Source organism: Lagopus leucura, unplaced genomic scaffold (genome assembly GCF_019238085.1).
Source record: "Lagopus leucura isolate 7727_CA_CO unplaced genomic scaffold, USGS_WTPT01 Super-Scaffold_100015, whole genome shotgun sequence".
NCBI classification, from domain to species: domain Eukaryota; kingdom Metazoa; phylum Chordata; class Aves; order Galliformes; family Phasianidae; genus Lagopus; species Lagopus leucura.
The window spans coordinates 6,288,507-6,410,402 of record NW_024962269.1 but is presented as its reverse complement, the minus strand read 5'-3'; the positions used below and the strand labels follow the sequence as shown (position 1 = coordinate 6,410,402).

Here is a 121,896-nt window from a genome sequence, read left to right as displayed (position 1 = left end):
CTGATGTCACCTAATTGGGCATTGGACTTGATGCTCTAATTGGGATTGCAAGTGACTGAGGAGTTCCCTCCTGTGAGTCATCACTCTGAGCCTGTAGACATCGTTACATCCATTACTCATTTCACAGGGGGGAGGTTATTGCTGTATCTATAGCAGCTACAAATGTAGTTGTTTAAGTGAAAGCTTTCATTTCAGAACCCTCAACTCAGCACTATGAAGCCTCTGCTCACCTGAGGGTTTCCTAGAGCTGTATCTGGGGAGAAGGGGAAACCTCCTTTTGCTTTTTCCCTAAGAAGGTATTCAGACCTAGATAACAGGCCTTGCATTCTCACATAACAACACTGTACAGGAACTGGCTAAGGACAAACTTATTTGGAACGACTGCTTTGTAACTATTGTAGTATTAGCTCACAAAGGTAATTCTAGAAAGGAGTGATGTGTCTGTTTCAGAAATTCGTCTCCTCATCTTCCTAAAGTAACTCTGAGGATATTTTTCTTTTCACTAGAGCACAATGAATCTTTCTGCACAATCAGCAGTGTTAAGTGTATGCAGTCCATTGCCTGCCTGTTCCTGGGGGCTCCTAGCTGCCCCTTTGTTTTTGAAACTAATCCATATCTTGGTCAGTAAGTATGCAATGGTCTTCATTTATTTATTTTATAGATCAACAAGCTTAAGTCAGGAGGCTTCTGAACTAGAGATCAGTATCAGCTGAGCCTGAGCCTTGTTAAGGCAGCCCATATAACTTAATGGCCAAGTGGAGAGGAAAGTGCCTGTTAGCTGGGTAATCATTCTGTTAATGATCAGGTAGTGGTTATTTTATCAGTAAAGAAGTGTTTAGGCAGAACTTGCCTTGTGAAGTGTTAAATGAAATGGAGCATTACCTGATATTACTTATGGAGCAAGTTAGGAACCTCACAGCTTCCCACTACAGCAGTGTGGATATAGGGATCGGCCACAACAGAGCTGCTTTAGCTTCAGGAACATCTGAAACTACCCTTGTGGGTTACACGCGTGGGCAGGTTCACAGGATCCAGGACAGAGCAGATCAGAACAGGGCTGCGTGGAGATATGCTGCCTGCCTCTGCTCATGCTGCAACCTCTGCTGGAAAACAGTGCAATGCAGGACAGAGATCAGAGGCAAGTCTTGCCCTTTAAAAATAATAGCCCTGGGTTCTGTAATTAATTGCAGCAAAGAGAAAAGGACCTGAATAAATTTCAAAAGGAAAGTAGGTTTGTCTGAGCTGAAGCATGTTACTTAAGCTGTGTGCCTATTCCTCATCAAAATAAGCCCATTATGTGGCAGTAGCAGCTGTGAGCCATTATTAATATTTAATGCTCTCAGCAGGGGTTACTATGGGTTTCCGTAATAAGGTTACTTGAGTGTTGCAATATCATGTACTGAGTTTACATTCTCAGAGATTTTTTTGGCTTCTTTTATAAAGTGCCAGTGAAGTTTCATTTGCTCCCCTTATCATTTGCAGAAGCTGAATATCTTTCTCAGCTGCATCCTAAGTATATTATTATCCATGAAAGGGCTCTCATTGCCTTCTTCATTGCCTTTAGCTGTTTTTGTGCATCCCTTGGTAATGAGTGTTGAAAAGCCCTGGGCTGATTGGAGCAATCTTGCACAGGAAGTGGTTTGGGTCCCATGGCAAGGGCTGGTTGTGCTATCACGGGGGTGCTGCATTTCCTCAAAGTGTCTGCCTTCTGGTGCGAGCTGTTGGAGGGGGATGGTGCTGGCTGGCTGATGTTTGTTCTCTACCTGTCAGCTTTTGGCTGATGTTAGTTCTTTACCTGTGCGTGCTGAAAAGGCAAGCAGCCTTTGAGTGACCAACCATTACTTCCACTGCAAACAGGTGGGGTGAACTGCTGTTTTGCATATTGGAGTGGGCCACCTCTGGCCTTATTAGACCTTGGATCATGGGTCCAGAAACTGTACTCAACAGAGCACTGAGAAGACAGGGAGTTGCAGCTCATGCTGCTTTGGAGGACTGTGGGACAAGCTGTCCAATGACCCTTGAGGGGCAGCCTCTGGCCTTCAAGCTCTGTGGCTTTGTTCAGTTCTTTTCAACCTTCTTGTTTTTCAACTTTTCCTTTAGGTCATAAAGACCTTGGAAATCAAGCTGTTTAATGAGTTGTCAGGCAGGTAGTTCAGCAGCACAGGAGGAAGAAGCATTTGGAGCTGCAGCATATGTGCATTAGATCATAAAGTAGTTGTGCTACGCTGCAGTGGTTGTCAGGAAGGCACCCTGGGATGGTGTCTGCTGTCCTCAATGACACCTGGATTAAATGTGCTCACTTTACAGCTAACACATCAGGCTGTAACCTTAATTTATGCCTCACTGATTGCTATATGTAGTTTGCTGCTCCACACACGGAGGGATGGATGGATGGATGTTGACTAACCTATTAATGCATCACTAAATGGTCCCTTTCACATTTACTCAAAGTACTCATGACAGGTGATTTTAGCAACATACCTTTTGCCTCACAAAATGGCTCATAGGTTTGCAGGCAGTGATAGCTGCTTCTGCTGCTGAGCCCTTCAGCTGCTGGTGTGCTGGGTCAACAACGCTGCCCACCTTCCCCTGCTGAATTCAGATACAGCACAGCTAACCCCTGCTCTAGCCTTTTAATTAAAGAAGCAATGAATACAATAAATCTGGCTGCAGTATGACAGTTGGTGGCACCTCCCCTGGCGTGTATACCCAGCAATAAATATAGGCAAGACAGCCCTGTCACAAAGGATGTGAGCAATGCAGCTGAAGGCTGGTAATGAGGGAGCGTCGTTCCTCAACCCAGTGCTTCTCCACATGTAGCTTTTTCAGTCTGAGCAATTCTGGTTGGAGAATATTTTGTCAGAAAAGCCGTAAACAGATGATTCACCACAAGAAATGCTTTATTCAGACAGAAATAAAAATTCTCGATATTCATTTGTCAGAGTAGGTGTTTTTTCTTTAGTGTCATTATGTGCATCACTTGCTGAAGTAGTTCCAGTTGCAACTGAGCCAAAGGGGGCTTTCTTAATTAAAGGAAGAAGCACAGAGGAGAAGACATTACATATTATTGCAATTACTTTTAGGCTATTTTTTACAGTCAGCTTTGTGTGACCTGTTTCAGCAGGTCAAGAGTAACTCATTAATTTTATATAAGCTTATAGCTTCACTTTAGTTTGGGAAGACTTGAAATCAAAAGGCTCCTCTGGCCCTTCCTGCAGCTATGGGTTCAGTGGGACAGGCAGGGAGTGATCTGTCAACAGGGCTGTCCTCTACTGAAGTGACTTGCGGTCAATCAGTCAAGGATCCAAGGAAGCTCCAGAATTCCCTAAAAATGGGAATGAAGTTACCTGATACCCAAAAATCCAGAGCAGCTAATCTGCTCCATGTGCTACTAAATTCATCCATATTTGTTCTCACTGACCCTTTTTCTCTCAGCTGTCCATTCGCATCCCACATTTCTGTCATCTGTTGTCTTCAAGGTGGATCTGGCTTCAGCCCTGAGCTAAAGCTGCCCATACAAGGCAGAGTCTGAACTACCAGTAGGCTCAGTCCCCCACGGTCCAGTTTGCTTCGGTTTCCTCAAGTGATCACGTGCAACTTCTCCAAAATGCAAGCTGTAAGTTTTCAGCCTCTGTCAGATACCCTCCAAGTCTTGAGCCTGCACGTGTCCCACCAGCTCCTTGCCCAGCTGACAGACTGGCTCCAGCAGCAGTGCAAATGCTGGTTCTTGCCGTGTGTGCTTGCAGCTCCAGCTGCCTGCTTTGTCAAGAGGGGGAGGGGCAAGTGCTTGCAAAGAGCAGCATTTGAAAATAAGGGGGATTTGTTTGTTTTCCTTGCACGAAAGTGCTTGCAAAGCTGAACTCAGAAAGAGCATCTGCAGTTGGGTAATTTTGGAGGTGACTCAGAGCTTCATCCTGCAGCAGTTCCTCAAGGACCCCTGTGGGGCTCCTGCCCATCCCACTGCAGGGAGAGGCTGCTCTTGGGTGAGGTGAGAGCAGTGACATGGGTGTGTTTGGAGCTGCACAGCAAGTTTCTATTCCAAGAGCTCTGTGCCCTCTGAGCTGTTTACTAGTGTGTGTTTTCTTCCTGTGGGAATACTTTAATTGGGCCTAATCAGCATCGTGGCAGATGTTGTCACTTGGTGTCCAAAATGGGAATGTGCTTTCAGTCTGAGCCTATTTTTAGCAGCTGCAAATTGGGCACAAAACCAGCAGTGCTCATGCTTCTCACAGTATGCTTCTCATCCAGCACGATGAAGAGATGGACTTCAAGATATTACAGGGGTGTTATTGGAATTGAGAATGGTGGTGGATGAAGTGGGTCATTGCTTGGCCAGCTGAGTGTTTCTGGGTGCTTCTTCTTAACTTAGTCTGTAACAGGTGCAGGTCCCTATGCTTGACCAAGCACTGCTTCCCATTGCACTCTCTGGGTCTTATCTCAGTATTTCATGGTTTTCTCTCTGGACTCTGAGCAGACTCAAGTCTGACGTCTCCAACAGCATGATGCCTGCAGGGGAAACATCCTGCAGCCATGTTCTGGTGTGCAGGAGGCCACCGACTTGCTTAGACTTGCTCCAAAGCAAGTCTAAGCCAGAATACGAGATGAACAGGTAATAAGGGGGTAATGATGACCTGTAGGCAGACAACTTGCAGCAGTGCTGCTCTGCTCTATACTTTGCCTCTCTGCTGGAGGCTGTTGTCTCTGGAGCAATGTTGCTGGAAGCAAAAGGGTGCTGGCTCCTCACTCAGTAAACCTCAGCTTAGTGCACTTAGTTTAACTCTGAGCTGCTGAGAAGCATGCCAGCGTGTGACCTGCTTTGTAAGTTAAAAGTCAAAAACAGGAAGTGAGGGGAGTCGAATCTTTTGGGAGGACTTTGTTTTAATATTTCCAGTGTATTCAGAATATATTGCAATTTTCCACACTGCTGTAGTTCAGTTGTCCAAAGAGATTGTATATATCCTACCCACATGTTATCCTTGGTACTTGTCAGATGAGCCAATGTCATGATGAAAATGTTCTTGTGTCCTCGTGTTTTCTGAAGGACAGAAGGTACTGCTCCTAGGTGCTGTAATATAATATCATTCTGGTGCAGTGTCCAAATACTGCACTTTCTGCATTGGCACATCTAATTGGCAATAGACTTGTTTGTTCAAGCATCGGTGGGGCTTGTGAAGCCAGACATGAATATGTATGGTCATTGCAGTTAAATTATTTCTTCCTCCTCAAAGAATTTCATCCGCAGAGTCTCTTCTAGGGAGTCCTTCAGGCCTAGTCATCTCAGTACCTGAATCTTCCCTGCCTCACTTTGCTTCAAGGTCTCTTTGAGTGCCATTTTAATGTCTTTTCAGCTCTTTTCCCCATGCCCTCATTGCTTAATCCTCTTCCTGTAAAGCACTTGCTGCAATGAGCAGCTCATTCTTGCTCACCATTCTTTGATAGTCTTTGTAATTATTGTGTCTGTGTGTAAGAAACACAGCGTGTATGAGTGTACAAAGGCCTCAGTCTGTGAAATATCCGTCAAATACTGCCAGGAAAATCATCTCTATGATGACTTGGCTCAGCTGACAGCAGCCTGTGCTGAAGAGCTCTCAGAATGATTTGTATCTCTGCTTCTGGTTGCTGAGAGCTGCTTAATTAAGACTCTAGTACTGGCCATAAAATAGCATTTACCATACCATCATTTTGGCTCCCCATGTGGTTTTAGCCTGTGCTGTCTGAAGTCCCATCAAACCCAAGTGAGGTATGGGAACACTGTCTGGGGCACTGGCACTGAATGTGAGAACACAGGAAAGAAATGTCCAGAAGATTATGGCAGTGGGTACGATTCTGACCTGTGCTCTGAATTTGCAAACATGAGTGCTAGAGTTTGGATAGAAACTTGAATTGCAAAAGAAATCTATTGATTTCCTTGCTGCTTGCAACAATCAACTGTAGCTTCCCTTGAATTTCAAATGTGGTGATGTATAGCATCATCTGTGCTGGTGTTTTGCCTTTAGGAAGATCATTTGAATGAAAATGATGGGAGAAAACTGGAGAACATTGGCAAAATGTGATTGCTCACTCCTTGCAATCCAACACAGAAAAGCTTGTGATTATTTTTTTCCTTTTATTTCTTGGCTGAAATGCTCAATTACTTCTGGCTTTGGTTTCCAAGCTCAGCCCAGCATCCATGTGTTAGTGTGCAGCTGATCTGTGTATGATACTAACTAGACATGGCAGCTCTCTTCTAAAATAGACTGTTCCAATCTGTCATTTTATTCCTTGGCACCAGGGGTTTTCATTTTCCTGAGATGAACTCCGCTGCTGGCCTTGAGCCTGATGGAGTGGAAGGAGTGCAGAACAACTGCCACGGTCACTAACTCACCTGAGCCAAGCAGGGAGCCCTGCCTCTCTGGTGAGGCATGCTCAGCAGCTGAACAGATATTTCCAAAAGAGTGACTGAGCCACTGACAGGGATGAGCTGAGAACCCAAATGCATCTTATGCAATGCTCATGTTCTCAGTCATACGGTTTTGCTGAAACTTGCCTCATCTTTTTTCCTGCTAAGCAGTTTTTTCAGGCTGCTCTGAACTACTTCCCAAATTCCAAGTCACCTGAACAGATAAGTGAGGTCAAAGTTTTCTTCAGGTTCTCAGGGTCATCTGCTTCCCAATGACTACTGTGGCACTGCGACAAGATGCCCTCTTTTATTATACGTCTTGCAGCATGGCTCAGTGCCTTGCTTCTAGAAGAACGTACCATCCAAAGGGAAGAGGAGGGGAAGGAGAGGGAGCAGGGGCCAAAGGAATTCCTCTGCAGAGCAAAGCCATGAGGATTTGTCTGTTCCCTGTGAGTACAAAATGCAGAACTCATTTTTGCAGCTTCAGTTGCAGCTTCAGAGCTGGAACCAAAAGCTCAGAAGCTTTGGGCACACCTTGGCATTGGAACTGGTGTAGCCCTTTGGAGACAGATGATTTGTAAACCAGGCTGTGCCACTCTGAGTGAGGGGATGGGGTGGTCATGGCTTGGCACTCACTTTGTGTGGATCTGAGGGGTTAGGCTAGGTGTTCAGACCTCATTGTTGCCTCAGTCCTCTTCTGCAGGACTTATAGAAAGATCCCACCTGACTTTTTCTCTCCAATGCAGTTCTCAGTATTTAGTCATACCAATTAAACTCAGCAAGCTGATTGCCACTGTCTAATACATGCATTGAGAAGCAAGGAGTACTGAATATATTAATTTATTCAGTGCTGTAAGAGACCTCATTGCCATTTGCTTTTGCTAATGATCATTTTAGCCATCTGTCACAGGTAAGAATTAATACTCTTTTGGTAGGAGTAGGATTTTGTACAACTGCTGTATTGCTGGTCACCAGTGATTGATTAGTATGATATTTAACTTGAGTGCAAAGTATGCAATAAAAATTAAGGCAGGTCATTATGTGTTACTTTTCAAGCTGAGGGAGATGGCAGTTTGTGTAATCAATCCAAACCAGTGCAGGGGAGAAATACATTAAACTGAGAAAAATACACTAAAATCTTGATTCTCAAGGAAAAACAATGAGGTATGAAGCGGCTCCTGGGGTGTTTTTCATGTCCCAAGTGCACTTAGCTGTGTCAGTGCACACTTAAACAAAAGGCTCAAGCAGTGTGAATACTCCTCTAGCAAACCAGGACTGCCTGCTCTGGCAGGAATGTGTGTCTTACTGGGAGCAGGCAGAAGGAAGTGTTCAGCGATAGCTCTGAGGTGCTGGCTGTGATGCTAAATACATGCTAAAATTGGAATCTTTTTTCACAGCTCTGAAAAGTGAAAGACTGAATTTAAACAAAAGCATGGTTTTGTGCTGGCAAATTGGCCTACTTGAGGAAAAAGGTGCTGTGAGCATCAGCTAACCAAGTGGTACGGCGATTCTTCAGCCTGTGCTGTTTGCCCGAAGCAACAGGAGTGGATGTGTTTAATGGCCCTGTGAATTGAGATCACAATTTTAGCATAGTCATAACTGCAAGGAAAAATAATGGTAATCACTGAGGCTCGATGATGCTGTGACCTTTGAATTCCATGCTGTTTGTAGCAGTTGTATTTGCTTCAAGGCATGGCCAGAAAGCACCTTCAGCAGTGAACATACCCACTAAAGAATTAAATGCTTCTATCTAAAACCTAATAATCAAATTAAAGAAAATGCTACTTTCCAAGTACTGCTTTGGGGTTCTGCTTAGAATCCACACTGTGAATACAGAGGATGTCCTGCAGCACCTCAGTACTGCTCCCATTTGTGCTCTGCATGGCACACTGAGGCCTCCATCCAGCTGAGGCTGCCAGGATCTGCAAAATGTAATTGCTGCCACAAATGCACATGTGAGATTTAGAGCTAAGTTCTGTAGCCTTTAAATGACCCAAGTGATTATCTATCTATGGTGGGAGCGCTACCTGAGCTGTTCCAGTGTGGGGCTCAGACTCATCATCTTAAAAGCCTCTTTATGAATCATAACTCTGTGCCCTTGAATAATTGGAATTGAACAGCATTGCAAATCTTAAGATTAACAGTCCAAGCCTCTCAGTGACGGTTGGTTTTGATGCACATCCAAAGCAGGTACCACTGCTCATCCTCACTTGAGCTGTCCCTGGGTCCATATTGGAACACCATAGGGCTCTGTTCCTCCAGAGCCAGCAGCTCCATGCCTGTCCCTAAGTAGAGAGCTCCACGTGTGCCCTGTTCATCCCAGCCTACGAGTCCTCAGCAGGGTGTGGATTCAGACCTCCTGTTGCAAAGGTGAAGTGTATAAGAATTAGACTGAGATGTTGATCAAATTTATTTTTATGAAGTGGTTAAAATGTATTGCTCTGCAGTAGGTGATGCTGTACTGTACTGGTAATTCAGTCATTTCTAACTGATTGATCAGGAGGAATTCTCATAATGAAAGTGCTTGCGAGGATTTCTGCTAGTCATCTGCTGTGAGCGTTTTGTCTGTGCACAGAATCGACTTGGAGTTTCACTGACAGTCCATGAAATTTCATTTTAAGGCTCTGGCTGTTACCTTGGCACCTCCACCTTGGCCTTACTAGCTGTATTCTGTCAGCTTTCTAGTCCTTATGTGCTCAGATGACCTTGCAGTGATTTCTCCCTCCACTTCCCTGCACATGGCTTTGTGCAAGTCAGCTTTGTTAGCTAAAGCTTGGTTTTATTTGCAAAAGTCTTTTGTCATCTGCCTTCAGGGGGAAAGAGCACTTCAGACCTCAATCTTTGAATTGTAAAGCTTTACAAGCACAGATGCATTGCTTTCATCTCTCACCCTGAGCAGCTTCTGGCCACCTGCCTGCACACTGCGCATCCCTCCCACTGCTGCCATCCGGCAATTAGGGGAAAATGCTGCTCTTGCTCTCCTGTATCCTGTTACAGGCCTGGTTTCTATTAGCAGTACCATTTATTATAAGATCTACATATGTGTAAAACAGAGATCAACTTGAATGCTTTTATTTAAGGAGAAAATGGGTTCTCAAAGCAGTTCCACTACCGTTGCTAGTAGACCAGCAGCTCCTTCCCTAGCAGTGCGAAAGTGGCTGGGAGCTGCAGTAATAACTGCAAGGAGCCATAAAGAGCTGCTGAGGAGATCAGAGCTCTGCAATATCACTGGAGAGCTCTTTTAGTGCTGTGTCTGAACGAGTCCCTTGGGATGCACAGAGTTGTGATAAATATAGTGACTTTAAGCTGGATCCCTCCAACACTTTCATAAAGAAATCAAATCAAGGAGTCAATCTGAAATATGTGTACATGGCAACCATTCAGAATACTTAGTGAAGTGTTGTTGTGCTGTAAAGATGACAGGTATGTGCAGGGTGAGCCTCCCCTGTGGTGGATCCTGGTCCTTGCCCTGGGAGGAGAGCAGTGAGCCCTGGCCACCTCATGGGGGCACAACAGTGGGCACACTTGGGAGATTCTGCTTCTGAACACGACAGAGCTGTGTCCTGTGCAGCAGATAGATGAGGAGATCCTCTAGCTCAGCCCAGCAGCTGTGTTTACTCTCAGCCCCTAAAAGGAGGCAGTGCTCTGGCACTGCTGGGTGCCATCAGGGAGGTGCCTGCTGTGGGGTGGCTGCTGGTGGCACCCAGATTGCCTGCAGTCAGGGTATGTGCGTTCCTGCACGTATCCTTGGCAGTATCTGTGTTCTTTGGGGGATTAATTTCTCTCGAATTTCCGAGCAGCTTTGTTCAGGGGAGGAGATTCCAAGGGTCAGCCAGAGGGCTGATAGCTTGGCACCAGCTTAAGGGTTTTCAAATGAATTTCCCTCGCGAGGTCTCCTCTGTGAAGCTCCAAGCGGAGCGAATGACTGAGCTCAGTGTGAACACAGAGAATGACCCATCGGTGCCAAAGCTTTCTTAGCATCTCTCACAGCTCCTGTGTGCCAAACCGCTCGTGTGTCCAGTGGTGAACTCTGCTATCCCTGCACCCTGCTGGGCTCACAGACCTTGGGCCTTTCACTTCTGGAGCAGGTGGGCTCTGCTGTCACCGTGTGGAAATAGCTCTGTGGACTCTGCAGCATTCATTCCTGCCATTGCATTGCTTACTCTCTGCAACAGTTTTACACTGTCAGCTACTTTATTTTATTCTGAATGATGCAAGTGTTTGTTCTGATTGAATTATAGGCTAAATTAAGGACAACAGATGCACAATAGGCTGGACAAGCTGGCCCCATAGCCCACGTTATAGAAAAACATGGCCCCAAATAATCGTATTATGAAGTAAAAAGGCTGCTTGTAAACAAAGGGAGCTGACTGACTCACAGCAAAGCAGTGACCTGTGCATCAGGGTGACCAAATACACACATGGCCTCTGGAATAACTCATTGGGCACTGAAAACCATAGCTGGGTGCTACAATGACTGTGCACATTAGTGGGAAAAGAGTAAACTGAGCTATTTTACAAGCCTGCTCTTATTTTCCTCAGCTCTTGGAGCTCTTCCCTGGGTGTTCTTTGCTCACCCCAACGCTGCACTAACCAACAACCCAGCTGGCTCTTTGAACACTGCAGGTCCTTATAGCTGCTGTTGGGCACTGCTACTGCTCCCTCAAGTCTGAGCCCCACTGCCTTTGGGGCATCCAGCAGCATGGCCTTTCTCCTGGGGAGCTGCATGTTTTTCAGTGCACCAGTGCTGAAGGCAGCTTGTTCTGACCTGCTCTTTTAATTGTGGACTCTGTTGGACAGCTTTGAAAGTAAGGAAGAATCCAGCGTTTGAATTGGATTTTCTTGTCAGCACAAAATAAAATAGGAAACGAGTAGAAAATATTAAGTACAACAGTTCTGCTGTAATGAAAGATGTGTGCTCGAGCAGTAAATGCGTTTTATTAACATGTCGTCACATCTCTTTGTTCAAACTGAGCTCTCTCTCGTCTCAGAGTTGATCTCTGAAAGTGAGCGCTGCTGCCGCCAGGTGCCCGAGCTGCTCGTGTCCCCGCGGCTGCCCAGCACCTCTCCGTCACTCCTGGGCATCGCGCCGCCATCCCCCTGCGGGCATTGCGTGTAAGAAGATGCCGCAGTCGTAAATCCGGCTCAGCTGCTGCGCATTTACGGCGTAACGGTGGGGAAAGCTTAACTGGAGCTTCGACCCGCAGCCGCGCAGCGGTCGGCGCAGACCGGGATCCGAAGGCGGTTATTGAGGTGCTGTCCTTCGTTTTCCGACGGCTTTGACCCACCTGCCCCACGCAGCCCGAAAGCGGCGGGTTGTTACCGCGCGGACGGAGCGCCGCTGCCGCCTAGCGGGGCCGCGGGGCCGCCCCTTGTGCCCCCGGACGCGGGGATGTAGGGGGGGGAGCGCGGCCGTACGGCGAGCAGCCTCTGAGAGCGGGCGATGGGATGCGGGGCTGCTGGAGCGGCTGCTGCCGGGGAACGCCGCCACCCGGCTCAGCAGGCGTCTGTGCGAGGGATCTCCTGCGTTTGGAAGCTCTTCCCGCCGATTTACACGACGTACGGGCTTTCCACGGGCACGTAAGGCGCTTTGCCTTTCAGAGGTGGGATACTGAGCGTCTCTGCTCCCTGGCACAGGTTGTGCTCGTGGTCAAAGGGACTTCAACCCAGGCTGTGTAACGGCAGCAATGCAGGACCAGACCTGGTCTTCAAGTTGCCGTTCCCTTGTTAGAGCTAAAAGTGTGCAGAAATAAAGTCCTGTCTGGGAGATGGGAAATGAGTGTGTGACCTCTAAGTGTCTCTGCAGCTGTATTCCCTGATTCAGCTCTAACTGAAGATCTGGGAATCTTGCTATGTATTTCCATGAGCACTCCCCCAGTGTTATGCCCTGCAAATCCCCCAGAACTGCATACTGGGCACAGATGTGTTGTTTTCTCACTGAGATATTTCCTCCTTTTCTTCAAGTGCCTTATCCTTTTGTTGTTGTTTTCTTTTTTTTCTTTTTTTTGGGGGGTGGGGGCATGCAAGAAAAGAAAAGTGGAAAGATGCTGTGACACGTTGGTGTTGGTATTGAAAGCATTATTTGTATTTGTGTTGTGTGTCGGTGTACAGCAGTGTGATGATTTCACTAGCTCAGCCTTTAGGCATCTATGGAGATCCAAGCAGGCAGTGTGTTGGTTCCCCTGAAGCTTGGAGAGCTGTGTGTACAAAGAATCAGTGTGTGCTCCCCGTGTCACGTCAATAAAGCAAAGAGCCCCAGTCCTGAGCACATAACAGAGAGAGAAGGTGAACCCTGGCAGATTTGAAGTACAACACCACAAAAAAATCACAAAAGCTAAATTTTTATGAGGGTTTATTTAGAAAAACCATGATGGTGGGGAGTCACTGTTACATAGTGTGGCAATTCCCTTTCCCTTGAGTAATATGCACCACGCTGTGCGCATGCAGTAACTTATGGTCCCGCAGAAACACCTCATCTAGAGCTTAACATGAACACTGCACTGCCCTTAGCACACACCACCACTCACACACATGTTGGGACACACACAAAGTTGAGCTTTTCCATGAAAAAACTGTATAAAAAACACGAGCCAAACTGAAACTGTCAACTCAAGAAGCAATGTGCAAAAGTAGACAAAGATACTCCTGAAGGTTTGCTTAAGAAAAAGGGCCTCTTCTGTCCTTTACCCTGCTCGTGCTGTTGGGAAGTGTGGCTTTAATAGGAACCTGTCCCATCCTGACCCCTTCATGTTACCTGAGATTTCCACCAGATAAATCACCCTATAAGTGAGCCATAAATGCAAAATTCTTCCTTCAAGCATCACCACTGTGCTGCTGTTGTACTGAATGGATCCTTACATTGTTGCAGTGTTTGATATGTGATGCTCAGGGCCAGATGATGAAAAGCCCTTGTGCAGAGCACCCAGAAGAGGCAGGACGGATGTCCCTGATCCATCACAGACAGGAGCAGAGCTGGCAGAGGCTGCCTGGAGCAAAGGGCCAGGCTGCTGTGTTCTCCCCATATGCCAAAGGAGCAGAGCCTGAGTCCCTGCCACAGGGTGCTCAGCTTTTGAGGCTGGGGGTGATACCCAGTGTCTGAGCACCCCTCCTCCTGGAGAACATGTGCTGGTGCAAAAGACATGGGGTGTGAAGGGCAGGAGGTGGTCCTGGGCTTCCCCAAACTGTTCCCTGGCCTATGATGTGAGCTGAACACAGCTGTGGGGCAGTGAGGCCGCATGTGCAGCTCTGCATAAAACAACGTGGAACTGCATGCTGCAGGCACTGGGGCAGCCATGCCAGCCATCCTTGTGGAACGCTGCATGCACACACCAACACTGAAATGGCAGATAAGAAGAGAAATGGATTGCACTTGTTTCCCTTGAACACACATGCATGTACCACCCTTCCTAACAAAAATGTTAAAAAAAATTAAATATGTTTAAAAAATGACAGTTGGGATTCTCTTCATTGGAACAAAAGAAGAAAATAGGAGTAGAATGATTCTGACCACTGAGGTTGGTCAGCAGTCATCTTCTGCCTTCAGGAATGTGGGTTCTCTCTTCCTCAGTGCTACAAAGCCCAGCACCTGTTCCAGATGGTTTTAAGGACTGTCTGTTTAAGACCCTGCAGAGTTATGACTGTGTTACAGAACTTGCTATTTTCTAAAGGAATATCAGAGTTTTTCTACAGTAAATCCTCCATGGATCCAGGGAAGATCTCAGCGAGACTCCCATGTATTGTTTTCACTTCTAAAGAAAGGCTTCAGCAGATATGGTATAGACTGGGAGCTCACTGGAGAAGTCAACTGCAGGTACTCTGCATCCCAGCTTGGCATCATACTTAAGTGGGATTTGAGTGAATGTTATTCAGTTGAGACCAACAGGAGGGGCTGGTGTGGGCCTACTCATGATCGTGAAGAAGGCACAGAGAGCACTGTGCCCGTCAGCCTGCACTCCTGCTCTGCTCAGCCAAACCCACTCCAGGGCTGTGCCCCATCAGAGGCTGGGGGCTGTCACCATGTGATAGAAGCAGCACTGTGTCCCTGATGTCCCAAGGGAGCACTTGAAGCAGAAGTTGATGTGCCCCAGTGTGCTTCTGAAGCTTTCCACGAGCACTGGTGTCAGCAGCACACCTGCCTGGAGCTTCCCAGGCTGCTGATGGACAGCCACAGCGAGCATGGCTGTATGCCAGAGCCAACTGGTGGCTGTGACAAAACAGTGGTACAGACTAGCTTTGGACTGCAGGATGCACGATACAAACATCAGACTAATGTAATGCTGTTGCACGCTGGGGTTAGCTGCTCTTCACAAGCACTTCTCCCTAGATTATGAGTTTGTCTGGCATCTGAGTGACGGCCGCTTGTGCCTACCTTCAATCTGTCCTTACTTGGCCAAGCACTCAGGTGACAACCCGAGTGCCTCGTGCCAACCCAACTGAAGTCTGTGCATGTGAGTTCTGCAGTTGGTCCAAATACTCTCTTGTTGTTTTTCCTGGAAGCATAGCCACTGGTCAAGGTTAACTACTCAATTAGCCTTCATCAAAAAGGTCCTGAGAACGTTGCTACAATGCTAACATATATATATAAATACCAGAACATAGAGCTCAAGGCAAAACAAATGCTTGTTTAGATTAATAGCTGTAAACTGCATATTCTATGAGCAAATAAAAACTTGTTGGCATAGGAAATAAACCTACTATTCAAAGTATATAGGATTGGCAGCACTAAGCTTACTTTACTCTCTGGAATGAGGACAACAAGTACCAGTGTAACACTGCAACACGTCCCACCGAGCCCAAGCTCGTGTAAACAGGTGTGCTTTGACAATGCTTACAAACCCAAGCATGACCCTGCACTTTGAGTCAGGCAGGCAGAGCCCTGCTGAAGGGCTGCTCCTGCACAGCCCCAGGGCTGCTGCAGGACACGGGGTGAGATCCTGCAACACTGCACTGCCATTTCTAGCTCTGTGCATGGGAGTGCCCTGTTGCAGGACCCAGCTCAGCAGAATGATACACACAATAAGGATTATTTGCAGTGTAAGGCATTGCAGGGCTTGGTCCTAAGGTTTCTATTTTCAGCAGAGAACCCCTTATCCATACACAAGTTCATACTTCAGCATATCCAAAAGTGCCTAAAATAAGGGTCAATGTCACTACACATTATGCCCAGTAGCACACTTAAGATGCTGCATATTGGCTTCAGATATTGTGAAACATTTTCATTAAACTCAAACCAACTATGAATCTTCCTCACGAAAATTAAATCAACTGTGGAAGTTAAAAATGATCAGGCTGCGTTTTCAAGGTTAAGAGGAGACGTTAACAGAAAGGAGCAGCTTCCATTGCAATGGTTTTCTGACGCCTTCCCTCCCTCCCCATGAACACTCTGGTATTGCAGTGCTGGAGGGCTCCAGTTCTGCTGTGCATCCGCTGTGTGTGGCTACTGCCGCTCTGCTTCCACGCGCTTCTTGCGAACTGGGACAGCAGGACAAGAAAAGAGCAGTCAGTGAGAACCAGAGCACTTTTCTCAGCGACACACTCCCTTCCTGTGACGTGAGTGGGAAGAGGGAGCTTCTAACAAATACTCAGCACTGTTATGTTCGTAAATACCATAACTAACTTCTCTAGTTGCAGGGGTCTCTGTTGTAGATAAACAACAATCATAAGGTCTGAGAAAATAAATTGAAGTGCTGATATCAGTGGGTAATGGCAACCAGGAAAACATACCCGACCTCACAGCTTCTGTTTAAAGTTTCTGTTCAAACTTCATGTGCTATGATGACATCAGCCATCAATGTTAACCAGCACCAATTAACTCAGAACAGAGTAGGTTGAGATTGCCAGTAAGCAGAGCAAAGAGTGATGAGCTTGGTGTTATGGGCAGGATTCAGGTAACAAGGAGACACGTATGAATTTTTACAGCACTTGAGATGCATTATGGCTGTACAGAGCAGGTCTCATGGGGCCCCATCTGCTGCTACATATCCCAGTAAAAATGCACTGAATACTCTCTGACTTGGCCAGGTAAGGATGCTCTTCTGTTCATGTGATACAAGGTGGTGTTACATTGAACTGTCGTGTCCTGCTCCTGATATTAAATTGCTGGAGTGGACAACAAAGGCAGTAAAACTGGATGAATGTGCACCTACAGAAAGTCAATAGTAATATATAACTGCAAAAATCCCATTACTTTGCTATCAGGAGGTTTATTTCACAGTGTTTTCTTGGCAAACACTGCATTAATCCAAGGCCATCAGTGTATAATCCATCATTTGTCTCCTAGTGTTTTGCTGCAGTTATTTCATTTTTTGAAAATATTCTGCCTCACTAAATCTTGAAGAAAGCCACACAATGCAAAACCTGGAAAATGAAGATTAACTTCAAGATACATGCCTAATGGCAGTTGGTTAAATAGCAGGGAAAGTTTCTAAGGAAATGAATAGTTTCAGGAACAAGAGTGTATTTTGAGGATGGTTAAGTACTGCTAAAAATAATATGAGGCAGGGAAGAAGTAGGTTCTAGCCCAATTTTTATCTTAGCTCTTTAAGAGAGAAACCCAACCAAATGCATAGTGGTTTGACTCCACACTTTGTGTTATTAATCAGTTCCACCTTGTTGAGCTTATTTTTATTTTATTTCCTTTTACTCTAAACTGTTCCTGCCTAGCCATCTCCTCCCTGCTCTGTCTAAGCACAGAGCAGAGCATCACACTCAGGTAAAACGTGCAAAGCTCTCTTATCCTTTCCTGTCACTGGCCACATGAGCAGTAAATTTTAATGTTCCCTCAGTTGGTCAGGTTTGCTCTGCTATGGCAAGGTGAGGACTCCTGTGGTCCCTGAGCAAGCAGTGGAGCTGGCTGCCTTTACTCACTGGCCAGAAGAGCCAACGGGACAGCTGGACATCCAGGGCATTGCCTGGAAAAGGCTTACTTCCCTTTCCCACACAACTGGGAGCATCACAATAAGACCTTAGGTGTTCTGTGCTCTAGAGCCTGTGGAGTTTCACATCACCCCTTACATACAGCCTGGATGTTGTGAAGTTAATATTCAATCTGATGTACAGACTCAAGAGTGTAAAGGCCAGGGCTTGGCTCAACTGGACAGATGAGGAATGGATGGAGAAGCATCTTACCCAGGTCGTTGTTTTTAGTGATAGCCGCTGCTACCCTGGTTCGTGGGCCTTGCTTTGTGAACTGGTATCCAAACTTGAGGATCTTGGAGTTCTCCTCCAGCATCTTGGCAATCTCCATCTCCACAGCTGTCCCCAGCTGCTGCCTCTGTTGGTGACATAGTGAAATGTCCCCAAAAGAAAAGAAACTATTTGTTCTCAAAACACAGAAAATAAGAGCTTATATTTCAGTACGGTGCTCAAACTACAAAGAGAATCCCTTCCCTGGAGACATAGCTCTGGGTTTTAGATTTCCTTTTTCCTAGTTTTATTTGGACAGTTTCCATGGTGTGATTGCATGGGACATGAGCTGCAGAACAGCTCCAGAGGCTGCCTTGGCTTTGCCAGGGCCCTCTGGGAATCTGCACAGAAGGGAAACAGAAGGGGACTGCAGTTCAATGCTCTCTCTTTACCTGGTTGTCAATTTTAATCTCTGTCAGGGATTCGTTCTCCTTCAACGCATCAATCAGTGCCAAAATACCCGTCCCAGTAATGAAATTGGACTCTACATTCAGACTCTTCAGTGTTTTGTTCACTTTCAACATGTCTGCAAATGCCTGAGGGGTTAGAAAGAGGGAACAGATCAAGTTCTTGAAAGCTTCAGGAAATAACAGCAAATCTGTAAAACATGGCTTATTATCTACAAAGAAATAAAATACAGATAGGCTTAAAAGAGAATGGAGGTAAGTCAAAATAGATTATGCTTCTAGTACGCATAGAATAGAATATGCTTCTATTTCGCATAGTAGCAGGGAAATTCTGCTAGGTAAAGTAAAAGCTCTATCCTAAAGCATATACAGACCTACTTTAACACTGTATTTTATTTTCCAAACAGTGTCATAACTTACAATAGCTACAGGGTCATTGCTTCGAGTAGCAGCAAGGCTGAATGTCTTCACATGTACGTTGCTTTCCAAGGCTTTTGCAAATTCTTTTAGTGTTGGAATAGGGATATTCTACATTAAGAAGATAAATCGAGTAGTTAGGAAAGCCAGTCACATCAGTAGACACTGGTTCTATTCATCATCAAACTGATGGATTAATAGCCACAGACTGTGTGCTTGAAACCATCCCCAGTGCCCAAAAGAGCATCTCAGGAAGGACCACTTGTGCTTGGGGTGCTCAGCAGCCATGTGGAGCTCTGTGCGGGCACACTGTGTCAGCGCTGCCTGTATCTGGGTCAGGCCAAGGCCAGCACGTGACTGATCTGAGCTACTTTCCCATTTTGCTGCTGGTAGTTCAGAGTCTCTGCATCCCAGCTCCTCCCCATTTCCATAGTGGGCTAATTGAATTAGGGCAGTGATGATTATGTAGTGCCCAGGAGATGCGTTGCTTTACGAACTGCTAAAGAAAGGCAGCCAGAGGGAGTCACCCTGCGGGCTTTCAATTGGCTTCTAATTCAATATCAGACATTGATGACCTGGGAGCCTTTAGAAACCTTCCCTTTGCTGCCCTGTCCTGTGCGTGCTGCTTTCCCTGCCAAGTACAGAGAGTAAAAATATAAAGATAAAAGGGTGCTGGAAATATCTGAATAAACCCATCTGCGAGGATTTGTACGGAACCATGGCATCTACCTTTATGTTGTTCAGATTAACTTCTATGAGAGTAGGATCATTTGCTTTTATCCTTTGTAAACTTGCTTCCACGTTGGTTGGATTAGGTGGCTCCTCAAAAATGGGCTTCACCTTTTCACCTTTGACCACATCTGCAAAAGAAGACCGCATCAAATGCTGACATCAGGACCAGGCACGGTGGGTGAGCCTGACTCTTCAGTTGTTGCTTAGGACAGCTGTGCTCAGGAAGAGGGTAGCATGAACCACAGAGCTCAGAGGCAGGAGCATTAGCTCCGTGTCCTTGCCGTGTCCCTGGCACCTTCCTGCACAGAAGCACATCACTGGGGCCATAGCAGCCATAGAGCTGGGAGGTATCATCACGGGCAGCTTCCTTCCTTGTGTATGTACAATTAGTTTGAGCCAAAGCAGCTTTTAAGACTATTGCATAGGACGTAATATACAGCAAGGGCTGCTTTGTTCTTCATCTGACATCCATAAGGAAGGAGTGCTCAGAACCTACCCACTGCATTAGTGAGCAAACCTCCACATCTACAGATAGACTGTGCTAAGAACAGCCTGGGATCAGGAGGCCCCTCACTTCCTTCTCTGCTCTGATGCTATCTGCCTTCCTAGAAATTCAATTAGCTCTTGTAAAATTGCAACATCTGCAATTTTTGAGTAATAAAACTATCAAAACATGAAAAGCAAGTCTGTCTGCTAGCACTAAGATTTATGGAGTCATTGAGTACTCATGCTCCAAAGAGATACAATTTTGACTATTGGCAGCTACAAGCCCAAATATCCTTAGAAATGCATAAAAGTCGTAGCTTAGAACACAATTAGTACTTCTAATTCCAAAACATACAGTTGTGAGGATTAATTTGTAAGCCCTGACCACCCAAGCCACTAGAAGAAACAAAGGAGTATGTTTTGGACCACATGTGTATTTAAACCCTTTCACTTTGTCACAGTGAGTTATTTAGAAAACTTGTGCTCAAGCCTCTGTGCACTATGCATTTCTGTTCAGTGCAAAGTTCGTCCCACATCATGGGCCAAAACAAAACCAAATACACTTTAGAACTTAACAGAGATGAATTCATTCACAAACTCGAAGCTGATTTTCATTCCATTCCCCTTTACATCATTTTTACTCTTTTACCAACTCCCTGAGAGACCACGCATGTGCCTGAAGAACACTCCAGCCTTCCTAAAGATCAGGAAGTTGAAAACTGCTGGTAGAGAATTTGCTGGACTTTGGGTTCAAGGATGGAAAGCAAAGAAAAACCAGTAAAGTGAGTTTGCACTTAGAGCAATGCCATGCCAGGCTGGGACCTGGGCAGGGACTCACCCCCCTCCTCAGTTGGGGTTACTCTGTTACTCAGCCTAGAGTTAGCAGTATTCTCCCTTTTCCCTTTCTTATAGTTTCTCATGAGTTTTATTTTGTTTCTTCAATCACGGTGCAGTTTCTCCACACTGACAGGCAACTTCTGAGCTGTGTCTCTCTCGTATTGAACCATTTCAGCTGGCCAAGGAAAGGCATTGCTTTTGGACCAAAGAGTAAAGCGATGTGACAGGGCAATTTTCTGGCTGGTAAGTCTGTACTTGGAGCATAGTTTAGCTGACTCACATAGCTGACATTGTGACTCCGAGCGACAAAAATAATTTGAAATCTGTGTGGATTACTAATGTATGCAGTTGCCTGCTAGGAGATAGATGGCAGCTTGCACAGGGCCCCACTGAGGAGAGAGAGAGCCTTAATCCTGAGAAAAATGAAGTGACACAGCATTCTGCCTGCTTTCCCACCTCCTCTTCGGTAAAAAGGGATGGAAATGAGTCTCCTGGCCTTGCAAGAAGAAAGTGCTTTTTGAGTACCGCTTCCATGGCAAAGGGCACTCCACAATTTGCCTCAAACAGCAAAGTTACCTTACTTGGCGTCCCAGAGCTCGCTGGGCACTGGATGGAGGCACAGCAGCTCCTGAGCCTATGATGAGAAAAACCTGGGGTTCAAATGTGACCCTCACCTCTGAGATTTGATACACCACAAGTCTGCTTTAATTACTATAAATGCTTCTGGGTTTCTTGGATGACTGTGCTTCCCATGTACCTAAGGAGCCACATAACAGACATATAGCCCACAAAGAAATGTTTGCTTACTTCTCATGCTTCCTTTTCCATCTTTACTGCGGGCTCCTCCTTCATCAAATTTTGGGTTATTGACCATGTTGTGCACTCCAAGAACAGCTATAATGTGTAAACATCAGCAACAGGATACAACGTTAACGGCAGGAACAGAGGTTGCAGAAAAACACGTGCTACAAATTCTACTTTAGTTCCCCAAACAAAGAGTTTATAAAATTTTAGCTCTGAGTTGAGCTTGCTGCAGCATGCATGCAGGGAAGTGCCAGCTGGAAGGCACTGCCAGGAGGCACCTTGTCCAGCATCCCTCCCTTGCAGGAGTGCTGCCAGCATTAACCAGGTCAGCCGTGGCTTTGTCTAGCTGGGTTCTGAAAGCATCCAGGGATGGAAATCTCACAGTCTCTTTGGGTAGCTTGCTGCAATGCTACCCTCCTAATGATTTCATTTTTTTTTCCTGTAACATACAACCCAAACCCCTTACTGCTCCTTGTTGTATTGTTTGGCAAATTGGAGATGGTTTTGACTTCGCATGTGGTTAGGGTAATAAATGGGTATTCATCCTGGGGTTGTTATAGAAGCACATAGCTGCTAACATGCTTAGGAAGAAGAAGAATTTATTCAGCACTTTAAAGTAAATAGTAAGGCTGTAAGCTATTGTGAGAAAAGAGAACTAAACTGCATCAAAGATACAAAGTTATGTTTTGTGCAAATGAACTTCCACAGTGTTGGAGAATAAATTATGCTTTTTCCTTCCCCCTTAGATTATCTACTCAGACTGTATGCTATTAATGTCAATTTTTACTTTTATCATCACATTTTCCTTATGAGAGAAACTCTTTGTTCTGTAAGCAGTGATATTTGCTGTTACAGACTCCATTCAAAACTCTCAGCAGTAGGTGTGCTGCTGCTTTCTGTTAGACTTTGATACCTACAAACTCAGTCACGAATGGTTGGATGCTGACCAGAGCTGAGCAACACTTGGAACTCAATTCCGTAAACTTCAGGCTCCGGGAGAAGTGCCAGCTGCACCACAGCCCTACAATTCCTTGATACACCACATGTCAGCCAGAGCCAAGTCTAACGCATCCCCATACGTGTGGTGTAGCCAAGGATTACGGAAGATACTGGTGAGATCGTGTCCTTTGATGGGACAACACAACAGTTATACGAAGTTTGGGCTTAATGTTGATCTAACATAGATTCAGATGAATGGAAAACACTGACATATTTCATTTAGATTTTCTTAATTAAAAACAGAAATAGGCCAATGGAGCTGAAACTCTCCCACCACAGTTTTTATACAGATTAGAGCCATGCATCTCAGCACACAGTAACATCAGTGATCTCTAACAAAGCACATGCCCCAGCCTGCAGTCTCCCACTTGTTGACCCTTCCCTTCCCCAGTTCTCATTAGCTGCTTCATCTCCTCTGCTTGCCTGCCCCACATCAATTAGAGATAGGTGAAAGCTCTGCAGCCGCTCTCAGGTCATGCTCAAAGTGCTCATGGGCATGGCGTGGCCCCAGGCTGGCCACCTGTCCCTGCAGTGAGACAGCAGCAGCTGGGGAGGATCCTGACCCCGGTGCCAGGTCCAGGCAGTGAGCGGGATGTGTTAAGGAACCATGCCCATGTACCATCTAACCTGCAAGGTCATAGAGCTCCGTGTCGGAAGCGCTGGCCAGGGCTTCTTCAAGCTCCGGATCCAGGGTCACTTTCTCCTCTGTACGAGTTTCTATGGGTTTTTCTTTAGGGATAAATATTTTTCCTAGGAGAAGAAAAAAGCCAGAGTGACTGATGGATTATTGTAACAACTCATCTGCCTCCTGGCGTTGGAGGGAGTAGGTCTGTGACAATGGAACTGCTTGGAAAAGTCTCAAGTGCAAGTTTTCCTGTTTCTTACTTGATGCTATCCTCAACACCAGGATCTTAATAAGAGTTTAAAAATAAACAGTGAAGACTTCTGCTCTGTGTTGGTGATTGTTACTATGGAAGCGAATTTCCTAAAATAAATCCCCAGCATGTCCCAATGACAGCTGGGATTTTTCTGAAGTCTGTGTGGGCTTATATTAGGCAGAATCAGGTCTACACAAAACGCTTGCAGAAATTTCATCCTCATATTTAAGCAAAGCACCAGAGGCAATTAAACCATCCTGTCGAAAGTAACTTTTGGTTTACAAATGCCGTACAAAAGCCTTAAAGCTCTGCAAACCTGATCACCTTCACACATTCAGTTCAGTTCCCAACCTTTCCATCAGTATTTTCCCTTCATCTCCTGATAATTGTTCGCTTAAACACCCTTTTCCTGATCACCTGTGCAGACCTGAAAAGGCTGAACTAAACCTCGTGTTCCCCAAGGCTTGTTTGTTCCCTGCCTGTTTCCCATGCCCACCCCTCCTTGTGTCCAGCTGGTGTTGGTGTTAGCAGGTGGTTCCATGGGACATCGCCTGAAGACCATCAGTCCTTCTGCTGAAATGAAAAGACTGCAGGAGAAGTCCAGAAACAACACAGGCAGTCAAACTTACTCCCTGAGGCTGTTATTGTAGCCAATAGCAATAACGTGATGCTGGAGCAGAGCAAGATCCCTAAAATTAAAGTTCCAGTGAGATGAGTTTTGGATGTAGGAGGATTTGGCCCGCTGTCAACTTCAAGCTGCCTTATTTGTGCGGCACGGTCTCGGTGATATTATTTTGTTATCCTTAATAAATGCAGTTCTGCTATTTTGTGTTCAACTACAGACTTTCTGCCCCCTTTTTTTCAACACTGGCATCCTCATGTTTTTTCTTTCCCATTATCATAGAATCATGGAATCACCATGGTTGGAAAAGACCTCCAAGATCATCTAGTTCAACCATCCACCCACCAACAACATTTCCCCACTAAACCACATCCCTCAGTACAACAGCTAAATGTTCCTTGAACACCTCCACAATGACTCCATCACCTCCCTGGGCAGCCAGTTCCATCACCTGACCGCTCTTTCATAATGGTCCAAAGCATCATTTCTGTGTGGATAATACCCAACGCATTTATCTCTTTTATACAAGCCTTTCTACTGCAATTTCTGTACTGTCCACTTCCATGAAAGAGGTCACTGAACAGGCTCAGAAGGAAATAAAAATAAAAATGGAATTTTCTGAAGCAGACAAGGTTTACTGATGCAGAATTTGACTCATTTATTCTAGAGATATTTGCATCGAGGCTAAATAACTTCAGAGCACAGAACTGGACAGAAAGTTATGCAGAAAGCTAAAGCACTATCATATGATGATTCATTTTTTTCATGTGATATTTTGAGCAAGCCATTTTTTAACAAGAGGCTTCTAGAAGATAAAATCCTCTGTGGGCCAAGGGTAGGGATCGTTTTCACTTTCAGCCTCACTCAGTGGTGAATCACAGACAGCCATCCCAGCAGCAACAATGAGAAGACAAGTGGCAAACTTGGGGTGAGGAACTCTCATATGCTGAAGACAGATGAGTCACGCTCTGCAGAGTTCAGAACAGAGCAGATGCTGTGATTGCAGACTCACTCTGTACTGTCCCTTAGCCTGAAGTGTGGGATGGCATCTTCCAGATGCCATGGACCAGGAGTTAGCTAATGCTAGGAGCTGAGCAACTTGACCGGTTAGGATAATGCAACAGGAGAAATCCCCATGACTCCATTGAAAGCTACAAGACCCAAACGAGAAAAGATATCTGAGTAAACGATCAACAGTGAGGAGCAGTGGCTGTGAAACATTTTCCTTTCAGATCAGTGGCAGTTCCTCGAGTTCTCAGTAATCAGTAGTTCATTTAAGACCTAGAGGGAATCCTGCTTATCTTTATTCTGACTGACAGCATTATCCCACCCAGCCGTGCTCAGAGCTGTGGCTGGTTCCAGCCATCTCAGGAGGGCAGGCATTGCTGTGCTGGGTGCCCAGAGCCCAGCCTGACCGCTTGCAAGCACCAACAGAAGGCTGTCTTCTGGTTGTCTTGCTCTGCAATTCAAAGGAGCCTGGCTTGATCCTCAGAGCTGCTGTGAATAGCTTTGGAAAGGCCTCTTGCCATGTCAGCACCAAGTGGTGGGGCGGAGTGATGCTTCCAGTTCAGAATCTCAGACTGGTACAAGTGGGGACAAAGTAATGCTGTTAGTGGACACAGGGCCTCAAGTCTTGGGTAAATGAGAGCTGGTATATATTTCCATTGGTCCTTCTCTCTGAATTTTGGAAGCGCATAGGCCAAGAACCTTGTACAGAAAGAAAGCAGAAACCAGTACAGGTTCATACTTTCTTCATATGGTTCACATGTATAGGAATATAATTTTTAAGCATTTGTTTCAGGCATATGTAATTCTTGGATGGCAGCCCAAAGCTTTCTAAATGTGTATATGACTCTCAATGAGAGTTTCATTTAAAGCATTCTTGGCAAATGTTTTAGAAAAAATATTCTATTACTGGCTGTATGAAATATTTAAAGGGGCAAGGTCATGTCAGAGATGAAAATATGTATCTTTAATGTATGTCAGCCTTTCTGGCATCCAATGGCTTTGTAAAATTGTTCTTCTTTCTGCTATCTAGACAAGGACATTCTTTTGCATTAGTCCGACGTGAGGAGATTTTGCAGCATAACAGCCTTTAGAAGAGCTTAAGCATTTAGCATGTTACTAAGAATTCATTACCTTTCCATCAGCAGCAAAACTGCATGCACGTGTTTATGGACTGTTGTGTCCGTTTTCCTGCTTTACTTTAAGGACAGGGTTCAAATATGCAGGAGGTCCCTCCTGTCCCACGTTCCTACATTGTAAATTCACTTTATAGCGCAATTCATTCTATCTTGGAATCCACTGACAAAAAAATTAAGGATTATGGCTTCCTTGTCCCAAGGGACCAGCTTAAATTTAAAATGGATTATTCGTAAATACTTTGAAGCCTCGGAGGAATAGTTTAATTATTTTGAAGTTAGATTTCTGAAAAAAAAGCTGCCTTTTCTAGTCATGCTGTAATTTGGAATTTAGATATGATTATCGTTGACTGGGTTACCTTTGCCTCCAGAATATGTTCACGTTCCAAGCTATTTCTTAATAGTAATAGCTTATCTTTCTTTGAAAATAGTGACAAAAACATAGCAAGAAAAGCTATATTTCTATGTGTCATACTTCAGCTACTTCAATGTCAACATTAAGTTAACACACAGTACCAAATTATATCTATATTTTTGTGTTTAACTGCAAAATGAATTTCTGTTTTGATGAAAGCAAACTTGAAAGCATTAAAATACCATTTTACTTTTACACACACATATATAAACTCAAAAGGTCTGGAAGCCAAAGTGAAATTCTACAGTCAGTCAATGGAATTCTCCCCTTCCTTCAGTCAAACCGGGATAACTGGCTGTGGTGACCTGGATGGCAACTGGGGTGGATGCTTATAGCCCAGGGGACTTTGTGACTGTGAGCGTGGTGACTGAAGACCTGTACTGGCTCAGCATTACAGCAGGCCTATTCTTTATTAAGCACTGCTAAACTTCTATTCAAATTGAAATAGGATATGGTGCACCCTTTACTCAAAAGGGGCTCAGGGCAAGAAAAGAGCCTATTGAAAGCCAAAGAGAAGGATTCTGTAAAAAGGACTGAATCAAATACAGACAGGCTTAGAAATGCAGAATGAGATGAAAGGAAAACAAATCCTCTGGAAAAAAAAAAATCCAGAAAGAAAAAGCAATCCTCCAGGTATTGTCATAAACCCATGGATGTAGTTCTGCCACTTGGTTTCAGGAAGCCGCGATTTCCTGCACTGCTCAGATGCCTCCTTTATTCCTTTAAAGCAATGTCAAAGGAAAGCAAGGAAATGAGACACATCCCCGTCTCCATCTCCTTATGCAATAGCAATTAGCTACATAAGCATACATGCACATCTACAGGAAAATTGAGGAGGTGACTATGCCAAGTGTGTTGTGGTAAAATAAGTTTATTTGCTTATGTTATGTAAGGGGAAAACAGAGAAACTGAAACAGCACAGCTGATGGGATTGCATTAACAGGCACACTCATGGAACATTCTGAAGATTTCATCATCACTTGAAGTCCACAGCATTTGGAGCAGCCTTTGTGGTGTGTCTGCTCTTTGCCTTGCTTCTTAGCCTTCATCAGACTCCTTGTGAATAAACCTAAGTTGCCACCATTTCTATTTGCCTAGTGTTTAATATTTATTACCGCTTTGCACAAGTCAAAGGGACTCAACAAACTGCATAACAATGAGAAATAACTTCATTTTCACTGAAGTGCCTTTTCCAAAATGTCCTTTCTATCGGTTTTACAAAGGATAGTTACTTAATTTTATAATACAGAGGCATTTTCTGCCCTAATTGTAAAGTAATTACTGTCTTTTCCTATAAACTGTAACTCAGATTATTGTACTTCCAAGAAAATATCTGGTTACACTTACTGCTTCTTACTTTTCAGTGAATCACTGACTACAGTGAGTGTCTGTTTATTCTCCATTGCAGAATGTTGTAATGCTGAGGTCAGAGCACTGACCTTAGAAGTGAAATCCAATGATCTTGGAAATCTGCCTTGCATAAATCACAGACACTTGATTCACTTTTTCCATTTTGCACTATTCTTTTCTTTTGAGGCTTACTTAAGTTTCCCACTCCAGATACTCCGTGAAAATGGGGCTAAATTAATAATTTCTGAGAATAAATGTGTATTATGAAGAAAAAAGCAACCAAGTTCAAGTAAGTGTGAAACTGAAAGCTAGAAGTAATTAAAACACAGCATCGTAATTGCTGCTGTACTGCTACTCTTGGATTACTGACTGTATCATCTATGCCTTAAATCAGGGTAATGCAAAAGGAAGGTTGCAAAGTTCAGCTTTCCAAAGTTGTTAAATCTATAGTGCATCTACACAGAGCAGAGATAAGTTGCAGCAGCATCCTTGGCTTCAATCAGCATGCAGTGATACTGACACCTTATTGCTGCTGTGTTGGCACATGTGCCCTCTGTGCATGTAGGCAGAGGCTCTGAGGACACAACTAGTATTCATGCAGGAGCACATGTGGAGAGCACTGGAACAAACCGGAGGTGCCAGAAGTAAAATATCACTAAGATTCCAAATGCAAGTGTGTTTCCCTGGGGATTGCAAAGGGCATACATTTCTGGTCACATCTTCAAAGCATGGAGGCACTGTAGCTCACAAAAAACAGCTGGAAAAATTTACTTGAGATGGCTAAAACAATGTGTTTTCTCCTAACCTTGTTCTTGGAAACAGCTGAGTCGTTTTTGCTGACACTTTCCAGAAATCCAGCCTGAAGCAGACTCTCAGCATGGGAAATTTCAGTGAAAACTGTGCGAGTTTGGCAAAGTCATGAGCAACTAAAACAGGGTCTTACAAAAGCAAGCAATGAAAGACACTGGCTGCAGGAATTACTGTCAGCAACAGCACCTTTTTCATGCTTTAAGACACAAACATCAATTTTAAATTTAAGACTTGGGGAATAGGAAGAAGGTGGCAAAAATTGAAACAAACATCTTAGCTTTGGGGGTGAAAAGACTGCTTTTGTCAGCCCAAAGAAGATACCGTGTCCCTAAACTAACGTTTCTATGCAGAGTCTGGTACAGAGGCTGGGAACTCATTAGCATCTGTTCTATTACTTTAACCTTCTGAAAATGACTTCATTATCACCAGGCTGAGTATTGATACTCTGCATGGCACAGCATGACTCTCAAGATAGCCGGTCTCTGCCAGAACAACTGAAAACAGAGGTTTCCCCAAAGTTCTCTGGTTAATCATCAATATTCTTCCTTTTTCCTTTAACCAGCTGACTGAAAATGTTAGTGTTTAATCACACACAAGCATTTTCCCCTTCCCTTTCCAGACACAAATAATAATAGCCCGATCCACTGGAGTTTTTCCATGAGGAGAACTGGATTGGATCCAGTCTGAAATGGTTTGGTTAAGAGCAGAAGACCTTGCAGAAGACAGAGACAGTGGTGAAGGACTGAAACAGCAATCCTAAACAGCAATCTAAAATGGCACGGCCAGCTTTTTGTAGCTCATTATCTTTCACAATAGAACTTATTTCAATTATGCTTCATTAGTATCATGTAGTAAGAGAAGCACTGCAAAAGCAGGAACAGAAATGTTGCTAATAGCATACGCTTGTATTAAAGCAGTACTTAACTAAGATCAGCTGCACACATTCAGTGAGAGAAAGCTGCCGGCCACTCAGCAAAGAAGGTAAGTGCAGATCAGAGGATTATGTTCCTTTCCAGAAGTGGATGGATAGGAAAAACTGGGGACAAGGCTGTGAGAACAGTGGGGCAGGCCTTAAGTGCCAGTCCAGATCCTAGGACACAAAATGCACCATTCCCACTTCTCAGACCTTCTCTCTACCTTAAACAGAGTCTCAATCCCATCTCCTTTTATTATAATCACATAGCAAAAGCACTGCTAGTGCCTGAGAAATTAGAGGCACTAGCCCTTACCCTATTCATCTCATCCTTTACTCCATAATAAAAAGGCTTCAGAGCAACCTTCCTGCGACCGCCGGCTGTCCCAGCTACACGCATGCAGGGCAGTGGGTCACGGAGCAACTTCACTGCCTTCCATGTAGGGATTTCCAGAGTGTCTGTCTTAAGCAGGAGCTAATCCAAACGTCCATAAAATAAACACTTAGAAGCTGCCAATCACTATGGCTACGCTAATCGGAACTAACTCCCTACACCTCTGCTGCTTATTAAAAATGAGCCCTGCTTGTGGGAACAGCTGACTGACAGCAGAGTTACACACCAGTTCCTGAAAGCTGCCTGATCTTCTGCATGCACCCATGGAAGTGAGCGCTTGGATGGGGACATTCTGACAGAGCACCCAGCCCTGACATGCATTAGAGAAGATGCGGGGCAAAGCGATCCAACAGAACTGCTCAGTGGTGCCTGGGTGCACTGCCACCAGGCTGGGAACGTTCTGTCCCGGGCTCAGCACAAAACTTGGGGTTTCACTGAAATTTGAGAGCCGCTCCATGAAAACTTTCTGTACAGCAATGAATGCCGTAAGTTAACGGGCTGACATCTGGCAGAGGGCCAAAGCTCTAATGCATGCCATATGTTTGATTGTTTTTGCCAAGCATTTCCAGTCCCTCAAAACCATGATTATAATCAAAACCAAGGCGATTCCCTGCACAACCACCCCCCACCTTGAGCTCGTATTTAACACTTCCTGTGCTCCAACCAATCTGAATATCCCCCTTAGCTTTGGAATTTGCTTGGCCTTGTTCTCTAGCACAATCAAAACCTTATGGTTGTGTTGAGCATCTAGAGACCCACATACTGGACTGAATTCTGTCCTTCAGCAGCATTTTGGTACTGCTTTTTTGGTCAAGAGCACTCCAATAAAACATTAACAACAGAGGAAGAAAGGCAGAGACACTGTGTAAAAAATAATGATGTATCACAGATTGTTCTGGAAGGAGGACATTTTAAATGCCACCTTCTTTCAGCTCATCACCAAATTTTCATGTCAGTATCAGATTTGCATGATAAAGATAGGAACTGGTAGAAACATCACTTAACACTTAGTAAGAGCATCCCACCTCCTAAATGTGGAAAAACAAATCATTTCCCAGTGTACAACAAATCCCAAAATAGAAAAGAGTAATAAAAACTTAAGCAACACTTCACATCTTCTAATCCTACTGACAGGCAAACATCCTCAGGTGGTAAATAATGCCAAATGGCACACAGGCATTGACACCTCCTACTTCTTATACATAAGTAGAGGCACTTTGGAACTGTTCCAGAACTTAATTTTTAACTACCAGAATTGCTGTAAAATATATTTGTGGCTATTTACAATATGGCTACATTATAGTGCTGCTATAGTGTAAAAAGTGATTCAACAGGCATATATGTAACATAATTATATAAATATTTACCAGTCTGTAAACACACTTTAGAGCCCACCAACTTGCAGAAGATGAAGAACAAGCTTTTCCCCAACTATCTTCCTCAATTTCCTATGAGGATGTATTTTCAAAACAAGCTAATTACTGAGCTTTAGAAGAATACTATCAGCACCTAAATCTAGTGTGTAATATCATATATTGGACATCTGGATGCACAGAAAACATTCTGATAGGCAGACTGCTTATTTAGCCTCATCAGATGAAAACTCAAGTAGAATAAGCAGCACGTGGAGCTGCACTGCCACGGATGGCACTGGGATCAGCTTTACACAGCTGCTGCGCCAGTCCTGCAGGTGCATGTATCTCCATGCAGCACCATTTTGTGTATTTATGTGTGAGATTTCAAATGTGATTGCAGTGCAAAATGACAAAGTCTCAGCCCTAAGTCTGTGAAGTATCAGTAAGGTGTGACCTGATGGAAGGTGTTGGTACAAATATGCAGCGGCCTGCAAGTAGTAACTTACCCTGTTCTGGGACAGTGGTGCGTAGGAGATTGGAAAATTGAAGCATTTGGCAATAAAGCCACACACCAATAAACCATCCTCCTCTCTGCACAGAATGTGTTTGATCTCTTGCTACCTGCAGGATCCCTGCAGCATTCCTGTATTTCCACAGGGCTTAGAATCAGCCCAATGAGTAGCATGGAGCTCAAAGGACAGATGGAGGACAAAGGAGATAAATGAATATGTTGCAGGATAAAATAATGCAGTGATCAGATCTAGCTAGAAACTGTCTTCTTCATCTGAAACCATTCTTCCACAGAACAAAAATACAATGTAATGACAGTAACAGCCACTCTTGCCTGGCAAGGAACATTTGCATCTTCAGTAGTGACACATAAAGTGAAAAGTGTTGCACTTGACTGCCTTGAAATTCCCACTTTTCTTTTGCTGGAACCAGGGGCTGATAGTCAGGAACAGCCCAGGCTGTCCCTGTAGGAATGCAGGGGTGGCTGCAGGCAGCTCTTTGTATCCACTGCATGGAGACGAGGTGCCATACAGCACTGCTCCCTTTAAAACACGACTGCTCCTGCCCTAAGGTTATCCTACCTGTTTAGGTGATTAGGTTTTCCTGTTTTTCTCTCTTTCTCTGTAGCTGTAGGGCAAGGGGAAACAATGAAGCTATCTGCACAAATAGTGTTACCAGATGTGCTAGTAAACAAGCGGAAAAATACTTATTTTTTGGGAGCATATTCCCTGAGTTATCACACACAGTAACTGCAGGCAGTACTGGCTTAGGAAGGCATCTCTTTCCCTGCCCAACACCTCCCGCAGCACACAGCTTCACAAGGCCTGGGAGCAGTGTGCTGAGCGTGAGGCCAGCCATGCCTGCACTCGCCTCCAGCCAAGGCCCGGCCGGCAGCACGCCTAACCCTGAAGCAGGAGCCAAGGGGCAGTGAGGCAGACACCGTGATGGGCAAAGCCGCCGCGTCACCTCCTCCAGCAGCCCTGCGCCTGATTCACCAGCCTCGCCCTGCAGGGTGGCCTCCACCTTCCTGTCCTGACCAGCCTGACAGAAGGGCCGGCACCCAGGTGTAGGTCATGATTCAACCCTGACATGAAAGGTGGCCATACCTTTCTTCTCCCCTGTAAATGGAACAAAGTCTTCCCTGTCCTTGTGCTCAAGTGCTTGCTTCTCCAAGTATGAAAGCAGGCGTTCTCTGTCGAAGGGGCCCGTGGCAGGCTTGGTGGTCTGGTCCTTTTGCCGAAATCCAGCTGGAAGCAAGGCGTTCTGTGAAGGCATGTGGAAGGGAAGGTGGCACGTAAAGGAGGAGATGCAATTTCAAACAGTTTTCCAACTTATTCAATCTATTTTTTTTTTAAGTGGAATTTATTTGCATGTTTCTTCATACAGTGCTCCCTGAGGACAGCAATAACACACATTACCTAAATGTAACCAATAAAACCAGGGTGTCTTCCAGCTTCTTGTTCGTAACACCTCTTAATATCTTCATTAACTACATCTACAACCATAACACGAAAGAACAGAGCAAAATCAGAGCATTTTCTGTTACACATACACATACATAGAGTTTACAGCCCAGGTAAACATAGCAGATAAGCTTCCTCTGCATTTTCTTCCTTCTATTTACTTGTTTCTCCTCCCAATTTTTTCTTTCCCTCTCTTCATTTTTTCCAAAACTCTCTTCAAGCTAATGCAGATCTCTCTTGAACTTCAGAAATTAATGGAATGCACAGAAAGTAACTGGTGAATGATGTGGATGTCAGCTATTCAGAGCATGCAAGAAGCAAGTACAGAAAGCCCCACTTTCAACATGTAGCTGCGTGACCTTGTGATTGTCTGTGCCTCCTGTAACATAGAAGATGCACAAAGCTCTCACATTTCTGCCCAGAAAACCCCAGAAAGGAATACATGGACATGGTGGTGCATATCAGCAAAGCCAATGTGTTGAAGATGCCCTTGGAGTAGCGCAGGAACATTTCACTGCTGGCCAGAACATGCACTGCAAAGCTGATCCGTGGCAAACAGCCATCAGATTCGGAGCATACCCACTGAACTCCAGACACTAGACATTTCATCTCTGCTTGCACAAACATGCCCAGATTGCTGCAAAATTACAGCACATGTAGCTTGGCTACAACTGCAGAGTGGGTTTAAGATCTTCTGTCTGTATCTGAGATGCCAGATATACTTGAAAATAACAGAAAATGCAATATATGTGTGGTAAGTGGCAGTACGGAGGGTCAGAACAGTAGAGCCCAGTCTTAAATTTCCAGGTAAATTTGTGTAATAAATCTACAGACTATCTGTTGTTTTCTTTCCAGTTATTTTTGTCTTCAGAGCGAGTGGGTTTTATCTGTCAGTTTACTGGCCAATTTCCAAATTCCTATACCACTTTGGAAGGTTTGGGGGTAGGAACAACCAGAATTCCCAGCAAGAAGGTTTGTGACTGTAGGTTTGTAGGACTGGTGGTACTCAGGCCAGAGATCTTTAAACTCGTGAGGCTGCCTTCAAGTATCCAAATTATCCTTATTCTCTGGAAAATGACAGCTCTGTTGCTGAATCTTACTCTCCTTAATCATGCCCAAATATACTCTCTTCTGCTAAATATATCTGTGATGAATGACACAGACAACAGATTTCTGAAGTTCAAAAGATGTGATCTTCACAAACACCCATTCTGTTTGTTTCGTTTTTGCTCTGTGCTCAGAAATAGCAGCCATAAAGCACTTGTCGGTACGCAGCAGTGTGCAAATGTGATTAAAGATTTAGGTTGCAGACAAGCTTGTGTCTAACAGATAAAGAAAGAGCACAGTGACTCCTATAAAAGCAAGGAGCACATCACAGCGGGAATGAAACCAGCATGTCCTTAGCAGAGCTGCTCCTCCTTCTGAGTGCACTGCCCCTCCCATGACAGGCCAGACACAGAATGCTGCAGTGTGCAGAATTTACAATGAACAGCTCCCAACTGTGAGCCCCTGGCCCCACTACTAACCTCAGGATCAAGGTCATCGAGAACATGCTCCAGCTGCTTCAGTTCATCCTCTGAGAGTTTGCTGAGTATTTCATCTTCATTGACATTCTTATATTTCTCCAGCTCTTTCCGGAAAGGCAGAGACATGGCTCCTGCTGCACTGCTCAGCTGCTTCCCTTCCAGTTTCCAACCATGCAGGACTACGGAGCTCCTCGCGGTTTCACTCCCTGTTAACAATGAAGCATTATGAGCATCTCGGTTTAGCTGCTGCAGCCCTGAAGAGCCCGCATGCTGAGAGCCACATTTACAGTTTATTAAGGAAAACAAAGCAGCACGATGCTCGGGCTCAGCTGTAGGAGTGGGATGTGCTGAGGCTGTGCAGCCCTACCCGAGGGATGGCAAGGGACCAGATGGCACTTGGGAGCCTCACAGGTGCAGTGGCAGCTATGAGCTGTCACTAAAAAGCTATGAGACCTATGTAAGAAAAAACATTGGGAACTTATCCCTTCCACAGAGATTAATCTGTTTTCTTTCATGTGCTCAGAAACAGCAGTATCTGCTGTTCTTTTGGCCAGAGGAGTGAAAAGAATCAGAGGAAAGCCACAGCCATAGTAAGCAGCCCAGCCCTGACACAGAAGAAACAAAATGTTACACCTTGAGGTATTTTATCTTCAACGTTGCCGAAGGCTAAAGGCTTACCCATATCATCTCAGCTGGCTTTCCAACATTTTGATTACCTAAGCAGCTTTAGACTACTCTGGTTTGCAGTGCTATTTCAAAAACAGCTGTTTGGCTACAAACAGTAGCGCTTCTGATCAAAATAAGTTTTGCAGGGGGGATGTGTTACTTGGAGCTCAAGAGATCATTTGCCATTCACATGGGCACAACAATTAGTCATTGTCACGTACTTTGTCATATGACTAAGAACTCTCTTTTTATTCACTGTTTTTTTTCCTCCTCAGACGCAATTTGAGAGCTAGAATCTGCTGTGAGTGGATGGAGTGAAAGGGAATTAATGCACGATCAGACACAGCATCAGCTGCAGAGTTTAAATGGGATCCAGGCCTTCCCAAGCACGCCCTGTTCCCTACCTCCACACAAAGCTCACTGGATTACCTACAGCCAGCGGTGGGGTTTGGCAGCTGAGTTTTGCATGCACAGATTTAAGTTAGGGTTGATGGGGCAAGCAGCCCGCTGGCACTACACGTGGCTGATCTTTCAACCAGAACGTCCTTCAGCCAGGTCCTCAGCTGTCCTAACCAACAAAATCCATGCAGGTTGCGTCACTCTTCACATGGGCTGGAAACTTGGGCTTTACTTTTCTTTTATTCAGCATCAACACGAAAATGTTGCATTTACTCAGACTTTCTATTAAAATATTAATATTAAAAGACACCTCCTTTTGCTGTTTATCTGAAAACAGCAGACTATAGAGAGGGAAGAGAATAATTAGCACTATTTCAAATTAGACAAATCTGGAATCACAAGCCTGCCCTTGAAGTGCTCAAACACATTCCAAGGAAAAGAGTTATTTTCCCCATAGAGCCTCATTCTGTTAAATTGTGAGTCTGCTTCTGGAAGCTACTCAGCAAGAGATGTTTCACAAAGTTAGAGGAGCTATGAAAAATTCTTGCATTATCCAAATTCTATTGTATGGGAGCTATGTTTGGGCAAAAAAGAACAACAAAGCAACAGCTAATGTTTTAAAAAAGCATTTTTTTGTTAAAATGAGAAGTATATTTTTTAAACTGTGAAAACAAATTGAGGAGCAGTACAGCAGTGCTAAGGGATCAGGTGCCTTCTCAAAGTTCCTTTGGATAAACTCATTAAACACACAGCATTTCAGCTTGGCACTCATTAACAGGGCTGAAAACATTTCTTTGAGGGGATTAGAGCTTCTTAAAACTCTATTTAATGGTTTAAATGTTTCTTTCATTACAGTTAAATCGCAACCCTGGGAAAGACAGACACATAATCCCAAGGACAGGTTTGCCAGGTACCGTTGGAAAAGCAGCAGGTGAGAGCACAGCACGGCCTGCCCTGCCTGGCCCATCACTGCTTCCCAGGGAGAGCATCTCCCAGTGGCTTTACCACTACCAGCAGAACCATGGATGTAAGGGCTGCCCTGAAAAAGGTTGTGAAGTTGAAGCCAGGTGCCAATGGATAATTACTGCAAAGTCAGGTTTGTTTTGGAGATGTTTCTGATTTCCTTGTGAACTATTTAAGGGCTTAGTCATAAAGGGCAGCGTGCCATGAGGCAATTTTCAACATACCAGTCTCACTTCTGTCATGGCATGAAGCACTACTGGATAACCCACGTTAGTGTTAGTAGTGCATGGAAGAGGTTGAAATTATGTTTTTCTTGTGTGCATGTGTTTATGACAGAAATTCCCTTGATATTTTCCCTTTCTCAACTGCATCTTACTCTTTAGTGACTGAATAAAAAGCAAAGGAACTGCTAAGGAGGATTCTTTGCCCACAGTCTCCTGCAGCTTGCCACTCACATGAGGAGCCCTGCTGAACTGCCAGCCTTCACGTTCAGCCTCTGGGCTCACTCTCAATCTTTCACCACAATCACGTTATCAGGAACCAAGGGAACGAGATGAATCTAATAATTCAGCATCGATCAGTCTGGAAAGGAAATGCTGAAGTCCTGAGTTCACACGCCCTGGAAATGGCGCTGTAATGTGATGACTGCTATCTGCACCTTCCTAATTGGATTCCATTCTCTTAATTTTGTGTATGTAAACAGGGCCAAATGCTGTCTGTGCTGCTTAGTGAGGTTTGACTTTGTGAGTGTACACGTACTGTTTACTTTTTACAGATGATATCCACTTGGGTTGCTTTGTTATGGTTACTGTAGGAAATAAACATACAGAAAACTGAGGAAAAGCAAACATAACCAGCAGCAGCTCCTAGCTCCCTTATCTGGAGCACAAAGGGCAGATCAGGTGTCAAAGGGAGGAGTTCCATCCAGCTGCAGGGGCAACGTGCTGCTCAGCATGGCCTTGCGTCAGGGACACGGAGGAAAGAAGAATGAGGGTTCATAGCTAGGACTGTTCAAACTTACAGGGAAGAATGAACACTGAGAATAAGGAATAGAAGAACATAAATTCTATTTGTTTTCCCACTTAGTTTCAGTACTGAGGAAGTACATGAGCTCAAAGACCCATTGCTAAGCTGCAAGGCGTGCCATGCTGCTAGAAGCCCAGCAGTCCCATTTGTGCCATCAGGACACAGCAGAGCTTTATGGAGCAGTGCTTCTGCTAACTGTGCTACTTGTAGAGCTTTGTGGAGCACGGGTGTTTCACAGTGAGCTTCAAAGTCTCCATGGCTGTCATTTTGCCTTTGATTTCTTCTAAGGAAAGAAATACTTATTTCTGTTTAATCTGGGGCAGCTTTTTCACCATTTGCTATCAATGTGAGGATTCAAAACATATTTTCAAAGACAAAAGAGGTGTCATTGCTCAGTCTGCATAAAATCACGACAGCTGTACGTGGCCAACGCTGTGTAACTCCTATATTTTCTTGTGCTATGTAAGTAGTTTTTTATTAAAACCTTTATGTGCTACTGAAAGGTTTTGTACAGTAGGTAGGCTATAGGTTCTGCTGACACTGCAGTATTGCCAAAATTTTCCACTGCTGATACTGCTGCTTCATTCTGAGATGGAATCAGTCCTCTGCTAAGTTACTGTCTGATCCACTGTCCTGGAGAAGTGTTGGAACAACTTGGCCTCCTGAATGAGCAGCTACAAACAGTAACAGGCTGTACACCTAGAAAACCATCACGCCTCCAAAGCACTAGAGAGATGAGAATATTGTGATCCAATTGTGAGCTCCTTGTTTGTGATAATGCATACAAGCTAAGAATGAAGTTGCATGGCAATCTGCACTTATTAACTAAACAGAGATGTACCAAATGGGAAATAATCTTATAGAGTTCTTTGCATTTTTATAGGAAAAAAAATCTTTTTCTAAAAATCAAATTTAAGAAATTGTTCCAAAGTGATCAAGAATTGCAAATCACAGCAACTGTTATTTATAAAGGAAATCCTGATGTACAGTCTCTTCTGAACTTTCTTCACATAGACAGTGATGGCTATTTACATTCCAAAAAACAGCCCAGGAACTGATCTGTAAATGTGGGAATGTTCTTCACTTTCTTTCATCTCAAGTAGCTAAGCACAAACGTGAGGAACGGGCGGAATAAATCCCGAGTTAAACTGATACTGGACCAAATAAATAGGATTGGGGCCATTATGATTAAGAGCGGTGTTTGTGCCACACAAGCAGATGCTGTGAGATTCAGGTGATTGTTTTGCACCAGCCCAGAAGCACTGCCTTGAATCTAGCTCCACGCTGATGACCTCTCTACTGTCCAGAAGCTGCTATGAAAAATAAGGCTAGGCTGTTGCAAGCTGACATTTTAACACATACATATTTTAAGGAATACTCTGCTGCTTGACATACAGCTAAAGTTCTTTTAATTTCTGTATGTAAACATATAAAGCAAGAACAATATGTGCTTTCCAACCATGAGCAAAAGGAAGATGCATACTTGAAGCTCGTGTTTTGTGTTACAACATTTCCTTCTGGTTTAGAACAAGGAGGTTCTGGAATCTCTGAAGATGTAGAAAGGATGCATTAGGTGCAGCGCAGCACAGAAGTACGGCGGTATTACACCCTAGCATGCGTAGGGAAGCATTCTAAGACTGACTTCTTTGTGTGTGTGATGAAAATAGCATCAACTAGAGGTCCTGATGTAGGTAAGAGGCACCAGGCAGCACTGAGGTCAAGGCTGGCCTGGGCAGTGCTTAAGTTGCCAGACCTCTTCTAGCCCAGATTAGTTTGCCATCCTTTGTCATACTTCAGCAAAGAATCCCCAAAAGTACTTATTTAAAACAACTTTCAAATGAAGCAGGTATCTCTGTGCTGTTGTACAGTAATTGAGTTCTGTTTGTGACTACAGTTTATTAGAAATGCCCTCAGCTTCATTTGCTGCAGGAAAAAATCCTCACACGCCTGTCTTCACCACCTGGTAATACTTGGAGGTGAATGGCTGAGCTGGTCGGCCGAGGCATTGTGCCTTTCACCGACAGACACCAAGCTCTAAGCAGGCACTACAAATGTCCTAGATGCCTAACCAAGGGCTGCAAAAGGATTTGCTTGTTTCCATAAGGTACTGCTGCTGTCTACCAGCACAGCTTCTAGATTTGCACAGCCTGGTCTATAAAGCAGCGTTTTCCTTTCATCCTAATTTACTACAATACTAACAATCCAACAGATCAGATACCCGTCCGATTACTCAAGTTGCCACCAAACACGCATTGCTAGCAGTGTGTTAGCAAGGATATATTTCATCTAAAAAATGATGTGTGGTTTCTGGTTTTATGTTTGGCAAATTATCTCATTACATTTCCATTTGTATGATTAAAACCTGTTTGGCAGAAAATGTCACTTTATGTAAATGCTTTTTAACCCCAGGGCTAATCTAGAGTTAGTTCACATCATGTTCCTAGCAACTGCTCTAGTCACATAGAGAGACCAGTAAATAATTAACAATTATGATGTCCTAATATCAGTCTGGGTTTGAAGCTTTAGGAGGATCGGGAAGCTATCAGACACTCCATTTCATAACTGGATGAGCCTTTCTCACCACTGATTGCTCTTATAGGTTAAGTTACAGTTAGCTCCTTTACTGAGAGACCAGCAACCAAACAAAATGCAAGACATCGATTCATTTCAATTGGAGTTTGGCCGTGCCCTTTATAAGTAAATAACCATCATGTAAATTGCAAAATTATCCATCTGACTGTACCATCATAATTGAAGATATAAAGAGAAGCAGTCCCTTTGATTCAGACAACATGAGAGTGTTTTCATTGGCAATAAAAGGAAGACGAAACATTAATGCTTCTCCCCCTTAAATACAGAATAAAGTTACATGATAAATAATTTCTGATTCTTTCCAAAATAACATTAACAGTACTACTCATAACTGCTCAAAACAGGAAAGCAAGTCCTGGGAAGGAACTAGTTTTCTTTACAATGGTTGATGACTTTATAACCTATTTCTGGATGAGATTATATTTTAGATCATAACCACCAGAATTGTTTCCATACCAAAAAACATAAGTAATTAGGCATTGACCATACGATAGTCCATAGCCCACCAACCATAACCAGCGAACCACAAATTGCTCATTTCCTACCTACAGAAAGAGAATGACCAAACAAACCTAACCGTCCCTGCCAGCAGCGGGATTGCTGTTAGGGTGTTCAGGCACACCTGTGATGTGTCAGGTGTAAGAAATGGGAAAGAATACAGAGACCTGTCCCCCTGTCGTGTCTCCCGCAGGAAGATTCTCTGCCATGGTCTTAGAGATGCAAAGCTTTGGTTAAAAAATAACAAAGCAAACATCTATTTCTGCTCACTGCAACTGGTGACTGCAGAACTGGAATGTAGGTTTCTTGCATCTTTAGAACTGGAGAACTTATTTAGGAAATCCATGCAGGGTGGTAACTGAGGCTGCACCACTGCTTGGACTGAACGATGGCCGCAGCCAGCAGCAGCCAAATGGATGGCACAGAGCAGAACTCTCCCCTCGGCATGCATTGCACCCTGCAGTGTGTGACTGGAACAAACCCACGGGAAAACACTGTAACTTCACACCTTACTGTCCTCACATAACTCTTTTATAATATCATAATATTAGTGAGCTTTTCTACAATTATAAACACGAAATATTTACTGTCTGAAACCAAGGGTGGTGTAAAACATGAGCCTGAAGTCCTGCAGAGCAAAGTCTTCTCATACAGATGGACTATGAAACGGCAGCCCCACCCAAAGGCTCACAGCTCCTCTGTGAGCTTTGGCTGTGATGTGCACAGAAGCACCTCTCTGCTGAGCTGCACCTGGCTGCTGCCCAGCACCACTGCACTAAGATTCAAGATGGAGGATGGAGGCTATCAGTGGTGATGCTGGTCGGTGTCCTGTGCAAATGGGTAAGAACCTACTGCAGAGCAACTGGAGGAAAGTGGCATCATTCTGATGATACTTTAACCTCGTTCGATAGCTACCAGACTCTGCAGGTTTGATTCTGCAAAGCACGTGCTGGGGTCGAGAATTATCCCCAGAAAAAAAGCAAATTAAGAAGGATTTTAAAAGGAAGTTTACAGGTTCATGTAGCATTACATATAGATGACCAAATTCCACTGTTAAACAGAAAGCAGGGCTACACTGGTGTGTTCCATTCCACAACCTGACGTGTGAGCACCATGGCTAAAGGACACTGCCTGATCCCTCTTAATGCAAAACCCTGCAGAGCTGCCACAGCCTCAGCCCAAAGGATACCCAACCATGGAAAACAGCAGGCCAGGACATTCAGTAACTTAGGAATGTTACAGAAAACCCCAGAGCTGATCAGTAACAGCAGGAATGCATAAACACTGCTTGCCAGAAGTAGTAATGCAGAGGAAATAAACAATAATAATTTGGGAAGGGGAGTTATGCAACAAGAGAGCAAAGTGCACCATTCTGAACAAAATGATCTAGATTGTGAAGATGAGGGATGCTACTGGCTGAGTTCAGGCAAACTCAACCAAGCTAGATGAATGGGAGAAAGGGTAGGCAGGGAATGTGGGTCAGCAAATGGCTCACAGAACCTCATTCAGCCTTCATCTAATGGTGAAAGTCTAAATATCTCTGTATTTTGTGGAAGTTCACCTAGGGGCCATACTGCATACAGCACTGCAGCAGAATCTATTAGTGAGCAAAGGAGCTCAGAATAATGCCACAAAGATGATAATGGCATTAGAATACATACACAGGAACTCCCTACAGCCCTGGATTTGAGTTCATGTCTCCCTCACAAGGATTGCAGGGGGCGATGCCTGCAATATTAGGCCAGTTGGTCCCAGGTGTTCTTTCCCATTACACGTTCTTAGCTCCGGGCAGAACAGAGGTTCAAGGGCAACTTCTGAGAATAATCAGCTAAAGAAAAGCTTTTGTATGATGAGATATTGGAAAGTCTGGATCTATTTACATCAAACACACAACACAACACCTTGCTGAAGCCTTCCTCTACCAAATGCTATTGGAAGATTTACAGATTTACAGTCTACTATTCAAGGCAGAAAAATAGGATCCATCCCAATTATTATTTGATGTTTTATACTGTTGCATTTCTGGGTTTGTTTCATCACTAATGATGTTGCAATGTTTTTTTCCTAAGTTTGTTGTTCCCAACAACACACAGTCACACAAGTCACCATTTTCATTCATTTTTTTTCACTGCTGGACTCATCACTTATATCTCTCAATGGTCGACCATAGATTTTCCCCCGGCAACAGGGATTCCCTCAAAGCTTCCATCAAACTAAAAAAACCTAAACTAGCAGATCATTTTATCATCAGAAGATGATCAAGAAAAGTATTTGTGATACCTTGAGGACACATTTTGCTCACCGAGAGCTTTGCAGTGTTAGCAGATGAGCATCTTGCTCCTCAGCCCGGCGCTGGCACGTTTATTCCGGGCTGCTCTGCCGCACTGGAGCGTAACGCACCGCCTTTCTCCCGCTGCTTTTCTGCCATACAAATACATCGTGCTCCCCGCTCACTTTCCTTTACAAAAACACCTTCCTATCTTCACATTTCATCGCATCGATCCACCCCGGCTTCATCCTTTAGCGCCCGGCATAAAGGATGTGAGCGCACCGAAATAAACACATATGCATCACCTCATAAACGCTCTGCAATACATCCACGGCTCCAAACAGACTCAATCCGAGCGGACGGGGCTCGGCCCCGCACCAGGCTCTCCTCACCCCCCGCCGCCCCGGCACCGCCCGGGCCCCGCGCTGGGGCAGCCGCACCCCGACCGGTGATGCTCCGCCGGCCTCCCCGCTCCGCTCCACTCCGCACCGCACCCGCACCGCCCCACCCCGCACCGCGCCGAGCCGCCGCCCGCCGCCGCCTTACCCCGCCTTACCCCGCCGCGCCGCCGCCTGCGCCCCTCCGCGCCCCGAGCCCGGCGGCGGCAGGTGGGTGCCCGGCGCGGCGGCTGCGCAGCGCGGCTCCGGCCCTGCCGGGCACGCTGGGACTCGTAGTCCGGCCGCCCGCAGCCCGCAGCATCGCCGCCCGCAGCCCCCGGGTATCCGAATGCCTGCCCTGTCCGGTGAAGGCCGACGGAACCTATGTCCAGAGCGTGGTTATCGCCCCTCTCCTTTGGCTCGTTGTCATGAGAGCGCAGGGGGAATGACAAGAGATCATTTGGATGCTTTTCCGCTCTTCTTTTCATTTGTTTTGACAATTTAATTTGTCTGGGCTTTGATACCATGCCAGTGTTAACGAGGGGTTGAGTTTGTGCGTAATCATACAGTCATAGCATGGCTTGGGTTGGAGGGGGCCTTAAAGATCACTGAGCTCCAACCCCCTCTGCGTGCTGGGTGCCCCCCAGCTCTGCTGCCCAGAGCCCACCCAGCCTGGCCTCGAGCACCCCCAGGGATGGGGCACCCACAGCTCTGTGCCCAGGCCTCACCGCCCCCTGAGTGAAGATTTCCCTCCTAACATCTAACCTACATCTCCCCTCTTTCAGTTTAAAGCCATTCCCCCTTGTCCTATCACTGTTAAACCATGTTAAAAGTCAGTCCTGCTGATAAGCTCCCTTCACAATATGTAACAGAGTTTGAATGCAGTCCCTGCAATCAGTCTGTGCACAACCAAATTAACCACACTGCCTTCACAGGACAATGCGCTTCAGCCAAAGTGCTGAGCACCAAGCAATGAGTCACCAGCAGCAGAAAAACTGTTCCTGTGATTAAAACGTCTTTAAGTTTCATGATGTGTTGGCAAGAAAATGAGACATTCCCTTGTGAGGGAGCTGAATTTTCCTATGAAAAGCCATTTGGTTTGGGTGGAAGCTCCACTGCAAACATGGTCCAGTGCAGGCATGAGACAGGGAGATGCGGACTCTGTTGTTAATGTGGATTAAAACACCTTTTGGGTTTTCTCCAGTCTGTAGGACCAGGGCTTGAATGAGTTACTCAACTTGTTATTACACAAATACTGTAAAGCGAAACATGTGATATCAACACAGAACAAAAGTTCACTTTGGGGTGTTTGTTTTTTTGATAAACTTCTGCAAGTTTTGTACTCAGATTTTCCTGTCATGCCTTAAAATGTATTTGAGTTGATACTCAGCTTCAGTGAATGGGAAGGGCCCCTCCCATGCCTCCCTTTCCTTTAGCGTTGTACCTGCTGACAAACTCACTTCCCATGGGTTTCTATAACCTGTAACAACACAGCACCTCCATGGTGTAAGCAGTGCTTGGCTGGAGCCAAAGTTCCACTCATTGCCTGTGCGTTCTTCTCTCTTTCTGCCTTTTATCTCATGCATAAAACTTGCGAGTGAAAATAAGACACACGACCAGTGTCTGTCTAAGAAAACCTACAGGTCCCTGCATGGCTGAGATGTACAGACAAAAATATAGGTTGCAAATAGATACATCAAATGTGGATGTACACAGCAGCAGCACACCTACGAGTACAGGAACAATATTCTCCTTCAAACACAGCACACAAAGTAAAACACATCACACCTCAGTCTCATGTACAGAGGATATGTTACAAATTATCATCCGTTCTTCCAAAACCATGAAATTAAAATACCCTTTTTACAATAAGGGCAGTGAGGCACTGACAAAGGTTGCCCAGGGATGTGGATGCCCCATCTCTGGAGATACCTGAGGTCAGGCTGGAGGGGCTCCGAGCTCCTGATAGAGCTGTATGTGTCCCTGTTCAGTGCAGGGGAGTTGGGATAGATGGTCTTTAGAGGTTCCCTTCGACTCAAACAATTCTATGATTCTATTCTATGACAAGATAAAATAATACCATAGTGCTCACATATCCGAGAGGTGTTATATCCCATAATGGTATCTGCTAAGATACATCTGCATCAAATGACTGTGAATATCCAGACGGACTGCAGGGTGTTTGTTGGAGGGTACAGCCCCAAAGCACTTCTTTTTTCCTGGTACAAATCTTCACACAGCACTTTGCCTCAAGGCCCCAAGCAGCCCGGCTGCTGCCTCCCTGCCAAGCCATCACCCAGTGAGTGCAGTGCTGAGGTTTGATGCTTCTCCAGCACCGAGCTGAATGCCAGCACTTGCAGCCGTGTAAATCTCTAACCGGAGCATCCAAAAGCAAGCCTTATCTCCCTGGACTATTTGTAGCCAAAATGCGGTCAGTTGTTCTAAATTGTTGTGTTTTGTTGTTTTTTCTTTTAATAAAAAAGCAGAGGGGCTCCTGTGATCTTTTCATCTGTTTTCCTTATAACATGGCTTGTAAGATTTTGCTTAATTAATTCCTGCTTGAACTGGGGTATGTCTTTTAGACAACATCTGCTCCTGATTACTGTGCTGTGCGTGTTCTGATCTCTTTCCTTAAGACCAGCTGTTGATCAAATGCAGTGACCTGTATTTAGAAGCTCTTGGTTCAGGGACTGATCAGCAAGCCTCACACCTTGGGCAAAGGCAGAATTGTACTTGTCTGCATGTAACATTGCTGAGTGATGGTGACACTTCCAGCTGGTGTGGTTCATAAGCCCTGGTGACAGGAGCCCGGTGCTGTGGGCCATGAAGTGCTTGCCAGCAGTACATCAAGCGGGGGTCTACAAGAAAACAGGGAACAGACTCTTTAGCAGAATTTGTTTTGATAGGACTAGGGGAAATGGTTTCAAACTAAAAGACAGGAGATGTAGATTGGATATAAGGAAAAAGTTTTCTACAGTAAGAGTAGTGAGGCACTGGCACAGGTTGCTCAGAGAGATGGTGGGTGCCCCATCCCTGGGGACACCCAAGGTCAGGCTGGAAGGGCACTGAGCACCTGATGGAGCTGTAGGTGTCCCTGTTCAGTGCAGGGAAGTTTGATTACATGGCCTTTCAGACTTCCCTCCACTCAAACCATTCTATAATTCTATGAAGTAGTCAGGCTGCGCCCACACTCAGGCTGAGGTTTTCTAACTGCATTGGTTTGACAGACAGTAGGACTTCCTTGAACTCTTTTACAAGGCAACATATGGCAACGCATCACAGAATCACCAAAAGACCTCCAAAATAACTGAATAACACTAACTTAAACTCAACAGTTGTTTCTCCCAAGCTTGATTCCTGTGAGTCCTTCTGTATCCATAGGATGCTAGGTATGTGTTTAGATGTGGGCGCTGCACTTGCTATGGCAGTAATGGTAATAATAAATCCCTGTACTTACTGATTTGTGGAACTGCATCTCAAATGGAGTCACTGCTTCCATTGGAAGGAATACCTGGAGGGAACATGATTTCCTCCCTCAGTTTGTTTCAGCCTGTGTTGGGCCATCACAAATTATAAAGGATCGAGGATCCAAGAGTTACAGGACTGAGGGTCCAGGTGCTGCGTTTGTTCATTACGCAGTTTGCTGATGGTATCCTTCCTCTCTACACCCTGCATCAGTTCCCAGGCAGGGAAATACTTCTGTGTCAGGCCAGACATGAGCTCGTGCTCTCCATTCGTACCACACAGGCTATCAGTAAACACGGTACGATTTAATCAGTTCGGGATTAGGGCCGAGGCGCTGCGTGCCCGCTCCTGCCACGCGCAGCAGAGCCGGTGCTTGGCAGCAGGAAGGGCCGCGCTGGGACCGCACCGGGTCACCTCAGCTCTGCGGCGCTTCCGCCGCGGTCAGGGTCCGCTCGGCGCCGTTTTGCATTGGCTGCAGTTCCCTCACTCTCGGCTAACTGAAAGTATGCCTCAGCCTTTGCGGAAGCCATCCTTCTGTTCATCCCTCTGAGCACGTTCCGCCGCCTAAGACGCACGAGCACCGGGCCGCCAGCTCGGGAACCGCCGGCCTTCAGGAACCGAAGCGCTCCCGCCGCGCCGCTCCCAGGCCCGGCCCGCGGCCGCACTACAGTTCCCGTCCCGCCCGGGGGCGGCGCGCAGGCGCGGGGCGGGGCGGCGCCGAGCGTCGCGGCTGGGAGGCGGCTGTGGGAGCTCAGCGGCTGCCGCCCGCCCGGGTGAGTGGGGAGCGGCCGGGACCGGGAGGGACCGGGACGGAGCGGGGGTCGGTTGGGCCGTGCGGGCAGCGCCGGCGAAAGGGACGCGGGGCGGGGCGGGAGGGGGGCGAGCGGAGCGCTCCGCGCGCGGCCCAGGAACGGGAGCGGCCGGCGCGGCAGCAGCCCCGCTGCCCGCGGAGGGAGGGGGCCGGGCGGTCGGGGCGCGGGTCTGGCCCGCTGCCCTCTGCGGCCCCGAGCGCCGCTCCGTGCATCCCACCTCCGGCGTCGGCGGCCCGCGCCGCTCTCAGCCGCGCCCGCCCGCTCGCTCTCCTCGCGCCCCGGCCCGGCTGGGCGGCTCCCGCCGCTCCTCTCAGCCGGGCGGTCCCGGGGCGGCCGTTCGGAGGCCTGGGGGCGCCGCGCCGTGCGCCGCTCGGCCCGGTGCGCTGCGGGCTGCCCCGCTCGGCCGTGCCGTCCGCGAGCTGCGGGGCGGGAGCTCTGCCCGCGGGTCCGGTCAGCTCGCGTCTGTCAACTCGCCGCGCGTCTTCTGCGGCTTACGGAGCGCGTGTTATCGGTACTCGGTGAGGAAGAACGCTTTTCCGGTGGCTGACGGAGGGGTGCTCGGCGTGGTGCTGACATGAGAGTCTTCCGGTAGTGAGCGCCGTGCTGCTGGGCTTTAAAGCGTTAAATACCATAGATGGGTGCAGAAAGCCAACCTCTGATGCTCGAGGTGAAAGGCAACAGGAAAACAAGCAATGTAACGTGCACGTGTAAATCCCTCTGTTGTTAAGCTGTAGGCTTGTACGTCTTGAAACCTTTTTTTAGTAGATAACAAACGTATGAATGTTCATTCAGACAGCTTGTATAGTTGATTTGTTTCCCTTTAATTGAAGGGTCGGTAGAAGTTTCTCTGAGAGTGAATGTCGTGTGTCAGTGCCTCTGGTGAAGAGAGTCCAAGGGTTGCCGAAAAGCTGCAGTGAGAGGCTCCTGCAGCGGTGGTGCTGCGCTGTGAGCGGGGATCGCCTGGAGCTGAGATTTCTTCTGGAGGAATGTCCATGATAGGTGATAGGTTTGGCCAGCATGCGGCATGTAACAGGCCTCTCTGGAATGCTTCTGAGGTGCTTATCCCTCCATTCTCCTGTCCCTGCCCTCTGTTTGGTTCTTATCACAATGCCTGCCCTGCAGCCAGTTGGATGAGCAGGTCTGGCGGTGTTCTGCAGGTGGGCATGCTGCCACGGCATCACCTCTGCTCTGTGGTGAGCTGCTGGGCAGGCACCCCTGGTTCCCAGCTGCCAGCGCTGGTATTGTATAGGCCAACAAGGACATGGATCTGCTGCCCTGTAGTGGGTGACAGGTTTTCCCAAGGTGTGCAGGAGTAGGCTGCATTGAGTTGGCCCCTGTTAGCGAGCTTACAACCTTAATTCCACACAGCTGTGGAACCGGACAGGAGTGCAGGACATAACCACAGATCTTGTGTGCATCCCAAGTGCCCCCTGAGGTGGAGCAGGACTGAACAGGAATGCAGTTGGTCTCCCGTCTCCTTTGCTGTGGAAATATCTATCCCTCATTGTGCTTTCAGTTATTCAGCGCTGCTCTCTGCTCACCTCTGTCCCCATGTGGCTGACATGCGTGAACTTGAGAGGGCTCTTTGCTCCATATAGAACTGAGCAAATTGTGTGAGCAGAATGAAGCCTCAGGCTTGTTTATGTAGGAAAATAGCCCAGAACAGCTCTCCTTCACTTCCTGGAGGCACAGCTGCAGGCACAGGCGAGATGCCACCTGCTGGCTCCGTGTCACCCAGCCAGGGGATGTCAGCTGCAGTGCCAGGTCCACCTGCCCTGTGCTGGATGTGCATGGAGGGCTTGGGGATGTCTGAGAGCCTTCTGGTGTGGTGCTGCCTGGCCACAGTGTTCTCAGGTGTTGCAAACTGTCCTAAAGAGCTTGCTGGAGTGAGTTTAGTTAAAGTCATTTGTCTTCTTGGCTTGGTGCATAAAGGTAACTCAAGAGCAAAACATGTTCATCAGTAGTTAATGTGTAGTTTTGCCACAGTGGAAATTCCCCTGGGAAATGCCACCTGTGGCCACGCTGCTTCAGCAGGGGCGTGTGAGGAGGAGGATCTGAGGGAGCAAGTGGGATTTTAGGCAGTTCTGTAGACGTGTTGGTCAAAACCAGCTCACTTCATTGTTCCTGAAGTCTCTTCTGTTTTAAAATCTAAGTTACAGAAACCATTTACAGAGGACGTCAGCGGGGCTGGTGTCCTGTAGGTGAGATATTGCTACACTTACTCCTGCTGGGATCCCAAGAAATGATGTCCTTACATATAACAGAAGTTTGCAAAGAAAACTGGGGAGTGACTGTTTTTAAATTTGTTTGCTTTTAATATGCTTTTCGATAGAAGAGAACAAAAACATCTTAATTGTAGATTGAGTATATGGAAGTTGCTTGATAGCCTTTCAAGGGATGAGTCTGGTAGTTATAAAATGGCCTGAAATAAGGTAATTACTGGCTTCTCACTTCCTTAGTTGTTCATTGATTCATCAGAATATCTTCCCTTCCAATGTATCTTCTCTAATAGGCAGCGAGTTAAAACTTGCTTGATTGGAAGTGATGGATGTTCCTTATACGACTATCAGGTTGCTAGAATGAAGTGCTTACTCTACATGATAAGTTATATGCCCTGCAGATATTCTGTGTATGTAATGTTTTTGTGGTAAAGCTGTAAGGATACTTAGCAAAAAAACAGCGCTGCTCGTCAAAAAGTGCCAAGTATTTGCAAAGCCCAAATTGCTGGTTATTGCTGGTTATTTTGCAGCAAGATGTGCCATTAATATTCCCAGTCCAAATAACTGCCCCTTCTAACAATCTGTAATTTTTTTTTTTACATGAGTGTCTTTCTCAACTGTGCTGTTACCATGAATAATGGAAGGCAAGTGAGAATACCAGATGTGTTTGGTGGGAGGTGGAGGGGATGGTTTGATCAGATGATGACTTTGGCTGGCTTTCATGTCCTTTTTAGGCAATGAGAATTCTGACACCATGCTTTAAAACCTGATTTTTAGCATTTTATATATACATATTGCAAATACTTTGACAGATATTAGAAAATGTGTCCAAAACACCTTGAATTTGCTAGGTCACAGGTGGTTCTCTTCCTGCTAAAGAGAAGCCTCTGTTATAAAGTAATGTGGTTTTTTGCTATAATGCTTTTTTTCCCTCTTTTTTTTTTTGTGTGTGTGTGAACGTTCCAAGATTTGAAGTGGACACTTTGATTATATTGTAAAGACAATAAGAAGCTATGGGTTATGACCCGGGCATTAATGAATTACAAAGGATGAGTCATTTTCCAATGTGAAAGATGTAAATCCAGTAAATAGAAGGTAATTAATTCTGAGTGATGGCATTTTGCAGCTATTTATAGAGAGGAAACACAGCCTGCCTGGATGCAATGTATGGTTGTGCAGTGTTACTCTTGGTCAGAGTAAGGGGAGCATTACTGTGCAGCATGCTAATTAGTGTGCTCCTTGTAATTACCAGTTGAAATTACACCTTTTAATATTTGGATGCAAATGGCCATGCAGAAATGGCAGCACGTTGATTGAGGACTTGGGCTGTGCAGCCTGGTCACAAACAATGCTGTGTAAGTGGCTGCAGGAAATGTTTTTCCCTTATGATAGTGTTTAATGCTTTAAATTGTGCAGCAGAGGAAAGCAGTAAGGCTCTAGGAATGAGAAGTTTGCATGCAGATTGTGTGGCATGTGCTGCAGCAGCAATCTAGTTGTTCTTCAGCTGTCGTGCAGCTCCAGAAGCAAACACCGTAGGGCTGTCAGATGTGGTGCAACAGCCAGGAGAGATGCTTCTCTGGTTACTTTTGAAAAGCATAGGTGTGCTGCTCTGTACTTCTGTAGCTGTTAAATTCTGTATCTGATGCTCTCAGCTCTGTGGCCTCTTGTGAAAGGCCCAAGCTCTCCCAGTGCCATTGGCTTTAGTTCCAGGGAAGCCAGCCACCATTCTCTTGATGTAACAAGGTTGAGAATTCCTCCTGATTGCTGTTATTTTCAAGAGATCTTGTTCTGTGTTGGTAGCTCAGCCTTGGAGTTATCCTATCAATGTCAACACCATGGTTTATGAGCAAATTATAGTATGTATTAGCAATGTTTTTTGTTTTGTTTTGTTGAAAATAGCTGTAAATGTAAATAGCTTGGGTTGGTGGGAGCTGGAAATTTACCAGTCCTGTTAAAGCCAGATAGACTTTACAGGTAAAACAGCCCAACAGCCTGGGTGAACCTTCGTGTGCTCAGCTCTGTTCAGTGTCTCTGAATTAAAATATCCCAATGTCTGTGACACTGCCAGCATTCAGAGAGAGACCTTTCTGGGTGTAAACAAGTGAGGAGAAGGAATCCAGTAAGCCCGGTCCCTTGGTATAACATGGCTATATGGCCCTTTTACTTAAGAGGTAATAACTTTGTTCATCTGCTTTTGAAGTACAAAGTAAGTCCAGGTTTGAATTAACGTAGTTATTATATGTGATGTGATCATCTGAACTGGAACTTGGGCTTCGTAGAACAAACAGTGTTTGCTGAATGCCTGATTTATTTGCTTTGTATTTCTGTAGAGCTGAGAAAGGAGGCAGATGCTCATTAACTAAGATGTATGGATTTTGCTTTAGCTCCCAAATGCATCAAGGATGCTGTTGTTCACAGGGAGACATTCAAGTTCCCCTTTTTGTGTGTGTGCCTGCATGTTCAACTCGAAGCATGAATTTTGCAGAGCAACAGTGGAATCCTGAAAGTTCTTGGAGAAAATAAGAGAAAAATAGCTTGTCTGCTTAAAGATCACTGTGATTAACTGTACATTTTGTTCCTAGTCAAATGCTCAAGCGTTTAGATCAAAGGTTGCCTGTGTTTTCTTAGGATGTAAGAAGTACTGCAGAAGGACCCAGATTTCTTCCAGGTGTAATATAGGGAGCAATTACACAGTCTGTTATGTCCTTTCGCTAGTGGGACTGAGTGGACTGTTACACAGACATTGTGTTCCCTAAGCTTTGCATCAAGGTGCTTTAATTTTCATCTGACAGAACAGGAGGGTACTTCAGTTCCAGTGATATAATTAATAAACATCCTCTGCTTCCCCTGTAAGTAATAGGCAAGGATGTGAGTCACTAATAACCAAATATCTTGTTTGTATTGACGTACTCCTTTACTGGCTTCAAACAGCAGCAGCAGCAGCAAGTATGAAACATCTTAGCTGCTCTCTTGACTGAGTACCTGTAAAAACTGGTGGCATTAAGCTGGGCTTATTAATCGGAGTATAACTGTTGTCTCCTTCCACCCCTGTCCTGCCCTGCTCTTTGGGAAATACAGCTTTGGAGTTCTCAAGAGAATTAGGTATGGACATGGATCTTAAAATATGTTTAGCTTGCTTCTGTGTTGTTGTTTTAGCTGTTGATGTGATGGGAGAAGAGAGCATTGCAGAGTGGGATTCTGCTCAGGGAAGAAGCAAGACTTCCAAGCCCTCTGTGTCTTTCATAGAGCAGCAGATCAATATGAATAAGGGATTAACAACTTCCCTTTCAGAAATGCATTTACAAGCTGAATATGCTTTTTAGTTGGGATATTTATCTTAATTATGGCTATTTATTTCAAAATCTTTTCTCCCTTTATAGATCTGGTTAAGAGTAAGACACAGGTTCTGAAGCATTTGAGCAACTTGCTACTGCCCAAGTCATGACACTCCCATTTCGAAAAGACTTGGACAAGTACAAAGATCTTGATGAGGATGACATTCTCGGCAAGCTGTCAGAAGAAGAACTGAAACAGCTGGAAACAGTTTTGGATGATCTTGACCCTGAGGTAGGCATTAGCAGAGAGAAGTTATTTCTTTTCATTAGTTCATAAATTAGTGTGCAGAAACTTGAGGCTTTCTTTTACTTGAACTCAGCTTGTAGTTAGTATTGTCTTGGAATTTTTTCCTTATCTGCTAGCAGTCTTATTTACGGATACATATGTGTATATAATGTCCCAACAGGGTTGTTTCCTGTTTGCAATGCGAGTACAACCACAGTAGAGGAAAATATAATAGGGGTTTGTTAGGAGAAGCTGTGTGGGATTTATTTATACAGGAAAAGTGGCTCTTAAGTGATCTTGAAAGAATTTATTAGAAAGGCCTGTCAAACTTTCCTGTTTCCAATGCTGGATGGTAAACAGCTCTTTGCATACATTTCTATTTTGTTACTTCTACTGTTGGATGGGAGAGGGAAAGCACTAAACTCTTCCAAAGATTCCTCATCTTGTGTCTAGCAGCATGACTGTTCCCATTCTTGTACCTTGCTGAGTTTGCAAAGAGGGGGCAAAAATTTTCTCAACACCTGGACAGTTGTCAGCATGGGATGTTAAAGAATATTTTAGCCTTCTATTATGAAGAGCTGAGTGATGTCCTGTACAGGTCCTGCAGATAGAGTCTGAATCCAAGACCAGAGTTTCCACCTCCTGATTCTCTCTGTTCTTGTTTTTGTTAGCATAAACTTTCAACTTGATATTCAGGGATTGCTTAAGAATTTTATGATTATTTGTTTTGTTGTACAGAAAAGTATTCCTGATATTCTAATTTACTTTGGCTTATTGACATTTAAATAGAGGAGAATTGGCAAAAGGGATTGACTGCCTTTTTATGAGTCTGAATTTCTGTTTGCATATCCTTTTTTTCTTTAGCCGAAGTATGTTGATATAGCAAGAAAAAAAAAAGCAAAACAGTGGAAAAAAAACAGCAACTTGAATCAGACCAAAAGTAGAAATACTTGGTGTTGTTAACAGAGAGCAGCATGGACAGTTGTCTTAAGCACAGGGAAATTAGTGGTGGAGGAAGAGGACTGCTTACTGATTGTCTAAAACTGAATAGCAGGAGTTTATTTATTCTTCAGTTAAACAGTGCCTATTCTAGAGAAGAAATACTAAATATCTAGCAAGCTTTGTGCTAGGTGCTATTGTACGTAAAGATGTTGGGCTTGAACGTTGAGCAAGAGGAGGAGAAAGAAGGAGAGGAATCTGAGCAGGTTCACTCAGACTTTTTAAGCGGTGTTTATTTGCTCCATTTTGTTTTGCAGAATGCGCTTCTGCCTGCAGGCTTCCGACAGAAGGACCAGACTGCTAAAAAGGCCTCGGGTCCTTTTGACAGGGAACGACTCCTTGCATTTTTGGAGAAGGAAGCTCTTGAGCACAAAGACAGGGAAGACTATGTGCCTTTTACAAAAGAAAAGAAAGGTAAGGACACCATTGCCTGTGTAGGTGGTTAGGAAATTTGTGAAGTGGGCTGGCCTGAGCTATTCTGAACCAAACTTTAGTGGCAGCTCGACTGCTTTGTAACCTGCAGACTGCCTTTGTGCAGAGGCAGGGTGCTTCCTGTTCCAGCCTCATGTGGCACTGGGCCTGATGTACCATTTGCACATTTGCAGGAAAAAAATCAAATTCAAAAGATTTTACCAACGGTTGTCAAGTTCTGATGGGGGTGGCACCTTCCAAATGAGAGCTACCCCCAGATTTGTGTCAATAGTAACAAATACTGTTGTGCCTCTAGCTTATGGCCCGTGGTTCTGAGGACAGACAGTGATATTTCTAAGACTGAATTTGAAACAGAGCAGTACAATGATGTGTCGTGGAAGATGCCCAGTAATGTCTGGCATTATTGGCCTACAGCATTTTTGAGCTAGTGGTGTAAGCAATCATGTTGCATTTCTGGTATCGTTAGTGAAAGATTTTAATAAGATTGCATGGTTATTATTGGTTAATTATATACTTAACATTGCAAGAAGCCTTGAAATCTAGCTGTGGCTTATGATGTAAAAACTGTGGAAACACAGACCTGGTAGAATAGATGCATCATAAAAGCCTGGGATTCTAAATATTTTGGTTTCTAGGACTTTAGCTGTCACCAGTGTTTGTGTGCTGCTCCTGAGTCCTAGCTTGTCTGAAGGCTCCCCAGCACCATGGCAGGTCTGTTGCAGTAAGGATTTACAAAGCTGCCTTATAAAATGTGTTCTGACTGCTCAAGATGAACAGGCTCGTCTCTTAAGAACTGTTCCTCTTTTCTTAAGGATTTGCTACCAAACCCTGTAGTTCTGTGGATATCTGTTGTGAATCATTGCTTATTTGAGAATTGAGTCTTCATTCATTACTGAATTTGTATACATGATTGTACTTGTGCAGTAAATTCAGTGGTATTTTTTGTGGAGCTGTTTGCTTTTTGTCTGTCTGTGCACATAGCTGTATTGTTCAACATCAATCTCTTTCCTGAAGGATTACAGAGGTTGTTACTTTATAGCACAGGGTGGTGAGGCACTGGAACAGGTTGCCCAAGAAGGCTGTGGATGCCCCATCCCTGGAGGCATTCAAGGCCAGACTGGATGTGGCTCTGGGCAGCCTGGTCTGCTGGTTGGTGATCCTGCACGTAGCAGGGGGTTGAAACTAGATGATCGTTGTGGTCCTTTTCAACCCAGGCCATTCTGTGATTCTGTTGTATAGCTTAACACTTTTTTTTTTGTTGAAATAGAGCTGTGGCACTTGGTTGCTGATGGAGGAGTTTCCTGACTGTATCTGTGCAAGTACCCAAATAAAGGATGATGCTGGGTAGCACTGGGTGCAGAGGGCAGAGGAAAGCACCTGTCATTTTGGTCCTCTCTGTGAGCAGTGCCTGTGCTCCTGTGTTTTCCTCCCCAGCCTGCTTCTTGCCTGGCAGATCTGCTGGTGTGTGCTGCAGACAGCGTAATTGTCTGATGGGAGAGTCCAGGTGTGTGACATTGCCTCTGGTGTTTGGCAATCCCTTTCAGCCCCTTCAGGACAAAGGGTGGCCAGCGAGGATTTCCTCTAATGAGCACTTTGTTGTTTTGCACATATGCTTCTTCTCCCATCAAGATGTACTAGTCCTTCATTGCACTTGGTGGTTCTTTCATGCCTGCTTATGTATACATGCACACAGCAGAACTACTTGTTTTGGTTGATAAAATCTGTGAGAACTGCGTAGGAAAATAGAAGGGTCCGGCTGTACACATCTTGGTTAAGAAAACTCAAATGTCACTTCCTTTATGTAATAAAGTATTACTAAACAGCAGTCTGAATGTTGCAATATGACATGCAAATTTAGTTAATAACATTTCCCATATCTTTTGAAGAGGATTTATTATAGTAACTTCCTACTCTTTTTTTTTTAATACCATGAAGGAAGAAAATGACACTGAAAATGAAATGTAGCTTGCTTTCATCCAAACTGAAAAAATGTGTTCAGTGTGGAAATTCATGCCCCTATTAAATGAGAGGCGAGAGGGAAGAAAGGAAAGAAGGCTGACTGCACTGCAGAGTAGGTGAGGGATAATCTTTTCTGCTCTTGAAAATTCTGTAGTTCAGTTGTGACTTGCTGCTGTGTTCATGTCAGGTTTGTGCAGAAACAGCAATCCTGTATCACTTAATCTGTTAAATATGGAGATCGTGATTTCTCATCAAGATGTGAAAACTGGAAAAGGAGTAGAGTGAAACTTGATTAGAACTCTCTATGGATTAAAAAAACAAACAAACAAACCAACAACCATCATTTAATTTTAAGAGGAGGGAAAAAAAAGGTCTGGCTGATAACTATTCTGTTTGACTAGATAAAAGCAGCTAGCAAGTCACGGAATGGGGCGGATGGAGCATTTTGCTTGGTTATGCTGCTAATTCAGAAGAAGAAAATTAACAACTCTAATCTTGAGATCTAAAGGATCTCAGGGAGTTGTAGCTATTTTCTTGGTGCCATTTTTGTAAGTCAGGGTTCACTATCGTAATTGTGTATACCTGGATGCTCCCACTGGTCTCATTTAGTCTAATTACCCCTTCCATGGAGTAAGAAAGGAGGAATCTATCCTCTTTTCTCTGTCAGTAGAACCAGTGTCCATCATGGTGACTGCACTTGCAGGTTTATCAGAGCTGCTCACCCTGGGTGTTACCACCCTTGGTGACCTTGTTTCCCTACTGCTGTGCAAATGGAAATCTTCTCTTCCAGTTGTCCTAATTCATTTTGAGTTAACATATTGTTAAAGCTGTGTTGATCTTTTTCACTGCTAGGTGCTGTGAATTCTCCAGATTTTAACTATTCTTTTTTTTTGCTGTGCTGTGAGATGTGGAAGATGCAAAATCACATAAAGTACCCTGATATAGTGAGATGAACAGTGCTAAATGAATGTGACACTTAACAATCCCTAAATTGTTATATTTTATTTTTTTCAGTTCCTGGCTTGGTTTCTAGATGCATCCTTTAAAACATACTTTGTTTTTAAACAAGATGTAATGACTTCAGTCACATTCCATTCCAATTAAGTGTTGAACCATACAGTGAACCATTGTTGCCTGACAAATAATTCAGGCAAGAGATTCATGAAACCAGTGGGGTAATAATTTAAACAGAACTAGCTTTGTCTCAGTATGTGTCCATGAACATGCCAGAAGGATTTCCCAAGGCATGCTGCAGTGAGCAGGATGCCCCATCCCAACAGAGGAGGGAGGCTTCAGCTCTGGGCACTGGTGCCCTGTCCATGCTTTCCTCTCTGCTCACCCGGGTTCCATGTTTCTATAGACAGCAAAATGTGAGAATTATTGCAATTGATATGAAGCAGAAGCATATCTGACATTTGTAATGTACTTTCAGCTGTGCAGTGTAAGGCATTAGCAAAGTATTAAATAAATCAAGCTTTGTACTTCTAGGCTTTGCCCTCTTCTCATCGCATTTTTCTCTTCCAGCTTTCCCCCAGCGTTCCTGCCAGGCTGTATTTGTTCTGCATAGGTTTGCTTTTTGTGTGACTTCAGCTTTTTTTTCCCTCTGCTCTATTGCCCAGAAATCATTGTTAGGTTGACACGCTCACATGGTGAGAGCTATTTTGGCGCTGACCTGCCTGGCTGATTTGTGCTGCTCAGTCGTATTTGAATTTGGGGTGCTGCTTCCCCCATTTGCCTTTCAATCACTAGTCTTTAAAGGAAATGTGTCACATGTTGTGAAATGAAGTTAATATCTTGTAGGAGCTTTGAAGAAACAACCTGTCGAATTGATGTTCACCATACGAGTGAACAAAATAGCATGTGATATACCAGCCTTAATGCATGACAGTGTTCTAATTCACAGCCACATGCTCTGTAGACAAATAATGGATAACAGTGCTGTTTCCTCAGTAAGGCACCAAGGAACACAGCTCTTCTAAGCTGAATTACAAAAAGATTAGTGTTTACTTAGACTTGTAAGCAAGTTGATGAACATGAGGCTATTGTGTGGTAAGACCTGGTGATTGAGTTGTGGATTGTAACAACCTCTGTACCAGTGAATGTTTAGTGAATGCAAAGTACATAGGATACATAGTTAGATGTTGTGCACCCTTCATGAAGTCACTGATGACAGGAGGTTTCCTCAGGTGGCGCTTGGTTCCTTTTCCTCATCAGAGGGCTGCAAAACTGATGTGGGGCTTTGTTCTGGCCTGCTGCTCGTGGTCAATGGGTGCCTCCTGGGCTGTGGGATATGGGGGGATTGTGCTGGCTATGGTGAGTTCATGGCTGTGCTGAGCACTCCTGGACACTCTGCAAGGCCTTCCATCCCACCTTGGGTATGTGTGCAGTGTCTCATGTGCTTCAACACACACCGTTTGCTCTCCTGCCGTTAGTGGGTTGTGCTGCTGTGCAATTGGAACTGCGAGTTCATTCTGTTGTAAAGAAAGGCTTGACTTAATCCCAATATGTGGATCGTTTAAGGTGTTAGCTAAAGCCATAAAACACCTGAATATTTAATAATTACAGAGATCATATGGACATGTCTGAAATTTGCCTTTTTGTGCTGTGTTGCTTAATCTTCGTGGTGTCCTTGTTGGCTGAAGAGCAAGGAGGACGCCGTGTTTCTTTGTGCTATTTGGAAATGTTCCACCTGAAAACCAAGGAAGCTGCTCATCGTATACACTGTGCAGATGTGCATTATAAAACAAAGCAAAACAAAAAAAGGCAGGGGAGGGGATGGGGGAAGGAAATCTCCAGGCTGCCTTGGCAGCAGGCTTTGAGTTAGATCATCGTCCCCAGAGGTGCAGAGGTCTTTTTTTTTTTTTTGAAGTATTTGCTGATTGCTAGAAGCTGGGAAGGACTTGCTCTCATGTACATGCTGTGAATCTCTGAACTCTGGGCTAGGGCGAGTGAATGAGAGATTGTATACACAAGGGTGTGACCTGGTTTATAACAAAAACTGTTCCTGACCCAGTTCGTGTGCCTGGAGTTGGCTGTAATTTGTACTTCTGGAAGGGAGCGGCTTTTAACATTTTGGCTTTCAGAGAAACTTTTTTTTTTTAAGGTTGTCCCAAGAGCCAGGAATGTATGGGTAAATTTAGTCTTATTTTTTCAGGATGCAAATGCTTAGAATCTGAAGGTCCTAACCTGTGACCTTAAGAATTAAGTTAATGTCAGAAGTAGTTCTCCTTTGTTGTGGGTGCTGTGTGATGAGCTAGACAGGGAAGTGAGCTAGGTTAAAGTGAAGTTGGTTTTAGAAACCATAGCATTTAGGAAGTTGCTTTTCATTGAGCTTCTCCCACCCCCTGCCTGCTGCACCACTGCTTGTGGTGGGGAATAAGAATCAGTAGCTGAATGGATTTCAGAAGGCAAAAAGGACTGTGAAACTTCTCTGGTTTGGACTGTTCAGTGGCAGGGCGGAGTGTCAGTGGAACTAAAACATAACTATGGATCTGCAGATAAAAGGCTGTGTTCCTTCCTGGGTTTCTTCCTGAAAGAAACAGAGCAGAAGGCTTTGTCAAGAGCTAATGTTAAGGCTGGGGGAGATCCCACAAGGCTGCCAAAGCACCTACTCTTCAGGTGCTTACGCTGCGCTGCAAGGTGTGTGTTGAAAGCAGAAATTTTGAAAACTTGAGAATCTTCAATTTTAATGTACTCGAAATAATCACAAGAGGTATCTCCAGGAGCAGAAAATGTCATTCAGTGCTTTTTGCAAAGTCATAGCAAGTCTCGGGTTGGAAAAACGTTCTACAAAATGCTTTCTTAGAATGCTGTATGGACACTTGTTGCTACAAGTCTGTACCTGGTATTTTTGACAGGTCTTCTTAGGCACTGGAATGGACTGCCCAGGGAGGTGGTGGAGTCACCGACCCTGGAGGTGTCCAAGGAACGTTTGGACGTTGTGTTGAGGGACATGGTTTAGTGAGAGCTGTTGGTGAAGGGTGGATGGTTGGACTGGGTGATCCTGTGGGTCTTTTCCAACCTTGGTGATTCTATGATTCATGCATTTTCTCATCTGGAAAGCAAATGAGAAATTTTAACAGCAAAATTTGTAGGATTGGTCATCTCAGAATAGACAGAATTTCATTTTAATTCTTGTAAGATTTTTCTTTTTTTTTTTTTTAATTCTTTTTTTTACAAGCTTAGGTTTTTACTTTTGTACAAAACTGGTTATTAAATTACACAACTGAGAGGGCCAAGAATTCTTCACATGCTCTGGAGGTTTTTGTATTTCTAAACAGAATTCACATGGAGTTCATAGAAGAAGCCAGCTTACTATGGAGAAAAGTATGAGATGCACTGATGCTGCAAGGCAGGTGGTGTGATGGAGGCTCAGGCGCTCAGTCTCACCATTTCCCTTTCTTCCTCCTCATGCTCTGCCAGCCTCACTTTTTTGCTATTCTGTGTTACTGAGGAAAAACAACACAAATGCAGATGATGAAAGGCTTTAGGCTGTGTGCGTGCTGTTCAAAGTGCTTCAGAGGTTGATGGAAACCTTGTCACATGTTCTCTTACCTCTTTTAAAAATTCCAGTTTAAGTTGAAGATTATTCCTGTCCTGGAAGGTGATACTGATATACTGAAATGGGAGTAGAAGATGTACTGTGTCAGGTGTATCAGAGTAGTCCAATGCATTTATTGCTCACACCTGCCATTTATGAAGGTTCTCTATTTATCTTGAATTGCCACAAGCTTCCTTTAGCACTCTCCATCAAAACTGAGCTGTGGCAATGTATGTCAGCTGCTTTCAGCTCCTGTTTGTAGTCAGAACAGTTATATAAGGTGATTTATTTTTTGCTTCTAAACTTACAGCTTTCCAAAGTGATAGCAACCCAGGAACAACAATATTGTGTTGCTAGCAACAAGTCTTTGTCATCAGACTGTTGTGAAGAGTTCAAATTGTGTTCTATGCTAGTGGTGATGCTGAAGTTCCTTTAAAAAGAAAATGAACCACAAACAATTGTAATCTAGGGTGGGGATGTGGAGAGAGAGGAAAGGTGGATGGGTGATAAGGTGTCAGCATTTGTCTCCAGAAACGATGAAACCAAAGCACTAATTTCTCCGAATTTCTCCAGAATGTAAATTGGAAGATTCCTTTACAGCATCTTGTCACTGGGAGGCATTTAGAAATGCTAAAGTTAGTTTTAGTCCAAACATGTAACAAGATACACATGCGTATGTACAAGGAGCAAAATAGTCTGCTCCTGGCTCCTGCCCAGCTGGCCTGCTGCTGGGTGGGGGATGAGCTGGTGCGCTCCGTGGGAGGCGTGGAAAGGCCTTACTGTGGGTATGGAAGGGTGGGTTCCTGAGTCAACTGAGAAATCTTGGATTATGGACACCACCTTCCACCCCCAGGAGCAGTTAAGTGCTGCTGGAAGCTGTGACCCTCAGCTCTGGCTTCTGGTGGCCCAGGCAGGGAGGCTGAACTCTAGTGAACATGCCCAGATGGTGACAGCCAAGGTGGATCATGCTTGTCTTTAATCAGATGCAGTTGTAGATCAAAGCTATTAGACCAGTATGCATCTGATAAATATACTGACTTTTCTTGGTCTTTAACAGTACGCAAAAATTTTGAATAGCTATTAAGATCAAAGTTTTCTAGTTGTGGAAGGCACCTATTGAATGCATCAGTTCCATTTACAGAATAGTTATTCTAATAACTTGGTTTTCTGATTTTTTTTTTTTTTTTTTAATTTTTTTTTTATTTTTTATTTTTTTGCCCTAGCTTTTTGACCAAAGATGTGTGCAGGAATTATGCTACCTACTTACACCTCCATTTGTAATGTATTTACCCTAAAACCAGTTTTCCCTTTTCCTGTCTGTAGTGGCTAAAAGGTGGGTGTGATGCACTTGTCACTGCTCCTTTTTCTCACTGAATCTTCTGTGACCTTCCTTGTTTCTAAGCATCATTTTTGAAAATTGTCTTTGGCAGTGTGTGCCAGAGATAAATTATCATGTTTTCTGCTGTTCTCAAACCATTCTTTTCTTAAGCATCTCAGGCGTTTCATTTTTTTTAAATTCAAGATTAAGTTGACATCTGAAACCAGAAATACGGTATATGATGTAAAACTGCAGTGAATATTCAGTTCTGGGATTTCAGATGATGCTGAGAGAACTTATTTCTCAGAAATACTCAAATTGCAGCTCTGCCTGGGTCCCTTTTGCATTTCATGCATTTCAGTGTATCTGTCCTTGTTTTCCAGTAATACTGAATTTTATTTGCAGGCACTTTATTTAAAAATGCGTTGTTTAAAATGTTTGATGCAGACTTATATTTTACCCCGATACTCAGAAGAAACAAGTAAGATTGGAGTCCTGATACAGGCTCCTGAAAAGCTGGAATCTTGGATAATGTTATGTTCCTGTTTTTGCCCTTTTCTCATCTCTGACTTGCAAGAGCAAATAGAAGAGATCTCATTCCTTTGTTGCCCATACTGCCTTAGGATTTCTGAAATGTTGTATGCATCCCTTATGAACAGAGAAGTTTAAAGATAAGCAGCTACGTAACGCAAAGTAATATAAAACTTTTCACTTTCTTTACTCTAGGGAAAATATTTATCCCGAAGCAGAAGCCTGCCCAGTCTTATGCAGAAGAAAAAATTGCTCTTGATCCAGAACTGGAGGAAGCCTTGACAAGTGCCACAGACACAGAGCTATGTGACCTCGCAGGTTAGTGCTGTGGGTCCCTTTGTTCTGAAAGTACAGGTGGGCTGCATGTTTAGAAAATAGAGATGTACAATTAATGTTAGAGGGTATTTGTTGTCTGAAGTGTAGTAGAAACTACCACGTAGGTAAAATTAAATGCTAGTCTGTTTGCAGCATATCGTCTTTGTTGGTCTGTGCTAATATATAGGAATGTTTTGGCTTAAGATTCCAGATCTTAAAACTCAGAATCTTTCATTTCATTCCTCAAGCTGGCTGCTTTTTGTTTAGTATTCACTGCTGCTTTTCCATACATATGTGTTGGTATGTGCTTATATTCCTAAAGCTGCAGTCAAGAATGTTTGGCTGAACTGCGCTTTTAACTATGATGCCTGAACCTGGTGAGGTTGAAACTTTCTAAGACATGAAAGCAAACTAAAAAGTCTTTTCTGTTACATTAAAAGTTCTTCTACTTTTCTTTAAATTAAGAGATTCAGTGGGTTATTGTACTGGTGATCTGGTGTTTGATGGACTTCAGTTATTATTATTTAAAGGAGCTCTGCCCCTAAGCTGAATTAGCCATGGACACTAAAATCGTTCTTCGCTTTTTTTTTTTTCTTCCCCCTTTTAACAGCTATACTGGGAATGTCCAACCTGATAACAAACAACCAGTTCTGTGATATTGTAGGAAGCAGTAATGGGGTTGGCAAAGACAGCTTTTCAAGTAAGTATTTACACAAGTGCTAAATAAACGCGTTATTAGCATTTTTAATAGGATGTTACATTGTAAATTGATAAGGTACATGCTTGTAATGTTTCCAGTTGAGTTCTGGCGAGAGTGGAATTACCTATTTACACTTAAAACTGTTCTGTAGTTAATTCACTCCTTGGAGAGATAGAAGCAGGCGCAGAAATACGTTTGTGTGCCTTTGCTTTTAGGTTTAACGTGTGTGTTTGTTATTCAATCCTTTCTGCTTTCTGGAAAAAAGCTCATGCTCAAGAAAAGGAGAAAGGCTGCGAGAACATTGGAGGAGGGCTGAACTTTATAAAAATACAGTCAGAGATGATGGTATACTTCTTGGGTGAGGAAGAGATGTGAAGACTGAGGAAATGATCTTTAAATACAGCAAGTATTTTGTATATTTATCACATGTACAGTGAATGTATGCAACTGTTGGATCACGATTGTATCCCTTACTTTTCAGATATAGTAAAAGGTGAAAAAATGTTACCTGTTTTTGATGAACCACCAAATCCCACAAATGTGGAGGAGACTCTGCAAAGGATTAAAGATAACGATTCCCGTCTTGTTGAAGTTAATCTAAATAACATCAAGGTAATTATCTGAATTATGCAGTAGATATGCTGCCTTTTTTTGGCAGAAGACACTTAAAGCTGTGCAGCACTATGAGTGGGCACAATGGCCTTATTTTAAGTATAGAAGCCTTCCTGCAAAATGTTGCAGTGTGCTTTAGCTCCAAGTTTCTGGCCTGAAATAAAGCAGTAAGCCATCTTGGTATCTTTTACGAAACACATTCTCTAAAAGTCTCAGATTTTCTTACTACCAAACCAGGTTTCAGTTGCTGCCAAGCTGGTGACAGTTCTAGCAGTTCAGCATCATGGAGTTAACTGCTTTGAATCCTTTGTGCTTTGTGAAGTAGTGTGCTCTCAATTACTGCTACTGCAAACAAAATGGTATTTGTACCTAATGTTCTTCTGATCCTTGTACAGAAGAGCTGTCAGCAATTATCAGCTCTTAAGAATTGTCCTTCAACGTGACTGAACATTTTTGTATATATATACCCGTAAGAAAACAGAACTATAACACAACTGACTTGCTGCAACCAGCCGCCTGTCACTGCTTTCTGCACTGTCTCACTGGCAGCCTAGACTATTTGTTGTTCTTACTGCAGGCAGTAAAAGAAACACATTATTTAAGAACATTGCACAACAGTGAAGTACTAGCCAGAGTATTTAAGAAGGTAACAGAACAAAACTGCTATTACAATAAGCCAAGAGACTTGTGACTGTAATTAATTATCTAAAATTATTGCTTTTAGAGTTGCTTGGTACTACTTTGTGAAAATCATCAAACTGTGAATTGGTGACTTCTGAGATTATTTTTAACGTAACAAAGAGGATTGGATTCTGTTGCTTTAGAGCTCCTAAGTGGTTTCCTGTGTGTGAGAGATTAGTATGGTAGTGATAGGAAGAAGAACATTGAATTCATGTAAGCTCAGTAACATTTTCACAACAGCTAAATATCTTTAACCATTCTGTTGTGGCATTGGTATTAGTTAAATAAAGGTGAGTTTAATTTATAGAATTACCAACTCAGAACCACTGCACCTTGCACGTGGCTCTGCTGCACATCTAAGCCTGTACTGTGAGACTGCTGGAGATCAGCGATGGTTAATAGTATGGTGTGCTGTGCTGTGAAGAGAATAAGGCAATGGAAGAATTTGGGGGTGGAGAGTGGGGGTTAAACTTATGCATCTCAAGAGACTGCAATGCTATTTTTATTTCAAGAACATACCAATTCCAACGCTGAAAGAATTTGCAAAAGCTCTAGAAACCAACACACATGTGAAGAATTTTAGCCTTGCAGCCACCCGAAGTAATGATCCTGTTGCTGTTGTAAGTATTGTGCAGATGTGCTTTGGGGGATACAAGGGAAGTTTGGGTGGAAAGATGGCAGTAAAGGATAGAGCAGAATCCTGTCTGTATGTGTGTGCATACATGTATAAGTTTTAATATGAAAATGATTAATTTCTTTTACCCTGTGTTGTATGTTTACTTTGGCAAACCTTTGCTGTATCAAAGTTGGTAAACAATTACTTGATGACTGTACAGCAATGTGTCAGATGATATGAGTGGGGATTTCATTTTGCTACCCTCCTTCCTGTTTTTCTTTCTTTCCTAGTTGTTTAATTAATAATGTGCATGCTGTGAGTTAGGAGTATCCTCAAAATTAACTTCAAAGGAAATAAGCTTGAGGCTGAAAGTGCTCATCGCATTTTTCAACTAAGTTGAGTTTTGGTTGAACAGAATTGTAAAATACCCATTTCTCTGATCTTGCAACCAAAGATGGGCTCAATGCATTGGCAATGAAAGTATTTAGTCTGAGAAATTGAAACCGAAGTCTTTATCATTTGGCCCTGATTTTCTGTACTGAATCAAAAGTAGTTCCTTATTTATTTGCACATAAAGAAGTAAGAAAATAGCACTGGGACAATCCTTTGCACTTGTTTTAGCTTCAATTGTTTAGAGCATTCAGTTAAGTGAATAAATAAACATTTGAAAGCTTTGTCCTGGGTGAATTAAAAAGTTCCTTTTCAATAGAACAGAAACATTTGTATTAAGAAGATAGAGGGTTGATTTTGGGGTCTGGTGCTTTTTTGTTTTATGTGTTTTTTTGTTCTTGCTTCCTACCAAATCTGTAGACACAAGCATTTTGAATGTCAGATCTCCTGTTTACAAATTAACCATATCTAATTCTCCTTTCAGTTGGCTTAACCCCCTTTCTTTGAGCCTTTCTTACAGCTTGCACTACTCATTATGTGCTGTGAAAGCTTACAAAATGGAATTAGTCCAATATGCTAATTTCAGACAATTTATATTCTACGTAGCTTTTTAGTTTGTAACAAGAGTAAGACAGGCCTTTTCTTGATTAAGTACTATTAAAAAGAGAATGTAGATGATTCCTGGTTGAAGACTCTCTTCAGTCTCAAGAGGTGAATACTTGCAAAGTTACACTATGCATCTGTGAACACGTTGCTCCTGTTGAGCTAGTTGGTGGAAGTGGTCACTGCTCTGTCCTGTGATGTACTGTAGCACAGTTCAAAAGTTTAATGATACTTTCTTGCATTCAAAGGCTCTTGCAGATATGCTGAGAGTAAACACAAAATTAAAAAGTTTAAACATAGAATCAAACTTCATCACCGGAGTTGGAATTTTGGCACTGGTCGATGCACTGAAAGACAATGAAACACTGACAGAGATCAAAATTGATAATCAGGTAAGTGAGACTATGGTAGCATAATTAAAATCAGTGCTTACATGCTCTCTGTCCTTGTTGACTGAGTACTTCTAGGCTTCTTGTGATAACCTTTTAAAAATATTTTAAATATCTTATGCCATGTGTGTTTAAGATTTTCATAGGCATCCATTTCAAGAAGCACTTCTGTGCTTCTTTGTGCTTTAAAATGCACTTAGATATGATAATGAGCTTGTGCCTTTTAGATTAATTAAAAAAGGTATTTATTGACTAATATGATGAAGGTATCCTGATCTCTCTTTTATGACTACCCCTAAGCTCTGCTGTCTTTGTGTATTTTTCATTTAAATAGAGGCAGCAGCTGGGTACTCTTGCAGAAGTAGAAATTGCCAAGATGCTTGAAGAAAACACCAAGATCCTTAAATTTGGATACCATTTCACACAACAGGGACCTCGAGCCAGGGCAGCTGCTGCTATCACAAAAAACAATGACTTGGGTAAGACCTGTCAGTCGAGAGTAACTCTTAAAACTTGTGCTGCACACATTCGTTTAAAGTTGTTTGTTTTTCCAGGTTTTCCTTTGATGTAACCAGGATGGGAAAAAAATTGTCAATCAGTTTCAGGTTTCTCCTGTGCTTTTACTCTTATTCTTCTGTTGCTACTTGCTGTTCCCTGTTTATGTTGTTGCAAGATGTCCAGATGCATGAGTTCAGGATTTTTAGCATAGTCCAGAAACAGGAAGAACGTTCATATTCCAGATGTGTTGTGGCAAGGGAAGAAAAATAATAGCTTTGATTATGTGGTTTTACTCAGGTAAGACTAATGGCCTTTTTAAAGACTGTATTTGAATTTATTAGTGTGAGATGCCCTCCTCCGTGCTAGTACACCCAGTCTCATTTGGAATGCTTGAGCAGGGAGGGGTGAACACACTGTCAGAAGTTGGCATAGTCACCTCTTCCCTTACAGCTCCATTAATGCCCTGGTGCCTTCCCTGCCTCTCTTAAATGTAGATGGTAGCAGTGGTGTCTTTATTTGCTGCATTTAGTTTTGTTGTTTGGAGCTCACATTAGAACTCTAACTAAACAAAACAACAGAAAATTGGTTGATAGTATAGCATGTGAATGGAAATCTCTTATTAACAGTGTCAAATACGGGGAGGTTTCAGCTATGACAAGTTAAAAGGAGGTCAATATGTTCAAATAGAATTGCATTTTAAAATTCCGTTTCATTAAACTTTGCTGGGTTGGATGCTTTGTGATGCAGTAAGGATTACACAGCCCTTTGGTGTGAAAATGAGCCAGGCTGTTCAGTAGCAGTAGTAGGAATTCAGGAAGAGATCTAATAACAGGGAGCGCTTCTAGGAAGCCAGAGTTTGGTTTCTTGATCTGCTTCCCTTGTAGTAAAGTTTAAAGTGGAGGCTAAGATCTCTGAAAGAAAGAGAGGAAGAGTAACAGGTAGAATAGAGACAGAAGAAAGGCATTTAAACACACATAAGTGTTTCTCAAAATTAATTCCAAACCAATTTTTTTTCTTGTCACTGTGTATGTCTCTGTCCTTTAAGGCTTCTCTGTCGGCTAGTTCTCATTTTAGTGTTTAACTGCTGGAAATCTATGTTTCTATTGATATCTTGCCTGTTTTTCCTTGCTTTCTTAGTCTGGAGTATCCGAGTAAAAATTTCTGCAAATACCTTTTCACCTCTCCAGCCATGAAGCTACAGAGACAGGTTACTCTAAATGCCCACTTGGGTGTCAAGCACTGAAAACCGAGATGCTCAGCCTTTCAGTTGTCTTTGTATGTGACTTCTTTATATTGAAAATAAAAGTCTGCACCTTTCTCCTTTGTCTACACTGTGCTGTCCTACTTCCCCTTCCTTCCTTGTCTGTAACCACGTGAATATTGCCTTTAACTGCATGACTGGAGAATTTGAAGGCATTCAGTGAATCCTGCGTAAAGCCAGAGCAGCATGTGAGCGTTGGTGGTTTTATTCATGGATCTTTGTTGCTTTTGCATTTTACGGCAACTGAATATTTTTATTAATGAATGGAATGCTGTAGGCTATTGAGCATAACATCTCAAAGGGATTTAAATTTAGTTTTGTTTGAGTGTGTACAGATTTGAATGTGTGTAAATCTTATTGGGTATTCTTGAAAGTTTTACATTGTTTCTTTCAAAGCCAAGCAAACTATGGCAATAAAAACAAAGACTAACTTGTTAAATCTGCTTACTTAAAGTAAAAAGATTGTTTCCTATATGATTCTCATAGGAAATATTTGAATCTGTTCTTGTGTAATGGTGGCTAATATTAAATATTGATTACTTTAGATTACTGCATGAGCCTTTGTACAGCAAAGTAGGGAGCTATACTACATACCAATGGTGCAGAAATATGTAGGACAGTAACAATAATATTTTAAAATACATCTTCTATTTTGTTACAGTTCGCAAGAGAAGGGTTGAAGGAGACAGCCAGTAGATCTTGCTAGAACTGTGTGAAGATTTCAAGGGTCTTCAAAGCACGCTCCTCACGGTGGGCTTTGGCAATCTTGGACTGCATTTACCTGGGTTAGAAGGGAAAAGACTGGAAACCCCATTCCTTTTAAAGCAAAGCTATATTAATAATCTGCTGGTATGCATCACATTTTTCATAACCACACCAATCCATGTACAGATCCAGTTTTTGATTGTTTGTTTTTTTTTTAAAGAACTTTTTTGTATTTTAAGATCTTGGCTGTGCTTTCTACTAAAAATGTAATCGCGAATCAATTGTATAATTGTCTGTAGTCAAAGAATGGGACATTCAGGATCACTGGGCAGATAATGACCCAACTGAAATGTTAGAAAATCTAGGGGTGCTCATTTACATGAAGGGGTATGTATGTTCTTCAGAACAATGCTTTAGTGACGGATTCTTCACACAATAGTTGGACTCATTGTTTAGAGCTGTTCATCCTTGTTCATATGCACTGAAGGGAAGTCTTTCACAATTGTCTTATTGTATTTTTTTGTTGTTTTGATTTGTTCTTGATACTGTGATTAAGTGTAAACATCCCTTAAAAGCAGGCAAAAATAAATTGACTTTTCTTCCAAGAGATTTGAGGGACTAATGAAAAAAAAAAAAAAAGTGGGAGCCTTGCAAAAAAAAGAAAAAGTAAAAGCATGCAAAGTGGGTTTTTTCTTACTATGCTTAAGTCCTAAAAGTCTTTTAAAATGTCCCAGAATTATAACTTGCTCTGTGTCTAAACTGGACACTTTAAGACTATCATGTGCTCATCAGCATTTAGTTTATAGCTTTTGTTTAAAAATTCTTATCTACATGCATAACTAATATGAATTTCTCTAGAAGTAGTGGACAAGCTTTTGTTAAATTTGCCTAATTTTGTTCAGGAGAAACAACCTAATTATAAAAATCAGTGTCCTAAGTTCCTGGCAAACAGAAAATCCTTTTTTACAAGCTATTGAATTAAATTGTTAGTGCTTCATATAAATGTGTAAGTTTTCATGAAACAATGAAGTAACACTTTCTGGAAAGGCTTGATGTTTGAAACACTACGACTTGAGAAATTAACTAATGTGTAGTGTCAAATTTGCATAGTACAGTACTTATTCCAAGCTGTGTATCTATGCCAACTAATAAGGACACAAGAATCACTTAAATTTCTGTACATATTCAAAGTATACATCTTGGAAATAATGCAAATCTAGGGGCTTTTTGCTGTGGGCCTGTTTGGACTGTACCATACCGAGCTTACTTAATGTTGTCATGAGACCATAAATTAACAAAATACTCTGAAGGACAGCTCAAATATATTTGTGAGAGCTCAACTGACAACCATTTTCATCAGAAGATCATCATACGGTGAGCTTTTTATATAGAGGAAATGTATAGGACTGAAACTTTTTTTGCATCACGTTGTAAGTACTATAAAAATTAATAGAGCAATCCTCTGACACTGTGCCTGTGTTGTAATTTCCTGCAAATGATGTCTTGGATTTCAGACAGACTTTATTCTGCAGGTGGCTTCTAATTTTACTGCAACTGTACAGCACATTCAAAACTATGGTGCCTTCAATGAAGATATATTTAACTGGTTTATAACTATGGAAGAACATATTTTTCCTGTTTCAAAATTGGCCTTTTATTGACTAATTACAAATAAATGTGTGCTCTGAAAAGCTGTTGGAATCAATTCTATTAAAACCAAAGACTTTACAGAGTGTAAGTTTGAGGCAACCAGCAGTAATCTGACTAGCAATAAAAAAGGCTACTTTTGGTTTTGGCTTTTATGAATTGTCAGGAGCTTCCCAGATGTTAAATTTGGAGTGCTTACATAGTATGGAGAAACTCACAAGTTAAGTGGTTTTGGTTTTGTTTTTTTTTCACAGATAGGAGCGATGTATAAACATGGTCAAAGCCTGTAATGTGCTCAGTTGCCTAAAACTTCTCATTTGCCAAGCACCATAATAATTTTGTGTCAAAAAATAGTCTGTAATGTTTTCCTTCTTTTCTTGAAGGGCTGCATGTTCATGAAATCTGTTCACGTGTTGTGATTCTGTGACAATTTATTTTGTGCTATCAAACAGGACTATGCACTTATGTCCTACTTGAAGATGAAGGAGAAAAATGAATGGCTGGATTATGGAAATTATAGCTGAAATCTCTTCTTTATTACTTTATAGAATCAAGTTTAGCTGCTTCATGGTTAATATTCCAATCAAAGGTAGAGGCTTCTAAATTGTAACTCTTAGGTGTCCTGTCATAGGCAATAGTAGAGGACCTTTCTTAACTGGTTAACTGCTAAGAATGTTTGTTGGCCCTTTCAGGGTAGGTATCTGACAGTGAGCATAGAAAACTTCCCCTCAACTGTTGAAAGACATTTGGCATGGACCATGGAACAGTTAAGACAGTTACAACGCTTTTGTACCTACAGTATATGTAACCATTTTGGAATAAATTAAAGAATTCAGTCTGTAGCTAAGAATCATAAACAGTCTTTAGTGAAGTTAGATGTTGGGATTTAATGGTTTCAAGTGTAGTATATGACTTTGAGCATAAAAGTGGTATTATTTTGATAACTAGCTACCATAAATGCAAGGTCTTTTTCCAAAAGAGGTCGTACTGTTCTTCTACATTCTTTTCCACATTTAATGCAGAAGCCAAATAACCACACATTTTTTATTCTATTGGCTCCAATATAAGCATGGAAATGTAGACTATATTCCAAAACAATTATCTATATACTGTTGTATTTTTAAAAAATAGCCTCATTATCTCTACAGCTTGTAGGCTATAAATGAGCATGTATTCAATTTAAATTTCCATTGAGGAAATATGAATTGAGTGTTTTAGCTTATCAGCACTATATGCTGTCAGACTGTAAAGCAGTAAAATTTTTGAATGATTAACTATTGTATAATTTTGCTTGTTTTTAAATAGCACATAACAGTACACTACTAAGCTGTCTGTGGATCTCTGCTTGTTCTCTACATGAGCTCTGCTATATGGTTCACATATCTGTAGCTGGCCTTGTTTGACAGAAGATGCCAGAGATGCTCATCATCTCTACACCTTCTTGATCCTCACTGCCAGTCAGGCTTCCATCCCTCTTGTATCTCTGAACCTCTAGGCAGGAGATGGGGGAGTGAAATCCCACCCCTCTAGGAGCAGAGCAAATTCCAGACCGCTTCATGAGACTGGATGTGTATAAGTCTAGGGGGCCCAGTGGCATGCATCCCAGGGTTTGAAGGAATAACCTGATGTGGGTGCTAAGCCACTCTCCGTCCTATTTGAAAAGTCGTGTCTGTCAGGCAAAGTCCCAGATGAATGAAAAAAGGGAAACATCCTTTGAAGAAAGGAGGACCTGGGGAACTACAGGTTGGTGAGCCTCATGTCTATTCCTGGGAAGATGATGGAGCAGATCTGCCTGAAAAAGATATTAAGGCATGCACAAGGTGAAACGAGCTGAGAGCACGGCTCTACCAAGGGCAGATTGTGCCTGACCAATCCGACAGACTTCTAGGATGGAGTGACAGCATTGGTGGACATAGGGAAGGTGACTGCTGTCATCTACGTGGACTTGTGCAAGGGCTTTGACATGGTCCTGTGCCATGCTTTTATTTCTGGATTGGACAAACATGGATTTGAAAGCTGGACTAGTTGGTGGATAAAGAATCGTCTGGATGGTTGCTGGCAGAGGGTTGTGGTCAGCAGCTCCGAGTCCAGGTGGAGGCTGGTGAGGAGCGGTGCCCCCCAGGCGTCTGTGCTGGGACCAGCACTCTTCAACATCTTTGTCAGTAACACAGACGATGGCATTGAGTGCACCCTCAGCAAATTTGCAGGTGATGCCGAGCTGAGCCGTGCAGTTGATGTGACACGAGGCGGCCAGGCAGCTGACAAAGGGAGCTGGTGCATTTCCCATACAGACTTTGTGCGGTGTTGCTGCTGAACGTACTAACACCGCTGTGCTGATTTACTTCTATATTCCCGGCTAACTCTGCTGCTCAGGCCTTAGATCCAATATTTCATACAAGTGTTGTACGAAAACTATTAAAATGCACTTTTTGGGGAGAGGGTCGTGGTGTGCAGGTGTAGTTCTCCCTTAGCTGCGAGCTCCCGCCTCACAAGATGGCAGCGCGCCGCGCAACGGGCGCACAACCCTCGCTCCGCGCTGCAGCTGAGGGCGGTGCTGAGGAAGCGGAAGAGGGCGGCGAGAGCTCAGAGGAGCCCTTCCTCCCTGTCCTCCTCCCCCTCCCGGATGCAGCCCCCGGCGCTCCGTATCGCGTCACTGCGCGGCGCCGGCGCGTGCAGCCGCCATGGCCGACATGGAGGAGCTGTTCGGCAGCGACGCCGACTCGGAGGCCGAGCAGAAAGGTGCGGCCGTTAGCTGCCGTGTACCGGGCCTCCCGTCCGCGGGCCCCCCCGCAAAGCAGGGCGGAACGCCGGGCTTCGGTCGGGTTACCGTCCGGGGGTGGGGGTGGGGGTGTGCAGCCCGCTGGCTCCATGCTCTTCACAGGTGAAAAGTGGTTACAGGCGTCTTAAGGAACGGCGACGCAGCGCCTGGCAATGGGCACTGCCTCTGAGTTCTTTGCTTTGTGTAACGGCTTATTCCTCCCAGAGCTTTAGAACTTTAGGTAATAGCGGGCATATTGAGTGGTACCTGTGGTCGTTCTTTGTATCGTCGTCAGTAGATGTTTTATTGTAGGTAACTTGTGTGTCTCGTGTAGTTCTGCTGTTGGGTAACGCGTGCCTGTGTCCTGTTTGACCCCTGTAGGGATGGCTTAACTTTGAGAGGCGGTGTTTGTTTTGCAGATACTGATTCTGGCTCAGATTCCGACTCCGACCAGGAGAACGTGGGCTCCGGCAGCAACGCCTCGGGCAGCGACAGCGAGCAGGATGATGAGCAGGAGGCAGCAAAGCCCAGCAACAAGGAGCTGTTCGGAGACGACAGCGAGGACGAAGGAGCCTCCCATCACACGGGCAGCGACAACCACTCCGAGAGGTCGTACAATCGCTCCGAAGCTTCGGGGCACTCTGAGCATGAAGACAACGATCAGTCGGATGTGGACCAGCACAGCGCTTCAGAAGCTGCTCATGATGATGAGGAGGACGAGCGGGGACACGGCTCTGATGAGGGCAGTCACCATTCTGAGGGAGATGGTTCAGAAAAGGCCCATTCGGAGGATGAGAAGTGGGGCAAGGAGGACAAAAGCGATCAGTCAGACGATGAGGAGCGACAGCAGAACTCTGATGATGAGGAGAGACAGCAGAACTCAGACGATGAGGAGAAAGCACAGAACTCTGATGAAGATGAGAGGCCTCAGATGTCTGATGATGAGGAGAGGCTCCAGAACTCGGATGAGGAAAAGATGCAGAACTCTGACGACGAGGAGAGGCCACAGGTGTCAGACGAGGAGAAGATGCAAAACTCAGACGATGATGAAAGAGCCCAGCACTCCGATGAGGAGAAGATGCAGAACTCTGATGATGACGAAAGGGCACAGCATTCTGATGAGGAGGAGCAGGAGCATAAATCTGGTAGGATCCAGTGCAGTTGTAATGGTTTGCTTCTTACAGCCTGGTTTGTTCTCCATTGTTTCATTTACATTGGCTTGAAAAATTCTGTCTTAAATGTTAATCACATAACTTTCAAACGTGGGCATCTTTTTAATACTGTGTTTTTGGTTTTTTTTTTTACACAGTGTGTTTAAATTACTTCTAATCTGAAACAACTTGATTAATAAAAGGAATTTTAAAATGTGTAAAGCAGAATTCTTAGTCTGCTGAGAATAATTATGCTTCTTAGGAGAGTCTGCAAGAGGCAGCGATAGTGAAGATGAAGTCTTGCGAATGAAGCGAAAGAAACCGATTGCATCAGATTCAGAGGTGGACAGTGATACAGAAGGCCAGAAAGGTAAAGGTGGGATTGGTTTCTTGGCTTTTGGTTCATTTGTCTTTTAATGCATGGTTTATCTGCTGTGCTACTTGGTACAGTCAATAGCACTCACATTGTGATGTAGCTGCAGTGCCATGGGCGCGGCAGAGCGGCACAGAAAAGGTGCTGTGTGAGGAAGCACACGCCGTATTTCTCCTGGTGATTTCGCTTTAGTTTTGTCATCTCTCAGTTTTCTCCACGAGAGACAGAGCTTTTCTCTTGTGAGTGTTGGTTCACACCCCATTGTCAAAGCTCATGGTGCATCTTATCACAGGAGCCTGAGAAACACTGATATTTTGCTGATCAAGAGAAGATGTTGCTTTTAATGAGAAGTAAAACTTCCAAAGTTTGCAGTGAGGTTGCTTGTCATGTATATTAAAACTATTTACTTGAGTAAAAGATGAACTTTAACTCTTGATTTGTCTGTTGCCACTTTTCACCTGGATTGTCCATAATAGAGCCTTTCCAGGGAAGCACTGACTCTCCAGCTTCAGAACAAGGGGGATCTTTTATTTTTTACGGAATAAGAGAATAATCTGTGCTTCATAACAATTAGAGATTCTTAAACTTTGTAGGTGATTTTAAGTGGTGATAAAAGTGAAGGATTATTTTTTCTGTGTTTTGTTTGATGAAGGGGCATGTATGTTTGCATATATGTGTATTTCATAACAGTAATTTTTCTCCTCCAGAACACGCAGATGTCATGGACCTGTTTGGAGGAGCAGATGACATTTCTTCAGGGAGCGACGGGGAAGACAAGCCACCAACTCCAGGACAGCCTATTGTGAGTAGACTGACTTTTAAAGTAATGAAACCACTATTCCACTTTGAGATCTGGAACGTCAGTGGGGTTTGATAATATTTTAATGGAAAAAGTTTTAACAGCGTTAAGTAAGAATCTACAGATCATTTTGCCCTAGCTAAAATAATGATTGGAGCTTTTGGCACAGCAATATTAGATATGTCGACATGCCTTCCCCCAGCCCTGCTCCACTTCTTCCATTTGGAAAAACGAATACACTGATTACATTTTGATTGTCATCAAGAGAAATACAAATTCGCAGGTCTTCTTGGTACCCTACATACAGCTGTTTGACAAACATTTTCATTTTGAGCCTTGAAGATACTAAAGAATTTCTTTTTAATCTTATCCCATGCTTATTTTCTCATTCCTTGCTGAAAACTGTGTGTCAGCTCTCTTGCTATTTCCTTTCTGTCTTTGTTTTCTCGAGTTCCCACTGGTATTTGAAATGGCTTTTGGTTTTGAAATGGATTGGTTTTATTGGAAAGGTTCAAGTGCATTTATGAGAAGCTTCTTGATCTCTCTCTACATACCAGCAGAATTTTTCTCAGTCAGAATAGAAGCACTTATTCCAGGAACAGTCAGACTGATATTTTTGCTCCTATTGTGCTTCTTTGCCATTAGGATGAGAATGGGCTGAGCCAAGAACAGCAGGAGGAAGAGCCTATTCCAGAGACAAGAATAGAGGTAGAAATACCAAAAGTAAACACAGATTTGGGTAACGATTTGTACTTTGTGAAGCTGCCCAACTTTCTCAGTGTGGAGCCCAGGTAATTCTATATTAAATATGCAGATGATAAGTTGTTGGGTTTCTTAGTTTCAATATTTTGCTTTTGTTTTAGTAGTACAATTAATTATATTGGTTGTATTTAAAATGGTTAACATTAAGGTGCACACTTTAGTGAGGATAGGTCAGTAGGGTGTAGGTTAATGAGTGGGCCTCCTTATAAAATTACCTGCATTTATTTCCAGCCTTAACCCTGACCTCTTTATCCTGATACTGAGGAGACATTTTGTTCTGAAGCAGACTTGCTTTCTTTAGCTGGAGCCATTGAGAGGGTGTGAATGTTAAAGTGGCAGTAATTGATGGTGGTGAAGCTGCTTGGGTTGGCCTCCTGCAGTGCAGAATCAATGCTGTAAATTACATTTCTGCAGAAATGGCTGCCTCACAGCTGCGGTGCCTCCTGTTGTGTGCAGCGTATAATTTCAACCTTTCAAGCACCTGTTACTGTGCACAAGACTAATCTGGATTAACTTCTGGAAGAATGAATACTGTATTGTATAATTTATTACAGACCATTTGATCCCCAGTATTATGAGGATGAGTTTGAAGATGAGGAGATGCTTGATGAAGAAGGGAGAACGAGATTAAAACTTAAGGTATAAGTCTATATCCTCTATGCTCACCTAACCACATTTCATCAAAGTCTATTTCAGGTGTTTTGTAATGGTGTAATGAGTTGTGATTTAAGTTCCAAAGGTACGGATGGCTTCATTGCTGAGGATTATTGCTGAGTTTTAGTAATGCTAAAGAAAGAACAAATTTTAAAAAAACTTAACAACTGCCTTTCTCCTGTGAGAGCCACCCCTTTCACCTTCATCTCTTTGTATCACACAGCGGATTATATAACCCTTCTAGCTGTAATCCGTGACCAGCATTGGGTGTATTTTACCACAGCATTGCACTGTGAGTTTAACAGCTGTGCTGTTCTGACAGGTAGAAAACACAATACGGTGGCGGATGCGGCGAGATGAGGAAGGGAATGAGATCAGAGAAAGCAATGCCCGCATCGTCAAGTGGTCGGATGGAAGGTTGGTTTGAACTTTTTGCATCCTGTTTTCACAGTGGAATCCTGTAGCATGCAAAACTGATGGACTGTTCTGAGCAACAAAAATCAGTGTAGTCTCAGCGCACTGAAAATGTTCTGCTCTGCTTTGTTTGTGGTGAAATATAGTTATTGGCTATTTGTTAAAGGGAAACGCAAAGGCTTTCCTGTTTACACATGAGGAAAAAATGGACTGTAGTGGCTTTATCAAGTAACTGATACATTAATCTCCTTTAAGCATGTCTCTCCACTTGGGAAATGAGGTCTTTGATGTGTACAAGGCACCGCTGCAGGGAGATCACAACCATCTGTTTATCAGACAAGGGACCGGTCTGCAAGGACAGGCTGTTTTCAAGACCAAGTTAACCTTCAGGTAAACGTGATGTTCACTATCAAGTGGTGCAATGAAGTATTGTAACTAGTGCATAGAGATAGCCATTAGTAAGCCTTCAGAGCTCAACAGTTTGCTAAGAATGTGCTATTTTTGGAGGGTTTGGGAAAAATTTTTCCTAAGCTGGATGTCCCAGTTTGAAAGGCTGATGTGTTTGTTATTCACTGCCGTATCAAGGCTGCATGTATTCATTTACTTTTTTAATGTATTTTAGTTTGTATTGTGAAGGGTGAGTCTCCATCTGAATCAGAATGGTGGCTATCAGGGTGATGATTATGACTTGGGATATTGAAGTGAAATGTGAGAATGACTTTTTAGGCTGATAATGGACTGTAGACAGGGTGCTGAGAGAGAAAGCGATGTCTTCAGTAGCTGTGACAGTGCACAGTAGTAGTAATGCTTTTACTTTTGTGTAGATTAATCTTTCAAGTCTTAAGTATACCTACTGTGTGATTGGCACTTGAAAACGGGTAGATTCTTTTTATAAGTATTTAACCCAAAGCAATTCTCCAACAGGCCACACTCTACAGACAGTGCCACGCACAGGAAGATGACTCTGTCTCTGGCAGATAGGTGTTCAAAGACCCAGAAAATTCGTATTTTGCCAATGGCAGGTCGTGATCCAGAGTCTCAGCGCACAGAAATGATTAAGGTATTCTGATGTGGAACTTTCTTATCTGCTGATTTAATCTGAAGTCATTAAAAAAAGAGAAAAAATGTATTTGAACATTTCTAAACGTTTGATGTATTTTTGGAAAACAGTGTATTTTGGAGTAACAAGCAGTAATTGTTAGCTGTATGTGCTGCTTGTACATGCAGCTTTTTTGTTAGAAATTGCTTAATCTTACAGATTACCACAAAAAAAACAGAATTATATGCACTCTTTCCACTGCTGTGAGAGGATTTCAAAAGCTACAGCAGAGTACTGAGATTTTTATTATGTTTGACTCATCCTTTGCTGCTTTCTTTGGACAGAAAGAAGAGGAGAGATTAAGAGCTTCCATTCGCAGAGAATCTCAGCAGCGAAGAATGAGGGAGAAGCAGCATCAGCGTGGTCTGAGTGCAAATTACTTAGAACCCGATCGCTACGAAGAAGAGGATGAGGGAGATGATGCAATCAGTCTAGCAGCTATCAAAAACAGATACAAAGGTGGCATCAGAGGTAATAATAAACCTTACCAGTAGTTAAGGTAGGGCCTTTGTAATTCAGGTGGATTTGTATCACGGGAGAATCTTGATAAGATCATATTTTGCCACTTAATTTGATACATGAGGAGATGAGAGTTCAGTTCGTGCAAGTTTATTTCATTTAATAATATTTAGATTAGATTCTGTCTGATTATTGTGGGACTAAATGTACAAGCAGTATTTTTCATACCGTCTTTTTCTCAGCAATTTCAGATAAATATTTATCTTTTCATTTTTCTCTGCAGAGGAACGAGCTAGAATCTACTCTTCAGACAGTGATGAAGGCTCAGATGAGGATAAAACACAAAGACTACTCAAGGCGAAGAAACTGACGAGTGATGAGGTAAAAGATGACTTTGTTCTTTAATAGCTACTCATTTTCAGCCAGGAACATGCACTTAGTACAGTTTGTAAAGCTGACGTTTTTGTAGTGATTAGCATAACATTTGTGTTGGCATGCTGATTAATTAATCGTGCCTATTTCTTATTTACTGCATTAGTTCACAGATTTGAGTGATACCTAAAGGAGATCCTTATTGTTACAGCTGATTGCACAGAAAAGCAGGTGCTGTGCAGAGTAAAGTGACTTCAACAGAATCACATAGAGAGGAAAAATAATACCAGGTCCCTACTGCAGTGTCGTCTCCTAAGCTTAGATTCTTACTGCCTACTACCTTGTAGGTTACAAGAGGTGTTTTTGTGCTGGCATGCAGGTTTGATTCATCTTCCAATCCTGTTTCACTGTAAATTATATTTTATTTAATTAAATGTTTATGTGTGGAATAACGTACAGAAGTTTAAAAACAGAAGTTTGGGTAGGTCAGTATTAATTCATGGAATGCTTTTCAATGCTTTGTTCAACTTTGGTTTTATATCACCATTTCCCTTAAGAGATTACTTTAACTGTTGAAATTATCTCAGCTCTTGTCCTAGATTTTTCAGTCGCTTTTCTTTAGTGACATGTAGCATGCTAGACCAAACTGTAATTTTGAGAGCTCTGTTGGTGCTATGGACAAGACACTGCTAGCTGTTAGTTTGCAGTATAGCAACGTTGGGATTTTGCAATTCTAGTCTCTCAGAAGAAAGGCTTTGTTAACTGTGTTTCTCTGCTGGTTGAGAATGGTAGCCTCCATTTTACAGTTGCCCGCTGTAAAGGCAGTATTCCTGTCAGAACCACAGAGGGGTGCTGCAGCTCTACTTTGTGGAACCCAGCCAGTAGTGCACAACTTACTTCCTGCATGCTCACCGAAAGCACAGTATCTGTATTTACAAAGCACTGGACTTGCTTTTGTGTGCTGTCAGTCAACGGCACAGACCAGATCTTTGTCCTGCTAGCAGTGGGTTGGCAATGCTGAAAACTTCAGTCTGTTATTGATACCTTTATCACCATGTGGCAAGTTACTGTAATTAATGAGGATATTCTGCACGTAGGAAGGAGAGTCCTTAACAGTAGCCCAGCTAAATTATAAGAGAATAAATGTTCCGAGGAAGTAGCTGTGATTGAGATTCCCACCCATACTAAGTTGTTTTCCATGCTTAAATTTCCTTCCTAATTCAGATTCTCACCATTCTAATTCAACATTAATATAAAACCAAATGTTTTGAATAATAAGTAATTAGAAAGGCTGTGTTGTCTCTTGCTGCTTCTTAAAATCCAATTAATGTGTGCATTGCTCTTAATAAACAAAATTAACTAATGGAAGAGGAGATTAGGTTACTTATGCCTGAGGGTGTTAGCAAAGTTACTCTTCTTTTTAAACTGTAATTGAGTTGCCACTCATCCTTTGTGTCCAAATTGATGAGCTTTGCATTAGCAATTAATGATCTGTAGTGTGACCAAGTATCTTCAGAACACTTTGGATTGAAGTGGTGCCTAGAAGGCTGATTTAAACTGAACTGGTGTAAATGTGTTTAGATTGACAATCAAACTGTTGGCTCTGTATTTAAGTGCTAGGAATTGGTCATCCAGCCTGCAAAAAGTCATTGCAGTGTTGTTACAAACAGGAGATTATCTAGAAATAGTGTGACAGGAAAAAAAAGAAGTTGAACTCTACATATTGATAAGGTAACCTGAAGCAACTTGGGCCTGTGCTGTAGGCCACTTGGTTAATCAGAATCTGGGTTTTTGCCTGTTCTTTAGTTCCCAAATAGTTTTCTACATAATTTCAGTATTTCTTCTAGATCTCTGCATTGTGAACCACTCACCTGTTTTTGCTATTAGGGTTGTTTTTACAACAAAGACAAGACTTGTGTCACCAAGTTAGACGTTTTTCTTCGAGTTTTAAGATGTAATAAAAGAGATTGACAAGTATTCTATTTTATCTGGTCTAGCAGTTGGCAACCCTGCCCACAGCAAGGGGGTGAAACTAGATGATCCTTAAGGTCCTTTTCAATCCAGGCCATTCTATGATTCTATGATCTGTGGGAAAACACAAGATTTTGGTTTGCTTCATGCATTAGAGTCTATATTTTAGCATTTGAATTGAATGGTGTGAGGTGCTTTAACAGCAGAAAACCCAACAAAACAGGCTGTAAGTTATCTCAGGTGATCGGCTCGTGTCAAGTTCTTTGTGAATTCCTCCCAGTAACTGAAGTTGCACTGATTGGAGTTCCCATGACCAGCCCTTTGAAGCCTCCTACGCTGTATTTCTAGGACTGTAAGCTGTGGGATTGTTTCTTAGTGCTGGTGGTTCCTTATCAGTCTTTTTCCTTTATGCCAGAATGTGGCAGACAAAAACACCTGCCAATTCATGTCTTTTTTGTGTTGTTTTTCTCTCAGTAGCTCTAGCTTAAGGTTTGCAAGTATCAGTAGTCTGACAACTGAGCAAAGCTGTCCAGATTGTCTGAACAGAAAGCTTCTCCGTGTTGAAAATTTCCCTACGAATTCTAGGAATTATCCATACCATAAGAGTTGCAGGCTTTTGTCACTGTATAAATAGCACTTCTTTTCGAAGAGCATATGAACCCCATGTAGAACCCCAGTGTTAGGAATCTGAGGGAAATGGTAAGCTTATCTCCTTAATTCATAACTGCTGATAGTGATATTACACACTCCATAAACCTAGACTGGGAGATAAATTACTCTTACACAGTAGTTAATTTTGAAGCAGGTGTTGATGCATTCCCACTGAGGTAAATGGAGGTGCAGCTGTATTGTGGACCCTCTTGGTTTGGGGTCTGAGACTGGAACCAATGCTGACCAATGAAGTGCAGCACTACAGAGGCATGAGGTGGAAAGACTAGAACAAATGATTTTGCTTTTCCTTCAAAAAAATCCTTTTTGTTGTTGTTCTGAGGCTGTTTTTTATTTTAGCTTGAATATTTTTTAAATTTTTGTCCTTTCTTGCCTTAAGGAAGGGGAGCCTTCTGGAAAGAGAAAAGCAGAGGATGATGACAAAGCGAGTAAGAAGCATAAGAAGTATGTCATCAGTGATGAAGAGGAAGATGATGATGATTAACATTGAGGGAGCACTAAAGTTGATTTTATATATACATATTTATATATAAATTGTACAGTTCTCTTACAACAAAGATGTAAGTAGCCATATTGGGGTTATTTTGATAAAGGAAAATTCCATTGAAATTTGTGTTTCTGGTGTGAATAAAAGTTGGTTTCTTTCTTTTTTACTTTCTCATATTTTTACATCTTATCTTACTGCAGCAGCAGCTGCAATGGGGATCATCACAGCACCAGGTTTTAAATCTTGTACAGTGCATTTCAGTTTTGAAAACTGTAGTACAAACTGGTTGTACAACTGAATAAAAGTGAATAAATTGGTGGTCTTACTGAGTTTATTAGAAGAAATCATAACCTTCATATAGAATGCTTAAATTGTAAGTTTTCCCAGAGGTTATGGAGGTGAAGGTTACCATTTGTACAGAAGATTTGGAGTAACACATGAGTGCTACAGCACCATACTGTTTTTTCCTCGCTTTCCTTATTTTCTGCTGGCTGTGGACATACTACATGCATTACTATGCTGTTATATTTTGATATTTTTGACTGAATGTATTTCTTATCATGTCTACTCTGAGTAAACTGTGAAGTTTCTGTAGTTAGAATAGTGAACCAACCACGTAAGATGTTTATTTTTCCACAAATCGAACAAAAATCCACGTCTCTGAGTGTTAGCATTAATAACAGTCACATTAGCGATGTAAATGTCAGAATAGAAGCACTTGTTTATAGAAAACTAATGAATTTCTGCAAGGTCATGAAAGACTTCTTGAACAACTGCAGTGAACTGCACTCATACATATCCTAGTAATACCATTTTGTAACCTCATACAAGCCTTATGATGCATTTTCCTGTTGTTACTGGTTGGCTGAAAAGACGATGGAGGAGAATATTGTGGACAGAATCATTGCTGCTTTAATGCTATTTTTAAACACCTTATTTGATTATGCAAATAGCATTGCAAAATGAGAGGCTACAAGAAATGTCTCATCTTTTCCACTCTTTAAGATTATGTTTCCCATGTGTAGTTTCCCTTGTTGGTGAGATAGCATTTCCATGTTATCTGTGTTGTTTTTTAACTGGCTTTTGACAGTCCTAGAAAGCTTGCAACTTCATAGAGACAGCAGGAAGCAAGCAGAAAGCATAGCTTAATGCCTCTTTAAATGCATTGAGTGGTGCTATGGAAAGTTTGCTGTGTGGATTGATGTTTCGTAAGATAAAGTAGCTAACAGTTATGTAAGAATGAATGTTACTTATCTTTCTCCTGCCCAGATGAATTATGCTTTTCTATAAAAACTGTTGAGTTACAGCTTTTAACCTGGCTGTCTTGCCTTTGAAATGTGTAATTAGGCAAACAGTTTGCTGAAGTAAACTACCTCCATTTTTCCTGCCTGGAAGGTGTGGGAAGCATTCTAGCTGCAGAGCACAGAGCTCTGCGCACGTTAATATATTCTGCTCAGCAGCTGACTGCGGTGCAGACACTTGCAAATATGAAAACAAAGTGAAAAATGTCTACTCTGAAGTCTGAGTGCCTGAGAAACTGTTCTTGTTTTTCTTTTGTAATTGTTTCTAAGAGTTTCTGCCTCTCTTCCCTGTGCAGATAAAACCTTTCTCCATCTGCTCAGATTTTGACCCTGAAATCCTCTTAGGTTAGACCTCTGCTGGGAGTCTGGCTCCTCACACATGGTTACCTGCTTTTCTGTTGTAACCTGCTCAGGAAGAAGCCAGCTGTAGAAAAAGGGAGTTGTTTCTTGTGCTGTGTGGATGCTAGACTTTCTTGTCAAAGTCTCCCAGGTACCTCCTAAGCAGCAATGCAAAGTGTATGGAAGCACACCACCATTTCACTGCTGATGTATTGCTTAATGTCAGTTTAATTGAAGCATATCTGAAGCATATCAGAAGGTTCGATGCTGACTAAGCCTTTGCTTAGTAAGTGGGCTGCTTTACCTTCCAAAAATGAGGCTTTTGTGGATTTAAAAGATTAAAAGTAGTGGGTTTTTTTCTGCTGTCTTCCTTTGTAAATTGCTCTTTTAAAGTCTTATTAAAACATGGAATTTTAGAAAGTGTTTTCTCAGCCTAAATTGGTTTAACAATCACCTTTTAATTAAAAGTCGCTTGAATGAACTTTGTCTTAGCCACAGTATTTGTTGCTTGGGAGTGTGATGTACAGCTTTGTTTCACTCAGACAGTTTTTTTCTTCTCCCTTTTCCCAGCCTCCAAGTATGTGAGAATTACTTGGAATTGTTTTTTCTTACCCAAATCAGAAATCTCAAGCTGAAACTAAAATGTGTAAGGAGAAGAACAAGTAGATGAACTGTATTTACTTTTGTACAGACTTGCAGAGTACTTCTTCCAGAAAGGTTATGATTTGAATAATTTCCAAAAATAAAAATCTGAAGAGCTGACAATGAGCTGAGCGTTAGAGTGTAGGGTAAGTTGTCTTGAAACCATCACTGAAAGGTGTTCCTAGCTATATAGTTTTGTTGTTTCAGGTCTGTTGTTCAACCGTATACTTGCCAATTGCTGAACTGGAGTTTTCCTTTTAGCACTGAGTAGCATTTTCTTCCATCTTAGCCATGCAAGTTGACGCAGTTTTCATGCTACAGCAAGCCTGATGGATTGTGGGCTGCCCTCAGAAGGGTGCAGCTGCCCATGCAGTCCTTCTCTCTTCCCGGCAGCAGGTTTGGCAATACGTGAATTTGCTAAACGCCCAGGACACTAATTTTCTGCTGTGCTGGAGTGTTGTGCCAGATGGGCCGACAGAACTACCTCATCAGCCATGTGAGCATGGCAGCCAGCGCAGTCAGTTGGCGTGGTCATGAGGACATCAGGGGACGTGGCGGAAGGAAGGATGCTCTCTTTAGCAGAGGTGTGAGCACTTACTTAACTGTTTTTTGAGAACTTAACGTGACCTGGTAGAAAGGAGTTGATAGTTTTCTACTGGTGTAGGTGCCTCAGCTGGCACATTGTGTCGGTTGTGACTGGAGGTGGGGCAAGGGGTAGGACAGGACAGTTCTGTGTGTGGCAGCAAGTTTTAACTCGGCTCAGATGTGAAGCTGCAGCCGCAGGAATGTGTTAAACATGAGATGGTGACTTTCCAATGAAGTCATAGGTATTTATTTCTCAGCCAGTGGGCATAGGAGCCCATGGTGTCAGCCCATTCTAGTGAGAGCTTTTCTCCAACAGCTTTATGCTGGTGGTCGAGCTGAGTGTTACTGAATGCATAGAGATCGTTACATGGAAAGGAGGAGAAGATTCTGTTTCTGATAAATGTTCTTTTAGTGTGAGTTATAAGAAGTTTTACATATTAGATTTGTGAAATTTAGCTGTGCTGTTGTAACACTGAGACACTTGCCTGTGGCTTGACTTGGAAGTGCTTGTGGAGAGCAATGTGACTAACACCTCGTGTTGCCTAGTGATGCCCTTTCACTTGAGCTGGGGTTTTTTTAGTGCTTGTCTGGACATGAAAGACTTACAGAAAAGCTGAAACAAGTGTTGACTGCTAGCTTGTATCTTTAATTGCTTTAAAACTCTTGGGCATTCAGATGAATTATATAAGCTTAAGTAGTTGAGAAAATGACATAAAATTAAGTAAATCCCTGCTGAAATCATTCTCAGACAGAATTTGGCAAAAAAATAAAAAAATTAAAAAAAAATAAAAATCTTTTCACAAGACTTTCTTAACATTTTTTTTTCTAAAGGAGTTTTTATGGTTTCAGAACTGTAATGGACTGATACTTGAGGGGAAAAAAAACCAGAGTTTTTAAAGTGGAAACTTAACTAGAAAGTTTTTATTTGTTGCTTTGTTTTCTCCATTATTTTGTGAAGAAATGAGAGACTGGAGGGCCAGCTTACGAACAAAAGTAACCTCATGTCTTTTGAGTTATGAGGAAATTTTCTGGGAAAGAGCAGCATTCCTGCAGTTACTGATAGCCATGGAATCATACATACACTGTATTCTTCATACATTGTAAATGAAACATAAATAAAATCCTAAAAAACAGTGAAAGTATCAACTATCACACCCTCTTTTTTCCATCCTATGACTGAATTAACTTCTTGTGTTTTCATGCTATTCTGTTCTCGTAACCCTTCATAATGTAACTGGAAAAGACACGCTAATCCTCGTGTGATGATTTGTCAGTTATCTGGTGGGTTTTTTCCTTCTTTGTCAGTGTAAAGGTGTATGATACAAATTCTGTACAGAACGGGCTCTTAGAATAGGATTCGTTGTTGAGCTCTACAGTAAATCTTTTTTTTTTTTAATTTTGCATGGACACTCAAGGACCACTCTCATTCTCATATGTAAAGCACATAAAAAGTTTTTGGCAACGGCAGTAATCAGCATCTTTCGTTTGGGTGTTCCAGACACTTGTACACAGTGCTCAGGTTTGGGAAGTTGTCCTGCTTGGTTGGCTGAGGGCTGTATTGTGAGATGTGCAACCTACTATTGCTGTAAGTCCAGTGCTGGTGCTGGTTGTATGTAATGCCAGCAGCATCAAGTTTTGTTTACAAGTATGGAATAAGGTAACTGTATTTAAACTGTGTGAGCTTGTCATCTTCCAGTCTTGTTTTTCAGCTTAAAATAAACTGCTACTCAGACTGTACTGTTTGTGAAGGGAGGAGTGCATCCCACAGCAGATAAGGAAGGATCAAGCCAAAGTGTCGTGGCTAAAACATGGTGGGTTGTTTTTTCTTTCTTTTTTTTCCCTCACAGAAGTAACTGGAAAAAACTCAACCAGCAGCAGTTTACAATGTTAGAGGTTTTCTTCTTTCTTGCAAGCATGTTAATAGATGTTGGTTTGAGGGAAACACGTAATCCAGAGTCTGACATGTATCTGTCTGTAGATAGATAAATATTTCACGTTAACATCAACACAACTTGAGTTGTTATCCTTTCTCCATACCCTCATTTCTACTTGTTATGTGTCAGATTGGATTGAATTTCCTGTCTTGGCACTCCATATTTTTTTTTTCTGTCTGTTGCTTGGGGAAGGAAATGAGAACATTTTTCCCTTGGAGAAAACATGCAGAATACCTACAATCATTTTGAAAAGTATTGGCGATAAGTTACAGCTTCACAACTGATGATGAAAGAAGAGGCTTAAATAGCAAGGACAGAAATAGCAGAGTGTTAGCTTACTGACTAAAAGTGTTTGTCTGTTTTTCTACCCAACAGTTCTGTGAATTTTCTTGTGATGTAGCTAATGTTCCTTTTTTTCTTCTTGGAAGTCTTAAGCCATTTTACTGAACCTTCCTTATGATTTACAAGCAGGATAGACACTTTCAAAAGTGTTCGGGCTTATGGTGAGGATCGTCAGTCTAAGGTAAAGTATTGCAGAGATGAAATAGCTTCCAGAATAAACACGCGGGATCCTTAGCCCAGTGAACTCTAAGAACTCAGTCAAGGATATGAAGGGATGTCGTAAGGAACAAAATCTGTCTATTCATCTAATGAGGGTGACATCAAGCGAGTTATAGACACTGGTGAGTATTTATGGATGTTTGTAAAAGGCTAGAAGAGATGTGTTATCTAGTAGAATGCTAACTGAAGCCTTGACCTGCCACTATGTGATCAGGCATTGCTATAGAAACAGGAGATTTATTTGTTTCAGATAAGAGGGGGGATCAGATTCCCTGAGAAAATGAGGTTTTAAGTGGGATGTGCAAATAAAGCATGCTTGGAAGGAAAAGACAGACAAGTGTATTCAATGGAAAATAGGGGAATTTATTATTGTCCTCTGAAGTTATCACAACAAACTGGTCCTAATTTCAGCACCCAGCAAAGTGTGCGGTTCCATGACATGCCTGCTCACAAGCAGTGTTAATTTCAGCTCCACACTGAAACTTTTCTGAGAACGTACAGAATGAGCCAGCAACCTGCAATACAGATACTGCATCAGCAGCTTCTGAGTGCTGTCCGTTGTGCTCCAGAGCGAGGAATGCGGTTTTATAAAAAGTGTTTTATGTCTCCCTGTCTGTTTCTCCCAGCTTATTTAACCTTTAGTTTAGGAAGGGGAAATTCAGTTGACCACAGTACTCTTAAGACATTGCTACTCACTGAGTCAAAGTATCCCAAGATGGGGTTATATCTTCATCAAAACACAAGAGTACTTTTTTTCTCTTACAGTCATGCTTAGTCATGGGTAGTGGGATAAACACTGAATAGATTTTTATGTTGACAACCAGCTGTCTCGATCTGGCTGCTCTTACTCTGTGTACGTGTTAGATGGGGTACTGCTATAAATACAGATGTTTGTTTGGATATTAAACTATTTGTGTCTGTGTTTAAGTGTACTCAATTATACCGGATAGGGGAATGTTCAGGGATAGCAGGAGCTGCCTGATGTTGGCTGAGTGGATTTTCTGCAGCTCTGCCTGCCTGTGTTCTGATCACATAAGTAGCATCTGTACATCTATTTTGGTTACTTACAATGCTTCTCTGGTTGATCACAAGGAATGTGTGTGCTGTAACCATTTAATGTTTCCCCAGATCTCCACTGGCAGTGATTTCATGCTTCTGGAGTAGGCAGTGGTGGAAGGCTCATTCCTATCCTTCAGCAGGGCTCCTTCTTGCCCTTTGGTGATGTGGGTAGGTGCTGCAAGCAGACAGCTCAGTCCTGTGGTTGGACAGCTTTTTCTTTTGGAAGCCACTCATCTGTAGTTGCCTTGAGTGAAGGCTTCTCTGCTGTGACCTGAATCATACTGCTGTTTCCAAGGCAGTGGCAGAGCACAAGGGACTAAGAGGAAAGACTTGGTAGTTTTATGTCTCAGCTATTTGTTAACAGCAAATTCTGGGAAGTTCCTTAGAACTGTCAACAGCTTTAATTGTGTGTTCAGTGAGGCAGGCAGCTATCCGCTGAGCTGTGAGACACTTGGATCAGTGCATCATCTCACATTCTCTAAGAATTAATCGTAGACAATACCAGGATGGGCTTGTTTGCTTAAACAATTGGCATTTTATAATATCTTTAACCATTTTGTTCCTTCTGATCTTGTTTGGAAAAAATGGAGGATATTAATGAGAGTTTGACTGCTAAGAAAAATGGTGTGTTCCCTCTGTTTATATAGCATATGGCTGTGGGAGAGCCAGCTTCCCGTATCAATAGGCCAGTCAATTTGTATGAGGCATAGATAGAAGGGAATGGTGTTTTATGAGTACCATTTCCAGGTTTTAAATGTGACATTCAGAACTTCATATAATTCTCATCTGTCTGGGATATGGTCAAAAACTGTATATCTCTAAATGAAAGTGCTTTCTGAACATGATCTCAAAGTGGCCATGCTAAAATTGAGAACATTTCACTAATCTGTGGATATGTTACCCTCTTACCAACCCCGTTTGATCTCTCAGAACTAAATAGGATTATACTGGCTCTCATACTTTTCCCAAATGCTGACTCTGGAGTAGCTGCTAGCATTTAGCAGGCAGCACCATATGTGTGTTTGCCTGCCTTAGGATCTAATCTTTCCATAGCATGACATTGCTAGAGGCTGGGGAAAGCTGAATCTATGAATGCAGCACTGCTAGTTTGAAAGCTTGAGCCATTTTTGTCATTTGATGATTGTGGACCTTGGGACCACAATTTTTCTTAGCTATTTACTACCTTTGCTCCTGTATTTTTAAACCTCAGATTTATGTAACGGTGGTTTTAAACCTGATTTTCTCTTTGAACTTCTTTGCAAGTGACCCATGCAGCATAACTAAGAAAAGCTGGCCTGTTGTGAAAGACTGAGGTGTGTGGGAGACCTGTTCAGAACTGACATTGGAAAAGGTTAAGAGCTGCTGAGCCAGGTGCGAGGGATAGTTCATGTTTCTGTGTGTAGTACTGTGTGAAAGCAGCCTGGAGCCGAAACACGTCCATCGGCTGTGAAAGGCAGAATTCCCAGGTAACTTCAAGTCAACAAATGAGGCATGTTTTGCAAACTTCTGAGCCTTCCTGTATCCCTCCTCTCCTCCTCTTTTTTGACAGTGGGGGCATTTCTTCCACAGTGTCCTATTAAATCTCTTCAGACTTTCCTACCCAAATGTGTTTTGTTGTTACAGAACATCGTCCAGGGTGTGCAGGTGGGTTGGCTTGCGTTGCAAGATGAATGTTCAGACTTTTCAGAACAGTTAGCAAACCAAGATGTCATGTTTGGATTGGAGATCTTGGGGAGAAGTTTAAATGCATTCCATGCTACGGAGCTCAACTATGGAAATATCAAAACCTGAAATATTCTCACCGCTGGATGCAAATAGGCAGGGAGTCACAATCTCTCTCACAGTACCTCTCTGGGATTCCTGAATTTGAGAAGCAAAGAGACATTATTTTTTAAACCTGTGATTGTAAGATTTCAAAAGGAAATATGGATTTCAGATGTTATTAGGGACTCTAGGTAAATTGGCACTCGGACAACTTTTGATTCAGAAGGGGTCTGGCTTTTAGATGGATCTTTCAGCAGCTTACATATGTGTTTGAAGAAGTGGGAGAGTTTTAAATTTCAAGGAGATCTGAGAAATGCTGAAGCTCTGCAGTAATTAGTTGAATTCTGTGTACACGTACATTAACTTTGGATATTTCTCCTGATATCTTCTCAGTACTAGATGCCATCATGTCTTGGCAGTATGTGGCTCTAAGTTCACATGTCCACCCTGTGGCATGGACTTGGGTGCTCTGAAAACAAGATCTTGGCTGTATGGGAATAGATGACGAAAATGTGTTGTTTTGAAAGCTGAGAAATGGCAGAGCTCTTTGCAGATGTTTAATCTAGCCAGAGGGGCTTCCCTGAGAGCTGCAGTGCTTCCAACCACTGCCCATCTGCAGGAAGCTTCCTCCCTTAGGGCAGACCTAGGGCATAACTGCACAAAGGCAAAGGCACAGGAGGCATCTGTAGCATATGTTCTGTGTTGGCCTTGCGCATGGGGGGTTTGATGCAGCTGAGTTTGAGAGATGCATTTTGCTCTTTGGAAATGTAATTAATGGAGAGTGGGCTCACATTTTAAATAAAAAGCAAGCAAACAAACAAAAACGAAACAAACAAAAAATAACCCACCAGCAGATGTGCTGTCTTTCTGAAACTCATCCTCATTCAGCAGTACACAGGTAGTCTACCAGGAGAATGTTTCTTGGGACGCGATTCCAGGTGGTACTTTTAAGACCATATAAATACATGTATGTTGTGACCAGTAACAAAGACGACTTTAAAATAAACAGAAAAATGTTTAGAACACACAACAGTGCAATTTAGACTGAAAAGTTATTTGAATTCAACAAATAAAATACATGATCCTTCTCATGTATTTGCATGCAAAGAGGTTCTGTGCCCCTGTACCCCAGCAATTCAGCCAAGCTGTGTATCAGGGGAGATTTAGATTGCATATATGGAAAAAGGGTTTTTTCATGATAAGGGCAGTGAGGCACTGGCACAGGTTGCCCAGAGGTGTGGATGCCCCATTCCTGGGTGTCAGGCTGAATGGGGCTCTGAGCACCTGAGGGAGCTGTATGGGTCCCTGTTCACTGCAGGGAATTTGGGCTTCCAACTCAATTCTGTGATCTCTGCACTCACTGGGATGTGGGGTGATCTGGTGCAGCACTCTGCTCCTGCATGGGGCTGCCTGGTGCAGGGCTGCCTTGTGTACATCATCGTTCATCGATTGCTCCATCTGAATGGCTCAGTGTTGGTGGTGCACTTCTGATCCTGCAATGCTACATTCTGCTCTACACACAAAAAATGTTTGGATGTTACCAAAGTTATAGTCTCTCAGGTGTTTTATATAGAGTCAAAGAATCACAGAATGGCTTGTGTTGGAAAGGATATTAAAAACATCCAGTTCCAGTGCACTGCCATGGTCGAGATTCCCATCCACCAGATCAGGCTGGACAGGGCCCCATCCATCCTGGCCTTGAACACCTCCAGGGATGGAGCAGGATGCAATTTTATTCTGTGGCTGAGTGGAGTCCGTTGATAGCAATGGGGTTTGCCTTGTGTGGCAGGGAAAACTCAGAGGTTCCTGTGGTGTAATGTGACAAAGGAAGACCAGCTGGAGGGCCTCGATGGGAGCATAGCTTACAAACCCTATAAAGAATTTACTTAAGTGTTTAAAAAGCAGGAAAATATTTGTTAAGGTAACAAAACTGTGCAGTACACAGTTCTGAGTGCTCTGGTTCTTGGTGCTCATCACGAAATACCAGTGACTTTAGATTCACAGAAAAAAAGGAACTGTTGAGTCACGGCCTGACCCACTGATTGAGCACCTGTGGAAAGGAGCTAGAAGCCCTGGGAGCACAGGTGAAGGCAATTCAGCTGTGTGACCAGCAGGGGTGGAGCCTGGCTGCACCTCTCTTAGACCTCATTTAAGGGCTGACTGCCCCAGGGAAGGATCTTTTTGCTGGACATCCTTCCTTAGTGAAGCTTCCCCCTGTGAACCTGGAACCTTCTGATACAGGTGAGCAGTCCTCTTCCTTTGCTTTGTAGCACCTTTCTCTCGTGCTGGTCCTTCTGTCATCGCGTCTCTGTTCTGATGCCTTTCCCATTGTATTGGTTTGTCCAATTGCTACAGCTGTGAAGTCTTAAGAGGTTCTCTTGGCCTCCTCCATGCTCTGAAATAGAATTAACTTGATGTTGGCTTTCCTGGCAGATTTTAATCTGTGATGATTGTGCTGCTTAGCTGTCCAATTTTCTGAAGGCTTTGAGTCTCAGTTTACCTTTTGTTGTGTTTTGTCTGTGTATTTTTTTTGCTCTTAGGAGTTAAGGACAAGCTGCAAGTTTATGGCTATTTTTTGAGAGTTTTTCTAGATATTGTGGTGCCTTTCTCATTCTGTTGCCTATTTGTTTGGAGCAAGATGGTTTATTACTGCTCCTGGGAAAAAAAAACTAAACCTGTCCTAAGGCTTTACAGCTTAACTGCTCTGTTGTTTTCTTGTTCATGGGGAACTTGTTTGGTGAGGATGGAGCAATTGGCATTTAATGAGGTCATTTGGAGGTGGCAGGGGAAACACCTCTGTGCTTTGGTGTGACCCCTGATAATACATATTAGCAGAGTGCTAATGTAGAAAGCTGAGATTGCTGCTTTGGGCTGGTTGCAACTGGTCCGTGTCGTCATTCATCAGTTTTAGGGCTTCAGAAGGGAACAGGGCAGATTAGGAGAGAGTAGCGCATGAAATTCCTGCTTTGGACAGCTTTTTGGTTCTTATGACTGGTTTCCCTAGCAGGAAAATACAAAGCTTTGGTTAAACCTGTTACGTGTAACCTTGTTGTAGTGCTTTCAAATGGCTCCTGTATTTAATAGCAGTGCTGAGCAGTGTAAAACATAATGTTGCCAGATAGGGGCTGCTCCTGCACCGAATGGCAGCTGGCAGCTTTCCTGTGTGCTGGCACCAGCTCTGACAGCCTGATGGGCTGATTCACCGTGCCAAAACCGGGTTGTGCTGCTGTCAGCCCCGCTGGCATCACAGCATGACCAAGGGCATGAACTGAGATTGCCTTCTCCTGGCTACCAGCTGCACCCAGCTTGTGCATCATTAGCCCCAAATGTGAAGGGAATTCAAGTTTTGAGCTGTAGAGCCCAGTGTGTGCTGGAACGCAAACTATTTGGGCAGTGACCTCTCTGCCTGGCCTACCAAGGGGATCCAGCAGGTGGTTTTCCCAGGAGGATGGCATAACTGTGGGACCTTGTGGGCCATGGGTGCTCATCTGCTAGCAGAAGGAGTCTGGTCATCGCAGTATTGATCAAATTGCCTTCTCTTCAGCAACAACTCCTCTTGGCAGGCTTTCTTTCTATTTCTGAAAACCCACCACGCCTGTAAAATGGCAGTTGCCATTTGGAACAATGTGGCGGTGAGGAAGGATTTAAGTTTTTGCAGTGGTGAGTGATGTCTGTGGGGAATATTTGTAGTGAAAACCTGATAATTTCCTCGCAACGCATCTCAGGAACTACTTAGTGAAGTGCAGGAATCGTTCACATTAATCCCTTTCCTGTGTTGGTTTGGGCAGCCTTGTGTGTCACATCAGCTCTTTGGATGGCCCCCGGAGGTTATCGTGCACCTGTGAGGGCCTTCCTCCTGCCAGGAGGCTTTGGTTGCTGCTGCGCTGCACTGCCAGGCGTCGTGTCCTCTGACACTGCAAAGGAAGTCGATGCTATTGTCTCCTCATTTCTGCTTGCTGTAAATTCTGCATATCATTGTGAATTCAGCAATGGTTTTAATCTTTTTTTTTTTTTTTTTTTCTGTCACGTTTCTGTTTTCAGGACCGGGTGAAAGCATTGTTTTCCCCTAACCTGTTTAGCCCTCTGCCAAGGTTCTGAATCTCCATGTCTGCTCTTTTAACTGATAATAGCTAATCACCACCTTTTGCAAAACATCCTATAATGTAATTTCTTTCCCTTTTACTTTCTGCTGGCCTGCAGTGTTCTCTTTCATTTTGATTTATAGCTTTACACGTGGGTACGTTAATGGAAAAACCTTGAAAGGGGCAGATTGTGTATGCACAGACAGCTACTTCAGAGAGAGATGCGTTTAGCTGTGTGGGTTTCCATGTATGCACTGTATTATGGCTCAGAGGAGCAAGTGGGCCATGCCTTTAATTTAGTAAATGTCTCTCCTAACCTGTCACAGTGCTGCTTGTTTTCTCTTGAGCATATGCTTTGCTGGGGGCTGTTGATTCAGCAAAAGCAAGGATAGCCAGTAGAGCTGATGAAACGCTTCAGAAATAGTTTATCCCATACATTATTCAGTGGCTGTTGTGGTTTCTTATCACCTAATGTGTTTGACCATTCCTGGCTGTTGTGTACCACTTAGCCCCAGGTCCTCCCAGCAGGACAGCTCTCCCAGCTGCCTCATACCTCCCTGGGGCTGCGGAGGGGCACAGCAGCTGCTGAGGCCTTGCTGCTGGGCTCAGCGTTGGCTCTCTGGATATGGAGAGAGGGCTTTGCTTCACTGCCTGCCTGGTGAGACCTTTCTGGCTTGCTCAGCAGAGAACCTGAACCTCAGCCCAGTCAGTACTGCCACTGCCTCCATGACTGTTCTGTGGGAAGCCGTGGGGTGAAGGACAGAACCAGTGTGGGTGTACTTCCATGATTTCGCTCTAACAAAATGTGACTTAAGGTAATTCAATGCCATGTTTTCTTTAATAGCAAAACTTTCAGACAAAAATTATTCCCTTTCCAGTGTCCTAGGCTTTCCCTCATGCCGCTTTATCAATAGATCTTCCTGTGAGGCCACAGCATATAAATGGGATTATTGAAATAATCAGAGATTTAAAAAAAGAAAAAAAAAATCCTCTTAAAAGGAGAAAGACTTGTTCTTGTACTAAACTCCTTCATCTGTGAAATCTATCATTCCTGGCATCTCATAGTCTTGAAAAGCATTAGAGATTATCGCTGGCCTTGCAAGTGTGTTTGAGGAATCTGTCTCCACCCTGAAGCCAGGGAGAGGAGAGGACAGGGGGAGAGGCAGTGTGTGTTTGGCAAAGGTTCCATCACATATTTACATATTCTGCTAAGGCAAATTGCCTGCAGTGGCCAAATCCAAGTGATATAGTTCCATTTTTTTCCCCCAGAGCCTTGTTGAAGCTCTGTAGTACTGAATGGGGAGACAGATACGAGACTGTTTAAATATTGCTTTGTTTAGTAGCTGATCAAGATCCTTCCTGATCTTTCCTCCTGCCACTGAAGCAGTATTTAAATATCTGTCCCAGAGCAAGAATTCAATTTAATTGTTAGGGTTGGTTTGTTGTTAGGAAGCCACATCTTCAGGTCAGCAGTGCTGGTCCTACTGTTTTGGGAAAACTGCTGTAAAAGCCCAGCTCTGATAGCAGTCTATTCTTGAGGCTGGTGAATGGCAGGTAACAACCTTAAAAAGGCACCACAAAATCCCATCGGGGCTGGAGATGAAGTTTTACCCCCTCAGGTAAATATTTTGGAGCCGCTGCTGAACTTTTTGCATTTGCATCGCAGTTCTGTCTCACCATGCAGTGCTACTTCTCCCTCTCTGAACACAGCAGCTAGGGGAGCAATCATAGCAGCAGTTCTCATCCAGCTCTGCTGGCTTCTTCCACAGCCTTTATGTGCAGCTCAGTCAATACTGAAGGCGGCCCAAAATCAAATGCTTGGAAAAAAGCATCTGATGAATGAAATGGAGAGGCGTGCTGTGCCAACAACTGATGTGCAGTGATGGGTTAAAATAGCATCTGCCCCTGGGGCTGTTTGAGGAAGGACAGTTCCAGGAGGAACAGTGCTGGAAACCTGGGCTGTGTTCCCACAAATCTCAGTGCTGCTCTAGGCAGAGGTTCCAAGCACAGTAGTGTGGATATCTGTTGGGAGAGTGTGCCTGAGAAGACAGCTGTTTGCAAGACTCAAGCTTAAAGGATGAGGTGTGAAGCATGGAGGCACGCATCGTTGTAGACAGCTGAAATCAGTATTCATGATCCAGAAGGTATGTTGTTATCCACAGTTGCAGTTTACTTCCAAGATCATAGAATCACCAAAGCTGGAAAAGACCTCCAAGATTGTCCAGTCCAACCACGAGATGAGGGTTTTCATCATCTTTTTTAGTAAATGAACATCTCTCACACATGCGAATGGACTCTATCTGTATTAGAGATAAAGGAGTTACCTCTCTGGAATGATGTCAATTTGGACAGTGCCAGGCATTTCATTGTGACAGCAAATGGTCTTGCATGGCATAAAAATAAGGTGAAATGTAATACATTCTCCACCATCACTTCTGCAGAAAATGCAGCATCTAACAAGGACTGTGAGTACTGACATTCATTCTGCAGAAAGCAATGACACTAAAATGCCATACCAAATAGGTTAATCACTGGTAATTTAACCCAGCGATAGCAAGGGGAAACTGGCTTGAAAATGAGAAGGTCATGTTGAGTTGCTTCTCTGGTTTCCCAGGCTAAGGCCCACTGTGTGTCCCTGAAAGACCTAGGTAAAGCTAAAATTAACTCACTCCGATGATTATCATTTTTTTTAATAGTAGATATGTTTGGATATAATCCTCGAGGGATCCACTTGCTTTCTCTGTGCACTGCAATGTACTACTGGGGGAAATAATAGCGCTATAAATACAGCCTTGTTTAGCTAGGTCATTACCTTAGGGGTATTACTGATAGTTCTCTAGGGACCAGAGTTACAGCAATTAAAAAGCTAGCAGGGAAAGGAAAAAGCAGTACAGGGTGATCCCTTTGGAAATGATGCTTTGGTTATGCAGTGGCCAATCACTGCAGCAGCAATTGGGTTTAAAGAGCTTCCATGTGCAGGCCATGGCAGTAATTAGTGCAGCATTCATACAGGCTGATCAAATGCTTTGTTGCAGATCTCTTTTGACCAGCTTTTGCCATCAGTTCTTTGTTTGCTTCCCTGTATTTATTTTTCATTATGTTAGAAAATAGAGTAGTGCACAAGGCTTTGAGGATTTGGACAAAAAAAACATGATTTTGTTATATTTCAACCTACGGATTTCCATGCCAATTTACTTCAACATCTTCCAAAGCATTTAATGTATTTGGTACTCTGTATTCAGACAAAAACGTCACTCTTTGTAGAAAATTAATCTCTTTGATTTGAATTTCTCTTGCCCTTTGTGGGAGCAAAGCTCGGTGAGCTGCTGACTCTGTTTCCCCTGGGAGATGCTGCTCCAATGTCAGTAATAAAGTGGGCAGGGTTTGTAAGAATTGGGAAAGGTCCTTTGGCTTTCTGTATAAATCAAAGTATCGCAAATCCCTGATCCCCAGATTCTGTGGGAAAAACTTCAAGCTTAACATGCTGCTCCTTTGACCAAGAAGTTCTTGGTATGTGAAAGCCTTAAAAAGGATTTTGAGCTTTGTGTTGGATGTGATCACCTCTCCAGGAGGTTAGGAATGGAGATACGTTCTGCCCTGGGCTGCGCGGGCCTTTCTGCTTGCGTGTTGGGAAGCTCTGCATCCAAAGCAGTCAGGAGGGAGTCGTGCAAAAGGATGTGTGTTGTATTTTCCAAGGGGGAAGCCAGCGTATGCGCAGGGACTCTTTATCCATCCTCTTTCCTGTCTGGTAATTTGAGCCTGTGTTATCTCCTTGGTGTCACTTAGTCTGTGTTGGTTAGACAGGAGCAGCTTTGCCTCTTGAATTCCACTTTCTTTGTAGTTAGCTCTGAAATGCAGTTTCTGTGGCACAGCAGCCAGTTGAACAAGCAGGTATTGTTTATCCTCCACATAGCCAGTGCTGATACAAACCTACCGAGGTTGTCCACATGTAGTTCTGCTCTGTGCAGGCAGCATGTGGGGTGCGTTTAGGGTCAGTTTTATCCTTAGCACGAGGCTCTGAAACATCTGACAGCCAACAGGTCTGGGCTGCGGTGCTTTTGACTTCTGATTATTTACAGCAATTGAAGCTGCACTGCTGGAACTTCCTGTGTAGTCAGTGTCTGGGCCCCATAAACAGCCAGGAATTGATTCTCTGCGAATTTGTCATTGTCCTGCTGTTGCTTCTCAGCTGTTACTGTTAAAGGACAATAGGAACTCAAGGAATGAAAACAGCTTTCCGTTGCTGCAAGCAGTGTAGTAATGCTGATGTGGAAGAAGTGGACAGTGTGCTGTGAACAGTGTCTGAATATGCATAAGCTCTCAGCCACAAAGACAAGTACTCTAGCAGTGACAAGTCTACTTGCTCTGGTTCCCCAAAAGAGACCTTGCATTGCTTTTTTTCTGAATATCCCTCCTTTCTTTCCTAGGTGTCAGTACCTTTTGATTCTCAAGCTGTTACCTGGTTGCTAGCAATAGGTTGACTGGCCCCAGTACGTAACTTCAGACAGCTGCAGGCTTTGTCCCCACTTGTGTAATGCACAGGATTCAGGATTTGCCAAGTTTGCTATTGTTGTCCTCAGCCTGTTGAGTGCTTCTTTCGAAGTTCTACATTCGAGGAACTAACTGGGACAAAGAAGAGCAGAAATCGTTTCACCACTGTGTAAATATGAACCCAGCCTCTATGAGCAATGTGTTTAGAGGATCTTTACCATCCCAGTGCACACAGGGTCATTTATCTATAGTAAATCATATTTGGCACAAGCATTGCCTAACTTCATGGCTCACATCTGACCACCTACATTTTTTTTCCTTTGGCCTCTGTTTCAGACCCCTCTCCCATGGCTCCCTGCTGTTCCAAATGGGTGGCTGCACTCACTCCTCAAACACTTGCTGATCTCTGAACTGTTATCATGGATCAGTCAGCATCATGTGGTAGGACTGGATTATACCCAAACAAAACCCTCTCCATTTCTTTTTCCAGGTGGATTGTTGAAAAAGCCTTCCTCAAATAGGCCTCCCACAGCCATCTGTAAGAATCTAGTAAAAAAAAAACAGATTGAGTAAGTTCTTTACGCTTTGGTTTTAACTTAATAGTTTACATAAACCCTAACCACAACAACAGAAAAAAACACTGCTCCTCTTCATTGAAGAGCTTTCTGCTCTATGCCCAAAGACTCCATTTATCTGATCATGAGCAATTAGGCTGACTTTCACGCACTTTCCTTCTTGTGTCAAGCCATAAGACAGCCCAGAGTCTGATACCAGCAGGCCTCACCCAGAACTGTCTGCCAGCTGCAGCAGACTGTGATTTCTTGCAAATAATTAAATCCCTGGGGAGAATCAATAGCTGTCTGCCTAATACTGCATTTAGATAAGAAAGAGGAACTGTAACGTGAAGCAGGAGAATTTCTTTGAAGAATGAATGCTCTCTAAAGCATTTTCTACTGAGGGCAGATGACTATCAAATCTGCCTCTCACTGATTAAATTCTGGGCTGAAGTTGCTGCTACTGTAGAGCTTCAAGAGGTCCAGTCTTCCATAAATCACTCCAGTTTGCTGCCTCAGTCTTCTGCTTGGTTGTTCAGGCTGAGGCTGTGAGCAGGCACATCCCAAAATGCCACAGGCTTCCTGTGCTCATCTCCCTGGCAGCCCTTCTTACCTGCACAGGGACAAGAGATGAAGGCAAAACTTTCTTAGCAGGGTTCACCCATTGCTACTTCTGTATGCAGAAGGTCCACTGGCACAGTGTGTAACCATCTCCTCTCAGCACATATTCACACTTTGCCCTCACATCAGGCGAAGACACTTAATTGATGCACCCTGAGACTGCAGTAGAGCTGGGGTGTTTAATCCCTCTCTGTACACCAGACTGCTCTATCTTGGGGGAGACGAGCACTTGCAGCTTCTGGCACAGTTAATGGGATCTGTGATAAGAGCTTAGTAATCATGGAAATCAAGCCTTGAGTTGTACTCTTGGGAAAGAAAGGGATGTCTTACCCTGTTGTGAACCTTTAAAAACCTCAGTGGAAGTGGTCTGTAATAGCAGGAATTCATTTGTTAATAAATTTCTCCTTGCTTGTCCTGTCACTTAATTCAGTGTGATGCCAGTGCTCGAGCTGGGGAAAAGCAGCTCAGTGTCTCAGGGAATTGGGTAGTATCACAGGTCTTAAAAAAGCTTCCTAGCCCATTTCAGTAAATATATGATAACAGATGTACCTGTTTATTAGCTTGACGAGCAGCTTGCTTCCTTTGGAGTATGTGCTATACATAAAGAATAGCATCTGAGATATTTTTAGGAGAGGAAGTTGAAATAAAACATATAGAAAAGAGGGCTTAGCTATATAAAACACCAATAAGCAACAGTTTTGCACTGGCAGGGAGAAGAAAAATGTTTTAATGGGTTTCCCAGGTTACCGAGGAAATGCAAAACTATGTCTTGCTATTCCATGTATTCGGAAGGCAGAGGGCTCTGCTGTTCTTCAGCCTCACTTGGCTCCCGGTGGCAGCTCTGGTAGCTCTGGTGCACAATGGCAGTGTCCAATACATGTCCCTCTGCCTGCAGAAGCTGGCTTTCCCACTGAAATTCTCAGCGCATGACTGACCAGCCATTACTGGCCAATAATTAAGCCTTAAGACAAGACAGGCCATGTGTTGCAGGTGTTGGTGGCTGAGGCAAAATGGTAAGAGACTGTGGTGAAACCATCACCTGCCTTGAAGCCCATTGGTATGACTGCCCATGGTATGATTGTCAATGGCACTTCTCATCTTCAAAGCACCTCACAAGCATTAACTGCCTCATCAGTGTGACCTCCCACTGGGGCAGATGAGATCAGTTTCAGAAGCAGAGTGGGTCCTCAGGGAGAGTGAAGTGGTAAGAGAGGAGATGTTTTCTCACACTGACATTCTAGCACAGTGGCAGAGCCCAAATGAAGTGAGTTGGATGAATGCATCCTCTGCACACTACCCTACCAGGAAGGCAGGAGGCCAGAGCACACTAAGCTTGGCCGAGGCCTGGATCCATCTGCAGCAGGACCCTTTGGGGAGGAAATGTGCCGGTTATCTTGAGAGTAGGACGGTTTTGCAGAAGTTCCCTCTGGTTAGAGAATGAGGAGAGATGTATGAGGGAGAGAGCTTGAAGTTGTGCAGCTCTTGGTTGGTTTTGGTGCTGGTAAGTTCCTGTTTCTGCACTAGTATTACTGAGTACGTGTCACTAAACATTGAAGGGATGACTTCTACAGTCAGGTCAGATTGATTTATGTGAAGGCCCCTACTGTGCCCAACACTCGGCTGGCTGAGTTGGTGACCTTGACCTAAGCCCTTTAAGAAGAGGAATTACTGCAGCCACCCAAGTCCCCTGCGGTCACTGCTACGGTTTGAAGGAAATGCCAGTGTGATTTGCTATCCTGTCATAGAAAGTTCAGAGCTCCTAACCCTGGAGGAGATCCAAGACCTCCTGTGCTTTGTGCACAAGCCCATCCTCAGAAGGGCTTGCTGTTTCCTGATGCTCCTGGGAAGTTGTTCCCCTGCACTGATATAACCAGCAGTCATTAGCTCTTGCTAGCCTTCATCCAGACTTCAATTTTACTCTCAATACTCATGTGTGAGTTCTGGGAACAGATGAGGCTGTTGATGTGGCAAATTCTTCCATGGATCTTTTCAAGCCAGAATTGGGTTGACATTCTCTGCTTAGCCAACATTATTTGAGGGTGGGAGAGGAAGAATGGGGAGGCAGAATGCAGCAGTCTGCCTCATCTTTCTTTCCTTTGCATGTATTTTCTGGACAAATGTTCCTACTCTGACTTAACATTAGTAAACTCCTGTCTCCATGTGTGTAATTGTTCTCTGCTGATAGAGAAGGAAGAAGGCTGTCGTCATAGGCAGTTGGTGAAATGGCCTCTGACATTTCTGTTAACTTGTTTAAACAAATACATCTTGAAACCAGTCCTGTTCAAGAGGGCAGTGCACAGAGGTTAACTCTGTGAGTGCTAGTAAGCAGTTGTGTATTATGCTCTACTTACGTGAGGAAGCCTGGATATGTTTTCAGAGAGCTCAAGCTCCAGGCAGCAGCTAATCTTTGGTTAGCAGGGTGTATCTCCATTGCAGTAAGTTAATGTGGAGACATTGTGTGCTGCTCTTTAGCTGAATATAATGCAAACATTCATTTGCCAGTCCACATTTTCCAGTATTTTCACGAGTGTGGTCTCCTTTGTGAAACTGCTAAGATCGTTCCCCTGTGTTCTTTTTTGTTTGGGAGGGCCACGATTCAGAACTAAGATGAGTATACAAAAATGAGCGGGGAAACTTGTGACAGTGTTTAATACCAGTATCCTCACGTCCTTTGTTACTGCAGGCATGCTCTGCTTTCTCCCAACAAATTCATGGCATCCTGTGGTTAATCCCTTGGACTATGCACATTCTAGTCTCATCTTCATGCATGTCTCAGAGGGTGAAAGAACTGTCATTTGTGAAGAAGCAGCTGAAAGTCAGGAGGGATTTTATCAGTTGTTTTCTGCCACTTCTGTTTCACTGATCTGTTCCAGCTTACCCAAGAGATCTGCTGCCAGTTCTCCAAAGACTGCATAAAGGTGTCATATGAGGAGCAGCATCCTCCATTTGAAGTCCTCTTTTCCATGCTTCTGGAACAATGTGATGAGTTTCCAGGTGACTGGCAGAAGATTTCAAAGTGAAACAATGCCTAGGCTTGTTCTGCTCCTGACATCCAGCACACCAGTTCTCACTGACATCTCAGGCATTCTGTGAAATTCGGAGGCCCGTACTGTACTCTGTTTGCTCAGGGCTTTTGGAAAGTCCCTGACAAAGACCTTCCTTGGTGTATTGAGATACAGCAGTCTTTTAAGGATCGGGGTCAGCTAAGTTGTGATAAGCCACCGGAAAAGATTTTTTGGGTTCTGTTGAGTTCAAGGGAAAAAAAACCTTTAATCCACAGATCATATCCCACTGAAGGAGTTTTTTTTGTTCTGCTTAATTGGAGAAATGGCAGTTTGTCTGTGTTTTAATTTCTGTTCAGTGCTTGGGAACCTGAACCCTGGGAAGGGCTGTGGAGGGGCTGATTAAAGGAAAGACCTCCTCCCTTAGCAGGAGGAGCTGCCAAGATCCTGTTTGTGAACGCAGGATGGTGACTGCTGTGCAGCATGTTCAGTAGGTCTTGGGTGGGTTGTACACAGCCTTTGGGCCTTCCAGAGCCCTAGCTTGCATTTTTGCAAATGCTTTGCATTCGGTAGCTCTGTTTGTGCCCACAGGATCAATTTACATGAGATACTCAACAGTTGGTTTGCTTTGCTCCTGTAGGAATCTGTCTCTGTGATTCCTTTCCAATGCCCATTGGCATAACTGGAGAATCTCTCCAAGAATCTCTCCAAGAATTTCCTTGTTGCATTACCACTACTTTTAGTGCTAAACTGGGCTTTCCTCTCTATCAGTTCAGAAGTCTTTCCCTGAATGCATTCTCATTCTTTTTGCTACAATTTAATTTTTGTTTTTATTTCTATTTCATGCAAACATGGCCAGCAAGCTTTTTAGTTAACTGATGTAACTCCTGTAGCTTCAGAAGGTCTTCACGTCAGAAATAAGTTCTTGTGTTGCTGATGGTTTTACACAGAAATGCTTTATACAGTTTGGTATTTTGAAGCTTGAGATTAAAGGAATTGTGATAGCAGAGCCTTCGTAAAGTCATTTTGGATTGTTTTGCTTTGGATGAAGTGCCATGGGGGAGCACAGGATTACTGTTTGTGATCCAGGCAAATACAGCTAAGTAGCCACTGAAGTGCCCCCCACTTTTAAGCTAGCAGAAAACACAGCTTTCTTAAAGTACTTCCAAGGTCCAAAGCTTAGCTGGTGTGAACTGGCCTCAGCTCCTCTCACATGGCTTTCCATTCCCAACGTGACCTCTGTGCTCGGATGTGAGAGCTGCCCTCAGAAAGCTGGCTGTCAGCTGACAGCCCACTCTGCACACTGCAGGCAAGGATCAGCCCCTCTCAACCAATATAAGCCCCAGGAGATCTAGGTGAGGAACAGCTGGCCATCTGGAGCTGGTAAGTCTGCTCTTTGCAAACAGGTGATGCACTCCTGTCCAGGTTGTTCCTGCACTCGTTGGGAACAGGAGCTGCGATGGGCTACAAGAGCTCAAAAAGACCTGGTTGCAGCTGGAAAGCTGTGGAAGTGTTCTGTATTCAAAATGAGTTTTGAAATCTGTGCTTGAATATCTCATTTCCTGTCACTGCACTGAGGTTTTGCACTTAGTAGAAACAATCATGGCTTGTATTTGATCTATGCTTCAAAGCAAGCATTGTGCTCCCACAAAGAAAAGTCTTTTTTCTGCAGCAGGGCCCGTCCAGGCCTGGTACCCAGTGGGGACAAACACTGGCATTGACCTGGGTTGTTCTGCTTGGTGCAAGCAACATCTGCAGGGCAGGGGCAGACTTTGGGGCAAAATGGTGGAGAGGGAGGTTGGTCCAGAACTGGTAGGTCTTGGCTGCCAAATGAGCTCAAATCCCACCCATAGTCCCTGAAAAGTCAGTAGCTAACACATTCTCCCCACCAAAGCGGGCACTGGTTTCAGTAGATGGCCTTGGGGAAAAGGCCTGGTGACTGTCTTGGTTTCCCTTTTGGTAAAGATGCGCTAGCTGTGCCTCCCTCACTGTCACACTGAATCTGCTCTGTAGATGATGACAAAATCTGAGGTGGTGGTTTGTAAGTACAGAGACTGTCACTGTGGGATGAACTCACATGAGGCTCCTTAGAAAAGAAAAGAAATGGAAATCATAGTTAATCTCTGATTTCACCATTGTGAGGGATCTTTTTGGATAATATGTCAAATCAGGAGAGTTGCACTGAGCCAAGAGCAGTCTTTACCAGACATTACGAAAGCTCCTTTCTTTGCTGTTACAGCCTCATCTGAAGCTGCATGAAATACAGCAAGTCACTTCCAACATGTCTGAGCAGGCAAAAGATGAAAAAGACCAGTGTTCTTATAAGTCAGCAGTCGTCAACCTGGCAGCTATAAGTGCAGGCATAGCTCAGCTGCTCTGTGCTGCCTGTGCAGGTAGGATAGACTCTAGTTCATATGGACAGCCTGGTGTTCAGCACAGGTGATGGGAATTGGCCTCAATAGCTGAGTAATTATTTATGCACTTAGTAAGATCGTATGTTGCTGCAGTAAGTTTCTACTGTAACCTCAGCAGCTGTGCTTGTGTGAGAGGTGCCTGCAGTGTGAGCCCTAGTGCACCATGCCCTGTAAAACAGTGCTATTTTGAGTTTACTGCTCCTGTAGTTGCCTTTGCATCCAGTTATGTTAGTGCTTGTGAGTATTCTTTAGCCTTCTGATCGCTGCTTTGTTCTGGAAGGCGTTATGGCTCTTTGGAATTTAACTCTTTTTAAGAAGAAAGCTGAAATGAGTTGACATATTATTTGGAGGCAATTTTGAGAGGTAAAAGCACCAGATAGGGCAATTTACTGTTCCTGTCCTAACTAGCCAAGCGTTATTCTACTCAGACATCCTTCACAGCCGCCGCTGGATCCAGCCCAGCACTCCCACCCAGCCGCAGTTACTGTACAAACCCATTGTTCCCAGCTAATTGCTTCTGCCTGTAACAAAGTCAACTTTCACTGAATGGCAATACAACGTGACACCTAGCATCACGTTGCCTTCTGCCTCCTTCTTCCGTGGCATGTAGCAACCTGATATGGCTACAAGCAAGATAAATGCACGTGGCTTCTAAAGGCAGCACAACTTTCCATTAAACGGAAAAATGCTAACCTGATGTCGTCTTTCCTGAGCCTTCGCTGCTGTTTGAATTAACAAGGCCAAGCTTGGTGCACCTGGTCTTCTTCTCTGTCTTCAGACAAGCTGAGCGGTATTAATTGCTTTATAAAGAACTAGTACAATGCAGTGGGGTAGGCTTTCTACAGGGTTGGAAGCACAGCAGAAAAAGCAGTTTAAATGGATATCCTGGGAAACCTTTGTCTTAGTTTAAACTAGGCTGGCTAAGCTCTGTTGCAGACAGCTTTTTTGTTTTTTTACTTTCTACCTTGCCCTGGTAGCTAGTAATTCCCAGGCTTTGTTGGTTTCTCCTCTGCTTCCCCATGCCAGCAACTGCTCAGCAGTGAGGTTCCCTTTAGACTTGCAAGTCTTAAAACATCGAGTCATCCTTGAGCAACTTTTCCCTCTGGTTGCTTTCACTGTCCTCCTAGGCTCTTGCTTGACAGCTACAGCATGTCAGGATGTAGATTAATGTCCCATTGTCCAGCACTTTCCTTAGGTTCTGGCACTGTATTTGCAATGTGAATGCAGCTGGAGCATTAAGAAGACCTCCTGGCACACTTGTTCCCCCAGCACAGCACTGCCCTGTCTGTCCCAGCCTGCTCCAGCATGTGCAGGTGAAATTAAAGCATTTTCACTGGAATTCCCAGGTTGTTGGCTTTTGTGTGTTTTGTTTTGAAGGATTACAACACAGAATCAAAACATGATTGCAGCGTGATTTGTTCTCCACAGCAGAACTACTGTTGCTGTAAGTCACTTCCATTGCAGGGAAAATAACTTGCAGATGGGCCCACAGCCTTTTGAGGGCCGTTTGCATCTCACAGCTCATATGACATCCATCAGCAGTGGGTATTTGTCAGAGTGAAAGAGGGAGTGTCCCTTTTGTATGCCTTTATGCAAATGTCTAATAAAAGAAATGCTGGGGAGTCCCTGGCACGTGACTCATTGTGACTCACAGCGTATTTGTGATTTTGGTATTGTTTCCTTTTAGGCTGAGGCTGTAGATTTTTTTTCCACTTCATTTTTAAAAGCAGAAAATAATTTTCTCCATTTCTGTGAAATGACGGTGTGTGCAGTGGCAGTGGAAGTTTCTTACACAAGAAACTTGTTCCAATTTCTTTGTAATTAGAGTGAAATTTGGATGCACAGAAGAATGATTCATCAGGTGGGTAGGAAGTGATTGGACAAGGTTTATAATATTCTCACATTGAATGTGAGTAACAAAATATCCTTAACTTTGTGAGCTAGGAACAAGAAGAAGCAAACTTGCGTGCCTGCTGTGCTACCAGCTCCCCATAAGCCGTCATCTGCAGCATTTTTCTTTCCAGCCTCTACAGCACAACTCGTGTTCAAGCCTTCAGCTCTCAGCTACACTGAGTCTGCTTTTGGTCAGGCTGCTTGCTGTCTGCCCAGCTGGCAGTGTCTGATTTGATGTGCTGAGCTGGGGCTTGGTGCTGCTGGTGCCTACAAATACTAGGAGGTTAATGTTAGCTTCTTCACTCCATGTTCTGAACATGTGTTACTACTCAGGGTTTGGCCTGTAGTAGATTAATTTCATTGTGAATTATTCCCAAGTGCTTCAAAATTTCCCATGAACATTGATTTCAAAAATGAATTCGGACTGTTAGCACAAGTAACTTGTTAAAGTGTTTACAAAGGAGCAAAGATAGGAGGGTGGTAATCCTGTTTGACGTCAGTTTGTTGTGTCATTTTATGTAAACTGAATTTATGAAATCTCTATTTCCTCCTGTTAAAACTGGAGCTACTGCTACTGTCTCAAGAGAAATACTGCCGTTGTCCATTGAGAAGGTTTGGGGAATAGTTCAGCTCTTGTGTGGCGCAGTAGTTAATCCCCTTCCATAAGTTGTATCACCATGCAAAAGTCAGAACAGGTCTGTGGAAAGGATTTGTTGGGTGCTATGTGTGCATTCTGTATTCTTGAAGGAGAGAAACTTAGAGAAGTGGCAGAGGAAAATGAAGTGGAAAAGTAACCACAGCTGGTGTAGAAGTTCAAAGAGTTATTCTGGAAGGACTGAAACTATTGCTGATTATTTTGTCTTACTGACATTCTCTAGGTTGAGTAGCTTTTGTTTTTGATTTCTCCTAGAGCTCATCTTCTAGGACAAGAGGGAATGGCTTTAAGTTATGCCAGAGTAGGTTCAGGTTGAATGTCAGGATCAATTTCTTCCCAGATAGAGTGGTGCTGCATTGGCACAGGCTGCCCAGGGAGTGGTGGAGTCACTGGAAGTGTACAAGGGAAGGGTAAATGTGGCACTGAGTGATGTGGTGGGGATGGGTTGATGGCTGGACTGAGTGATCTTAATGGTCTTTCCAACCTTAATAATCTCATGTGTTTCCAGAGGTGTTTTCCCTCTAGAACAGCAATCTCTTTACCATTAGTGAGAAATTACAATTTCACTTTACAACCCTAGTATTCCTGAATTTCAGTCACCTTTCCCAAAGAAAGAAAAAGAATTTCTTGGCTTAACTGGTAACTTTCAGCAAGCATTTTGGAGCAAATAATCTGGCTGCTGCTGCCGATTTCCTTTTACATGCAAGGAAACAAGACTTTTGTATGTTTCTGATAAACAAATTTTAGGAAGAAACAAGTTGCTATTCTTTTTCTCTGTGCTGTGCTCTGCTTATTCTGGAAGTTGTAGTATCTCCAGGTTGGTTGTGTTATGGCTGCTGACAGCTGCAGAGGATCCTTTTTCTGTGTCCCTCCAGGGATGATCTTTAGACAGCGTTGAAAATAATCCACTGACGATGCTGATCTGTGTGACCTGAAACAAACAAAGGAGAACACAAATACAAAGCAGGCAGAAGTCCTGCTTCTTACAGAAACGCACTTGATGTTTGAACACCCAGTGCCTTTTCTCTCCACTGAAGGATGGCCAAATAGCTGATTAAGAAGTTATTTTCTAAAGATGGGTGTCTATGCTTTGGTGAGAAAACATCAATCCTACCCTATTGCTTTTGCTAGATTGACTTGATAGTTACCATATTTTTTAAAAATTCTGTTTGCGTAAGATTTTTTAATAGCCCTTTGAAGAGCTGTTGGCTGGAGCTGTGTATCAAGCTGCCAGCTCAGCTTTGGTCCTTGATTGTGGATGGTCAGGGTTGATGCTGGGAATAAACTGGAGAGATTTTGTCTTCCCTCTCTGCTAGTTCTCATGTGCTGCAGAGAGTAACTCCCACAAATAGAATTATCTGGGGGCAAATCAGTAGCTACAGGGGGCATCGTGTTCCCCTCAGCAAAGCATTGGCCACAGGACAGCACAAGTTGCAATGTGCAATATCTTGCATGCAAAGTCTACAAATAGTCTGAACAATGATTTCCTATTTCTTCCCCCATCTGGATGCATGATATCTGAAATCAATGCATTACTACCTCTGCTGCAGAGCTTATGTGTTTTACGGAGATGTGTCCCTTGCAGTGTGCTGTGTGAGGCATGCTTGGTGAAGAGCTGCAGTACAAGAGATGTGGCAATTGCTGGTGAGTGTTGTAGTTGGATGAGGCCCTCGGCTTTCCCTGCTGCTGCTTCTAGAGGTATGTAGGCTAAAATAGGAAAGAGTGTGACTTTCGTGTAGTGTAGCTGTTCTATCTGAGGCAAGGGAAGGCTATTTCAGTTTGGGCATTAAATGTTGATGGGTGGGGTGTGGGACAATGGCTGGCAGCAAAGGGGCTTCATGTGCTTTGTGGGTGTGTGGGAGGACAGTGGAGCAGCATCAAATTTAAAGCTGCTTTTGGTGTGTTGTAATGAATTGTTAGATTAGTAGTGGTCTTCTTTTTTTAAACTCTTCTTCTTATTTTTACTTTGAAATGTCATAGTGTTTTAATACTGTGGTGTGTAACTCAGTATATAGAACAGTGATTTGTTTGAGAATTTCTTCAGATCTTTAGGGATGCCACAGTTTTTTCCTTGACAACATAATAATACATAAGGATCCATGTTGGATGCAGACTGTAGTAATTAGCTCGTGTGGGTATAAAGGTTTCCTAGAAGTTCTTTGAAGTTATGCCAGCTGACAGGGCCCTTAACTCAGAGAGGGCAGTGCGGGATGCAGAGAGCTGCAGGTTGCTTTTGTGGATGTTAGTCTGTAAAACTATGTGTGGCAAACGTTGCAGGCAACAGAGATCCAGCTGGATTCTGTGGGTTCAAAGACGATGTCAAGAGGCCCTGTGTAAACACTACAGTTTTGTCGAAGTATTCCTGAGGGCAATGCAGCGTGGATAAGCTGGGCAGCCATGGTCTAAACAAAAGCAGTGATAAAACTTACTCTGTAGTGGATGTGAGAATGATTAATTTTCACCTAAATCAGAAATCAATAGGCTCAGTATTTTCTTTTGAGTGTGTTGCTGCTCTTGTGGTGATCACCACTGGATTATTTCCAAAAGCACACATCTTTCAGAGCCTTGTGATGTTTACTTTAGGTTTATTTTTACACAAGTCTACAATCAGGTTTCTCACTTATTGGGTTGCATTTGTGAATGTGTTTCTAAGAATCTTTCAGAAAATGCTTCAAGATTTAGGTTCTTTTTCTTATAGCTGTGCAAGTCTTTTCTAACACTTCAGATATATTTCCTTTATTTATTGCATATGCCTGTCCTTACTATGCATGCTTTCTCCCTGTGAGTAATACCTCATAAGAGTTCAAGATTAGATCTTTAAACGAAAATATAATACTCCATGTTTGTCCTAAAAAACAAATGGCTACAGCACAACATGTTATTTACCTCTCTGTTTTTAGACAACAAAGCTGGAAAAGAGCTTTGATGTTCAGCAATAGCTACAACAGAATGAAAGTAGTTTTTAGAATTGCTGCTTTCTTGACTTTTTATTATCTGTTTATCTTTATTTGCATCATGTTTCTTAAGACAATTCTGCCTTTTATAGTCATCATTCATCTCCCTAAAAAGTTGCAGAACTACCTGCCAGCTCCTTTTCACACTAGTGTCTTTAAAATCTGTTTAAGTTTTTAGCATTGCCACCAGCCACTAGCTGAGCTGGTATGGAGATCTTCACTCAAATGCCAGTAAGATTACACTGGGAGGTTGCTGTAGCTATTCTTCATTATGTTTGACCACATCACAACCCCAGCGAGGCTACAGCTTGGATGAAATCAGCTCATGGAGGAAGAAAAGCTGCAAAGGCAGACCAGGAGTGTTATCCTGGACAGAAGAAAGTGTTCTGCAGACAAGGTGTGGTGTCTCTTGCTTTACACTGCAAAGCCATAATTGTTAAATTCTGTCTGTAATTTAGGAGTACTGTCAGATCTCTGGGTGCTGCTAAACTTTCTTATAATAGTATCCACTTGTCACTCTTCTTCATATCTCAGTTTGGCTCAAAGCCTTAACCCATTTCACAAGTTTTGTCCAAATGCTCCCACAAACACCAAGGGCTCTGGCACCGTACTGTTCGATGTCTGCTGGGCATTTGCTGTCAGACCTAATAGCACCTGTTGGAGACAGGCAGGGTGAAAATGGAGGATGTGACTAGCTTTGTGGATAGTGTACCTTCTCTGTGGACCTTATTCTATAGTCCAGTCTTTCTGCATCATCTCCAAGAGAATAACGAAACCCTTCACTGAATTTCTCGTGATTTCAGTACTGGTGTGCTCATCCTCCTCTCCTGCTCTTTCCTTGGCGTCCTTGTACCATCAAGCATCAGAAAAGGGTTACACTAGATTGGCTGTCACTCCAACTCAGCTGGACCCACTGTGGCTGAGCGCTGTTAAGGTCATATGCTTTCCTCTGGCACTGGCAATCCTCCCACACTAGCAGCATCATTCCTGAAGCTGCAAAGGGTTTGACTATTTTTCCTTGATGTCAAGCTAACCCAGGAGAAGATTAGGCATGCACATGGCCCACAGTCTAAGCAGAGCTTGTGAGGACTTTGGGGAACGTGGAGCAGCAGGAATGAGTTTGCCTGACGTATCAGCACCTGGGATGGCTTGGTTCTGCTTTCGGGTCTCAGAGCCTGCTGCTGTATGAAGAACTGTGCAGTATCCCAGCCCTGCCCTGCTCCTCCGCTTGGGTTCTGCACTGCTCTGCAGAGTGCCTTGCTGGCTCCTGACCCGCCTCACAATGGAAAATTCTTCCATGAGCATTAGTTACAGGAAGCAAACAAACATCTCCTTTAAACGGCACGGCGTCACAGGGAGGAAACAGCTCATTTTGTGAAGTACACTGTTTACCGGAAGGCGGATGGATCATCTCCAAAATACACTTCACCAAAAGGAAGAAAAATACTTGAGGTGTTTCAGTTTTTATACCAGTGTCCAAATGTTATGTCGTTTGTAGCTAACAAAATGTGCGTTTTACGTGGACTAAAGGTGTCCTATCCTGCACCAGGAAATTGGTAAAACTGAGTTTCAAGTTTAAGTAAAAATATCCTGAGTGTGGAGAGCTTGCCAAGATTCGTTTTACTGTGATACTCCATAGCCTCACTGAGCCCCCTGCAAGCTCTGTGCTTTGTGGTGAGGATGTGAAACAAACACATCTCCTAGTGATGCTGACAAATGTTGCACTCATTTTCCTCAATCATTACAATGCAGCAACTGCTTAAAGCTGGAGATGGTTCTTACACAGGGTTGGTTTCTTGATGGCTTCGTCTGTAATTACAGTTTCTGCCAGCGTCTCTCTGGTGTGTCAGTCTTTTCGGTCAGACCTCAGACTGAAGGGAAAGTGCATCATTCCTTAACTCAGGAGATGTGAGTAGGAGTGTTTACATGGATTCAGTGCAAGATTAGCACTGCTTTTGATTTAGATTATCTACATCAGATGGTGTCCTGTAACGTGACGCTCATTCATTCAAATTCAAAGCATTCTAATTTGGCATAAAAAAATAAATGCAGCCACACACAGTATTGAAAGAGGAGCTCAGGCCACAGCAAGGAAGCTACGCAGCAAGGACAAGTGAACGTGTGCAAATAAGTGCACTGTGTGGCCATCAGCACTGCTTTTGGGGAAGTTCTGCCTGGCCGTGGGTGCAGCAAGCAGTACAGAAATGATTGTAACGTTCATTACGTGGGCGCTCCTTGCTATATACTGTTAACTATCTTCTTTTGATGTGTTAAATGTAATAGAAAACAGGAAAAAAGGCAACAGAAACCTCTGGGGACTGAGTCTGAGCACCGTGAGAGCAAGCAGGAAAGTGTGCGCGTCTTGAAAGGTTGGTGAAACACCTGAGGGACATCCAGAGCTTCATGGCCATCATTTCACACTGTGCCAGAGCACAGAGGATCCTGCATGTATCTATGTCTGAATCAGCTCTTTAATCTCTATCAGATTTGGCAGTTATCTGACTCTAACATTTCCAACGGGTAGTTGTTTGCATAGTGGATAAAAGCCTTCATTGTGAATCCAAAGACATTCATCTGTCTGCTCCAGAGGTCAAATCCTCAAATGGTTTGGTAATCCTAGCACCATCATCTTCATGTGATTCCAGTGCAACGTGGTTAGCAGTTTCAGCTCATGACTTTCACTTGAAAGGGCATCCAGGGCTATGGCCAACTCCTCTGGACTGTTTTGTTAAGCAAACTCTCATATCACTCGACTCTGCTTGACAATTGCAAAATGTTCAGCCAGTTAATATTTATCCTATTGTTACTAAAACTCACAATTCAGTGTGTCTTACTTCAGACAGCAGTATATATGTCAGTAGTAATTGCTGGCTATTTCCTGGAGCTAAATTAAAAGCAGCTGTGGCTTGATCTAAATGACTAATGGACATATTTCTAAAAGCAGCCCATCACTTAAAGATGCAGCTAAATTCAGCTCAGATCACCTATCTGTTTGGATGGCAATTTAAATCTTAATTTACTATGAGACTTTTGTCAGTCCCTGGGGACATCCACCCACTTTAAATAAATGCATTATTTTGGGAAGGCCTCCTTGCAGTTTCTCAGCAGTGAATTTCCAGAGAGAAACAGCTGTAGAGGCGTTCTACTAGCTGTAGGCTTTCCTAAGCTTTGAGAATGTTTTTGGTGCTCTGCATTAAGGTCAAGGTTTTTTGGGGGGGTTTATGTCAAGCTGTCTGCAAGAGAGTGTGAGTAAGCCCAGGCCACAGTGCAAAGGATGGAGAGATGGCTTTCATTCGTCTCCCTCTGGCTCTGGAGCATAACACAAAAGAAGACCTGCAGCTGATGTCAGCCTCCTGAATGCTTCTAGCCCCTCAAACTCCATCTCCTTGCTCAGACCTTCATCAGGTGAGGAGTCACAGACACATCCATGCCCGGATGCCCATCTCCAGAGCTCACATGTGTTCCCCCAAGACACCCCTTGGCACGGCCCCTTGGGAGGAGGAGGCAGTACCCCCCAGCAGTCCCCAGCTAGGGGAGGTGTTGCAGCAAGGTCAGCTGTGTGCATATCCATGCCATGTGGTTCCTGAGCTGAACAATTGGAAAAAATGACTGCCATAATGGGATGCAGGCTCATGAGCTGAATCAGCCTCAGCAGGGCTTTTGTTGTTTCAACTGTTTCTTGTATAGAAAGCTCCATTCTGTGGCCATCTGTGAAGGCTGGCTGAGGACCAGCAGTGTGGAACCCATGCTGATGATTGCTGCTAACTGGGAGCAGGCCCTGGTGCCAGGCTGGGGGAGCAGGTCAGGCCAAGCCCTGACCCCGGCCCTGAGGTGCTGGGTGCAGGTGAGGGGAGGTGACAGCTTTGCCACTGTGCATCACAGCTGCCAGCCAGCACTGCTCCAACCACTGTGGGGAATGGAGAGACGATGAGAGGGTGGCAGCAGTCAACCCGCACCATATGCTTAGTCTGTTATGGTTTATGGCTATCAAATGCATGCAGGCTCTGCTGAAAAATGGAGGTGCAATTGTGCACCTGCCTGCAAGTTTCCTGCTGCCTTCACTGCCATGCAGTGGATCTGGATGTTCACCTGCTGTATGGAGCCCTGTGGCACAACAGGGACAGCTGGTACAGGCTGACAGCAGCAGGGCCGGTTGGAATCAGACAAGTAATTGTCCTGCCCTGTTCAGCTGAAGGAAATGAGTTATCCAGCTTCAAATATGAGGAATGATAGAGGGAGAGAACAGACTAGGTTTGCAATTAGGGTCATATAGAAGGACTTGCTCTGCAAGTTTGTGGTGGGTGGCACATGAAGCAATGGGCAAGAGGGAGCTGCCACTCCTGGTTTTCTGCCTCCACTGCTGCAGGACACGCACTCTGTGAGGGCTGTGCAAAGTGCTGGTTTCCTTCATGTGAAGAACGGGCACAGATGCTTCTCTCTGTGCGTGACTGTCTTTGTAGCACTCCGAGGCCCTGTGGGAAGGAGTGCTGCAAATGTCAGGTATTAAAGCTGCAGGAGGAGGCCCGCAGCAGAAGAAATAATGTCTGGTTGCTTTTATCCCAGCAATCTGCCTGTTTTTGAAACACTTGAGTGAAATAGAGGTGGAAGCTCAGCCAAGCATTGCATTTGAGCAGCAGCTTGTGTTTACAGTATAAGACTGTAGATGGGGAGTGTGTGCACATGAAGTGTGTGTGCATGTGCAGAACCGGCGGTGTTGTGCGCACACAGCAGATGCTCCCTGTGTGTGCAGCCGTGCTGCTTTGTGCCTGAGTCCTGGCCATCAGCCTGTGGTTTGCCTGGGGACTGTATTGGTGTGGCTGCTGGCATTTCCAGCAGGTTTTAAATTATGGTAGAGGGGTCCTGATGTACATGGGGAAGAATTTGATTTTACTGTCTGTAGGCTCCTGTGCTGAGATCCTTGGGGCCATCAGAATTTTTACAGCCAAGGTGTTCTGCAGGTGTCATGGATGGTAGAAATAAGGCACAGAGCAGGGAGATGCCTTTGCCTTTAGTCCTTCGGAGCCTCTGCAGCCATGTGCATAAGCAATTTGAGCAGCTCTTGGGGCTGTAGTGTGGGACCCAAGGTGCTTGGTGACTTTGCAAAGAGACAGCTGCTCAATGAGCAGTATGTCAGAGTAACTTTGGTACATTTCCTTAAACCAAGAAGGGGCAGGAGCAATGTTTCAGGTCTTTGTGCTTGCTGAAAGAAACTTGAAAATGTGTAAGGACATAAGCAGGAAGCTGGGAGCCAAAGAGAGACTCACTGTTGTTCTGTAGAACTGTGACCACTTCTGGGATGGGGTGGGTATGAGTGGAAAGACCCACAGAAAACCACACAAAGGGTGATAATCCCCTTCTCATGGTGAGCACTAGTATTGAGTTGTGATCGATGCAAAGTTGTGTCCTGGTACTGCTGCCTCTCAAAGAATCACCTGTTTCAGACTATTCCACTGCCAGGCATTGTTCAGGACTAAGGAGCAGCACAGTATGGAAATGGCCACTAAAGCAGTAGCACAGTGCCTTCTCAGGTTTGGGCTGTCCATGATTGCTGTCCCTGAGAGCCTTGCCATGACCTGGCTGGAGCAGAGCTCCCCCAATGGCTGCAGGGCACCTCAGAAGGATGCTTCAGCACAACTCTGCTTCTGTGGAGAAGCTGAGAGCTCTGTGCAGCTTGAATATTGAAATGCAAACCTCATCACAGTGCAGCTCTGCTGGCATCCCCTTTGACAAACCAATAATCCATGATAATAGGGAATTCTGTCTTCACCCTTAACCATCACCAGGCGTGCTTATTAATGTCTTCTTATTGCACATGGTTACATGGAGCCTTCAGCTTTTCTGAAAGCAGGAGGCATGCAGTTACCTCTGCACTGAGGGTGAGCTGTGCATTCACTGCTCCCGCAGTCAGCCAACAAGCCTCTCCAGATTTCCGAGGCCAGAATGTTGCTGCTAGCAGTTTCTCTCTTTACTCAACACTGGAGCAGATTCTCAGGATGAAAAGCTGGGCCTGCTGGAATCAGTGGGCAAAGTCCTGCTCATTGCACTTCAGTCAGGATTTCGTGGTTGAGCTCTTCATTTCTGAGTGGGCAGATGAAAAGGTCCTTTCTTCCCTGAGAGCCTTTTTTGGAGCACAGACCGTGTAGACGTTCTGCTTTTGATTGCTTAAAGGGTGAGCGTGCTGCCGGCTGCTGCAATCTCAGTAGCTTTCACTTGATGCCCTCATCTGATGAAGCAAACAGTGCTGGCAAGAACCAAACTCCTCATTCTCTTTGCCAAACATGAACTTTCCTACAGGCAGCCCTGATTTCTTCACAGGTATGCGGGCAGAGCGCTGCTCATGCATATAATAGCAATACAAAGGTATTGCATGTCCTCAAAACACAAAGATTTGTGTCCCCTTCCTGGTGGCTGCAGGAGGCTATGGCACGGCTGAGATCAACCATGACAGTCTCCTAAAACTACAGCAGTTGTTGCACAATGCATATGGTCAATTCTCAAACAGGAAGAGCCTTGGAATTAGCAGCTCAAAGGAGATTTCTGACCGAGCATAGATAGAACTGCTGCTACGCCTTCTCTAATCTGGAATAAAAATTTTTATCACTTTAAACACTGCTGCTCATCGTGACGCACATGGCACGAGCATTCCAAGGCACAGTGAGGAGTACAGCTCTGCCTCCCCCAGGACATGCTGCACTGCCCGTTGGCCTCTCCTGCTTCTATGAACAGAGCAGAGTCATCAAAGCCAACTGCTCTGGAGGGCAAAGACCCTGTGCATCACTGGTGTCGCTGCAGTGGGTTGGCTTTCCTTCCACTGAGATCTGCCCTGAGTTGCTCTCGCTGTCTAAAGAGCAATTACACAACCATTTATCTCATCTCTCTTTTCTGCTGAAGACCTCAGCTGTACCTGTTTGGGGGCAGGGTTAGTTTTTGTTTGTTTGTTTGTTCTTGGGGTTTTTTGCCCTCAAGAATCCTTTTATTTCCTAGCGTCTGTGATGTGCCCAGCCGCTTCTTTTTAAGACAACACCTGGATCATAGAGAACCTTAGAGATAAGTCTGGTCGTGTTGTTTCAAGTGATTTCCTCTTTTTCTTTTCGTGGTAAACGTTTGTAGAGCTCCACTGAAACTCTGGCTGAACCTCTAGCCTGGCACATGCTTTTGCCATTGGAGAAATCCTTCTAAAATGTCTCTCATTGTGTCCTGAAGTGCCAGCAATAAAACCCCAGGTGAGGGGGAGGTGGCCGGAGCCGGGCTGTGCGCGTTGGCAGCGCTGTGGGGTTGCTCGCTGGGACCTGAATGCCGCCTGGTGCTACATGCCCGTGCTGTGCCTTGCGGGGCTGACGTGAGCTTGAGTCATTGCTCAGATCTGCTCCTGGCACAGCCTGCGTCAGCCTCAATCAAACAGGGAGAAAATAGGAGCAGAGGACAGAGGCCGGCTTCTCTGCAGCCAAGGCGTTACAGGCTCCAGCCTGAAGCTGGGCACTTTCTAGCAACGCCTGAAGCAGGCAGAAGGCTGGTGCTGAGGCATTCTGGGCAGCTGCTCTGCCAGGGGCTGCTGTGCTCCAGGGGGGATGCTGGATGCTGGCAGTGCCCATGTACCAGCAGGGCAGCCTGTGCCCCTCACTGCTCCCCCTCCACTGGCATAGGGATGACCCCTGCCGGCTTCTTTGTATGGGGGCTGCTCCGCACAGCCCCATGGTGATGCGTGTATCCTGCATAGGCACTTCCCTTCAGTTTCCCTTCGCAGGATGGCTTCCAGATTGAACTCGGGCTCCAGCAAAGGTTCTACACTGCTGCCTGTTTTGGTAAACAAACCAGCACAGCCTAAGCCTTTCACTTTCTTTCCCAGCGTGTTTTTCCTCTCTTCCTTTCTGCTGTCACATGATGCATGCAGGGCTCTGCTCAGTCACGCTTCCATATATTTGCCCATGTGTCTTCTGTTTTGATAGCAGTAATGCAAGGCCAGAATTTCCCATCTCTCTCTCTCTCTCTTGCCCCCTCCCTCTCTGCACCCCAGCTCCTGTGCAGATGGAGGGAAATGCCCATGAGAAGTTCCCCTGAACAGCCCCACGAAGTGCTGAACTGGGAGCTGCAGAGGGCTCATGCCCTGCTCGTTCCCACTGCTCAGGCCACGTTCTGGTCACCATGGCACATGGCAGCAGGGATGCATGGCTCTGGCTTAAAGTTCCAATCTCACCATCACTTCTTTTGAATGGCATCAGCCCTGCTGTGCAAAGGAGATGAGGTATGGATTGAGAATGTGGCAGGAGGGCTCCAGCCTGGCAAGGATTCTAGATCCCCTGTCTTTGTTGTCATAGGCTCACTGTCATAGGCTTTGTCTGTTCTCACCTCCTTAGCTACTGCTGGGGAAGCTGGAATTGCACTGGCAGAAGTCTGAATGAGCTCAGCTCATGAAACCCGGGCTTTTTGTGCCTCCAATTGGGAATCTGCCCAAGTGCTGTCTTGGTGTTCAGGGGCAGGCTCCTGATGCAGACAAGACTTTGGCTATGAACCAGAGTGCAGGAAAGAGTGAATTATACGCAAATGGTCCATCCATAGTACAGCTTGTTCAGCAGGGGCTGGCAGGCTCTGATCCTCTGGCTCTCTGGGTGGAAGGCACACTGTGTTCCACTGGGATGGGCGAGCTGGGTGCTCCCAGTGGCACAGCTGGCTGCTGGGGTGCTGAAAGCAGCTGCAGACCTCCATGGGCAGAGAGCAGGGGAAGCGAAGGCTCAGTGCTTAGTTCTGCTCTAGGTACAAGGCAGCAGCACATAGGCAGGCCAACCATTTGCTGGAGCAGTGCTCAGCATGGTGTCAGCTGCAGCAGCTGCCTTTGCAGAGAAAAATGTGCATTCGTGCATGTCTGTGTATGCACTTGCATGACCAAGGCATCAAATTGGATAATTTATATTTGGCTTATGACCTGTTTTCTTGCATTTAAACATTGCCAGCTGTGTTAATTATGACTGCACCATCTTGAATGCTTCTGTTTCTCCCTAACATGTTATTTCTCCCACTGGTTGTTCTGTCTAGTTCGTAAGAGTGTCAGAATGCAGTTTCTTTCATTCAGGCAGTCACAGATAGGAAATTGTTGAGTAGAATATACATATTTTTAGTGCTTCTTAATTTGGAATGACAGTGTCCTGGGTTTGCTAGGGCAGAAAAAGATCTCCTGGCTGTCATTAGCTACTGGGGCTGAGATGGGCTGAACAGCAGGGAAGTAAATAGATAAATAAGTGCACGTTATCATCTTTGGGAGCTTTAAAAAACATATGCCTTCCCTTCAGTCCTCCAGACAATTGAACTTTATCAGTTTTTACTGCACGCTACAAATGCTTTTTGTGTAATGACAGCTCTTTAATTAGAACTTGGAAGCAATAGCATCTGCTGATGATAGCGTGGTCCAGCATGTTCA

General features: G+C 43.8%; 3 protein-coding genes across 6 annotated transcripts; 2 read left to right on the top strand and 1 right to left on the bottom strand.

The window, feature by feature from the left end:
* Positions 1-12,714: 12,714 nt before the first annotated feature.
* Positions 12,715-47,227, bottom strand: LOC122182701 (tropomodulin-2). Of its 3 annotated transcripts, none has more exons than XM_042876202.1 (10): positions 46,870-47,227; positions 34,623-34,828; positions 32,740-32,896; positions 22,873-22,995; positions 21,250-21,336; positions 19,117-19,247; positions 18,391-18,498; positions 17,956-18,099; positions 17,507-17,651; positions 12,715-15,850 (listed from the first exon to the last, which is right to left on the bottom strand). In XM_042876202.1, the coding sequence occupies exons 2-10, from the start codon at positions 34,746-34,748 to the stop codon at positions 15,816-15,818; spliced, it is 1,056 nt and encodes a 351-aa protein (XP_042732136.1). In that variant the 5' UTR covers positions 34,749-34,828; positions 46,870-47,227; the 3' UTR covers positions 12,715-15,815. The 3 variants fall into 3 exon arrangements, with proteins under 3 accessions (XP_042732136.1, XP_042732138.1, XP_042732137.1); XM_042876204.1 differs by lacking the exon at positions 46,870-47,227 and adding an exon at positions 43,592-43,620; XM_042876203.1 differs by lacking the exon at positions 46,870-47,227 and adding an exon at positions 43,582-43,599.
* A 355-nt stretch (positions 47,228-47,582) lies between these two features.
* LOC122182522 (tropomodulin-3-like) lies at positions 47,583-71,723 on the top strand. Of its 2 annotated transcripts, none has more exons than XM_042875897.1 (10): positions 47,583-47,650; positions 53,289-53,475; positions 54,726-54,882; positions 63,444-63,566; positions 64,174-64,263; positions 64,745-64,875; positions 66,069-66,176; positions 67,414-67,557; positions 67,889-68,033; positions 69,975-71,723. In XM_042875897.1, the coding sequence occupies exons 2-10, from the start codon at positions 53,350-53,352 to the stop codon at positions 70,007-70,009; spliced, it is 1,059 nt and encodes a 352-aa protein (XP_042731831.1). In that variant the 5' UTR covers positions 47,583-47,650; positions 53,289-53,349; the 3' UTR covers positions 70,010-71,723. The 2 variants fall into 2 exon arrangements, with proteins under 2 accessions (XP_042731831.1, XP_042731832.1); XM_042875898.1 differs by lacking the exon at positions 47,583-47,650 and adding an exon at positions 52,743-53,010.
* A 2,579-nt stretch (positions 71,724-74,302) lies between these two features.
* LEO1 (LEO1 homolog, Paf1/RNA polymerase II complex component) lies at positions 74,303-85,754 on the top strand. Its single transcript, XM_042875946.1, has 12 exons — positions 74,303-74,404; positions 74,843-75,568; positions 75,837-75,944; positions 76,655-76,749; positions 77,392-77,537; positions 78,063-78,147; positions 78,485-78,579; positions 78,832-78,966; positions 79,501-79,636; positions 79,960-80,146; positions 80,418-80,515; positions 83,526-85,754. Exons 1-12 carry the CDS (start codon positions 74,347-74,349, stop codon positions 83,628-83,630), a joined length of 1,974 nt encoding a protein of 657 aa, XP_042731880.1. The 5' UTR covers positions 74,303-74,346; the 3' UTR covers positions 83,631-85,754.
* Positions 85,755-121,896: the final 36,142 nt, after the last annotated feature.

What these genes read in the sequence shown, in the direction of transcription:
- LEO1 (XM_042875946.1), top strand. Translation starts at nt 74,347, where the DNA reads ATGGCCGACATGGAGGAGCTGTTCGGCAGCGACGCCGACTCGGAGGCC. An exon ending in TGATACAGAAGGCCAGAAAG is followed by an intron (nt 75,945 to 76,654) that starts GTAAAGGTGGGA and finishes TTTCTCCTCCAG; the next exon opens with AACACGCAGATGTCATGGAC. An exon ending in AGAAACTGACGAGTGATGAG is followed by an intron (nt 80,516 to 83,525) that starts GTAAAAGATGAC and finishes TCTTGCCTTAAG; the next exon opens with GAAGGGGAGCCTTCTGGAAA.
- LOC122182522 (XM_042875897.1), top strand. Translation starts at nt 53,350, where the DNA reads ATGACACTCCCATTTCGAAAAGACTTGGACAAGTACAAAGATCTTGAT. An exon ending in TTTTACAAAAGAAAAGAAAG is followed by an intron (nt 54,883 to 63,443) that starts GTAAGGACACCA and finishes TCTTTACTCTAG; the next exon opens with GGAAAATATTTATCCCGAAG. An exon ending in AGAGCTATGTGACCTCGCAG is followed by an intron (nt 63,567 to 64,173) that starts GTTAGTGCTGTG and finishes CCCTTTTAACAG; the next exon opens with CTATACTGGGAATGTCCAAC.
- LOC122182701 (XM_042876202.1), bottom strand. Translation starts at nt 34,748, where the DNA reads ATGTCTCTGCCTTTCCGGAAAGAGCTGGAGAAATATAAGAATGTCAAT. An exon ending in TGGAAAAGGAAGCATGAGAA is followed by an intron (nt 19,248 to 21,249) that starts GTAAGCAAACAT and finishes CTTCTTTTGCAG; the next exon opens with ATGTGGTCAAAGGTGAAAAG. An exon ending in AGATTAAAATTGACAACCAG is followed by an intron (nt 17,652 to 17,955) that starts GTAAAGAGAGAG and finishes TGTCACCAACAG; the next exon opens with AGGCAGCAGCTGGGGACAGC.